The sequence below is a fragment of the Heterodontus francisci genome, chromosome 44 (assembly GCF_036365525.1).
Source record: "Heterodontus francisci isolate sHetFra1 chromosome 44, sHetFra1.hap1, whole genome shotgun sequence".
NCBI lineage: Eukaryota > Metazoa > Chordata > Chondrichthyes > Heterodontiformes > Heterodontidae > Heterodontus > Heterodontus francisci.
The window spans coordinates 25,726,574-25,870,752 of record NC_090414.1 but is presented as its reverse complement, the minus strand read 5'-3'; the positions used below and the strand labels follow the sequence as shown (position 1 = coordinate 25,870,752).

At 50.0% G+C, this 144,179-nt stretch overlaps 4 protein-coding genes across 5 annotated transcripts in view; 1 reads left to right on the top strand and 3 right to left on the bottom strand.

The window, feature by feature from the left end:
- LOC137356012 (zinc finger protein ubi-d4-like) overlaps nt 1–1,607 on the bottom strand; it is a 48,874-nt gene extending 47,267 nt beyond the window's left edge. The window contains exon 1 of the mRNA XM_068021713.1: nt 1,534–1,607. Within this exon, the coding sequence (XP_067877814.1) occupies nt 1,534–1,565 (32 nt within the window). The 5' untranslated portion in view covers nt 1,566–1,607. The remainder of the gene's footprint in view (nt 1–1,533) is intronic.
- A 30,347-nt stretch (nt 1,608–31,954) lies between these two features.
- LOC137355893 (cdc42 effector protein 2-like) lies at nt 31,955–71,343 on the bottom strand. Of its 2 annotated transcripts, none has more exons than XM_068021508.1 (2): nt 70,734–71,343; nt 31,955–35,023 (listed from the first exon to the last, which is right to left on the bottom strand). In XM_068021508.1, exon 2 carries the CDS (start codon nt 34,689–34,691, stop codon nt 33,906–33,908), a length of 786 nt encoding a protein of 261 aa, XP_067877609.1. In that variant the 5' UTR covers nt 34,692–35,023; nt 70,734–71,343; the 3' UTR covers nt 31,955–33,905. The 2 variants fall into 2 exon arrangements, with proteins under 2 accessions (XP_067877609.1, XP_067877608.1); XM_068021507.1 differs by lacking the exon at nt 70,734–71,343 and adding an exon at nt 42,019–42,296.
- A 9,675-nt stretch (nt 71,344–81,018) lies between these two features.
- pola2 (polymerase (DNA directed), alpha 2) lies at nt 81,019–113,573 on the bottom strand. The gene is made up of 18 exons (XM_068021505.1): nt 113,321–113,573; nt 110,655–110,779; nt 109,463–109,554; nt 108,590–108,647; nt 108,064–108,173; nt 106,408–106,601; nt 104,662–104,750; nt 102,681–102,836; nt 102,393–102,455; nt 101,718–101,778; nt 100,611–100,735; nt 100,098–100,136; nt 99,817–99,890; nt 97,652–97,760; nt 93,491–93,597; nt 83,725–83,784; nt 82,937–83,063; nt 81,019–81,502 (listed from the first exon to the last, which is right to left on the bottom strand). The coding sequence occupies exons 1-18, from the start codon at nt 113,400–113,402 to the stop codon at nt 81,353–81,355; spliced, it is 1,821 nt and encodes a 606-aa protein (XP_067877606.1). The 5' UTR covers nt 113,403–113,573; the 3' UTR covers nt 81,019–81,352.
- Nucleotides 113,574–115,642: 2,069 nt separating this feature from the next.
- LOC137355838 (forkhead box protein N2-like) lies at nt 115,643–140,541 on the top strand. The gene is made up of 6 exons (XM_068021413.1): nt 115,643–115,704; nt 125,208–125,747; nt 126,503–126,606; nt 128,364–128,410; nt 138,672–138,786; nt 139,018–140,541. The coding sequence occupies exons 2-6, from the start codon at nt 125,250–125,252 to the stop codon at nt 139,457–139,459; spliced, it is 1,206 nt and encodes a 401-aa protein (XP_067877514.1). The 5' UTR covers nt 115,643–115,704; nt 125,208–125,249; the 3' UTR covers nt 139,460–140,541.
- The last annotated feature ends 3,638 nt before the right edge of the window (nt 140,542–144,179 follow it).

Below are 144,179 nucleotides of genomic sequence, written 5' to 3'. Positions count from 1 at the left end.
GCGGAGAGGGGGAAGAGGGGGGGCGGAGAGGGGGAAGAGGGGGGGCGGAGAGGGGGAAGAGGGGGGGCGGAGAGGGGGAAGAGGGGGGGCGGAGAGGGGGAAGAGGGGGGGCGGAGAGGGGGAAGAGGGGGGGCGGAGAGGGGGAAGAGGGGGGGCGGAGAGGGGGAAGAGGGGGGGCGGAGAGGGGGAAGAGGGGGGGCGGAGAGGGGGAAGAGGGGGGGCGGAGAGGGGGAAGAGGGGGGGGCGGAGAGGGGGAAGAGGGGGGGCGGAGAGGGGGAAGAGGGGGGGCGGAGAGGGGGAAGAGGGGGGGCGGAGAGGGGGAAGAGGGGGGGCGGAGAGGGGGAAGAGGGGGGGCGGAGAGGGGGAAGAGGGGGGGCGGAGAGGGGGAAGAGGGGGGGCGGAGAGGGGGAAGAGGGGGGGCGGAGAGGGGGAAGAGGGGGGGCGGAGAGGGGGAAGAGGGGGGGCGGAGAGGGGGAAGAGGGGGGGCGGAGAGGGGGGAAGAGGGGGGGCGGAAGAGGGGGGGGGAAGAGGGGGGGCGGAGAGGGGGAAGAGGGGGGGGGAAGAGGGGGGGGGAAGAGGGGGGGCGGAGAGGGGGGGCGGAGAGGGGGAAGAGGGGGGGCGGAGAGGGGGAAGAGGGGGGGGCGGAGAGGGGGAAGAGGGGGGGCGGAGAGGGGGAAGAGGGGGGGCGGAGAGGGGGAAGAGGGGGGGCGGAGAGGGGGAAGAGGGGGGGCGGAGAGGGGGAAGAGGGGGGGCGGAGAGGGGGAAGAGGGGGGGCGGAGAGGGGGAAGAGGGGGGGCGGAGAGGGGGGGCGGAGAGAGGGGGAAGAGGGGGGGCGGAGAGGGGGAAGAGGGGGGGCGGAGAGGGGGAAGAGGGGGGGCGGAGAGGGGAAGAGGGGGGGCGGAGAGGGGGAAGAGGGGGGGCGGAGAGGGGAAGAGGGGGGGCGGAGAGGGGGAAGAGGGGGGGCGGAGAGGGGGAAGAGGGGGGGCGGAGAGGGGGAAGAGGGGGGGCGGAGTGAGGAGGGGGAGGGGGAGTGAGGAGGGGGAGGGGGAGGGGGAGGGGGAGGGGGAGGGGGAGGGGAGGGGGAGGGGGAGGGGGAGGTGAGGAGGGGGAGGGGGAGGTGAGGAGGGGGAGGGGGAGGGGAGGTGAGGAGGGGGAGGGGGAGGGGAGGTGAGGAGGGGGAGGGGGAGGGGGAGGTGAGGAGGGGGAGGGGGAGGGGGAGGGTGGAGGTGGGAGGAGGGGGGAGGGGAGGGGGAGGGGGAGGGGGAGGGGGGGTGAGGGGGGGGGTGAGGGGGAGGGGGGGTGAGGAGGGGGAGGGGGAGGGGGAGGGGGGGTGAGGGGGAGGGGGAGGGGGGGGGTCCGGCGCCGAGGGGCGGCTGGAAACAAGTTCCCGGAGCTGAAGTTGCCCCTCCTCGGCCTCGTTCCCCTCCAACCCGGGCGATCCCTGTGCCGCTCCTGGGGAGACCCTCGCCCACACCCTGGGTCCCCGCGGCCTGCACATCCAGCTCCCCGCGGCCGCGCCTCCCACAAACTTACTTCTTCACAACGTTTTGAATCACCGCCGCCATCTTCCCCGCTCCTTCCGCCGCCGCGCCTGCGCGGAGGGTCGGGTCCGACGTCCAGTGAGCATGCGTGGGGAGTGGGGGGGGGGGGGGAGTAGGATTGTGCCCCAGTACGCGTGCGCGGCCAGTGCCTCCGCCTAGCGTCCCACTGCGGTTGCGCCAACTCCGACCCACGTGACTTAACCGGACGCGAAACACGTGACGCGCTCATTCCCTCCCACAGCGGCGAGCATGCGCAGAAAGCCGGAGGGGCTGGAAGGCCTGGAGCGCCGCCATTCGGTTATGCGGGAAATTTCGCAGAATGTGTCAAAATGAAATTTATAAAGTGTTAATAACTCGGTGAACTTTATTCGTACACTTACAAAGTGAGTTAAACACCACTCAAAAGCTTCTTAAAGTTTATTATATACAATTAATTGCACTGAAGGTTTTAAATCAAGGTGACAAATTTATTGCATAGCAGGATCCCACAAACAACAATGAGATGTAGGACAAGTTAATCTAATTTTAGAGATGCTATTTGTTGGATAAATATTAGTCAGGCCTCCAGGGAAGGCTCCCCAAACTTCACCAATGATGCCAGAGATTGTTTTAAGTGTCAGCCATGGCTCGGTGGGGAGCAATGTCTCTCTCTCTCTCATCTCTGAGTCAGAAGGTAGTGGGTTTGAGCCTCCCTCCAGAGCCCAGAGCCCAGAGGGCCAACACTCAGGGAGCACTGCATAGTCGGAGGGTCAGTACCAACTAAGGAAGCGCCACACTGTCAGAGGGTCAGTACTGAAGCCACTGTTGTTAGAAGAGCAGGAGAGTTCTCTGGTGTCCTGGAGCCAATAGAACCAACAGCACTAAAAACAGATGATTTGGTCATTTAGCACAATGCCGTTTGTGAGATATTGCCATGTGAAAATTGACTGTTCCATTACTGGAGCTATTGCAGACAGAATGACACAGCTGATTCCCGCCAACTCCAATGCAGGAAGCAGTCCATGGAAGTTATAAGCAGGAATGTTGGTCGATTTATTTCCCCCTCTCTCGAGCTGCAGAGGCCAGTTGTTACCCCTCATCATTATTTTTATAATTTGTTTCATGGGATGTCGGCATCGCTGGCCAGGCCAGAATTTATTGCCCAACCATAATTGCCCTTGAGAAGGTGGTGGTGAGCTGCCTTCTTGAACCACTGCAGTCCATGAGGGGTCGGTACACCCACAGTGCTGTTAGGAAGGGAGTTCCAGGATTTTGACCCAGCGACAGTGAAGGAAAGGTGATATAGTTCCAAGTCAGGATGGTGTGTGACTTGGAGGGGAACTTGCAGGTGGTGGTGTTCCCATGCATCTACTGCCCTTGTCCTTCTAGGTGAGAGAAGTCATGAGTTTGGCAGGTGGCTACAATCAACAAACTCAGCACGGGAGCAAGGTTCAAAGTTGAAATCCGTGAGGGCTTAGCACCACATTACTGACGAGCTACACAGAAAATGAATACGTGATCTCTGAACTGGTGTGATGTAATCACAGTCTGCACTGAGTTAGCTGAACCCAGCTGGGACTGCAGGAAGTGAATGTTATGGTCAATTTCACCATCCCCTCCAGACAGGCAATGGAAAAATCAGCCATGGCTCTGACTGCTATTCAGCAAGACCCTGTAAGAGCTTGTGAGTGGGTGGTCATTCGGTGTCAGTGGGATCGGGGTGGGCTATAATGTTGTATAATGGTCAATAGCCCGCGGATACTCAGGTGAAAAAACAGAATCACAGAATTACGGCACAGAAGGAGACCATTTGGCCCATCGTGTCAGTGCTGCTTCTTTGAAAGAGCAATTTACCTAGTGCCACTCCCCTGCCTTCTCCTGAAGGCCTTGATTGAACCTGCCTCCACCACACTCTCAGACAGTGCATTCCAAATCCGAAACACTCACTGAACCTGCCTCCACCACACTCTCAGACAGTGCATTCCAGATCCTAAACACACACTGAACCTGCCTCCACCACACTCTCAGACAGTGCATTCCAGATCCTAAACACTCACTGAACCTGCCTCCACCACACTCTCAGACAGTGCATTCCAGATCCTAAACACCCACTGAACCTGCCTCCACCTCACTCTCAGACAGTGCATTCCAGATCCTAAACACTCACTGAACCTGCCTCCACCACACTCTCAGACAGTGCATTCCAGATCCTAAACACACACTGAACCTGCCTCCACCACACTCTCAGACAGTGCATTCCAGATCCTAAACACTCACTGAACCTGCCTCCACCACACTCTCAGACAGTGCATTCCAGATCCTAAACACCCACTGAACCTGCCTCCACCTCACTCTCAGACAGTGCATTCCAGATCCTAAACACTCACTGAACCTGCCTCCACCACACTCTCAGACAGTGCATTCCAGATCCTAAACACACACTGAACCTGCCTCCACCTCACTCTCAGACAGTGCATTCCAGATCCTAAACACTCACTGAACTTGCCTCCACCTCACTCTCAGACAGTGCATTCCAGATCCTAAACACTCACTGAACTTGCCTCCACCACACTCTCAGACAGTGCATTCCTGATCCTAAACACTCACTGAACCTGCCTCCACCACACTCTCAGACAGTGCATTCCAGATCCTAAACACTCACTGAACTTGCCTCCACCTCACTCTCAGACAGTGCATTCCAGATCCTAAACACTCACTGAACTTGCCTCCACCACACTCTCAGACAGTGCATTCCAGATCCTAAACACTCACTGAACCTGCCTCCACCACACTCTCAGACATTGCATTCCAGATCCTAAACACTCACTGAACCTGCCTCCACCACACTCTCAGACAGTGCATTCCAGATCCTAAACACACACTGAACCTGCCTCCACCACACTCTCAGACAGTGCATTCCAGATCCTAAACACTCACTGAACCTGCCTACACCACACTCTCAGACAGTGCATTCCAGATCCTAAACACTCACTGAACCTGCCTCCACCACACTCTCAGACAGTGCATTCCAGATCCTAAACACTCACTGAACCTGCCTCCACCTCACTCTCAGACATTGCATTCCAGATCCTAAACACTCACTGAAACTGCCTCCACCAGCCTCTCAGACAGTGCATTCCAGATCCTAAACACTCACTGAACCTGCCTCCACCACACTCTCGGACAGTGCATTCCAGATCCTAAACACTCACTGAACCTGCCTCCATCGCACTCTCGGGCAGTGCATTCCAGATCCTAAACACTCACTGAACCTGCCTCCACCTCACTCTCAGACAGTGCATTCCAGATCCTAAACACTCACTGAACCTGCCTCCACCACACTCTCAGACAGTGCATTCCAGACCCTAAACACTCACTGAACCTGCCTCCACCACACTCTCAGACAGTGCATTCCAGATCCTAAACACACACTGAACCTGCCTCCACCACACTCTCAGACAGTGCATTCCAGATCCTAAACACACACTGAACCTGCCTCCATCACACTCTCAGACAGTGCATTCCAGATCCTAAACACTCACTGAACCTGCCTCCACCTCACTCTCAGACAGTGCATTCCAGATCCTAAACACTCACTGAACCTGCCTCCACCACACTCTCAGACAGTGCATTCCAGATCCTAAACACTCACGGAACCTGCCTCCACCACACTCTCAGACAGTGCATTCCAGATCCTAAACACTCACTGAACCTGCCTCCACCACACTCTCAGACAGTGCATTCCAGATCCTAAACACTCACTGAACCTGCCTCCACCACACTCTCAGACAGTGCATTCCAGATCCTAAACATTCACTGAACCTGCCTCCACCACACTCTCAGACAGTGCATTCCAGATCCTAAACATTCACTGAACCTGCCTCCACCACACTCTCAGACAGTGCATTCCAGATCCTAAACACTCACTGAACCTGCCTCCACCACACTCTCAGACAGTGCATTCCAGATCCTAAACACTCACTGAACCTGCCTACACCACACTCTCAGACAGTGCATTCCAGATCCTAAACACCCACTGAACCTGCCTCCACCGCACTCTCAGACATTGCATTCCAGATCCGAAACACTCACTGAAACTGCCTCCACCAGCCTCTCAGACAGTGCATTCCAGATCCTAAACACTCACTGAACCTGCCTCCACCACACTCTCAGACAGTGCATTCCAGATCCTAAACACTCACTGAACCTGCCTCCACCACACTCTCAGACAGTGCATTCCAGATCCTAAACACTCACTGAACCTGCCTCCACCACACTCTCAGACAGTGCATTCCAGATCCTAAACACTCACTGAACCTGCCTCCACCTCACTCTCAGACAGTGCATTCCAGATCCTAAACACTGACTGAACCTGCCTCCACCACACTCTCAGACAGTGCATTCCAGATCCTAAACACTCACTGAACCTGCCTCCACCACACTCTCAGACAGTGCATTCCAGATCCTAAACACTCACTGAACCTGCCTACACCACACTCTCAGACAGTGCATTCCAGATCCTAAACACTCACTGAACCTGCCTCCACCACACTCTCAGACAGTGCATTCCAGATCCGAAACACTCACTGAACCTGCCTCCACCTCACTCTCAGACAGTGCATTCCAGATCCTAAACACCCACTGAACCTGCCTCCACCGCACTCTCAGACATTGCATTCCAGATCCGAAACACTCACTGAAACTGCCTCCACCAGCCTCTCAGACAGTGCATTCCAGATCCGAAACACTCACTGAACCTGCCTCCACCACACTCTCAGACAGTGCATTCCAGATCCTAAACACTCACTGAACCTGCCTCCACCTCACTCTCAGACAGTGCATTCCAGATCCTAAACACTCACTGAACCTGCCTCCACCACACTCTCAGACAGTGCATTCCAGATCCTAAACACTCACTGAACCTGCCTCCACCACACTCTCAGACAGTGCATTCCAGATCCTAAACACTCACTGAACCTGCCTCCACCACAGTCTCAGACAGTGCATTCCAGATCCTAAACACACACTGAACCTGCCTCCACCACACTCTCAGACAGTGCATTCCAGATCCTAAACACTCACTGAACCTGCCTCCACCTCACTCTCAGACAGTGCATTCCAGATCCTAAACACTCACTGAACCTGCCTCCACCACACTCTCAGACAGTGCATTCCAGATCCTAAACACTCACTGAACCTGCCTCCGCCACACTCTCAGACAGTGCATTCCAGATCCTAAACACCCACTGAACCTGCCTCCACCGCACTCTCAGACATTGCATTCCAGATCCGAAACACTCACTGAAACTGCCTCCACCACACTCTCAGACAGTGCATTCCAGATCCTAAACACACACTGAAACTGCCTCCACCACACACTCAGACAGTGCATTCCAGATCCTAAACACACACTGAACCTGCCTCCACCGCACTCTCAGACATTGCATTCCAGATCCGAAACACTCACTGAAACTGCCTCCACCAGCCTCTCAGACAGTGCATTCCAGATCCGAAACACTCACTGAACCTGCCTCCACCACACTCTCAGACAGTGCATTCCAGATCCTAAACACACACTGAAACTGCCTCCACCACACACTCAGACAGTGCATTCCAGATCCTAAACACTCACTGAACCTGCCTCCACCACACTCTCAGACAGTGCATTCCAGATCCTAAACACACACTGAACCTGCCTCCACCACACACTCAGACAGTGCATTCCAGATCCTAAACACTCACTGAACCTGCCTCCATCACACTCTCAGACAGTGCATTCCAGATCCTAAACACTCACTGAACCTGCCTCCACCACACTCTCAGACAGTGCATTCCAGATCCGAAACACTCACTGAACCTGCCTCCACCACACTCTCAGACAGTGCATTCCAGATCCTAAACACACACTGAAACTGCCTCCACCACACACTCAGACAGTGCATTCCAGATCCTAAACACACACTGAACCTGCCTCCACCGCACTCTCAGACAGTGCATTCCAGATCCTAAACACACACTGAACCTGCCTCCACCACACTCTCAGACAGTGCATTCCAGATCCGAAACACTCACTGAAACTGCCTCCACCAGCCTCTCAGACAGTGCATTCCAGATCCGAAACACTCACTGAACCTGCCTCCACCACACTCTCAGACAGTGCATTCCAGATCCTAAACACACACTGAAACTGCCTCCACCACACACTCAGACAGTGCATTCCAGATCCTAAACACTCACTGAACCTGCCTCCACCACACTCTCAGACAGTGCATTCCAGATCCTAAACACACACTGAACCTGCCTCCACCACACTCTCAGACAGTGCATTCCAGATCCTAAACACTCACTGAACCTGCCTCCACCACACTCTCAGACAGTGCATTCCAGATCCTAAACACTCACTGAACCTGCCTCCACCTCACTCTCAGACAGTGCATTCCAGATCCTAAACACTCACTGAACCTGCCTCCACCACACTCTCAGACAGTGCATTCCAGATCCTAAACACTCACTGAACCTGCCTCCACCACACTCTCAGACAGTGCATTCCAGATCCTAAACACTCACTGAACCTGCCTCCACCACACTCTCAGACAGTGCATTCCAGATCCTAAACACTCACTGAACCTGCCTCCACCACACTCTCAGACAGTGCATTCCAGATCCTAAACACTCACTGAACCTGCCTCCACCACACTCTCAGACAGTGCATTCCAGATCCTAAACACTCACTGAACCTGCCTCCACCACACTCTCAGACAGTGCATTCCAGATCCTAAACACTCACTGAACCTGCCTCCACCTCACTCTCAGACAGTGCATTCCAGATCCTAAACACTCACTGAACCTGCCTCCACCACAGTCTCAGACAGTGCATTCCAGATCCTAAACACACACTGAACCTGCCTCCACCACACTCTCAGACAGTGCATTCCAGATCCGAAACACTCACTGAACCTGCCTCCACCTCACTCTCAGACAGTGCATTCCAGATCTTACACAATCACTGAACCTGCCTCCACCACACTCTCAGACAGTGCATTCCAGATCCTAAACACTCACTGAACCTGCCTACACCACACTCTCAGACAGTGCATTCCAGATCCTAAACACCCACTGAACCTGCCTCCACCGCACTCTCAGACATTGCATTCCAGATCCGAAACACTCACTGAACCTGCCTCCACCACACTCTCAGACAGTGCATTCCAGATCCTAAACACTCACTGAACCTGCCTCCACCACACTCTCAGACAGTGCATTCCAGACCCTAAACACTCACTGAACCTGCCTCCACCTCACTCTCAGACAGTGCATTCCAGATCCTAAACACTCACTGAACCTGCCTCCACCACACTCTCAGACAGTGCATTCCAGATCCTAAACACACACTGAACCTGCCTCCACCACACTCTCAGACAGTGCATTCCAGATCCGAAACACTCACTGAAACTGCCTCCACCAGCCTCTCAGACAGTGCATTCCAGATCCGAAACACTCACTGAACCTGCCTCCACCACACTCTCAGACAGTGCATTCCAGATCCTAAACACACACTGAAACTGCCTCCACCACACACTCAGACAGTGCATTCCAGATCCTAAACACTCACTGAACCTGCCTCCACCACACTCTCAGACAGTGCATTCCAGATCCTAAACACACACTGAACCTGCCTCCACCACACTCTCAGACAGTGCATTCCAGATCCTAAACACTCACTGAACCTGCCTCCACCACACTCTCAGACAGTGCATTCCAGATCCTAAACACTCACTGAACCTGCCTCCACCTCACTCTCAGACAGTGCATTCCAGATCCTAAACACTCACTGAACCTGCCTCCACCACACTCTCAGACAGTGCATTCCAGATCCTAAACACTCACTGAACCTGCCTCCACCACACTCTCAGACAGTGCATTCCAGATCCTAAACACTCACTGAACCTGCCTCCACCACACTCTCAGACAGTGCATTCCAGATCCTAAACACTCACTGAACCTGCCTCCACCACACTCTCAGACAGTGCATTCCAGATCCTAAACACTCACTGAACCTGCCTCCACCACACTCTCAGACAGTGCATTCCAGATCCTAAACACTCACTGAACCTGCCTCCACCACACTCTCAGACAGTGCATTCCAGATCCGAAACACTCACTGAAACTGCCTCCACCAGCCTCTCAGACAGTGCATTCCAGATCCGAAACACTCACTGAACCTGCCTCCACCACACTCTCAGACAGTGCATTCCAGATCCTAAACACACACTGAAACTGCCTCCACCACACACTCAGACAGTGCATTCCAGATCCTAAACACTCACTGAACCTGCCTCCACCACACTCTCAGACAGTGCATTCCAGATCCTAAACACACACTGAACCTGCCTCCACCACACTCTCAGACAGTGCATTCCAGATCCTAAACACTCACTGAACCTGCCTCCACCACACTCTCAGACAGTGCATTCCAGATCCTAAACACTCACTGAACCTGCCTCCACCTCACTCTCAGACAGTGCATTCCAGATCCTAAACACTCACTGAACCTGCCTCCACCACACTCTCAGACAGTGCATTCCAGATCCTAAACACTCACTGAACCTGCCTCCACCACACTCTCAGACAGTGCATTCCAGATCCTAAACACTCACTGAACCTGCCTCCACCACACTCTCAGACAGTGCATTCCAGATCCTAAACACTCACTGAACCTGCCTCCACCACACTCTCAGACAGTGCATTCCAGATCCTAAACACTCACTGAACCTGCCTCCACCACACTCTCAGACAGTGCATTCCAGATCCTAAACACTCACTGAACCTGCCTCCACCACACTCTCAGACAGTGCATTCCAGATCCTAAACACTCACTGAACCTGCCTCCACCTCACTCTCAGACAGTGCATTCCAGATCCTAAACACTCACTGAACCTGCCTCCACCACAGTCTCAGACAGTGCATTCCAGATCCTAAACACACACTGAACCTGCCTCCACCACACTCTCAGACAGTGCATTCCAGATCCGAAACACTCACTGAACCTGCCTCCACCTCACTCTCAGACAGTGCATTCCAGATCTTACACAATCACTGAACCTGCCTCCACCACACTCTCAGACAGTGCATTCCAGATCCTAAACACTCACTGAACCTGCCTACACCACACTCTCAGACAGTGCATTCCAGATCCTAAACACCCACTGAACCTGCCTCCACCGCACTCTCAGACATTGCATTCCAGATCCGAAACACTCACTGAACCTGCCTCCACCACACTCTCAGACAGTGCATTCCAGATCCTAAACACTCACTGAACCTGCCTCCACCACACTCTCAGACAGTGCATTCCAGACCCTAAACACTCACTGAACCTGCCTCCACCTCACTCTCAGACAGTGCATTCCAGATCCTAAACACTCACTGAACCTGCCTCCACCTCACTCTCAGACAGTGCATTCCAGATCCGAAACACTCACTGAACCTGCCTCCACCACACTCTCAGACAGTGCATTCCAGATCCTAAACACTCACTGAACCTGCCTCCACCACCCTCTCAGACAGTGCATTCCACATCCTAAACACTCACTGAACCTGCCTCCACCACACTCTCAGACAGTGCATTCCAGATCCTAAACACTCACTGAACCTGCCTCCACCTCACTCTCAGACAGTGCATTCCAGATCCTAAACACTCACTGAACCTGCCTCCACCGCACTCTCAGACAGTACATTCCAGATCCTAAACACACACTGAACCTGCCTCCACCACACTCTCAGACAGTGCATTCCAGATCCTAAACACTCACTGAACCTGCCTCCACCACACTCTCAGACAGTGCATTCCAGAACCTAAACACTCACTGAACCTGCCTCCACCACACTCTCAGACAGTGCATTCCAGATCCTAAACACTCACTGAACCTGCCTCCACCACACTCTCAGACAGTGCATTCCAGATCCTAAACACTCACTGAACCTGCCTCCACCACACTCTCAGAAAGTGCATTCCAGATCCTAAACACTCACTGAACCTGCCTCCACCTCACTCTCAGACAGTGCATTCCAGATCCTAAACACTCACTGAACCTGCCTCCACCACACTCTCAGACAGTGCATTCCAGATCCTAAACACTCACTGAACCTGCCTCCACCACACTCTCAGACAGTGCATTCCAGATCCTAAACACTCACTGAACCTGCCTACACCACACTCTCAGACAGTGCATTCCAGATCCTAAACACCCACTGAACCTGCCTCCACCGCACTCTCAGACATTGCATTCCAGATCCTAAACACTCACTGAAACTGCCTCCACCAGCCTCTCAGACAGTGCATTCCAGATCCTAAACACTCACTGAACCTGCCTCCACCACACTCTCAGACAGTGCATTCCAGATCCGAAACACTCACTGAACCTGCCTCCACCGCACTCTCAGGCAGTGCATTCCAGACCCTAAACACTCACTGAACCTGCCTCCACCACACTCTCAGACAGTGCATTCCAGATCCTAAACACTCACTGAACCTGCCTCCACCTCACTCTCAGACAGTGCATTCCAGATCCTAAACACTCACTGAACCTGCCTCCACCTCACTCTCAGACAGTGCATTCCAGATCCTAAACACTCACTGAACCTGCCTCCACCACACTCTCAGACAGTGCATTCCAGATCCTAAACACTCACTGAACCTGCCTACACCACACTCTCAGACAGTGCATTCCAGATCCTAAACACCCACTGAACCTGCCTCCACCGCACTCTCAGACATTGCATTCCAGATCCTAAACACTCACTGAAACTGCCTCCACCAGCCTCTCAGACAGTGCATTCCAGATCCTAAACACTCACTGAACCTGCCTCCACCACACTCTCAGACAGTGCATTCCAGATCCGAAACACTCACTGAACCTGCCTCCACCGCACTCTCAGGCAGTGCATTCCAGACCCTAAACACTCACTGAACCTGCCTCCACCACACTCTCAGACAGTGCATTCCAGATCCTAAACACTCACTGAACCTGCCTCCACCTCACTCTCAGACAGTGCATTCCAGATCCTAAACACTCACTGAACCTGCCTCCACCACACTCTCAGACAGTGCATTCCAGATCCTAAACACTCACTGAACCTGCCTACACCACACTCTCAGACAGTGCATTCCAGATCCTAAACACCCACTGAACCTGCCTCCACCGCACTCTCAGACATTGCATTCCAGATCCTAAACACTCACTGAAACTGCCTCCACCAGCCTCTCAGACAGTGCATTCCAGATCCTAAACACTCACTGAACCTGCCTCCACCACACTCTCAGACAGTGCATTCCAGATCCGAAACACTCACTGAACCTGCCTCCACCGCACTCTCAGGCAGTGCATTCCAGACCCTAAACACTCACTGAACCTGCCTCCACCACACTCTCAGACAGTGCATTCCAGATCCTAAACACTCACTGAACCTGCCTCCACCTCACTCTCAGACAGTGCATTCCAGATCCTAAACACTCACTGAACCTGCCTCCACCACACTCTCAGACAGTGCATTCCAGATCCTAAACACTCACTGAACCTGCCTCCACCACACTCTCAGACAGTGCATTCCAGATCCTAAACACTCACTGAACCTGCCTACACCACACTCTCAGACAGTGCATTCCAGATCCTAAACACCCACTGAACCTGCCTCCACCGCACTCTCAGACATTGCATTCCAGATCCTAAACACTCACTGAAACTGCCTCCACCAGCCTCTCAGACAGTGCATTCCAGATCCTAAACACTCACTGAACCTGCCTCCACCACACTCTCAGACAGTGCATTCCAGATCCGAAACACTCACTGAACCTGCCTCCACCGCACTCTCAGGCAGTGCATTCCAGACCCTAAACACTCACTGAACCTGCCTCCACCACACTCTCAGACAGTGCATTCCAGATCCTAAACACTCACTGAACCTGCCTCCACCTCACTCTCAGACAGTGCATTCCAGATCCTAAACACTCACTGAACCTGCCTCCACCACACTCTCAGACAGTGCATTCCATATCCTAAACACTCACTGAACCTGCCTCCACCACACTCTCAGACAGTGCATTCCAGATCCTAAACACTCACTGAACCTGCCTCCACCTCACTCTCAGACAGTGCATTCCAGATCCTGAACACTCACTGAACCTGCCTCCACCACACTCTCAGACAGTGCATTCCAGATCCTAAACACTCACTGAACCTGCCTCCACCTCACTCTCAGACAGTGCATTCCAGATCCTGAACACTCACTGAACCTGCCTCCACCACACTCTCAGACAGTGCATTCCAGATCCTAAACACTCACTGAACCTGCCTCCACCACACTCTCAGACAGTGCATTCCATATCCTAAACACTCACTGAACCTGCCTCCACCACACTCTCAGACAGTGCATTCCAGATCCTAAACACTCACTGAACCTGCCTCCACCTCACTCTCAGACAGTGCATTCCAGATCCTGAACACTCACTGAACCTGCCTCCACCACACTCTCAGACAGTGCATTCCAGATCCTGAACACTCACTGAACCTGCCTCCACCACACTCTCAGACAGTGCATTCCAGATCCTGAACACTCACTGAACCTGCCTCCACCACACTCTCAGACAGTGCATTCCAGATCCTAAACACTCACTGAACCTGCCTCCACCACACTCTCAGACAGTGCATTCCAGATCCTGAACACTCACTGAACCTGCCTCCACCACAGTCTCAGACAGTGCATTCCAGATCCTAAACACTCACTGAACCTGCCTCCACCACACTCTCAGACAGTGCATTCCAGATCCTAAACACTCACTGAACCTGCCTCCACCACACTCTCAGACAGTGCATTCCAGATCCTAAACACTCACTGAACCTGCCTCCACCACAGTCTCAGACAGTGCATTCCAGATCCTAAACACTCACTGAACCTGCCTCCACCACACTCTCAGACAGTGCATTCCAGATCCTGAACACTCACTGAACCTGCCTCCACCACACTCTCAGACAGTGCATTCCAGATCCTAAACACTCACTGAACCTGCCTCCACCTCACTCTCAGACAGTGCATTCCAGATCCTGAACACTCACTGAACCTGCCTCCACCACACTCTCAGACAGTGCATTCCAGATCCTAAACACTCACTGAACCTGCCTCCACCACAGTCTCAGACAGTGCATTCCAGATCCTAAACACACACTGAACCTGCCTCCACCACACTCTCAGACAGTGCATTCCAGATCCTAAACACTCACTGAACCTGCCTCCACCTCACTCTCAGACAGTGTATTCCAGATCCTAAACACTCACTGAACCTGCCTCCACCACACTCTCAGACAGTGCATTCCAGATCCTAAACACTCACTGAACCTGCCTCCACCACACTCTCAGACAGTGCATTCCAGATCCTAAACACTCACTGAACCTGCCTCCACCACAGTCTCAGACAGTGCATTCCAGATCCTAAACACACACTGAACCTGCCTCCACCACACTCTCAGACAGTGCATTCCAGATCCTAAACACTCACTGAACCTGCCTCCACCACACTCTCAGACAGTGCATTCCAGATCCTAAACACTCACTGAACCTGCCTCCACCACAGTCTCAGACAGTGCATTCCAGATCCTAAACATTCACTGAACCTGCCTCCACCACACTCTCAGACAGTGCATTCCAGATCCTAAACACTCACTGAACCTGCCTCCACCACACTCTCAGACAGTGCATTCCAGATCCTAAACACACACTGAACCTGCCTCCACCACACTCTCAGACAGTGCATTCCAGATCCTAAACACTCACTGAACCTGCCTCCACCACACTCTCAGACAGTGTATTCCAGATCCTAAACACTCACTGAACCTGCCTCCACCACACTCTCAGACAGTGCATTCCAGATCCTAAACACTCACTGAACCTGCCTCCACCACACTCTCAGACAGTGCATTCCAGATCCTAAACACTCACTGAACCTGCCTCCACCGCACTCTCAGACAGTGTATTCCAGATCCTAAACACTCACTGAACCTGCCTCCACCGCACTCTCAGACACTGCATTCCAGATCCTAAACACTCACTGAACCTGCCTCCACCGCACTCTCAGACAGTGCATTCCAGATCCTAAACACTCACTGAACCTGCCTCCACCACACTCTCAGACAGTGCATTCCAGATCCGAAACACTAACTGAACCTGCCTCCACCACACTCTCAGACAGTGCATTCCAGATCCTAAACACTCACTGAACCTGCCTCCACCACACTCTCAGGCAGTGCATTCCAGATCCTAAACACTCACTGAACCTGCTTCCACCACACTCTCAGACAGTGCATTCCAGATCCTAAACACTGACTGAACCTGCCTCCACCACACTCTCAGACAGTGCATTCCAGATCCTAAACACTCACTGAACCTGCCTCCACCACAATCTCAGACAGTGCATTCCAGATCCTAAACACTCACTGAACCTGCCTCCACCACACTCTCAGACAGTGCATTCCAGATCCTAAACACTCACTGAACCTGCCTCCACCACACTCTCAGACAGTGCATTCCAGATCCTAAACACTCACTGAACCTGCCTCCACCACACTCTCAGACAGTGCATTCCAGATCCTAAACACTCACTGAACCTGCCTCCACCACACTCTCAGACAGTGTATTCCAGATCCTAAACACTCACTGAACCTGCCTCCACCACACTCTCAGACAGTGCATTCCAGATCCTAAACACTCACTGAACCTGCCTCCACCACACTCTCAGACAGTGCATTCCAGATCCTAAACACTCACTGAACCTGCCTCCACCACACTCTCAGACAGTGTATTCCAGATCCTAAACACTCACTGAACCTGCCTCCACCACACTCTCAGACAGTGCATTCCAGATCCTAAACACTCACTGAACCTGCCTCCACCTCACTCTCAGACATTGCATTCCAGATCCTAAACACTCACTGAAACTGCCTCCACCAGCCTCTCAGACAGTGCATTCCATATCCTAAACACTCACTGAACCTGCCTCCACCGCACTCTCAGACAGTGCATTCCAGATCCTAAACACTCACCGAACCTGCCTCCACCGCACTCTCAGACAGTGCATTCCAGATCCTAAACACTCACTGAACCTGCCTCCACCTCACTCTCAGACAGTGCATTCCAGATCCTAAACACTCACTGAACCTGCCTCCACCACAGTCTCAGACAGTGCATTCCAGAGATTCCTCTCTTTCTCGATCCCTCCACCAATGGGAACAGTTTCTCTCTCTCTACTCTGTCCAGACCCCTCATAATTTTGAATACTTCTATCAAATCTCCTGTCAACCGTCTCCAAGGAAATCAGCCCTAACTTCTCCAATATATCAACGTAACTGAAGTTCCTCATCCCTGAAACCACTCTTGTGAATCTTTATTGCATCCTCTCTAATGCCTTCGCATCTTTCTTAAATTGTGGTGCCCAGAACTGGACACAATACTCCAGCTGAGGCTGAACTAGTGTTATATACAAGTTCAACATAACCTCCTTGCTCTTGTACTCTATGTCCCTATTAATAAAGCCCAGGATACTGTATGCTCCATTAACCGCTCTCTCCATCTGTCCTGCCACCTTCAATGACTGATGCACATATACACCCAGGTCCCTCTGCTCCTGCACCCCCTTTAGAATTGTACCCTTTATTTTATATTGTCTCTCCATGTTCTTCCTATCAAAATGAATCACTTTACATTTCTCTGCATTAAATTTTATCTGCCACCTGTCTGCCCATTCCACCAACCTGCCCATGTCCTTTTGAAGTTCTGCACTATCCTCCTCACAGCTCACAATGTTTCCAAGTTTTGTATCATCTGCAAACTTTGAAATTGTGCCCTATACACCAAGGTCTAGGTCATTTATATATATCAGGAAGAGCAAGGGTCCCAACACCAACCCTTGGGGAACTCCACTACAAACCTTCCTCCAATCCGAAAAACATCCATTATTCACTACTCTCTGTTTCCTCTCACTTAGCCAATTCCGTATCCATGTTCTGATGAAGGGTCACTGACCTGAAACGTTAACTCTGCTTCTCTCTCCACAGATGCGGTCAGACCAGCTGAGCATTTCCAGCACTTTGTTTTTATTTCGTATCCATGTTGCTACTGTCCCTTTTATTCCATGAGCTACAAGTTTGCTCACAAGTCTGTTGTGTGTCACTGTATCAAATGCCTGTTGAAAGTCCATGTTCACCACCTCAACAGCATTGTCCACATCAACTCTCTCTGTTACCTCCTCAATAAAACTCCAGCAAGTTAGTTAAACACGATTTGCCCTTCACAAATCCGAGCTGGCTTTCCCTAATTAACCTGCATTTGCCCAAGTGACTATTAATTTTGACAGGGGCACTTGGGCAAGCTATGAAGGCACCTTCCTGTGCTGCAGCCATGTCTTCAGCATAGAAAGAGGGAAGGGGTAACAGTGGGTCGGGAAGAGCAGACTTTGCGGAGGAGTGAGAGTGCAACTCTGCTGCATTATATTTTGTGCAGGTAAATAATAAAATGATTATATCAGAAAAAAACTGAACAGGCCACGGCTATTTTCTACACAAAAGATAAGGGCTGAGGGGGTTGACTTGAGAGAGGTCTTCAAAATGGTGAAAGGGGTTCAATGGGGAGACCAGAACAAGGGGAACATCAATATAAAACAGTCACTAATAAATCCAATGAGGAATTCAGGAGAATCTCCTTTCCCCAGAGAGTGGGGAGAATGTGGAACTCACTACCACAGGGAGTGGTTGAGGTGGATAGTATCGATATATTTAAGGGGAAGCTGGATAAACACATGTGATGAAGTGGGGGTGGGAGGAGGCTCGTGTGGAGCATAAATACCAGCACGGAGCGGGTGGGCTGAATGGCCTATTTCTGTGCGGTAAAATTCTCTGTAGTTACCAGTCTGTAAATGAAGGAATCACATTACTGACTGATTTAAAATGTTAACATCTCCCCCTGCTCCTTCGAAAGGTCGATCTGCGACTGAAGAAAAATGCCCCTCACCCCCCCCCCCCACAGAACATCAGCAGGGAGTGGGGTGGGAGACCTTTCACTTTCTGCTTTATTGTCCTCATCTACGTATGGACATTTCCCAGTGATGACAGGGCAACTTGTGTATTTCCAGTTCCATCCTTCTGGCTTCCCTCTGTGTGTTGTCTGGCGAGGAGTGTGCATGCCGTCTCAGTTTTGAGTTGGATTAACTCTACGGTTTCTGGTTTAGACACTTGCTTTTCTTCCTGTCCTGACTTTCTCCCCATCTCTCCTGGCGATGCTATATTGGGGTATAGGTTCCCGGGACATAGGAACCGGAACAGCCTTTTCTGCCATTAAGTTAGATCATGGCCAATCAGTATCCTAGCTCCATCTACCCGCCTTGGTTCTGTAACCCTTTGATCAACGAAAAATTACCAATCACAGTTCTGAAAGTCCAAGATTTGACACCTTGTTCATTGGGTATCGCCAACCCTGATTGGATGTATTTCAGGATGTATTATCACACAAACTCCCGCCATTGGTCATCAGACACGTCCATCATTGCAGCCAATTCTCCGTCTATTGGAAAGCAAACAGTCTTCATTACTGAATTGGATGATTCTTGATCGTCGGTCACACAGCCTCTTCCAACCCCATTCTCTGTCTTTAAAAAAACTTTCCTCTGATTTTTCTCCTGGGTTTGTTCACAGCAGTTCAGTGTTGGAGGCTCCAGGACAAACCAGCAGGAGTGGAGACCCTAACAGCCCAGCAAATCAAACTCCTCCACATGCTGGAAGGAAGGATAGATTGGCCTCAGAGGGGGTCCAGCAGAGTCCTCAGAATTACATCAGGTGAGGACCAGGTGAGGAAGGGGTCTCAGGCTCCCCTCTCTGGTTTGACTGCAACAGGGTTTAATTTTTTAACACAGTGATTTTCGCTTACCACCTCAGTGAGCCCTTGCTCACTGCACTCTAATAACAATTGCAAATGAACCAATCAGACAGGTTTTCTTGAGTTTAAACAAGAAAGATGTAAGTTTATTAGCCTTATCACTCTAAACCAGTTAAAATGACTAAAATACACGACACATCCACATTCGCAGGCATACGAGAAGCACACACATAGATACAGAGGAGAAGAAAGAATTAGGGGGGATTGAATTAGAGCTTGTAATAAATGGAATACAGATACTGTTCTTAATGTCCTTGGTATAATGTCCTCAGTTTGAAGTTAAGGTCTTGGAGTCCCTGCTGGGGCCACGTGCACAGTTCTAGGCTTGCTTCTCTGGGAGCAGAAGACCAAAGAGAGGCTTTGTCTGTGGTCTTGAAGCATAGAAGCTGCCACTGTGGTCTTCCTGGGACTTTGCTGGAGAGACAGAGAGAGCTGTCTTCCTCTCAAGATTCAGAATTGCAGTCTCTTTCCTTTCTGTGAAGCGCAATTCAAAAGCCCCAGTATTACAAGCAGGTGGGTCATGTGACTATCTCTTTGTTTGAAACAGCATTCAAAGAACAAAGAACAGTACAGCACAGGAACAGGCCATTCGGCCCTCCAAGCCTGCGCCGATCTTGATGCCTGCTGAAACTAACACCTTCTGCACTTCCGGGGCCCATATCCCTATATTCCCTTCCTATTCATATATTTGTCAAGATGTCTCTTAAACGTGGCTATCGTATGTGCTTCCACCACCTCCCCTGGCAGCAAGTTCCAGGCACTCACCACCCTCTGTGTGAAAAACTTGCCTCACACATCCCCTCTAAACTTTGCCCCTCGCACCTTAAACCTATGTCCCCTAGTAACTGACTCTTCCACCCTGGGAAAAAGCTTCTGACTATCCACTCTGTCCATGCCGCTCATAACTTTGTAAACCTCTGTCATGTCGCCCCTCCACCTCCGTCGTTCCAGTGAAAACAATCCGAGTTTTTCCAACCTCTCCTCATAGCTAATGCCCTCCAGACCAGGCAACATCCTGGTAAACCTCCTCTGTACCCTCTCCAAAGCCTCCACGTCCTTCTGGTAGTATGGCGACCAGAATTGCATGCAATATTCTAAGTGTGGCCTAACTAAGGTTCTGTACAGCTGCAACATGACTTGCCAATTTTTATACTCTATGCCCCGACCGATGAAGGCAAGCATGCCGTATGCCTTCTTGACTACCTTATCCACCTGCGTTGCCACTTTCAGTGACCTGTGGACCTGTACGCCCAGATCTCTCTGCCTGTCAATACTCCTAAAGGTTCTGCCATTTACTGTATACTTCCCACCTGTATTAGACCTTCCAAAATGCACTACCTCACATTTGTCCGGATTAAACTCCATCTGCCATTTCTCCGCCCAAGTCTCCAACTGATCTATATCCTGCTGTATCCTCTGACAATCCTCATCATTCTCCGCAACTCCACCAACCTTTGTGTCGTCCGCAAACTTACTAATCAGACCAGCTACATTTTCCTCCAAATAATTTATTTATACTACAAACAGCAAAGGTCCCAGCACTGATCCCTGCGGAACACCACTAGTCACATCCCTCCATTCAGAAAAACACCCATCCACTGTTACCCTCTGTCTTCTGTGACCGAGCCAGTTCTGTATCCATTTTGCCAGCTCACCTCTGATCCTGTGTGACTTCACCTTTTGCACCAGTCTGCCATGCGGGACCTTGTCAAAGGCTTTACTAAAGTCCATATAGACAACATCCACCGCCCTTCCCTCATCAATCATCTTCGTCACTTCCTCAAAAAACTCAATCAAATTAGTAAGACACGACCTCCCCTTCACAAAACCATACTGTCTCTCGCTAATAAGTTTGTTTGTTTCCAAATGGGAGTAAATCCTGTCCCGAAGAATCCTCTCTAATAGTTTCCCGACCACTGACGTAAGGCTCACCGGCCTATAATTTCCTGGATTATCCTTACCACCCTTCTTAAACAAAGGAACAACATTGGCTATTCTCCAGTCCTCTGGGACCTCACCTGTAACCAATGAGGATGCAAAGATTTCTGTCAAGGCCCCAGCAATTTCTTCCCTTGACTCCCTCAGTATTCTGGGGTAGATCCCATCAGGCCCTGGGGACTTATCTACCTTAGTGCTTTGCAAGACACCCAACACCTCCTCCTTTTTGATAATGAGATGACTGAGACTATCTACACTCCCTTCCCTGGGCTCATCATCCACCAAGTCCTTCTCCTTGGTGAATACTGATGCAAAGTACTCATTTAGCACCTCACCCATTTCCTCTGGCTCCACACACAGATTCCCATCTCTGTCCTTGAGTGGGCCAACCCTTTCCCTGGTTACCCTCTTGCTCATTATATATGTATAAAAAGCCTTGGTATTTTCCTTAATCCTGTTTGCCAATGACTTCTCATAACCCCTTTTAGCCCTCCTGACTCCTTGCTTAAGTTCCTTCCTATTGTCTTTATATTCCTCAAGTGCTTCCTCTGTTCCTAGCCTTCCAGCCCTTACAAATGCTTCCTTTTTCTTTTTGACTAGGCTCACAATATCCCGTGTTATCCAAGCTTCCCGAAACTTGTCTTTCTTCCTCACAGGAACATGCTGGAGGGTTGTTGGATTTGGATGTAGAGGGTTGGATTTCGGAGCCTTCCAGACATACTCGATGGGGTGGGGGGTGGAGGGAGGGGGTGTTTTGAATCTTATTGATCACGACTGTTGCCAAGACCAATCTTGCTAATTGAATCAAGCAGCACTCCCATTGTCTCTCTATTCATCTGTCTCTTAGCCAGCCCTTGTCTTCTCAGAATGCAAATGTGCAACCATGTTTTCAGCTGTTTCAGTTCTGCTTTTTCCAACAAGTTATTTACAATGTCCAGTAAAACAGTTTCAAGCAGTATCCCATGTGACGAAATTAATATGTTTCCATCTGGCAGGTGTGATTTCCATCATAGGATTAAAATATGAGGGCAAGTTGTACAGACTAGGCTTGTATTGCCTTGAGCATCGATGATTAAGAGGTGATCTAATCAAGGTGTTTAAGATGATTAAAGGAGTTGTTTGTGTAGATAGAAAGTATTTCAACTTGTTGTCTGATTTACACTCCTGTGAATCACTTTGGGATGTTTTGCTCTGTTACAGGCGCTGTATAAATGCAAGCTGTTCCTACAGTCATCAGACTGACGCATTGTTGTCTCTCAACCAAGCGATGAGTGTGCAAATGATGCAAAAAGAAAAACAGAAGGGTTTTTTAAAAAAACATTTTATTGTTTGTGACAAATTAATTAGTCACATATTCACTTCCGATCGTTTTGAAAGCTGCAAATTTTCCCATTATCCTGGAATGAGACAGGTGCATTGAAATGACCTCATCTTCCTGAAGGGAATTTCCAGTTGGCCTCAATCCATTAAGCAGTCTATAATTTAAAATTTCCACATACTATCTCACTATCCATGGCCTTACTCCTATCTTTGTAACCTGTCCTAACGTCTCCTTATTTTGTTTTATAAGTGTTCCTGTGAAGGACTATGTTAAAGGCACTGTATAGCACAGAGTTCCCACTCCTGATTTCTATCCAGTGACTCCTTTCGGAGAGTGTTCCCAAATGTGCTCAGCTGTGCGATCCCCTCTCCCGTGGAGAATAGCTTGCCGCCACTCACTGGCCAGATTTACATAGGACCGGTGATCATTGAGACATGTACTGGAGGTCGTTGGCTGCCTGTTGCCCTATAACCCTGTGAGGGAGTCATATCCTTGCGGGAGGCAGGAAGGTGAGAAAATTGGGAAAATGCACCCAAAGCCCTCGCTTAAATTGTGACATGATGCTTGTGCTGAACCACAGTGCGATGTTTAAACCACAGTGAAATTCTCCCATTACACTTGCATCTGATGACAAGATCACCCCAGTCACAATACATATTCCGGTACTTAAAGAATGGATATGTGAGGACAACATATACTCATGAAATGATGACATCGTCATACAATGACAACACACACAATTCGATGACATCATGACACCCATCCAATGATCCTCGCTCAATGACATCACATTATGGCACCACAACCTGGTTAAGAACCTGCATTTATATATAGCCCTTTTAACATAGTAAAATGTCCCAAGGCACTTCACAGGAGCATTAGCAAACAAAATTGGCCAACAATTGGCCAATGTTCTTGCTATAACACAATGGCGTTACCACTTATTGCAGAATCTTACACCACAGAAAGAGGCCATTTGGCCCATTATGTTGCTGTCGTCTCCTTGAAAAAGCAATCCAATTAGTCGCACTCCCCTCCTGGTCTTCCATTTTAGCCCTGCAAATGATTCTACTTTCAAGTATTTATCCAACTCCCTTTTGAAAGTTATGAACTGAAAATAATATTAACCCACTCATCATACGACGAGGGGGATTCTGTCCTCCTTGTTTGTATTAATTCTGCTCCAACGCCACACAATGACTGCCAGCTGACAGGGCAGACAGGGAAAGCAGTCCTGACACCCCTCTAGGACTGACCACCAGCAGATGCATGAGCATGACACAGTTTGCTGCTCCCCAGTTCACTGCCTGACAGAGCACATGATGATATCTCTTTAAGGCTATTCTTCGTCTGGTGAAGTATAATTGACCTGAGTGTGGGACCACTGTGGGGGATGGGGCAGGGTGCGCATGAAGAGATTTACTGCGCCTGAGAATCAGGGTCAGTGGCCATGGAGTAAAAAGTGCCTCCTCTTTGGATGGTCCCTTGATGTAATTTCATTGATGGGAACACTTTGGCTTTTAATCACAAGACTTTTACACTAGCAACCATCTCCATGGAAACCCCGGCGAGCTTTTTCCAAGCTGGGAAAAGAGCCAGTGACGTTTTGTGTCCTGAATTTTAGGGGTTTTGTACACAAATGACTCATTGAATAAGCTGCAGGGGTCATGGGTCAGCACAATCTGGAACATTGAATAAACACAGCATCCTCCAAGATCCGCTGCTAACTTTGTCCTTACACAGGCTGTGCTAACTGGAATGTCTGTGTGCAGCAAACCCCGCTGGGGCCAGGGACCACTTACTGTAGCAATAGCAACGGCAACCCTTCTCCAAACTCCCACACAATACAGAAAGATTCCAGAAGCATTAAAACAAAAGAAAAAAAACTGGTGTTTATACAGCACCTTGCACAATCTCGGTACATCCCAAAGTGCTTTACAGCTAATTAAATACTTTTGAAGTGTCATATCTGTTGTAATGTTGGAAACAGGCAGCCACTTGACACAGGGAGGAACCTTCTTGCTTTTCTTTCAATAATATTCACGGGATCTTTCACATCGACCTGAGAGTGCAGACGGGGCCTTGGCTTAATGCCTTATTTGAAAGTTGACACCTCTGACAATGCAGCACTCCCTCCATACTGGGACCTTGACTGCCAGCCTAAATTATGAGCTCAAGTCTCTAGATTGGGAACTGAAACCCACAACCTTCTGACTCAGTGGGGATGAAGAGAGAGAGAGAGAGAGAGAGAGCGCTACCCACTGTGACAGGGCTAAAACAAAAGCAAAATACTACAGGCGCTGCAAATTCTTAAACAGAAAACTCAAAAGTGCTGCAAACACTCAGCAGGTCAGGCAGATCTGCAGACAGAGAAAGAGAGTTAATGTTTCAGCTCGCTGACCTTACGTCGGAACTGGAAGATGTTAGAGATTAACAGCTTTCAAGCAAGTACAGAGCCAGGGAAAAGGGACAGGAGAACAAAAGGGAGAGGTCTAGGGTATCAGGCAGAAATGTTCAATGTTACAATTCCAGCATTTCCTGTTTCAGATTTCAGGACGGAGTTATCTACATACATGCAGATAAATATGTCGAAGGACAGAGATATATAGGTAGGTCATTTATAATGATTGATAAATAGGTACATATAATAACTTACATTAATATAGCACCATTAACATAGTAAAACATCCCAAGGAGTGTCACAGAATCATTATCAAACAAAATTTGCCACAGAAGAAGATATTCAGAGAGGTGACCAAAACTTTGGTCAAAGGACTATTTTTAAAATCGAGAGAAGCGGAGGGGTTTAGTGAAGGAATTCCAGAGTTTAGGGCCGACATGGGTACCAAGGGTGGGGTGAAGGGCGGGAGAAGACTGCAGGGGACGGACAGCCATCCCTCTCCATGTGATAGGGGGTTTTGGGGGGCAGCCCGCCCTGGCTATTTAAATGAGCTGCCGCACGGAAGATTGCGGCAGCTCCGCGACGGGTGGGCCACCGATTTATTCGCCCGCCGCTGACAGATTCAGCCCTAGGTGTGGGATGGGATGGGGCTGATCACGAAAGAATTGGAATAATCTAGACTGGAGGTGACAAAGGCAGCAGACCAGGTGGGGCAGGGGCAGAGATGGACTTTATTACAGAGGTGATCTTGGTGATGGAGAGAATTATGGAGTTGGAAAAGCAGTTTTGGATTGAGTAAGATGCTGAGACTGTGCAGACTCTGGTCCAGCCTGAAGCAGTGGCCAGGGAGAGGGATGGAGTCAGTAGCCAGGGAACGGAGTTTGTGGCAGGTTCCAAAGACAATGGTTTCAGTCTCTCTTCTCAACGTTTAAATTAAGGAAATTGCAGCTCTTCCAAGAATGGATATTAGACAAACAGCACAGAGGTAGTGAAGTATTCGAGAGAGAGGTGCTGGATAGGTAGATCTGGATGTCACCAGTGTGGATGTGGACGATAACCCCATGTGTGCAGATGATGTTGCCAAGGAGTAAATGAATGAGGACGAGGACGAGGACAGAAACAGGAGGCGAAGCCATTGCTGCAGATCCATCTCTCTCTCATTCCTAATGCAAATACGTTCAGATGGCAGAGGTACAATGGGCTGAATGGCCTCATTCTGTGCTATATCATTCCATGATTCTACATACAAAGTAGGAGAGAGATAGATGCAGAGATAGAAACAGATGTAGAAAGGCTGGGAGAGGTACACAATAATAGATAGAATTAAAATTCATAAAATAACATTTTACTCTGCTCAGCTTTCAATTCCACAAATGTTGCAAGCCCCTCAGTGCTGCATCCAAGTGGATACTCTTCATCCAAAAGGCCAGACTGGGAGAGCTGATGTGCTTTTCCACCACATAGGGCATCACCACCATGCTCGATCCTTCCCTCACTTCACCCACACATGTACTTTCCAGCACTAGGACTGGGACTCTTTGCTGATTTACCCTTCTCTACCCCACCAACTCAGCCTGAGAGCGCCAAGTTCAATTTATAACAACTGCTCCCTTCCCAACTGGGATTAGTAAAGTCAGCATTGACCAGGATTCAAACACAAACGTGTTGTACCTGCTCGCGTTTGTCACTCTTGACAAGCTTCCTACAACCCTCCGAGATCTCTGCGCTCCCTCAATTCCGGCCTCTTGCACATCCCCCGATTCCCATCGCTCCACCATTGGCGGCCGTGCCTTCAGCTGCCTGGGGCCCTAAGCTCTGGAATTCCCTCCCTAAACCTCTTGGTCCTTGCTTCCTTCCCTCTCTCCTCCTTCAAGGCACTTCTTGCCAAACCTTTGGTTGCCTGTCCTCATATCTCATGTGACCCCTTGTCCAACTTTTCTCCAATAATGCTCCTGTGAAGCACTTTGGGATGTATTCCTACATTAAGGGTGCTATATAAATGTAGTTTGTCCCTGTTTTAAAGTGAGGATTCCAAGGATGAATCATTCTGGATTTGGAGGCGGGAGCAGGGGAGCTCAGCAGCTGTACTAAAAATGCAGCAACATCCTCAAGGGCTCAGCAGCTGTGCTATAAACAAACTTGTCTCAGGGTAACCTTTAGCCATCTGAAGTTTAAAAAAAACTGATTAAAAATATGAAAAATAAAAAATTGAATGAAGTGAGCACCAGAGGGGATTCAGTTCCGGGAGTTAGGATCATCCCCTGGCCCCAACCATTGCCCTTGTTTGATTTTCCCAGGCTATTTTCACCTCTGTTTCCTCTCATTGTACATCCTGCTGCACAAGTCACCACTGGAGTTCTATTCAAGAGAACACTCAGGCCCCACAGTCAGTCCGAATTACTCCAACTTTTTATATTAAATATTAATGAGATACAGTCCCCATACTCACAGTCTTTTATTGTTCACTCTTTCAAAAGGAAAGAAAGGCTCACATTTACACAGTCTTTCCACAACCTCAGGACATTCCAAAGCCAGTGAAATACAATTTGGAAGTGTAGCCACTGTTGTAATGCAGCCAATTTGCACACAGCAAGATCCCACAATCGGCAATGTGATAATGACTACATTGTTCTCAGCCACTTCTGTTCCCGAGAAAGAGGCACCTCGAAGTCTCCACACTTTAACTTAACCGGCTGGTCAGATCCTAATTATTCCAGATTGTTCTGGCACCTTTCTATAACACAACAGTCACTATGTTTCAAAGGTACTTTGGGATGCTCTGAGGTTGTGAAAGTTGCTATATAAATGCAAGCCCTTTCTTTCTTCTCGTGCGTCCAACTCTGTCCACCTTCTTGAAAGTTTCCTTTCTTGTGCCAGAACTACTGAGCTCACCCCCCCCCAATCCCCATATCGCCCCACCCCGCCAATCCCCATATCGCCCCACCCCGCCAATCCCCATATCGCCCCACCATGCCAATCCCCATATCGCCCCACTCCGCCAATCCCCATATCGCCCCACCCCGCCAATCCCCATATCGCCCCACCATGCCAATCCCCATATCGCCCCACCCCGCCAATCCCCATATCGCCCCACCCCGCCAATCCCCATATCGCCCCACCCCGCCAATCTCCATATCGCCCCACCCCGCCAATCCCCATATCGCCCCACCCCGCCAATCCCCATATCGCCCCACCCCGCCAATCCCCATATCACCCCACCCCGCCAATCCCCATATCACCCCACCCCGCCAATCCCCATATCGCCCCACCCCGCCAATCCCCATATCGCCCCACCCCGCCAATCCCCATATCGCCCCACCCCGCCAATCCCCATATCGCCCCACCCCGCCAATCCCCATATCGCCCCACCCCGCCAATCCCCATATCACCCCACCCCGCCAATCCCCATATCACCCCACCCCGCCAATCCCCATATCACCCCACCCCGCCAATCCCCATATCACCCCACCCCGCCAATCCCCATATCACCCCACCCCGCCAATCCCCATATCACCCCACCCCGCCAATCCCCATATCACCCCACCCCGCCAATCCCCATATCGCCCCACCCCGCCAATCCCCATATCGCCCCACCCCGCCAATCCCCATATCGCCCCACCCCGCCAATCCCCATATCACCCCACCCCGCCAATCCCCATATCACCCCACCCCGCCAATCCCCATATCACCCCACCCCGCCAATCCCCATATCACCCCACTCCGCCAATCCCCATATAACCCCACTCCCCCAATCCCCATATCACCCCACCATGCCAATCCCCATATCACCCCACCATGCCAATCCCCATATCACCCCACTCCACCAATCCCCATATCACCCCACTCCACCAATCCCCATATCACCCCACCATGCCAATCCCCATATCACCCCACCATGCCAATCCCCATATCACTCCACTCCGCCAATCCCCATATCACCCCACTCCGCCAATCCCCATATCACCCCACTCCACCAATCCCCGTATCACCCCACTCCGCCAATCCCCATATCATCCCACCCCGCCAATCCCCATATCACCCCACTCTGCCAATCCCCATATCACCCCACTCTGCCAATCCCCATATCACCCCACTCCCCCAATCTCCATATCACCCCACCCCGACAATCCCCATATCACCCCACCCCGCCAATCCCCATATCACTCCACTCCGCCAATCCCCATATCACCCCACTCCGCCAATCCCCATATCACCCCGCCAATCCCCATATCACCCCACTCCGCCAATCCCCATATCACCTCACCCCGCCAATCCCCATATCGCCCCACTCCACCAATCCCCATATCACCCCGCCAATCCCCATATCACCCCACTCCGCCAATCCCCATATCACCTCACCCCGCCAATCCCCATATCGCCCCACTCCACCAATCCCCATATCGCCCCACTCCACCAATCCCCATATCGCCCCACCCCGCCAATCTCCATATCACCCCACTCCGCCAATCCCCATATCACCCCAACCTGCCAATCCCCATATCACCCCACCATGCCAATCCCCATATCAGTCCACTCCGCCAATCCCCATATCACCCCACTCCACCAATTTCCATATCACCCCACTCCACCAATTTCCATATCACCCCACTCCACCAATCACAATATTTCCACTGTTCCTCTCCATGGATGTCACTCTTGTTGGGGTCCTTCAGTCCCTCATACAAGTGATAATTTTTCAAGTGTGAACTTGGACACAGAGTGCTGCCCAGCTATCCCACCACATGTGGCATCATAATCAAGATTCTGTCCCAGCCTGACAGGAAGGTTAGAGTACAGGAAGGATGGGCTTTGATGGAGAGTTAGGGGACTGGAGGGTTGGGCTTTAAACATAGAAACATATCCATTCTTCCCTTCTCCGCCATTCAAAAAAGATCATGGCTGTTGGTCTAATTCAGTACCCCCTTCCCACTTTCTCCCCATATCCCTTGATCCCTTTGCCATTAAGAAATATATCTATCTCCTTCTTGAATATATTTAATGATTTGGCCTCCACTGCCTTCTGCTGTAGCGAATTCCACAGGTTCACCACCCTCTGAGTGAAGAAATTTCTCCTCATCTCGGTTCTAAATGGCATACCCCATATCCTGAGACTGTGACCCCTGGTTCTGGACTCCTCAGCCATCGGGAACATCCTCCCTGCATCTAGCCTGTCTAGTCCTGTTAGAATTTTATAGGTTTTTATAAGATTCCCTCTCATTCTTCTGAACTCTAGTGAATATAGGCCTAGTCGACCCAATCTCTCCTCATACATCAATCCTGCCATCCCAGGAATCAGCCTAGTAAATCTTCTTTGCACTCCCTCCATGGCAAGAACATCCTTCCTCAGATAAGGAGACCAAAACTGCACACAGTACTCCAGATGTGGTCTCACCAAGGCCCCGTATAACTGCAGTAAGACATCCTTCCTCCTGTACTCAAATCCTCTTGCAATGAAGGCCAACATACCATTTGTCTTCCTAACTGCTTGCTGCACCTGAATGCTTGCTTTCAGTGACTGGTGTACAAGGACACCCAGGTCTCGTTGCACCTCCCCCTTCCCCAATCTATCACCATTCAGATAATAATCTGCCTTTCTGTTTTTACAACCAAAGTGGATGACCTCACATTTATCCACGTTATACTGCATCTGCCATGCATTTGTCCACTCACCCAACTTGTCCAAATCACATTGGAGCCTCTTTGCATCCTCCTCACAGCTCACATTCCTCCCAGCTTTGTGTCGTCTGCAAACTTGGAAATGTTACATTTAGTTCCCTCACCCAAGTCATTAATATATATTGTGAATAGCTGGGGCCCAAGCACTGATCCCTGCAGTACCCCACTAGTCACTGCCTACCACCCGGAAAAAGATCCGTTTATTCCTACTCTTTCCTGTCTGTCAACCAATTCTCAATCCATGCCAGTATATTACCCCCAATCCCATGTGCTTTAATTTTGCACACTAACCTCTTATGTGGGACCTTATCAAAAGCCTTCTGAAAATCCTAATACACCACATCCACTGGTTCTCCCTTATCTATTCTACTAGTTACATCCTCAAAAAACTCCAGTAGATTCGATAAGCATGACTTCCTTTTTGTAAACCCATGCTGACTTTGATGGAGAGTTAGGGTACTGGAGGGATGTACCATGATGAGAGAGTTAGGGGAATAAAGAGATGGGGTTCGATGGGAGAGTTAGGGGACTGGAGGGATGTACCATGATGAGAGAGTTAGGGGAATAAAGAGATGGGCTTCGATGGGAGAGTTAGGGGACTGGAGGGATGTACCATGATGAGAGAGTTAGGGGAATAAAGAGATGGGCTTCGATGGAGTTAGGAGACTGGAGGGATGGGCTTCGATGGAGAGTTAGGGGACTGAAGGGTTATGCTTCAATGGATGAGGTGAAGAGAAGACCAGGTTCGATGAAAGTGGCTTTTGATTCGACGGTGTAGGTTGTAGGGGGAAGGGAAGACAGAGGGAGGTGAGGAAATGTAATGCCCTGGGAATGAATAAGTGTCAGGAGGAGACGGTGCGATGGGTGCCGATTTCAACAGTGGAGATACATGGAGGAGGAGCAAGAGAGGACATTTTGGAGGAGCATTAACCTAATATAGATTTTAAAGGAATACAACTGGTCACAAACAAACTATTAAGTGGAAACCAGATAAAAATGTGATAAATCAGCAGTCTTGGATCCAATGATTTTTGTCTGCTCTCCCAAGTGGCTCAGTTGATTGCATTTGTTTACAACCTTTCACATCCTCAGAATATCTCAAAGTGCTTATTAGATCATGAATTACTTTTGAACTATATTTATTGTTGTTTCATAGGCAATCATGGCAGCCAGTATGTGTACAGAAAGACCCCAACAATAATCTGAACAAACGGATTAACCTGTTTTCGGTTCTGGGATGATACGTTTCCTGCTCCTCTGTGTATAGTCCTACTGGATCTTATAGCAAGCAGTCAGGGCCCTGTTTTAACACCTCAGCTGAAAGTTGGCACCTCTGACAGCACAGCATTCCCTCAGCACCGCCCTGGGAGCGTCAGCCTGGATTGTGAGCTCAAGAACCGGGACAGAGTTCAAGCCCACCGCGTTTTGCGGAGAAAGTGATACCAAACTGAGCCAAGCTGACGCTGAAGAGGTGATACCACGGAAAGGAGAAAGCTCTTAGCCTTTCACTACTCGGGGAGATCCGGATTTACAGAACAAAGCAGTTTTCACAAAGCAACAGCTCGAGTTTCAGTTCCCCACAATCAATCTATTTGTTTGTGAGATGGACATTGTCGATGGAGGTACTTGACAGAGTTACATAGATAACACAACAACATTCCAGGTACAAAATTAAACTGTCACTGGCGTAAAATATCTCAGATACCAACTGGAGTAAGAAATTAATGATTGTGTTTTTGTAAAATTGTAGAAAGCAAGTTTTTGTCGGCATCCTGCTGGGCTGGAGAATAGCAGCTCTGGTTACTCCACGTGAATCTGTCTTTGACAAATATTCTCATTTCAACGCACAACTGATCCTAAAGAAGGCAGAAAGAACCTGCATTTCTGTAACACCTTTTACCACCGTCGGATGTCCCAATGCGCTTTGCATCCAATGAAGTACTTCTGATGTGTAGTCGCCTTTGTAATGCAGGAATCGCAGCAGCTAGTTAGCGCACAGCAAGATCCCACAAACAGGAATAGCCAGATGGTCTGTCTTAGTGATGTTCACTGAGGGATAAATAGTGGCCCAGGACACTGGGGAAAACTCACCTGGTTCTTCTTCAAAGTAGTGCTGGCGGATCTGTTACGTCCATATACCAGCTATATAGTCGGGGTGGGGTGGGCGATGGTGAAGGGCACTGCGTTGGGTTAGATACCAGCCCTTTCTCAGATCTAGGTTCCAACCCAGTTCACACTGACAGGACCAGAGTTCCCTCACGGCGCTGGCTGTAAGAGACCTGTGTGAAATGAGTTGCAAGGTCTCAGCCTAGTCTCTGGTGGTGGAGGGTGGAAGCTGAATAGGCCCACAGCACAATAGTGGCCCTAGTTGGGCAGTAATTGGACACAGGACAGCTGGTGTGAGAGATGGGAAAACAAATGTCACTGCTGCTCATCGGAGGCTGAGTGTTTCGACAGGGCCCCCGTTTCTTGTCAATGATGCCGGACGCTCTGCCAGTGCTTGGTAAAACATGTGTGTCCTCAAACAGCCAAGCGACAGCCAGGAAGCATTCCAATCACTAGCATTTCGTCTCTCTCCTCCACCACACACAAAAATGATAGCCCCACCCCCCGCCCCCCGGCCCCCACCTGAACAAGATTGATCAATATCTCCAGGATGAACCATCCAAAAGATCACTTTTAAATGTACCATAGGTCAGAACTCTAGACACAGTGTCCCCTACAGGAGAAAAGAGCGGATGAATGGCTTGGATCAGCTGCTTACGATACGTGGGTGAAGCTCCCCTAGGTGAATAGTCATGAGCGTCTGCTCCCACATCAGGGCCAGGATTGTTTCCTTTCGCTCAGAGAGCGGGGTCTTGGCACCCTGCAGGCAGTCAGCTTCCTCAGCTCAGCTAGTGGGAAGACATCTCCGTAAATGCAGGCTGAGAGTGTTTATTGCTATAATAGTTTAAGGCCATTAGTTTAGGACCAAATGTCTCTTCCCCTCCCTGTCCATCTCACGCCGCTCAGCAACATGAAGAGCAGCAGGTCAGTACTGGTCTCGGTAAAAGCCCGATGTCAGTGGGGGCTCCTACTGCAAGGAAAGAATCTCGCACCTGGGGCTGGACTCATGGACCAAAGCACCCACACTCGGACGAACATCTTGCTCTTTGTCCATGATCTGAAGGACATCGTCCAAGATGGATGGACCCAGATCCAGGTGAAGGGAGAGGAGGGAGACGGCGTGGGAAAGCAGGGTCTTCTCAGGACGTTCTTTCCTGACAATGGCTACCTTTGAATGGATGAGGTTGTTGGTGCCCTGATTCTTCTGAGAAACTTCCTTAGCTTCCAACGGTCCGGCAGTGGGGACAGAATCCGGCAGATCCACTTTCATGCCCCCTTCCCCATCCTCTTGTTTTCCCTTCGAGGCCGGCTCCTTGGCTGGGGGCTCCCTGTCCTTATCGTCCAAGTGCAGCCTGGGAGGTTTTGGGGGGGCCTCAGCTATGGGCGGGGTCACAGCTTGAGAGCCCCCTATCACTGGCAGGGAGATGGCATTCTTCAAGAGGGGTGACGGGTTCTCCGGCAGCTGCTGCTGGTCACCGTGCAAGCTGGCGGTCCTAGTGAACTCGTAGGACACATACCGACCGGCCTTCTGCGACAGCGTACCTCCGTGCTTCCCCGGGAGGAGGTGAAACTTGCCTTTCAAGAAGGAAATATCGCCAAAGATGTCATCCTCCCCTCCGCTCCCGATGTGAATGGTGTGGCGGAAGTCTCCAAGCGGCGAGCTAATCATGTCGGAAGACAAGATGTCCCGCAACTTTTCCTTCTTTCCTTTCCGACTTGCCCGCTTCAGATAGATGGGAGCCTTGGCTGACATCTTTCTCTCCCTGTGAACGTCTGGTGCTAAGAAGTACCGTCTACAGTGAAGATTGCTCGTCTTCTCCTGATTCAGTCACTGCAACGACCTCGCACAGGTTTGAAGAACAGGGTGGAGGTAAACAAGACCGATGTTCCTGTGATATTTCAGAGGCAACGCACTAAAGGAGGGTGACAAGAGCTGAATTGCCCAGGAACAATTAAAATCTAACAAAGAACTGTTGTTTCCATCCTCTCGAAGACACACGCTGGCAGGTTGCAGCTTCACCTCTTTGCTGCAGCAACAGGGAGGAGCCTCTCGATCTCCACCTGGTCTTTCTCCTCGCACAAGATCTGCAGTCAAAACAGACAAGAGAATGAATTCTAAATAAAAACAGGATACACTCAGCAGCTCAGGCAGCATCTGTGGAGAAAGAAACAAGAGTCAACGTTTCAGGTCGATTTCCTTTCATTGGAACTGGGCACCACACTATAGGAAGGATGTGATTGCACTGGAGAGGGTGCAGAGGAGATTCACCAGGATGTTGCCTGGGCTGGAGCATTTCAGCTCTGAAGAGAGACTGAAAAGGCTCGGGTTGTTTTCCTTAGAACAGAGAAGGCCGAGGGGGGACCTGATTGAGGTGTACAAAATTATGAGGGGCATAGATAGGAAGAAACTTTTTCCCTTAGCGAAGGGGTCAGTAACCAGGGGGCATAGATTTAAGGTAAGGGGCAGGAGGTTTAGAGGGGATTTGAGGAAAAAATTATTTTCATCCAGAGGGTGGTTGGAATCTGGAACACACTGCCTGAAGAGGTGGTAGAGGCAGGAACCCTCATAACATTTAAGAAGTATTTAGATGAGCACTTGAAAGGCCATAGCATACAAGGCTACGGGCCAAGTGCTGGAAAATGGGATTAGAATAGTTTGGTGCTTGATGGCCAGCACAGACACAATGGGCCGAAGGGCCTGTTTCTGTGCTGTATAACAGAAGAAATGGTGGAGAATGATCCGTTGAAAGAGGAGGCTGGTGGGGTGGAAGGTGAGGACAAAGAGAACCCTATCATGGTTCTTAGAGGGAAGGAATATGGTGAGAGCAGAATGTCGGAAATGGAATGAACATGGTTGAAGCCTCTGTCAACCATGTTGGAGGGAAATCCTTGGTTGAGGAAAATGAAAAACATATTGGGAGCATTCGTATGGAACAGATGCAAAGGAGAAAGAGAACCTGCGAGAATGGAATGAAGTCCTTTCAGGAAGCGGGAAGGCAGTAAGTGTAATCAAAGAGTAATTACCTTTGATATTACAGCAAAAGGCAGATGCCTGGGAGGTGAGGGCTGAAGCTGCATGTTGGAAAGGGAAATGTCGGTGTCAGCCGTGGCTCAGAGGGTGGAACTCTCTCTCGTCTCTGAGTCAGAAGGTTGTAGCTTTGAGCCCCACTCCAGAGATTTAAATTCCATAATCCAAGCTGACACGGCCAGGGTCAGTACTGAGGGAGTGCCGCGCTGTCAGAGGGTCAGTACTGAGGGAGTGCTGCACTGTCGGAGGGTCAGTACTGAGGGAGCGCTGCACTGTCAGAGGGTCAGTACTGAGGGAGTGCTGCACTGTCGGAGGGTCAGTACTGAGGGAGTGCCGCACTGTCAGAGGGTCAGTACTGAGGGAGTGCTGCACTGTCCGAGGGTCAGTACTGAGGGAGTGCCGCACTGTCAGAGGGTCAGTACTGAGGGAGTGCCGCACTGTCAGAGGGTCAGTACTGAGGGAGTGCTGCACTGTCGGACGGTCAGTACTGAGGGAGTGCCGCACTGTCAGAGGGTCAGTACTGAGGGAGCGCCGCACTGTCGGAGGGTCAGTACTGAGGGAGCACCGCACTGTCGGAGGGTCAGTACTGAGGGAGTGCCGCACTGTCGGAGGGTCGGTACTGAGGGAGTGCCGCACTGTCGGAGGGTCGGTGCTGAGGGAGTGCCGCACTGTCGGAGGGTCGGTGCTGAGGGAGTGCCGCACTGTCGGAGGGTCAGTACTGAGGGAGTGCCGCACTGTCAGAAGGTCAGTACTGAGGGAGTGCCGCACTGTCACAGGGTCAGTACTGAGGGAGTGCTGCACTGTCGGAGGGTCAGTACTGAGGGAGTGCCGCACTGTCAGAGGGTCAGTACTGAGGGAGTGCCGCACTGTCACAGGGTCAGTACTGAGGGAGTGCTGCACTGTCGGAGGGTCAGTACTGAGGGAGCGCTGCACTGTCAGAGGGTCAGTACTGAGGGAGTGCCGCACTGTCACAGGGTCAGTACTGAGGGAGTGCCGCACTGTCAGAGGGTCAGTACTGAGGGAGCGCTGTACTGTCAGAGGGTCAGTACTGAGGGAGCGCTGCACTGTCAGAGGGTCAGTACTGAGGGAGCGCCGCACTGTCGGAGGGTCAGTACTGAGGGAGCGCCGCACTGTCGGAGGGTCAGTACTGAGGGAGCGCTGCACTGTTGGAGGGTCAGTACTGAGGAGGCACTGCACTGTCTGAGGGTCAGTACAGAGAGGACACTGCACTGTCGGAGGTTCAGTACTGATGGAGTGCTGCACTGATGGAGGGTCACTACTGAGGGAGTGCTGCACTGTCAGAGGGTCAGTACTGAGGGAGTGCTGCACTGTTGGAGGGTCAGTACTGAGGAGGCACTGCACTGTCGGAGGTTCAGTACTGATGGAGTGCTGCACTGATGGAGGGTCACTACTGAGGAGGCACTGCACTGTCGGAGGGGCAGTACTGAGGGAGTGCCGCCCTGTCTGAGGGTCAGTACAGAGAGGACACTGCACTGATGGAGGGTCACTACTGAGGAGGCACTGCACTGTCGGAGGGTCAGTACTGAGGGAGTGCTGCACTGTCGGAGGTGCTGTCTTTCAGATGAGACATTAAACCGAGGCCTCCGTCTGCCCTCTCGGGTGGGTGTAAAAGATCCCACGGCCACTATTGGAAGAAGAGCAGGGGAGTTCTCCCCGGTGTCCTGGGGACAATATTTATCCCTCAATCAACATCAGTAAAAAACAGATGATCCGGGTCATTATCACATTGCTGTTTGTGGGATCTTGCTGTGCGCAATGTGGCTGCTGCGTTTCCTACATTACAACAGTGACTACACTTCTAAAAGTACTTCATTGTCTGTGAGGGGCTTTGGGACGTCCTGAGGGGGTGAAAGACGCTGGAGAAATGGGAGTTCTTTTCTTTAATCACAGTACTCCTGTGAAAAGGGAGGGGAAGAATCAGCATGCTGTAAAGTCATTGGTGGGTTTTGTTTGGAGAAGGGAAGGGGATTCGAGGACAGAACTGTCTCATTGAATTGAATGCAGCTTTGGTTTAAGGTCCCAGATATTTACTCAGCTTTAATCTGTCACACATATATGTATGTAAATAAAACATATCTTCTGAATTGAAGACATGAAAGGGAACAATGTCCCATAGAATTTGATCCACCAACGACAATACTGGGCAGTGCAAAGAGCATTGATGTTTGTTTGACTCAATGAAGTTTACAAGCAGTTATGCAATGAAATACATTCACCATGAGTCATGGCAATGTAACAGAAAGTAAAGGCACGCAGGCTCTAGGCAATGTTATGCTGTAGAGGGAAAAAACATCCAAGGGGTATCTCACTCAAAAGCCACAGAGTGACAGGTTGGGGTAATGGGCTGTATTCTTTTTTATTCGTTTCATGGGATGTGGGCATCACTGGCCAGGCCAGCATTTATTGCCCATCCCTAATTGCCCTTGAGAAGGTGGTGGTGAGCTGCCTTCTTGAACCGCTGCAGTCCGTGTGGGGTAGGTACACCCACAGTGCTGTTAGGGAGGGAGTTCCAGGATTTTGACCCAGAGACAGTGAAGCAACGGTGATATAGTTCCAAGTCAGGATGGTGTGTGACTTGGAGGGGAACTTGCAGGTGGTTCCCATGTATTTGCTGCTCTTGTCCTTCTAGTTGGTAGAGGTCGCGGGTTTGGGAGGTGCTGTCGAAGGGGCCTTGGTGAATTGGAGTCCTCGCTCCATCACCTTGCGCTGTTGGTGCTGTGACAGGGCGTTCTGTTAATGGCATTCCTCCTGCCTTATCTCACTGGAGCACAGTGAAGGGAGGGAACCCCGGCTGGTAAAAGGAGCTGAGTTACAGATCAATCACGAATGCTGAAATAGGCTGGAGGGGCTGAATGTCCTCCTTGTGATTCTATGTTCCCAGCCTGGTAGCAGCCGACAATGGTGCAATGGAGCATGATACGTGAAGCATGGGTGAGGAAAAGATGGGCCGTGTCGCTGGTCCATTGAGACAGCAGGCCCCAAAACTCCAGCCCAGATCAGGGGGTGGGGGAGAGGGGGATCGGTTGGAATTCGGGGCAGAACCTGGTTCCACCCCATGTTTTTTGCTTGCAGCTGTTTTCCATGGGCAGCTCAAAGGGAGGAAATCCCAGGGGCAGACAGGGGAGCAAGTGGAGCACAGAGCAGCGAGCTGGGCAGGGGGCGTAGAGGAGTGAGTGGGGCTTTGGGGGAGGGAATGGGGAAGCGGGCGGGGCGTGGGGTAGTGAGTAGGGTTCGGGAGGGGGAGGGAACAGGGCGTGGGGGAGGGAGAGCAAGTGGGGGGGGGCGCTGGGGAGCGAGTATTGCATTGGAGAGGGATCAGGGGAGTGAGTAGGGAGCTGGGGAGGGAGTGAGTAGGGAGCTGGGGAGGGAGTGGGGTGTGGAGGAGGGGTTAGGGGAGCAAGCAGTGAGCGAGGGGGAGGCAGGGATCCTATGATCTCACATACAATCGTGTCCAACATTACACCTGAGGAGGAAATCAAATTCGGAAAATAACATGAAAAAATTCCCGAGTCGCAGATGGATTATTATTCAAGAAATTAGTCACTTGGCTGGATGAGATAGGATCTGCCATCCAATGCAATCTGATCCCACACAATCAGCAACAGATGTGAACCACACCCCCTGACAGCTCAAGTGCCAGATCCCTGGGTTGAGCAAACATATCCGTCCATTAAAAAACAATTCCAATATACATATCGACTTTGCACATCAGCTCCACATTCACTGATTCACTCTGGAAGTCGAGTCACTGTTGTTGTAATGTAGGAAACCAGGCAGACAAATTGTGAACAACAAGATTCCACAAACAGCCTGTTTATTTGCTTTTTAGTGATGAGGGGTAAGGGATAAATATTGGCCAGGATACTGGGAGAGCTCTCTGGCTCTCCTTCAAATATTGCCCAGTGGGATGGGAAGGTAGTCTAACCGTCCCAACAGACGGCAGCTCAGACAGTGCAGCACTCCGTCGTTCAGCGACAGGCAGGATTATGTGGAGTGGGTTATGGACTTTGGGAAGCCTTCAGGTTGTGAAAGGCAATATATAAATGGGACTTCTGCCTTTCTATCAGTTTGAAGTAGGAACTCTGACTGATTGCAACATTACCCCTGTCAACCCAGGGCACTGAGTCCATTGATGGACCCCAGCTGTTGCCTGGACCATGATCAGCTAACTCTGTGTAAACTGGGGGTTTGGTGTATGGATCTGCACCAAGTGATCCCTTTCGTCAACATATATAAACTGTCTCACTTTGTCAAGCTAGCCACCATGACAGTCACAGTTACACGTTAGCCCAGTGACAGTCACAGTTACACATTAGCCCAGTGACAGTCACAGTTACACGTTAGCCCAGTGACAGTCAATTACACATTAGCCCAGTGACAGTCACAGTTACAAGTTAGCCCAGTGACAGTCACTGTTACACATTAGTCCAGTGACAGTCACAGTTACACGTTAGCCCAGTGACAGTCACAGTTGCACGTTAGCCCAGTGACAGTCACAGTTACACGTTAGCCCAGTGACAGTCAATTACACATTAGCCCAGTGACAGTCACAGTTACAAGTTAGCCCAGTGACAGTCACAGTTACAAGTTAGCCCAGTGACAGTCACTGTTACACATTAGTCCAGTGACAGTCAATTACACATTAGCCCAGTGACAGTCACAGTTACAAGTTAGCCCAGTGACAGTCACTGTTACACATTAGTCCAGTGACAGTCACAGTTACACGTTAGCCCAGTGACAGTCACAGTTGCACGTTAGCCCAGTGACAGTCACAGTTACACGTTAGCCCAGTGACAGTCAATTACACATTAGCCCAGTGACAGTCACAGTTACAAGTTAGCCCAGTGACAGTCACAGTTACACGTTAGCCCAGTGACAGTCACAGTTACAAGTTAGCCCAGTGACAGTCACAGTTACACGTTAGCCCAGTGACAGTCACAGTTACACGTTAGCCCAGTGACAGTCACAGTTACAAGTTAGCCCAGTGACAGTCACAGTTGCACGTTAGCCCAGTGACAGTCACAGTTACACGTTAGCCCAGTGACAGTCAATTACACATTAGCCCAGTGACAGTCACAGTTACAAGTTAGCCCAGTGACAGTCACAGTTACACGTTAGCCCAGTGACAGTCACAGTTACAAGTTAGCCCAGTGACAGTCACAGTTATACGTTAGCCCAGTGACAGTCACAGTTATACGTTAGCCCAGTGACAGTCAATTACACATTAGCCCAGTGACAGTCACAGTTACACATTAGCCCAGTGACAGTCACAGTTACAAGTTAGCCCAGTGACAGTCACAGTTACACGTTAGCCCAGTGACAGTCACAGTTACAAGTTAGCCCAGTGACAGTCACAGTTACACGTTAGCCCAGTGACAGTCACAGTTACAAGTTAGCCCAGTGACAGTCACAGTTGCACGTTAGCCCAGTGACAGTCACAGTTACAAGTTAGCCCAGTGAGTCACAGTTACACGTTAGCCCAGTGACAGTCACAGTTACAAGTTAGCCCAGTGACAGTCACAGTTGCACGTTAGCCCAGTGACAGTCACAGTTACAAGTTAGCCCAGTGACAGTCACAGTTACACGTTAGCCCAGTGACAGTCACAGTTACACATCAGCCCAGTGACAGTCACAGTTGCACGTTAGCCCAGTGACAGTCACAGTTACAAGTTAGCCCAGTGACAGTCACAGTTACACGTTAGCCCAGTGACAGTCACAGTTGCACATTAGCCCAGTGACAGTCACAGTTACAAGTTAGCCCAGTGACAGTCACAGTTACACGTTAGCCCAGTGACAGTCAGTTACACGTTAGCCCAGTGACAGTCACACTTACATGTTGGCCTGTGCGACAATTACAACTACATGTTAGCCTAGTGACAGTCACAGTTATACCTTAACCCAGTGACTGTCACGGTTACAGGTTGCCAAGTGACAGACAGAGATAACAAACCCTGTTGATTCAAAGTTCACTTAAAATGGGACCAGCAGCTCTGAGCCATTTCCCTTTCTGACACAAGTATCTTGTACATACCAGCACTATCTCCGTTTAAAATAGAACATAAAACTTTAGCTTATCCTCCGTCTCGTAGTAATAAAATTGAACTCCACGGCAACACACAGTTGGATTGAAGACCAGGCTCCAGGGACTGATCAGTGCACTCGGACTGCTTACAGATGAATACGTAGTTGCCTGCTATTGATAAGCCAAGGCAGGCATGTAACACATGACCTAACTAGGCAGCCTGCCAAAGAATAAACTCCCTAGGTTCTGGAAACAGCACTGATCAGTTCCCACCGCAGTTAACCAGTGATACAGGGAGTGGTACACGATTCCCTGAGACCTAAAACAGAGAGCAGGCAGTGGCAATGAGCTCAGTTTCCTGCACTTACTCTTGCGGGTTTGGTGATGTGGTCACTTACAACACTGGCTCCTCACCTCTGGGAATTGGACTCCAATCCAGACCAAACCAATGGGTTAAAACTCCCTTCTGTTAGTTGTAACATCCTTAATGAAACAAGTTAAAAGCAATTTAAAATCAGTACCAGTGAAGAAGAAATTTAACCTGTTTTTAAAAAATTTTTCTTTCTTCCCCCATTTTTTTTTTTCCTTTTATACTTTTTTTTTTAAGGTGGCCTTTATACCCCAGGCCCCTTTTACATTCTTCATGATGAGGGGGCCTTTATTCCTCAGGCCCCCTTTATATACATAATTTTAAAATAACTTTATTAAAACCAGATAAATAAACAAAAAACTCAAATTAAAATGCCATTCTCGGCGTCGACAATGCACTCCAGTCCCTGCGGTGCCCACCGGTCGTGGAAGGCCTCAAGCGTACCGGCGGACACCGCATGCTCCTTTTCCAGGGACACCCGGGCACGAACGTAACCGCGGAAGAGGGGCAGGCAATCGGGGAGGACGGACCCCCCCGACGGCCCGCAACCTGGACCTGTGAATTGCCACCTTGGCCAGGCCCAGGAGCAGACCGACGAGGAGATCCTCCTCCCGGCCCAAGCCCCTCCGCACTGGGTGCCCAAAGATCAGGAGTGTGGGACTGTAGTGCAGCCAGAATTTGAGGAGCAGCCTCTTCAGATAATCAAATAGGGGCTGCAACCTCGCACACTCCGTATATATGTGGAACACGGACTCGTCCAGGCCGCAGAAAGTACAGGCGGCCTGGGAGTCCTACTTAAAAGTCTATTGCACGGGACTGCTCTGTGCAGCACCCTCCACCCCAGGTCCCCGATGTAAAGGGGGAAGACTCCCGCGTAGAGAGACCTCCATCGGGGTTTCCCCTCGCCGCCAGATGGCAACGCGGACTGCCAGGGCGTGTCCGGCCGGCTGACGAGGGCGAGGAAGTGGAGAGTATGCAGGAGCAGCCCGTACAGGAAACCCCTCCGCACCGATTGGAATGGCACGGAGGGCATTTCCGAGAGGCGGCTCGGGTTGTGTGGGACCGGCTCCCGAGGAGGGTTTCGGGGCCTGGGTCCGATGAGCAGTTCCGGCCGAGCGGGGGTCAGCTCGGCCGGGATCGCTCCGCACTCCCGAGCCCCCTCGCCACCCGCAGTGAGGGGCGTCCCGGGGGTTTCGGCTACTCCTCCGCCCGCCGGACCGTCCCCGGAGACGGCCGCCCGGACAGCCGAGGCGCTCTCCTCCGCCGGCGGGGGAGCGCCCTGACTGGAGGCGACCATGTTCCAGACTCGGAAAAGATCCCGGTAAAAGACAGGCAACTCCCTCAGAGAGGCGCGGCTAACGGACTCCACTGGGAGCTGCGTGTCGTCTTGAAGGCAGTGACACTGGCGGAAAAAATACGTCGCCAGCGCACACCATCTGGGAGGACACTCGACGTACAGGTATCTCTGCAGGGTCCGAAGGCGGAGAGTCGCAGCCTGGGTGCGGACGCACACCAGCGACTGACCGCCCTCCTCGATAGGGAGACTCAGGACCGCGGCAGAGACCCAGTGTTTCCTCTTGCCCCAGAAGAAATCGACGAGTTTCTTCTGGATCTTGGTGGCAAATACAGGGGGCGGGGCCAAAGTGACCAACCGGTACCACAGCATCGAGGCCACCAGTTGGTTTATGACCAACGCTCGGCCCCTGTAGGAAAGCACTCGGAGCAGTCCTGTCCAGCGCCCCAGCCGAGCGGTGATTTTCGCCTCCAACTCCTGCCAGTTTGCCGGCCAGGCTTCCTCAGCGGGGCTAAGGTGGACTCCCAGATAGAGGAGGTGCGTGGTGCTCCACGCAAAAGGTGTCATCTCCTCCGGCAGGGAGTCCACCCGCCACTGACCAACCAGGAGTCCGGAACATTTCTCCCAATTGATCCTCGCGGAGGACGCGGCAGAAAAGGTCTGCTGGCAGTCGCGCATCCTCCGCAAGTCAACGGGATCTGTGATTGCGAGGAGCACGTCGTCGGCGTAAGCCGAGAGGACGACCCGCATGGCCGGCTCGCGCAGAGCCAATCCCGTCAACCTCCTGCGAAGCAGGCACAGGAAGGGCTCCACGCAGATGGTATACAATTGGCCGGACATGGGTCACCCCTGACGCACTCCTCTCCCAAATCGAAGGGGCGCCGTCAAGGACCCGTTAACTTTGACTAGACACTCTGCGGCGGCGTATAAAAGTCGGACCCGGGCCACGAAATGCGGCCCGAGTCCGAAAGCGCGCAGAGTCCCGAAAAGGTAATCGTGATCCACCCTGTCGAACGCCTTCTCCTGATCGAGGGAGAGAAAGGCGACCGACTGACCAGCCCTCTGGGAAAGATGGATCAGGTCCCGGACCAGGTGGATGTTGTCCTGGATGGACCGGCCCGGGACTGTGTAGGACTGGTCGGGGTGGATCATGTGGGCCAGCACGGAGCCCAGGCGGGTAGACATAGCCCGGGCAAAGATCTTATAATCCGTGCTGAGGAGGGAGACCGGACGCCAGTTTTTAAGCAGGCGGAGATCGCCCCTCTTCGGCAGCAGGACGATGACCGCCCTGCGCCACGAGAGGGGCATCTCCCCGGTCGCCAGGCTTTCCCCCAGGACCCGCGCGTAATCGTCCCCCAGGACGTCCCAGAACGCCCTGAGGAACTCCACGGTCAATCCATCCAGCCCTGGGGATTTGCCCCTCGAGAGCTGGTGGAGGGCGCCAGTCAGCTCCGCCAACGTGAGCGGAGCCTCCAATCTTTCGGCGCCCTCCGGGCTGACCTGCGGCAGGTCCTCCCACAAAACTCTGCGCGCATCCTCGCTGGACGGATCCGGAGAGAACAACGCACTGTAATACGTCCGGACCAGGAGGCCCATTCCCTCCGGATCCGTGATGGAGGATCCGTCGTCGGCCAGCAGCTCGACGAGCTGCTTACGGACCCCCCGCCATTTTTCCAGCGAGTAGAAGAAGGGAGAGGCGCGGTCCAAATCTTCCAGGATCTGGATCCGCGACCTCACGTACGCGCCTCGGGACCCTATGAGCTGCAGGTTCCTCAGCGCGCCCTTCTTCTCTTTGTACGCCTGCCACAGGGCCGGGTCCGCGACGGCATGACCGAGGCGGGATTCCAAGTCGAGCACCTCCCTCTCAAGGCGCCCGATCTCGGCTTCCCGCCTCTTGGTCGACCCCTTCGCGTACTCCTGACAGAAGACGCGGATGTGAGTCTTGCCCACATCCCACCATAGTCTCAAGGAGGGGAAGCCCCCCTGCTTCCTTCTCCAGTCGGCCCAGAATCGACAGAACGAGTCCCGAAATCGCACGTCCTCCAGCAGCCGGTTGTTAAAGTGCCAGTAAGCGGACCCCGCCCGCGTGCGGAGCGGAGTGAACTCCGCCCACACCAGGCGGTGGTCCGAGCACGGCACCAGCCGCATGGAGGCCGCCGAAACGCTGGAGACGTACGCCTGCGAAATGTAGAGGCGGTCGATTCGCGACCCCCCTCCTCCAGACCTCCACGTGAAGGCGCTGGAGTCGGGATGGAGATTCCGCCAGACGTCCACCAAGTTAAGGGAGCTGATCAGTCCCCTCAACTTCTCCACTGACGCTTGGCCGCGCTGGGGACCGGAGCGATCCCCCACCTCGAGGGTGCAGTTAAAATCCCCCCCGAGGATGATGCACTCGCCGCTATCGATGGAGCTCAAGAGAGCGGACACTTCTTCAAAGAAGCGCGCTTGCAACGCGCCGGGCCTGGGCGCGTACACGTTCACAAAGTGGAGCGGCACGCTACCCAGGCGAACGGCGAGGTGGAGCAAGCGGCCCGGCACTAGCTCCTTGACCCCCAAGATCTCCGGCTGAAAAGTCGGGGCCAACAAGATAGCCACCCCACTAGAAATAGGGGTGAGGTGACTCATGTAGACCCCACCCTGCCACTCCAGGAGCCAGGTGGCTTCGTCTCCCGGAACGGTGTGGGTTTCCTGCAGAAAGCTCACCGCGTATCTCCCTTCCCTGAGGAATGAGAGATTGTGAAATCTGCGGTGAGCCCCTCTGCTGCCGTTGATGTTGAGGCTGGCTATGGTTATCTTCATGTCAAAGGTACTTAAAACCCGTCACCAACAGCTCACTGTGAGGAGGGAGTGGAAGTGCACCTGGCCCTCCACTCCCCCAGCAACCCATTGAGGAACACATTAAAACGGCGCCTCTCAACCAGTTTCACGTCCGCGCGCTTGCCCGCTATCTTAAGGGCGGCACGGACGGACTGTATGATCAGCGCCAGATTCGACCAACGGTCGAGGGCCAGCTGAACTTTATTGCGGCAACCCCTGCAAGCCGCGAGGAAATCCCGGAGTTCCGCCGTGGGGATGAGAGGAGATTCGGTGGGAGGCACGAGGGACTCCACCACCTCACTGGCGATGGAATCAAGATCATCCTCCGTGCCCCGCACCGAATCCCCATCCTCCTCCGGGTCGTCACCGCCAGCAGCCGACACATCTACCACACACTGTGGGGCGGACGTCCCGGCCGCGCCAGCTGGTCCCGCCTCCGTCACGATCCCACCCCCAGGATCGATGGCGGAGGAGTCCTCTCTGGGTTCTATTGTGAAACTGGAGCCTGTAGGCACCAGCGGTTCAGGACCCCCCTCCACCTCCGTCCCCAGGGCAATGAGTGGTCCAGGGGAGACAGAAGTTCCCGACTCCGGGAAACCAGCCGGAGCCGAGACCGGAGGCGGAGGGAGGAGGCTATCTCCCGCTCCGCCAGCACCCACAGGCCCAGCAGGTGGGGCAGCATTCTCAGTTATAACTGGGTCGGGTGTCTCCTGGTTGGTGGTGGACTCCGGCTGGGAGGCCCGACCCTCTGGGGCCTCGCCCTCCCCTTCATTCAGGACACCCGACCCAGTAGCAGTGGCAGAATGGGCGGCTTCCCCAGGCTCCCCCACCACAAGCAGGGCCCCACTTACTCCTTCAGGAGGGGCCTCATGTACCGGGGCCATCCCCTCCCCTCCATCCTGAGGAATAGGGAGCACCTGCCCGGACTTTGCAGCCTTGGTGGTGGCGGTAGGGGAAACCTGGGGACCCGAAACAGGAGACAGTTCCCCTCCAACAGATGGGCCCTGCGCCTCAGGGCCCCTTGTTACCTCTGTGGAGGGGTGCCTTCTCCTCTTTTTCCCAGTTGTGTGCGGAGGCTCAGAGACCTCCATATCATCAGAGGCCTCCACCTCCACACTCTCCTTTTTTTTATTCACCCTGGGCCTGAGCCCAGCCCTGGGGCAAGTTGACTTCCCGAGATCGGGCCTTGGGCTGAGCTCAGACTCGGGTCGTGTCACGATATCCAGGGGACGCGCCTCTCGATGTTTATTTCTCCTCCGCGCCTTCCTTCCACTTGGACGGTCACCCCCCTCCCTGCCGGAGGCCGTGAAAACCACAGCCTCCGGTACCGACTGAATGGTATCTGGTGGTGGTGTAGTGGGGGTGGGAGGAGGTGCAGCGTCGCCACCCTGGGCCGCTGAGTTGGAGTTGGCAGCCGGGAGGTTGGGGCAGTTCTTACGAACATGCCCCACCCCCTTACAGACATGGCACCGCACCCCGTCCAAGGTCCAGAAGACGCGGTAGGCCGTCCCCTGGAATTCTACATTGAAGTGGCCCTCTGTCACCTCCTCCCGCGCCAGCTGCATGAATAACTGGCGGCGGAAGGAGTACACGTGTCGGAGGCTGTTCTCCCGAAGACCGAGCGGGACTGGGGTGAGCCCCGTCTTTACCTCCCCCAGATGGTGCAGGTGGGGAAGGAGGAGCTCACCAGGGATGAAGGGTGGGACATTGGATAAAATGAGCCTTTGCACAGTGGCCTCCAGGGGGTCCACTGGCAGAAAGGTCCCGCCCACGGTGAGCCCCTTGCTCAGAGCCAGGGACACCGCCCGCTCGGTCTTCAGGAAAAACACTGCCTTCCCGTACATTTTAGAGGCTGCAACAATGGCCGAAGGGCCGACAACCTCGGCCATTGCTTTCACGCATGCCTCTATAGTCATGTTCGGGTGGACGTAGCTCTTGACCCCATGCTTCGTTGTTAATAAAGCAAACGGTGACGGGGCAACAGGTGCAGCTGCAGCAGCCGCAGCAGCATATGAACGGGAAGGCCCCGCCACCGGCGAAGAGGGGCTTGCCATGGGGTCTAAGAGCTACGTCCACCCCCAAGAAACAAAACAAATTTACACAATTTTTATAAAAAGCAAACTTTAAGCAAGGTGGAGTGGGAGTAGAGGAGGATGGCGTAGGATGGTAAAGGAAAAGGGGAGGATAGGTGATTGAGGCGACTGAGTGGAGGAAGGGAGAGAAAGGCTGAAAAGGATGTTTGTTCCAACTGCCAGTTGGAGCACCTTTATCACAATTAGTCCAAACTTGTTTGTTGTCTTCCAGTTGGGGGAGGCTTCTTCGCCCGGGACAGCTGGAGCCGCCCGGTACTCTCCTCTTCTGATTTTAACAAGACAGTCTTCACCCGGGCAACTCCAGCTGTCCCGAGCAGGCAGTTGGGGTGGGGAGGGAGCTCCCTGTGTGCAAACACCAATACAAACACAGGGGCCCCTACTGGATTTGGCTGCCCCACCCCTGAGTCTTCAGGCCTCTTCTCCCTCCCCCAAACAGTTTAAACTTAATAGTCTTTCAGGTGCCCTGACACCCACCTCTCCAGAAAAATTGCAGCCTTCCTTGATGGTTTCCCTCCACTCTGTATTCACCTTTCTCCAGTCTCTCTCCCCAGTTGCTGCAGTTTCCAGTCTCCACTCTCCTCTCCCCAGTTGCTGCAGTCTCCACTCTCCACTCTGCAATTGCTGCAACACAGGTGCAGCTGCTCCCCCTGATTGCTGGCAGGAAGTGCTCCAAATTGACCAGCCAATCCCAGTGCTGTACCTGTCCTGGGAGTGTTTGATGGGGGACAGTGTCGAGGGAGCTTTACTCTGTATCTAACCCCCGTGCTGTACCTATCCTGGGAGTGTTTGATGTGGACAGTGTAGAGGGAGCTTTACTCTGTATCTCACCCCGTGGTTACAGCTCCCACTGCTGATTGCTATCTGGCACTCTTCTGCTTCAAAGTGTGATAGTGTGCACATCGGGTTGAGACAGGATTGGGTTTGGCTCAGATGTCGACAGTGTAGCACTCCCTCAGCACTGCACCTCCTACAGTGCAGCACTCACTCAGAACTGACCCTCTGGCAATGCAGCACTCCCTCAATATTGTCCCTCTGGCAATGCAGCGCTCCCTCAGAACTGACCCTCAGACAGTGCAGTGCTGCCTCAATACTGCCCCTGTTAATTGTGTATCAGTGTTTTGATTATATGCAGGTGGAGGGTGTTAATTGGGGTCTTACTTGAGCACTTATGAGCAGACACTTACTGAGACTGGTGGAGGGTTTTGAGTGAGGAGCTACATGGTTGTAATCCTTTTTACTCTGCACAATAAATGTGAAACTGAGTAAAGATAGGCTCCAGCATTATCCTTCCACAACAAGCTTTCTGGAATTTAACAGCCTCTCCAACAGTGCGGCACTCCCTCAGTACAGCCCATCCGACAATGCAGCGACCCATCAGTACTGACCCTCCGACAATGCAGCACTCCCTCAGTACTGACCCTCCGACAATGCAGCACTCCCTCAGCACTGCTCCCCTGACAGCACAGCGACCCTCAGTACTGACCCTTCGACAATGTAGCGTCCCGTCAATACTGGCATGTGGTGTGTCAGCCTGGATTTGACGGGTTCCAATCCGTGGAGTGGGGCTTCAACCCATGACGTTCTGACTCTGAGACAAGTTTGATGACCACAGAGTCACAGATGACAACCTTTATAACCCAGTGGGTGCTAAAAGTGATGGCAAAGCCCCCAACCTGCTGCTTCAGCTATGTCAGCAGAGAGCAGAGATTAAATCCCTGCACCTCCTCGTCTGTGTGACTCAGCCTCTGATGAAATTAAAAGTACAAATCAGCTCAATGATTCCAGATAAGCCGGTATTCTTTTTTCAGAAACAACATTACGTCATAAAGTGATGGTAATCTATGTACAGGATATCCAGACACTAAAGACTCACATCCTGCACACTAAATGTTGGCAGCTGAACTCTGGTTCTATAGCTGAGCTTCTGCAACCAACCCGATTATCAAATACCTTCATTTCTAAATAAAAAATAATTCACCTGTAAATGATCCAGAAAAGAATATGTAAATTCTGATCTCGTATATGCAGAAACGTTAGGAGTAGCAGGAGGCCATTCGGCCCATCACGCCTGTGCTAGCTCTTTGAAAGATCTCTCCAATCAGTCCCACTCCCCCCCCTGCTCTTTCCCCCACAGCCCTGCAAATTTCTCCTTTTCAAGTATTTCTCCAATTCCCCCTTTTGAAAGTTACTATTGAATCTGCTTCCACCGCCCTTTCAGGCAGCGCGTTCCAGATCACAGCTACCAACTCTGTGTAAACCAGTCTCCTCATCTCCCCTTCTGCTTCTCACACCTCTATAGAACAGAGCGCAATTGTGAATAATGGGCTAAGACGCCTCCTGTAATCTTGCTCTGGAAAACTGTTGTGAAGCCCAGCTGCTCATCTGTCATGGTCCTGTGAGGCCACTGCTGCAAACAAGCAAAAAACCAGGTAACTGTGGCTGCAACTGGTTATGAATGTTTTAAAAAAAAATTAATTCATGGGATCTCACTGGCAAGGCTCAGCGTCTATTGCCCTTTTTAAAAAATTCATTCGGGGGATGTGCGTCTCGCTTGCAAGGCCTGGCATTTATTGCCCATCCCTCGATGCCCTGAAACTTGGTCTCCTCAGAAGGTTCGAAAGTGTAGGGAAGGCGAGTCAGGTCAGGAAATGGTCACGGAAAGGCGCCTTTCTTGGGCTATTCGAACATAAAGCTTGGGGTAAGAAAGTGTCGTTCAAAGAAAGGACTTGCAATTATAAACCGTCTCACATGTCCTCAGCACATCCCAAAGCGCTTTACAGCATAAGGAGTTCCTTCTGAAGTGTAGCCATTGTAGTGTAGGAAATTCAGCAACCAATTTGCGCACAGCAAGCTCCCACAAACAGCAATGAGATAATGACTAGTTTAGTTTGGTTTAGTTTAGTTTAGAGATACAGCACTGAAACAGGCCCTTCGGCCCACCGAGTCTGTGCCGACCATCAACCACCCATTTATACTAATCCCACGCTAATTCCATATTCCTACCACATCCCCACCTGTCCCTATATTTCCCTACCACCTACCTATACTAGGGACAATTTATAATGGCCAATTTACCTATCAACCTGCAAGTCTTTGGCATGTGGGAGGAAACCGGAGCACCCGGAGGAAACCCACGCAGACACAGGGAGAACTTGCAAACTCCACACAGGCAGCACCCAGAATTGAACCCGGGTCGCTGGAGCTGTGAGGCTGCGGTGCTAACCACTGCGCCACTGTGCCGCCCTAGATCATCTGTTTTTTTTTAGTGATAACTGAGGTATAAATATTGGGCTCAGGACACCAGGAAGAACCTTCCCTGCTCTTCTTCAAACTAGTAAACGTGAGACATTTTACATCCACCTGAGAGGGCAGATGGGGCCTAAGTTTAATGTCCCATCTGAAAGATGGCACCTCAGACAGTGCAGCAGCCCCTCAGTACTTGCACTGGGAGTGTCAGCCTGGATTATGTACTCAAGAGTCTGGACGGGGATGTGAACCCACCGGTTTATGACTCAGAGGCGAGAGAGAGGGAGCTACCCACTGAAACAGGGCTGATTTAATAAAAGCTTAATTAAAAAAAACTGCTGGAGAGACCAAAAAATACTCTGTGGCAACTTGTCTTGAATACTCCAGGCCAGGTTTTGAAAAAATCTCAGTCCTGTAATTCCCATCATGGTAAAGAGGGGCTCTCTGGAATAGGCAGAGTGGAGACAGCTGGGCCGTGTCTGTGAACACTGACAAGATGGAAGGGTGGAGGAGGAAAACAGAGTGTAGCAGACGTGATGTACAACAACGCTCCGCTCCGGTTGATCAACGTGTACGCCCCGGTACAACGCAGCGAGCGGCTGATCGTCTTCCAGCAGCTCCCACTGCTGCTGGCGACGTCCAGGCCGGTCATCCTAGGCGGTGACTTCAACTGCATCATCGATGCGGCTGGACGATCCGGCAGTGACGACAGCAAACTGGACGCTACGTCCAGATTCCTAATAGAAACAGTTAAAGATGCCAAACTGCACCACGTCTTCAGCAAACCTGCAGACGGAGCGCAGCGCAGATACACATGGTCAAGATCGGACGGGTCTGCCCGTTCCAGGATTGACTTCCTGTTTGTGTCCCGTGCTGTCACGGTCGGATCCACCGACGTCAAGCCGGTGTTCTTCTCCGACCACTGCCTCTTACTGGCCGACTGTCACTTACAGGACGACCAGCGGGTTGGCAGAGGGACGTGGAAGCTCAATGCGACACTGCTGACCCCAGAGAACGTTGAGGAACTCAAAAGGGATTACAAAGGTTGGAGGACCGTGAAACCCCTCTTTGAGTCTCCAGTTCATTGGTGGGAAGCGATTAAGGAGAACATCAAGAGGTTCTTCATCCACAAAGGTGTTCAGAAGGCGAGAGAGAGACAGAGGGAACTGTCCCGACTCCAGAAAATTATGCAAAATCTACTCCGGTTGCAGTCAATGGGGGTCGAGGTCAAGGAGGACCTCCAAGAGGTGAAGAGCCAGCAGGCCTCGCTCTTTGCCGAGGAGGCCTCCAAGATCATCTTCCGGTCCAGAGTCCGCTCCATCGAGCAGGATGAGACGTGCTCGCGTTACTTCTTCCAAAAGGTACACAGAGAGAGCTCTGTTATCAGCAGCCTGAAGGAAGAAGATGGCTCGGTAACGTCTTCGCAGTCCGACATACTAAGGATCAGCAAATCCTTTTATGCTGGGTTGTATGACACGAAGCCCACAGACAGCAGAGCCTCCCAGTCCTTCCTGTCATCTATCACAGAGGTCTTAGATGACAGCAGGAGGGAGAGACTGGACAAGCCGCTAACTCTGGACGAGCTGACAAAGGCCGTCGAGTCTTTCGAGACGAGTAAAACTCCCGGGAGCGACGGCTTACCGGTCGAGTTGTACTCGGCCCTGTGGGACTGGGTCGGCCCGGACCTGCTGGAAGTATACGAGAGTATGCTCCTGGCCGGCAGCATGTCAGAATCCATGAGAAAAGGCATCATCACCCTCATTTACAAGCAGAAGGGGGAGAGGGCAGAAATCAGAAATTAGCGGCCCATCTCACTGCTTAATGTTGATTACAAGATTCTGTCCAAAGTCATAGCCAGTCGAGTCAAGTCTGCTCTGGAGCTGGTGATTCACCCCGATCAGACCTGTACTGTAACCGGCAGGAAGATCTCTGATAGTCACGCGCTACTCAGGGATACGATCGCCTACGTACGGGACAGGAGGGTGGACACCTGCCTCATCAGCCTGGACCAGGAGAAGGCTTTTGACAGGATATCGCACACCTACATGATGGACGTGCTTTCCAAAATGGGGTTTGGGGAGGGAATCTGCAATTGGATCCAACTGCTCTACACAAACATCAGTAGCGCAGTCTCAATCAACGGGTGGGAATCGGAAAGTTTCCCGATCAAATCTGGAGTCAGACAGGGCTGTCCTCTGTCCCCGGTCTTGTTTGTTTGCTGTATTGAACCCTTTGCTGAGTCTATTAGGAAGGATGCGAGCATAAGAGGGGTGACAATCCCAGGCAGCGGAGGCACTCAGGTTAAAACCTCCCTGTACATGGATGACGTCGCCGTCTTCTGCTCGGATCCGCTGTCCGTGCGCAGACTGATGAGCATCTGCGACCAGTTCGAACTGGCCTCGGGAGCCAAAGTTAACCACGGCAAGAGCGAGGCCATGTTCTTTGGCAACTGGGCTGACCGATCCTTTGTTCCCTTCACCGTCAGGTCAGATTACCTGAAGGTGCTGGGGATATGGTTCGGAAGGGCCGGGGCGTGCACCAAAACATGGGAAGAGCGAGTAGCCAAGGTACGACAAAAGTTGGGCATGTGGGGGCAGCGATCTCTCTCCATTGTGGGTAAGAACCTGGTCATCAGGTGCGAGGCGCTCACGTTGTTGCTCTACGTGGCGCAGGTCTGGCCCATACCCCACTCCTGCGCCGTGGCAGTCACCCGAGCCATTTTCCGCTTCGTCTGGGGATCTAAAATGGACCGGGTCCGGAGGGACACGATGTTCAAATCTCTGGACAAGGGCGGGAAAAATGTACCCAACACGGCCCTCATCCTGATGACCACTTTCGTGTGCGGCTGCATCAAGCTATGTGTAGATCCCCAGTACGCAAACTCCAAGTGTCACTACGTGCTGAGGTTCTATCTGTCCCTGGTGTTGCGAAGGATGGGCCTGGTCACATTGCCGCGGAACGCTCCGTGCAGTTGGGCGGTGCCGTACCACCTATCCTTCGTGGAGCAGTTTCTGCGGGGAAACACCTTTGACCACCGGTCCATCGGGCAGTGGTCTGCACGGAATGTCCTCAAGGCCCTACGGGAAAAGGAAACGGTGGATCCTGTCGGATGGTTCCCCGAGCAGACCGTCAAAGTCATTTGGCGGAATGCCTCATCACCAGAACTTTCAAACAAGCACCAAGACGTAGCTTGGCTGGTGGTGAGAAGGGCCCTCCCCGTCAGATCCTTCATGCACACCCGAAGTCTCGCCCCCTCCGCACAGTGCCCCCGCGTTGGCTGTGGTGGGGAAGAGACGGTTGCCCACCTCCTCCTGGAATGTGCCTTTGCAAAGCAGGTGTGGAAAGAGATGCAGTGGTTTTTGTCAAGGTTCATCCCAAGCAGCTCTGTAACACAGGAGTCTGTGCTCTACGGGCTGTTCCCAGGGACGCACACCGAGACAAACATCAACTGCTGCTGGAGGACTATCAATTCGGTGAAAGACGCCCTTTGGTCTGCCCGAAACTTGCTTGTCTTCCAGCGCAAAGAGTTGTCCACCACCGAATGTTGCAGACTGGCACATTCCAAGGTCCAGGACTACGTGCTGAGGGACGCACTAAAGCTTGGGGCAGCCACTGCAAAGGCTCAATGGGGAAAGACCACAGTGTAAGGTCCCCCCACCAAGATGGACTGAGGGGCTGGATCCATGGGAAACCCCTCGAACTGTATCGTTAATATTTTCAATTGCTGTAAATGTAAAACTGTAATTGACATGACAATTGTGAAAAGGAAGGGTTGGGAAGGAACTCATGACAGTATTGAAGGAAACTGATCTCCCTTGCAATGTTTGTATTTTTTGGTGCTGTTTGGAAACTGTCTGGCAATGTAATTTTTACAGATGTTTATGAATAAAGTATATTTTGGAAATAAAAAAAAAATGATTGCCGTTCCATTACATTAAAAAATGTAATGATTGCCGTTCCTCCGGCCTGGGTATTCTGCTGTGGGGAGGTAACTTCACCATATCCGAAGTTAAGGAGGTGGTGGGAGGTCGCCTCCTCGTAGCAGACGTGATGTACAACAACGCTCCGCTCCGGTTGATCAACGTGTACGCCCCGGTACAAAGCAGCGAGCGGCTGACCGTCTTCCAACAGCTCCCACTGCTGCTGGCGACGTCCCGGCCGGTCATCCTAGGCGGTGATTTCAACTGCATCATCGATGCGGCTGGACGATCCAGCAGTGACGACAGCAAACTGGACGCTACGTCCAGATTCCTAATGGAAACAGTTAAAGATGCCAAACTGCACCACGTCTTCAGCAAACTTGCAGACGGAGCGCAGCGCAGATACACCTGGTCAAGATCGGATGGGTCTGCCCGTTCCAGGATTGACTTCCTGTTTGTGTCCCGTGCTGTCACGGTCGGATCCACCGACGTCAAGCCGCTGTTCTTCTCCGACCACTGCCTCTTACTGGCCGACTGTCACTTACAGGACGACCAGCGGGTTGGCAGAGGGACGTGAAAACTCAATGCTACACTGCTGACCCCAGAGAACGTTGAGGAACTCAAAAGGGATTACAAAGGTTGGAGGACCGTGAAATCCCTCTCTGAGTCTCCAGTTCACTGGTGGGAAGCGATCAAGGAGAACATCAAGAGGTTCTTCATCCACAAAGGTGTTCAGAGGGCGAGAGAGAGACAGAGGGAAATGTCCTGACTCCAGAAAAGTATGCAAAATCTGCTCCGGTTGCAGTCAATGGGGGTCGAGGTCAAGGAGGACCTCCAAGAGGTGAAGAGCCAGCAGACCTCGCTCTTTGCCAAGGAGGCCTCCAAGATCATCTTCCGGTCCAGAGTCCGCTCCATCGAGCAGGATGAGACGTGCTCGCGCTACTTCTTCCAAAAGGTACACAGAGAGAGCTCTGTTATCAGCAGCCTGAAGGAAGAAGATGGCTTGCTAACGTCTTTGCAGTCCGACATACTAAGGATCAGCAAATCCTTTTATGCTGGGCTGTATGACGCGAAGCCCACAGACAGCAGAGCCTCCCAGTTCTTCCTGTCATCTATCACAGAGGTCCTAGATGACAGCAGGAGGGAGGGACTGGACAAGCCGCTAACTCTGGACGAGCTGACAAAGGCCGTTGAGTCCTTCGAGACGAGTAAAACTCCCGGAAGCGACGGCTTACCGGTCGAGTTGTACTCGGCCCTGGGTCGGCCCGGACCTGCTGGAAGTATACGAGAGTATGCTCCTGGCCGGCAGCATGTCAGAATCCATGAGGAAAGGCATCATCACCCTCATTTACAAGCGGAAGGGGGAGAGGGCAGAAATCAGAAATTGGCGGCCCATCTCACTTCTTAATGTTGACTACAAGATTCTGTCCAAAGTCATAGCCAGTCGAGTCAAGTCTGCTCTGGAGTTGGTGATCCACCCTGATCAGACCTGTACTGTACCCGGCAGGAAGATCTCTGATAGTCTCGCGCTACTCAGGGATACGATCGCCTATGTACGGGACAGGAGGGTGGACACCTGCCTCATCAGCCTGGACCAGGAGAAGGCTTTTGACAGGATATTGCACACCTACATGATGGACGTGCTTTCCAAAATGGGGTTTGGGGAGGGAATCTGCAATTGGATCCAACTGCTCTACACAAACATCAGTAGCGCAGTCTCAATCAACGGGTGGGAATCGGAAAGTTTCAAAGAACAAAGAACAAAGAAAATTACAGCACAGGAACAGGCCCTTCGGCCCTCCAAGCCTGCGCCGATCCAGATCCTCTATCTAAACATGACGCCTATTTTCTAAGGGTCTGTATCTCTTTACTTCCTGCCCATTCATGTATCTGTCTAGATACATCTTAAAAGATGCTATCGTGCCCGCGTCTACCACCTCCGCTGGCAACGCGTTCCAGGCACCCACCACCCTCTGCGTAAAGAACTTTCCACCATTATCCCCCCTGAACTTTTCCCCTCTCACTTTGAACTCGTGACCCCTAGTAATTGAATCCCCCACTCTGGGAAAAAGCTTCTTGCTATCCACCCTGTCTACACCTCTCATGATTTTGTACACCTCAATCAGGTCCCCCCTCAACCTCCGTCTTTCTAATGAAAATAATCCTAATCTACTCAACCTCTCTTCATATCTAGCACCCTCCATACCAGGCAACATCCTGGTGAACCTCCTCTGCACCCTCTCCAAAGCATCCACATCCTTTTGGTAATGTGGCGACCAGAACTGCACGCAGTATTCCAAATGTGGCCGAACCAAAGTCCTATACAACTGTAATATGACCTGCCAACTCTTGTACTCAATACCCCGTCCGATGAAGGAAAGCATGCCGTATGCCTTCTTGACCACTCTATTGACCTGCGTTGCCACCTTCAGGGAACAATGGACCTGAACACCCAAATCTCTCTGGACATCAATTTTCCCCAGGACTTTTCCATTTACTGTATAGTTCACTCTTGAATTGGATCTTCCAAAATGCATCACCTCGCATTTGCCCTGATTGAACTCCATCTGCCATTTCTCTGCCCAACTCTCCAGTCTATCTATATTCTGCTGTATTCTCTGACAGTCCCCTTCACTATCTGCTACTCCACCAATCTTAGTGTCGTCTGCAAACTTGCTAATCAGACCACCTATACTTTCCTCCAAATCATTTATGTATATCACAAACAACAGTGGTCCCAGTACGGATCCCTGTGGAACACCACTGGTCACACGTCTCCATTTTGAGAAGCTCCCTTCCACTGCTACTCTCTGTCTCCTGTTGCCCAGCCAGTTCTTTATCCATCTAGCTAGTACACCTTGGACCCCATGTGCCTTCACTTTCTCCATCAGCCTACCATGGGGAACCTTATCAAACGCCTTACTGAAGTCCATGTATATGACATCTACAGCCCTTCCCTCATCAATCAACTTTATCACTTCCTCAAAGAATTCTATTAAGTTGGTAAGACATGACCTTCCCTGCACAAAACCATGTTGCCTATCACTGATAAGCCCATTTTCTTCCAAATGGGAATAGATCCTATCCCTCAGTAACTTCTCCAGCAGCTTCCCTACCACTGACGTCAGGCTCACCGGTCTATAATTACCTGGATTATCCCTGCTACCCTTCTTAAACAAGGGGACAACATTAGCAATTCTCCAGTCCTCCGGGACCTCACCCGTGTTTAAGGATGCTGCAAAGATATCTGTTAAGGCCCCAGCTATTTCCTCTCTCGCTTCCCACAGTAACCTGGGATAGATCCCATCCGGACCTGAGGACTTGTCCACCTTAATGCCTTTTAGAATACCCAACACTTCTTCCATCCTTATGCCGACTTGACCTAGAGTAATCAAACATCTGTTCCTAACCTCAACATCCTTCATGTCCCTCTCCTCGGTGAATACCGATGCAAAGTACTCGTTTAGAATCTCACCCATTTTCTCTGACTCCACGCATAACTTTCCTCCTTTGTCCTTGAGTGGGCCAATCCTTTCTCTCGTTACCCTCGTGCTCCTTATATATGAATAAAAGGCTTTGGGATTTTCCTTAACCCTGTTTGCTAAAGATATTTCATGACCCCTTTTAGCCCTCTTAATTCCTCGTTTCAGATTGGTCCTACATTCCCGATATTCTTTCAAAGCTTCGTCTTTCTTCAGCCACATAGACCTTATGTATGCTTCCTTTTTCCTCTTAGCTAGTCTCACAATTTCACCTGTCATCCATGGTTCCCTAATCTTGCCATTTCTATCCCACATTTTCACAGGAACATGTCTCTCCTGCACGCTCATCAACCTCTCTTTAAAAGCCTCCCACATATCACATGTGGATTTACCTTCAAACAGCTGCTCCCAATCTACATTCCCCAGCTCCTGCCGAATTTTGGTATAGTTGGCCTTCCCCCAATTTAGCACTCTTCCTTTCGGACCACTCTCGTCTTTGTCCATGAGTATTTTAAAGCTTACGGAATTGTGATCACTATTCCCAAAGTAGTCCCCTACTGAAACTTCAACCACCTGGCCGGGCTCATTCCCCAACACCAGGTCCAGTATGGCCCCTTCCCGAGTTGGACTATTTACATACTGCTCTAGAAAACCCTCCTGGATGCTCCTGACAAATTCTGCTCCATCTAGACCTCTAACACTAAGTGAATCCCAGTCAATTTTGGGAAAATTAAAATCTCCTATCACCACCACCCTGTTGCTCCTACATCTTTCCATAATCTGTTTACATATTTGTACCTCTATCTCACGCTCGCTGTTGGCAGGCCTGTAGTACAGCCCCAACATTGTTACCGCACCCTTCCTATTTCTGAGTTCTGTCCATATTGCCTCACTGTTCGAGTCCTCCATAGTGCCCTCCTTCAGCACAGCTGATATTCTCTTTGACCAGTAATGCAACTCCTCCACCCCTTTTACCTCCCTCTCTATCCCGCCTGAAGCATCGATATCCTGGGATATTTAGTTGCCAATCATGCCCTTCCCTCAACCAAGTCTCAGTAATAGCAATAACATCATACTCCCAGGTACTAATCCAAGCCCTAAGTTCATCTGCCTTACCTACTACACTTCTTGCATTAAAATAAATACACCTCAGACCACCACTCCCTTTGCGTTCATCATCTGCTCCCTGCCTACTCTTCCCCTTAGTCACGCTGACGTCATTATCTAGTTCCTTACAGGCTTTCGTTACTACCTCGTTACTGTCCACTGACCTCCTCATTTGGTTCCCATCCCCCTGCCACATTAGTTTAAACCCTCCCCAACAGCGTTAGCAAAAGCACTCCCAAGGACATTGGTTCCAGTCCGGCCCAGGTGTAGACCGTCCAATTTGTAATTGTCCCACCTCCCCCAGATCCGGTCCCAATGTCCCAAAAATCTGAACCCCTCCTTCCTGCACCATCTCTCAAGCCACGCATTCATCCTGACTATTCTTTTATTTCTACTCTGACTATCTGACTATCTTTCCCGATCAAATCTGGAGTCAGACAGGGCTGCCCTCTGTCCCCGGTCTTGTTTGTTTGCTGTATTGAACCCTTTGCTGAGTCTATTAGGAAGGATGCGAGCAGAAGAGGGGTGACAATCCCAGGCAGCGGAGGCACTCAGGTTAAAACCTCCCCGTACATGGATGACGTCGGCGTCTTCTGCTCGGATCCGCTGTCCATGCGCAGACTGATGAGCATCTGCGACCAGCTCGAACTGGCCTCGGGAGCCAAAGTTAACCACGGCAAGAGCAAGGCCATGTTCTTTGGGAACTGGGCTGACCGATCCTTTGTTCCCTTCACCGTCAGGTCAGATTACCTGAAGGTGCTGGGGATATGGTTCGGAAGGTCCGGGGCGTGCACCAAAACCTGGGAGGAGCGAGTAGCCAAGGTACGACAAAAGTTGGGCATGTGGGGGCAGCGGTCTCTCTCCATTGTGGGTAAGAACCTGGTCATCAGGTGCGAGGCGCTCACGTTGTTGCTCTACGTGGCGCAGGTCTGACCCATACCCCACACCTGCGCTGTGGCAGTCACCCGAGCCATTTTCCGCTTCATCTGGGGATCTAAAATGGACCGAGTCCGGAGGGACACGATGTTCAAATCTCTGGACAAGGGCGGGAAAAATGTACCCAACGTGGCCCTCATCCTGAATACCACCTTCGTGTGTGGCTGCATCAAGCTGTGTGTAGATCTCCAGTACGCAAACTCCAAGTGTCACTACGTGCTGAGGTTCTATCTGTCCCCAGTGTTGCGAAGGATGGGCCTGGTCACATTGCCGTGGAACGCTCCATGCAGTTGGGCCGTGCCGTACCACCTATCCTTCGTGGAGCAGTTTCTGCGGGAAAACACCTTTGACCACCGGTCCATCAGTGGTCTGCACGGAATGTCCTCAAGGCCCTACGGGAAAAGGAGACGGTGGATCCTGTCGGATGGTTCCCCGAGCAGACTGTCAAAGTCATTTGGCGGAATGCTTCATCACCAGAACTTTCAAACAAGCACCAAAACGTAGCTTGGCTGGTGGTGAGAAGGGCCCTCCCCGTCAGATCCTTCATGCACACCCGAAGTCTCGCCCCCTCCGCACAATGTCCCCGCGGTGGCTGTGGTGGGGAAGAGACGGTCGCCCACCTCCTCCTGGAATGTGTCTTCGCAAAGCAGGTGTGGAAAGAGATGCAGTGGTTTTTGTCGAGGTTCATCCCAAGCAGCTCTGTAACACAGGAGTCTGTGCTCTACGGGCTGTACCCAGGGATGCACACCGAGACAAACATCAACTGCTGCTGGAGGACTATCAATTCGGTGAAAGACGCCCTTTGGTCTGCCCGAAACTTGCTGGTCTTCCAGCGCAAAGTGTTGTCCACCACCGAATGTTGCAGACTGGCACATTCCAAGGTCCAGGACTATGTGCTGAGGGACGCACTAAAGCTTGGGGCAGCCGCAGCAAAGGCTCAATGGGGAAAGACCACAGTGTAAGGTCCCTCCACCAAGCTGAACTGAGGGGCTGGATCCATGGGAAACCCCTCGAACTGTATCGTTAATATTTTCATTTGCTGTAAATGTAAAACTGTAATTGGCCTGACAATTGTGAAATGGAAGGGTTGTGAAGAAACTCATGATAGTATTGAAGGAAACTGATCTCCCTTGCAATGTTTGTATTTTTTGGTGCTGTTTGAAACTGTTTGGCAATGTAATTTTTACAGATTTTTATGAATAAAGTATATTTTGGAAAAAAAAAAGTAAAACCTCTTTCCAGCCAGAAATGTCAGAATTGCCTCCATAGTGTAGGAAGGAACTGAGGCACCTGGGTGCAGATCTAATGGTGAACAGTGTTGCAGTAGAAGGCTTTGGAAAGGGGAGCTGGGGGAGCAAGGGGGTCTTTTTTTTTAAGGGGGAAATCAAGATGGTGAACGGACTGTTCAGTGCGACAAGAACCAAGGTTATGCCAGGTTCATCGGTGCTGACTTAGCTGAGGCAGCAGGGAGCGTTACAATATAGTGGTTACCAGAGCTCCAAGGGTTAGTCTATGAAGAGAGATGACATAAATTGGGCTTGTATATCTTGGAATATAGAAGGTTCAGGTGTGATTTGATTGACTGTCTGTAGATAGAGAGAAACTTTGCTGCTGATGGGGGAGTGGTTCTAGGACATGGGGACATCACCTTAAAATCAGAGCCAGGCTATTCAGCAGAGAAATGAGCAAACATTTCTTCACGCAAAGGGTGTCAGAAGTGAAGAACTCTCTGCCACAAAAAAGAGCAATTGCTGGAGCTCAATTGATCATTCTAAATCTGAGATTGATAGATTTTTTTTGCTAGCCAAGGGAGATGGAGCCAAGGCAGGTAAATGTAGTTAGGATACAGATCAACCATGATCTGACTGAATGGGGGAACAAGCACAAGGGGCTGAATGGCCTCCTCCTGTTCTTATTGGCCTCAGGAAGCCTGGAGCAGGGCTGCAGGTTGACATGCATCACAGAATTCAGCATGGAGGTACAGCAGTTAGGAAGGCATACGGAATGTAAGCATTTATTGCAAGGGGGATGGAGTATAAAAGTAGGAAAGTCTTGCTACAACTGTGCAGGGCTGTGAGACCACACCCAGAGCACTGTGTACAGTTTTGGTCTCCTTACTTCAGGAGGGATATACTTGCATTAGAAGCAGTTCAGAGAAGAATCACTAGGTTGTTTCCTGGATGAGGGGTTTGACTTATGAGGAAAGGTTGAGCAGGTTGGGCCTCTGCTCACTGGAATTCAGAAGATTGAGAGGTGATCTTATTGAAACATATAAGATTCTGAGGGGGCTTGACAGGGTAGATGCTGAGAGGATGTTTCCCCTCATGGGGAATCTAGAACTAGGGGACAGTTTCAAAATAAGGGGTCACCCTTTTAAGATGGAAATGAGGAGAAATTTCTTCTTTCAGAGTGTCGTTAATCTTTGGAACTCTCTTCCCCAGAGAGCAGTGGAGGTTGGGTCATTGAATATGTTCAAGGCTGAGTTAGATTTTTGATCCACAAGGGAGTCAAAGGTTACGGGGGACGGGCAGGAAAGTGGAGTTAAGGCCACAATCAGATCAGCCATGATCTTATTGAATGGCGGAGCAGGCTCGAGGGGCTGAATGGCCTTCTCCTGCTCCGATTTCTTATGATCTTACGAAATCAGCCAGAGTTCCCCTTTCTAATTCCTACTGGAGGGTTCTGGAGGGTGTGGCAAGAAGGGGAGTAAAATCAGAAAGAACTAAATTTTAAAAAATGTGTCTTCCCCTAATACAAAACAGAATATATTTCAGACAGGAACCTGGCCTCAAGAATGTTGGGTTATTTTCCCCTAGTGACTAGCCAAGAAAATCACAGACGTCACTGCACACTGTGATGTTACAGCTATCAACTGAGGGAAATGACTAAAGGTGCAGTGAAACTGGTGATCGCACTGTCTGGAGGAGCGTTATGGAAATGAACCTAGTATCTTTCGGCAGCCCGAGGACAGTCTCGTTTCCCTGTGTGCTGACTCCATGTGGGGGAGAGGGAGGGAGGGGGAAGAATGAATACAGCTGCCGGAACTTTCTTATGGGAAAAACCAAACAATGAGATGATTCTCAAGTGGATTGAACAGTGCAACAGGATGTGAAGGCATATATATGTAACCATCTACTCCCAAACACCCAAGGATGTCGCTAGCAGTCTGTGCTAAGAGCTGTGATCTACTTGGAGAACTGATCCAGGAATGGGTGAGCAGCTGGTACCATCAGCACCACGGAATCCCCAAGAAAACAATGAATTAATTCTGCCTTTATATTACAGCGAGACTGTCACCAATCCAGTGATAATGCAGGCAGGATATTGTTAGAGAACACAAGGAGAGTACCAATACCCCAACAACAAATTGCATTTATATAGCACCTTTAACAGCAAAATGTCCCAACTTGCTTCACAGGAACATAAATCAGACAAAATTTGACGCCGAGCCACATGAGGAGACGTTAGGGCAGGTGAGCAAAAGCTTGGTCAAAGAGGTAGGTTTTAAGGAGCATCTTACAGAAGAGATAGATTTAAGGAGAGAATTTCAGAGATTAGGGCCGAGACGCCCAAAGGCACAGCTGCTAATGGTGCAGCAATTACAATTGGGAATGTGCAAGAGGTCAGAATTAGAGGCGTACAGAGCGATCTTGGGAGGTTATATGGCTGCAGGAGGTTACAGAGATAGGGAAGAAGAGGCCTTGGAGGGATTTGAAAACAAGGATGAGAATTTTAACTCTTTCATCAAATCACACAGAAGCCAAAGGGAATCGGGGGAAAACTCTTCACAGGCTGCAGTCATACCTGGCCCAGACGGAGACGGTTGTGTTTGTTGGAGGTCAATCATCTCAGCCTCAGTACATCGCTACAGGAGATCCTCAGGGTAGTGTCCTAGGCCCAACTTTCTTCAGCTGCTTCATCAATGACCTCCCCTCCATCATAAGATCAGTCCCATCAGTAACCCTTCAGATAATGAAGCAGTCCATGCCCACATGCAGCAAGACCTGGACAACATTCAGGTTTGGGCTGATAACATTTGTACCACACAAGTGCTAGGTAATCACTATCTCCAAGACAATAGAGTCTAACTATCTCCCCTTGACGTTCAATGGCATTACTATCGCTGAATCCCCCACCATCAATATCCTGAGGGGTTGCCATTGACCTGACACTGAACTAACTTGACCAGCCACAGAAATGCTGTGGCGACAAGAGCAGATTAGAGTCTGGGTATTCTGCGACAGTTTACTCACCTCCTGACTCCCCAAAGCCTCTCCATAAGGCAAAAGTCAGAAGTGGGATGGAATACTCTCGCCTTGCCTGGATGGGTGCAGCTGCAACAACACTCAAAAAGCTCAACACCATCCAGGACAAAGCAGCGCGCTTGATTGGCACCCCATCACCGGCTTAAATATCCACTTCCTCCACTGTGGCTGTAGTGTGCACCATCTACAGGATGCACTGCAACAACTTTCCAAAGCTTCTTCGACAGCAACTCCCAAACCTGTGGCCTCTACTGCCTATCAGCATAAGGGCAGCAGGTGCATAAGAACAGCATCACCTCCAAGTCATACACTATCCTAACTTGGACATATATCGGCTGTTCATTGTTGCTGTGTCATAATCCTGGAACTCGCTATTAAACTGCATTGTGGCAGCACCTTCACCACGACTGCATTGATTGTAAAGGCAGCCCACCACTGCCTTCTCAATGGCAACTAAGGATGAGCAATAAATGCTGGCTTTGCCAGTGATGCCCACATCTGAGAATGCCCGATAACACAAAATCTTCTAGTATCCTAACTATCAACAAAATTCACTCTTCTAGTATCCTAACTCTCTCATCAAACCCAACCCCTCTAATATCTGAACTTTCTCATCAAAGCCCATCCATCTAGTCCCCGAATTTCTCTGGTCTAAAACTTCTCTCTCCGAAACCCATCGCTCCAGTACTCAACTTTCCCATAAAAATTCACCCCTCTTGTACATTAACTCTTCCTTTTAAGTTCGTCCTTCTAGTCCCCTAACTCTCCTACTGAAGCTCATCTCACTATTCTCCTAACATTCAAAGCCTAGTATTCATCTGTGCTTTAAATTACCCTAAAGTCTGTGTCTCTACTCCCCTGCCTTCAGAATATTCAGAAGTTCATTCTTGTATCGAATTAAAGCTGTATTTCACATGGGTTTAATATTACCTCTTCTCCTACTATGCAGCTTTTAATGCAATATTCATGCTTTTCAGAGACCCATTACTCCTACAATCTCCTGTACACTGTTCCAGTAATATAGACCCACCAGCTTCACACCCCTACAATCTGTTAAAAAAAAAGGGTCTCACTCACCTTACATGCTGTCACTAAGAACTGCAATTTAAAGCAGAGTTCTGAAGACACATAGCATCATTATGGCACAGAGGGAGGGCTTTCAGACCCATTGAGTCCATGCTGGCTCCCTGTAGAGCAATCCAGTCAGTCCCATTCTCCCACTCGATCTCCTTAGCCTTGCAAGTTTATTTCCCTCAAGTGCCCAACCAATTTCCTTTTGAAATCATTCATTGTCTCCACTTCCACCACCCTCGTTGGCAGCGAGTTCCAGGTTATTACCACTCGCTGCATAAAAAAATTCTTCCTCACATCCCCTTTGTATCTCTTTCCCAAAACCTTGTGCCATCAGCTAATTGGAACAGCTTGTCTTTGTCTACCTCATCTAAAACTGTCATAATTTTGTACACCTCTATCAAATCTCCCCTCAATCTCCTTTGCTCCAAGGAGAACAACCCCAGCTTCTCCAACCTAACCTTGTTGCTAAAATCCCCTCATCCCTGGAACCATTCTGGTAAATCTCCTCTGCACCCACTCAAGGACCCTCACTCACATCCTTCCTAAACTGTGGTGACCAGAACTGGACACAATACTCTAGTTGGGACCCGACCAGAGCTTTATAAAAGTTCAGAATAATTTCCCTACTCAATATCTCTATTTATGAAGCCCAAGATCCCATCTGCTATGCTAACTAGTCTCTCAATATGTCCTGCCACCTTCAAAGTGCTATGCACATGCAGCCCCAGGTGCCTTGGTCCTTGTACACTCTTTAGAACTGTATCATTTAGAGAGGATGGCCTCTCCCCATCCCTTCTGCCAAAATGTATCACCTCACACTTCTCTTTACTAAATTCCATCTGCCACTTGTCTGCCCATTCTGCGAGCCTATCTATGCCTCGTTGCAGTCAATTGGTATCATGCTCACTGCCTGCCACACCTCCAAGTTTGATATCATTGGCAAATTTTACTCTGCATTCCAATATCCAAGTCATTTATCAAAAACAGCGATGCTCCTAGCACTGACCCTTGGGGAACACCACTGTCTACCATCCTTCAGTCTGAAAAACAACCATTTACCACAACTCACTGTTTTCTGTCATTAAGCCAATTTTTTATCCAAGCTATTCCATGAGCCTCAATTTTATTAATCAGCCTTTTATGTGGTACTTTGTCAAATGCTTTCTTAAAATCCATATGGACAACACCCATTGCTTCCCCATCATCAACCTTCTCTGTGACTTCATCAAAAAATTCAATTAAATTATTCATATAGCCTTGAGTTCACTCTTAAGAATATATCTCCAATTAAATGGTTAACAAGAAGTTGCCGAGTTGGAAGTTTTGGTGTGACTGCCCAAATACCAAACTCCGTCCTCTCCACGCTCCTCCCCCAACCGGTCCTGTAGATACTGTGTCATTTATCTCCTGGAGCCTAGCCAAGGTAACTAGCATTTTCTTAAGCAGCACATCTCTCTGTGTGTTTCACTGTTGCAGCGACAGCTTCCTGCTCCTTATCCTTCAGCTATTGCCTCATGTTACTTTTCTGTGGGTCCTTCTGTTCATATCCCCAGTCCTTCTGGGCCATTCACAGCCCGAGTCTGATTGATGCCTGTAGGATGGGGAACTGCTGGACAATTAGGGAGTTTCTCTATTGGTAGTGGCATGGTACTGGGGGCAGTATGCAACACTATAAAGAAGTTGACACTTTGTGCCCCTATCACATGATCGGACCCCTCAAGGGAAGTCACTGAAGACTACTCTGATTAGTTCTCACGTGCGTGCTCTCCACTCCTCAGGACAACATGACTGAGATAGAGAACTCTGTAGACTGCACAGTATTACATGTGCTTTTATTCTCATTGCATTAGTACAATGTATTGCTGCCTCAATGAAGTATGTCACAATTCAAGCCTCAATATACAGTCCCATTCTGTGCTTTACATTCTTTAAACTTCCATTTATCTAGTGCCTTTCATCTGCTCAGGAAAGTGCATCATGGATTATACTGTTTGAGGTGCCATCACTTTTGCTTTTCTAAAAACAGCAGGATCCCGTAAAAAGCAGAGGTGAATGACCAGTTTTGGTGGAGTTGGTTGAGGGAAGAAAGTTGCCCCAGGACACTGGGAGAACTCCACTCTTCGAAATAGTGCCACTAGGAGCTTTTACATGTATATGGTCAAGCAGATATCAAAGATTTAGAGAGACAACATCAAAAGGGTATAGTAAGTATAAGTGGGAAGTTACAATCCAATTCACCAGGCTCACTTAAACTGGCAATCTCACTTAGAGGCCATAAGATGGTTGGCAAATTAAAATGTGGCATGCAGGTGTAGAGGGTGGGACAAGGTAAATTGATGGGGACAGTGTAAAGGGAGCTTTACTCTGTATCTAACCCCGTACTGTACCTGTCCTGGGAGAGTTTGGTGGGACAGTGTAGAGGGAGCTTTACTCTGTATCTAACCCCCGTGCTGTACCTGTCCTGGGAGTGTTTGATGGGGACAGTGTAGAGGGAGCTTTACTCTGTATCTAACCCCGTTTTTTTTTGTAGAGAGAGCTTTACTCTGTATCTAACCCCGTACTGTACCTGTCCTGGGAGAGTTTGGTGGGACAGTGTAGAGGGAGCTTTACTCTGTATCTAACCCCCGTACTGTACCTGTCCTGGGAGAGTTTGGTGGGACAGTGTAGAGGGAGCTTTACTCTGTATCTAACCCCGTACTGTACCTGTCCTGGGAGAGTTTGGTGGGACAGTGTAGAGGGAGCTTTACTCTGTATCTAACCCCGTACTGTACCTGTCCTGGGAGAGTTTGGTGGGACAGTGTAGAGGGAACTTTACTCTGTATCTAACCCCATTTTTTTTTTTCTGATCTTGGAATTATGGAACTGCTTAATAGCCCCGGTTTTTTTTTCTTTTTTTTTTGGACAGTGTAGCGGGAGCTTTACTCTGTATCTAACCCCCCGTTTTTTTTTTGTTTTTTTTTCGTGCTGTACCTGTCCTGAGAGTGTTTGATGGGGACAGTGTAGAGGGAACATTACTCTGTATCTAACCCCGTGCTGTACCTGTCCTGAGAGTGTTTGATGGGGACAGTGTAGAGGGAGCTTTACTCTGTATCTAACCCCCGTTAGCACTGGGGGGTTAGTACTGTTAGCAGCAACCTTAACTTGGCAACAAGAATGCAACCAGGTTACTGGACAGGGGATGGAACCAATGCTATTTGCTTTACCAACGTTGATAATTCCTTGTGCACTGTAGTAATACTGCTGGACTGTACTCACTTAGTTTAGTTTAGAGATACAGCACTGAAACAGGCCCTTCGGCCCACCGAGTCTGTGCCGACCATCAACCACCCATTTATACTAATCCTACACTAATCCCATATTCCTACCACATCCCCACCTGTCCCTATATTTCCCTACCACCTACCTATACTAGGGGCAATTTATAATGGCCAATTTACCTACCAACCTGCAAGTCTTTGGCATGTGGGAGGAAACCGGAGCACCCGGAGGAAACCCACGCAGACACAGGGAGATTTTGCAAACTCCACACAGGCAGTACCCAGAATTGAACCCGGGTCGCTGGAGCTGTGAGGCTGCAGTGCTAACCACTGCGCCACTGTGCCGGGAGTGTTTGATGGGACGGTGTAGAGGGAGCTTTGCTCGTATCTACACTGTGGTAGAGGAGCTACAATTTGCTCTGGGTTAGAACAGGGTGGGGTGGGGGGGGTGAAGGTGGAAAAATCAGCCGCTATCTGGTGATGCCTTATAGAAAGTGTGGGCATTGGGCGAAGAAAGGACCGGACTACAGCTTCCTCCATGGTTAGACAGCATGTTGGCAGTCATGCGAAGAATGAACACTGAGGCAATGGACAATGGCAGCATATGTGGAGCTGTGTCCCCAAAGACAGCCCCGTAGACAATGAAGCACTCCCTCAGTAGTGCACTGAAGTGTCAGCCTGGATTATGTGTTCAAGTCTCAGGAGTGGGACTTGAAATCACAACCTTTTCATTGGTGGGACCAGTTTGAGCGGTCATACGGCCTCCTCCTGCTCCTAATGTTCTTATCTTCTGATACGAGACAGTGCTACCCACTGAGTCACAGCTGATCACCCATTGGAAAGAAATAAAGTTCGGTACTTACCGTCAGTAAGAACACATTTTCTTCGAAATCAACTTCTTTCTAAAGAGAAATGTTACGCAATCTTTCCTACAATTTATAAAATGTTCCCCACTCCTCCAGGTTTTAATTGTAAACGGCAGACATCCCAATTCTCTCACTCTCCCGTTTTAAAAAAAAACAGGCTCAAATTCTTCAGTGGCTCCGAACCATTTCTGCTTCCTTTCCACGTCGGTCGAGCCACAATTTGTCCACAAATTGAGATTTTTGGTAATCTGAAATCGTTTGCCAGCCCAGTGTCCCTGGTCTCACTGGGAAGGTGCCCAGCTCAGGCTAGGGCTTCCCCACGAATTGCAAGCCTCTATTAAGCAGAATTTGACATCTCACCCTGTTTCTAATTAAGGTGTAAATTTCAAATCTCTTTTACAGGTCAAGCTGAACTCTTCTCTCTCCCTCACACATACACATAAGCCCCCAAACTTTATGTGCAATCAGCGTTGACAAATTATTCTGTTTTCCCCTGCTTGAATTGTCTCTTTCATTTCTTCTGTCCAACAGTTTGTCTGGGCTGAGGGACAGAAGCGTCTCCACTAATCTCTTCTGAAAAGAGCCTTGGCACAGCTTCACAATCAGCTCCTTGAGAATGGGACTCGAGGCATTCAGTCGTATTGTTTCAAACACAGCGTGATGTCAGCGTTCTTAACTCATTCACAACCCCAGCAGAAGCAGCACCCCTCCATTCCCCTCCTCCTCCTGGAGTGCAGGCAGCATGTAATCTCAATTATGTCATCCCCAACCTTTTGAGCAGCATTGTGTGTGCATAAGCGTACGAGAGGAGCACTTTGTTTTGTCTTCGTTTGGTGCGTCAAGGGAGGAGGCGGCAGATGGTCTAACGGTTCACACCCCTCCCCCATCCCCACCCTCTGAACAAGGCTCGCTTGGACTGCCAAGCTTGTCATTCAGCTGGCTTTCAGGGTCCCCACCCCCCTTCCCGTGGCTTTCAAAGCAGAGACAGCACAGACACCAGGACTCGACCTCTGACCCAATCTTTTGCTCAACCATACATCAACGTATGGCTCCATCTATTCTCAACACCACCCTCCACCCACCTCACCCCTTCCTTCCCAGAAGCTGCTGGGATTCATCTCAAGTACCGGCAGCTCGACAGCAACATGGCTGAGAGAGTCGAGACTCTTGCAGAAACGCACGTCAATTTAAAACAAACTATTGATGCATCTCGCGCCAACTCCATTTCAAATTGCGTGAAGCAGCCTCGTCGGGCGATGCGGTACACAGCCCAAGAGCCGAGGTGCCTGCAGCAGCTTCCTACAGCTCCATCTCCTCCAGCACTTGCTGCTGAGAGTGCACCACATGACCAGGGCTCAGACTGCGTGACCAGGCATGTCTACAATCAAGTCTCTGTTTTACATCAACAGTGGAAGCAAAGGAAAATGGGTTTTCCATCACTGGAAACAGAAAGGGAAATTCAAAAATATAAACTGGGTGCGACACATCTAATCTCTTTTCAATTAGACTTTTCATTTTTCTCCCCTTCTCCCATCTTCACTACATCTGTGATTAGGTTGCCACATTTTTGATACAAGCTCCTTGCTGGTGAACCACCTTGCAATGTTTTGCTGCATTAAAAGATCTACATCGGTGCAAATTACTGTGTGTAGTTGTTCCCCTCTGGACTAATGACAGGAGAGTAGAGGAGGGGAGGGGAGCCAGCCAGGGCTCATTTGCGACATTCGATGACTAGCCTCATGCACCGGGAAAGGCCACTTAGGGCAAGATGGCTGGGGGTGGGGTGGGGTGGGGTGGTTCACTGTGGAACCAGACCCCAGTATGAATCAAGAGACAAAAGTGAAAGATGTCCTTGGGCAAGTGGGCCTAGGTTTCTGAGTAATAAAGAACACATGCAGAAATTTTGTATTAAAAACAATCTGCTGAGAAGTCTGGCATGAGATGGCATTATGAACCATGTCCGAATCGGGTGCATGTGACCCTCAGCGCGCCAGGTCACACTCCCAAGCACATTTATGCCCACACACATGACAGTGAATCTCACTGCCAGTAACATGCCAGTTAAACCAGCTGAACTTCAGCCCCAGGCCGTGCGTCTACTCCACAGTTTCTGTAACATCCACATGCTGAGTTCAAGCGATGGGACTGAATCACCTCAAGAATATGCCTGGTGCTTGGTGGCCTCACCTCCTCACTGCTATAAGGTCTCCATCACACCACACGCCACTCCTTGGATGAGCACAGATAGGCCCCCTCCTGCGTCAGGGACGTGACCACAAATTCTAGGCCGGCACTCCAAGTGCGGTACTGATGGAGGGGGCCGTCTTTCAGATGGGGCGTTAAACTGAGGTCTTGTCTGCCCGCTCAGGTGGATGTAAAAGATGCCGCGGCCCTGTATTGGAAGACGTGCAATAGGGTTCTCCCCGATGTCCTGTTGCCAATATTTATCATTCCATTAAAATAGGTCATCTGGTCATTATTGGCCTGCTGTTGTGGGATCTTGCTGTGCACAAATTGGCTGCCATGACTACACTTTAAGCAGTACTTCATTGGCTGAGAGATCATGAAAGGTGCTATATAAATGCAAACTTGCTTTTGTTTGTACACCGAGGAAAGGTCTGAACCTTTAGGAGACAGTGGGCGAAGAAGTAATTGGATAGGATGGGATAAAGCTGCACCTTAAATAAAAGTGTATTTATTTTAAAAAGCATCATTCGGGAAGGTTTTGAATTTCAACAGCTGTTATTTCTAAGTGACTGAATCAACATGCAAAGGAGGAATGAAATGGGAAATTGAGTACGTTCCCACAAAAGCAATGAGTAGATGAACCCCAAGCAACTCTCCACAATACCACTGAAATAAATGGAGCTGACAGCCAGGTTAAAGGGGACAGCAAAGTCTTTTTTTCCTTCAGCTGAGAGGAATGCGTTGCACCATTTGTTTGTTGTCTTAACAGATTCTTTCAGCAGCCACCCAGCAAGAAAATGTTCCAGATAAAATCTTTGGATGTTGTGAGGTCGCAAAAGGCGCTATATGAATGCAAATCTTTCCCCAAAGGGCTTCGGGCAAGTTAACTCCTTTGTGCGGGACAGTGACTGTTGTTTGGCAAGGCAGGGCAGCCATTTTGAGACAGCTACCTCCCACAGGCAGCCACATAATGGACAAAACAGAACACCACATCAGTAAAGTTCCAACCAAAAATACTGGGCCGGCTCAGTCAGTGATTTGCAAACCCTTCAACTGCCAGAATCTCCTTCACACACGGTCAAAACAAAATATACATAGAGTTCACAGCACAGAAACAGGCCATTCAGCCTACCTAGTTTATGCTGGTGCTAGTGCGACACACGAGTCTGCTGTCACCCTTCATGGAGGTTTTCTCAATAATTAACAAACCCAATAACGTAAAGCCATATCCCCCTCCAACGCTGCCAAGAGTCTACGATTTTCCTGGCTGCTGACCCCCAACCTCTCAGAAAAACCTGCTGTCGGATGCTTGGCAAAATGCTGTAGCACGTTGCAAGGAAAAATCCGGAAATAAAGCATTTCCCCCCAGCACCTTTCCCCACCTCAGTACGTCCCAAAGCACTTCACAGCCAATCAGGTACTTTTGGAGGTGTAATCACTGTTCTAATGTAGGAAGCACAGCAGCCAAATTGCACACAGCAAGATCCCACAAACATCAACGTGATAATGACCCAGACCATCTGTTTTTAGTGATGTTGGTTGAGGGATAAATATTGTCTCCAGGACACCGGGGAGAACTCCCCTGCTCTTCTTCCAATAGTGGCCGTGGGATCTTTTACATCCACCCGAGAGGGCAGACGGGGGCCTCGGTTTAATGTCTCATCTGGAAGATGGCACCTCTGACAGTGCGGTGTTCCCTCAGTACTGATACTGGGACTGTCGGCCTGTATTATGTGGGGCATGAATCCATAACCTTCTGACTCAAAAGTGAGAGTGCAACCCACTGAACCATGGCAGACACTCAAGAGGGAGAGAGAGGGAGAGCGTGCTGCTCCTCCAAGGACCTCTGCATGACTTTCGTTCACTCAACGCCCTATCCAATAACAAGAAAGCAGCAATCGAGTAAAATCAATTGCAGAGAAGGTGCCCACTTCACACACTATTCCAAACGTGGCCTCACCGGAAGTTAAGAACAAGCGAGTCCAGGGTTATGGGGGGCAGACAGGAAAGTGGAGTTAAGGCTACAATCAGATCGGCCATGATCTTATCGAATGGAGAGGCTGTCTTGAAGGGCCAAATGCTCTACTCCCGCTCATATTTCTTACCTTATGTTAACTTGTTCCAACGCAATAGCCCAGTGCCCTTGAAATGCATTTCTGGTAAATACACATTAACTGGAGACTTTCAGTTTGCTCCAAACCCTTCCCTTCTCACTGATGGGCACGAGGCATCCCTTTGCCCTGTCGACCTTTCCTGTTCCAATTGTTTGTTTATCTACAATCAATCCAGCTGCCATTATTTTCAGCCTGTTCTCCTAACTGCCCCAGGGTCGCTTTGAGTGCTGTCCATCTCCTTTCTACTCACTGCCTGGCTACTTATGGCAGCAGAATGTCCAACGTCAGGACCCTACTCCACATTTTTTCTAAATAGTGTGAACAGCACAGAATTCACCCCCCGCCCCCCAGAACACTCTAATCCCCCAGCCAGAGTTCCTTTCAATTATCTTCCCCCTTCTGATGGTCAAGATGGTTTTCAACACCAACAGGAGGCTTCCCACTAGCTTGGAGCCTCAATCTCTCTGAAGCAGAGATGCACGAGTTATTCCACTTTTCAGAAATACAAGTTACATCCCCCTGACTGCCCTCCTCTTACTCTAATGTAGCTACTTCTGTAAAGAGTAAGGGTCAACCTGTTGTTTTCTCCCTCCCCTCCTCTTCCCCTGAACGGACTGACTCCTTGCTACCGTAGATCTGCAGGTCCTGGGCCCCACTGCTACCTTGTCCAGGTGCTAATCTTCATGGGTGAGCCTAGTTGGTGAATGATGTTCAGGCTAATCAAACACTAGGGGCATCACAGACCAGCCTAATTCTGATCTCACCTGAAAATCCCCAAACGGACAAACTGCACGGGTTACTGGATCGCGATCAGGAGCGAAAACGTTAGTCAATTTTTCTCTTCCCAAACCCAAGAGAACTGAGGGCAATTGTAGTGCCTCAGTCACAGGACTGGCCGCGATCAACTAACTTAGTGGAGACTGGGAATAGAAACTCTGTGCATTTTACTCAGTGTCTGCCACTGAGCTTTTAGAAACAAAGAACAAGACCAAGATACTCAGCCTGCGCCTGTTCCACCATTCAATGAGATCATGACTGATCTGTATCTGAACTCCATCTACCCGTCTTGGTTCTATAACCCTTAATAACCTTACCTAACAAAAACTATCATTCTCAGTTCTGAGCTAACCTCAGCACTTTTTTGTGGGAGAGTTTTCCAGTTTTCCACTCCCCTTTGTGAGGAATTGCTTCATGACATCACCCCTGAACGGCCCTGGCTCGAATTTTAAGGTTCTGCCCCCTTGTTCTGGACTCCCCCCACTAGAGGAAATAGTTTTGCTCTCTCTACCCTATGAACTCCTTTAATTATCTTAAACACCGTGATTAGATCACCTTCTATACCGATCTACATTTCTTAAATTAATACAACACAAAAATGGAATGATTTACATCTGCTCTTATAACACTTCCCCAGTCATACATTAAAAACAACTGCAGTGCAGGCTCCTGCACTACGTTACGCACTAATGGACTTGCCCTCCTGAGAAAACTCCAAATTCAATAATCTATATGATCTGATAGGGTAACAGGTGGCTGCGATGAGCTGAAGGCTGTAACATAACCTCAAGGTTCTGATGGCTTTATATAAAGTGCTCCAGCTACACTGCCCAGTCTAAGGTTTCATCTGAATCATTTGCCTGTGCTGCAGCTTTGGAAGGCTCACCGGGCCAACTGATATACTTTACACCACATACTTGGTGTGAGACGTACTGCAACACTTAAGAGTGGGACACCCCCTGACCTCGAAAGAGAGTGCTGATTGAGTTAGTCACCGACCGTTGCAGAGTAAAAGAACTCCCATTTATGCAGCAACCTTCACTGGTTCAGGATGTTCCAAAGTGTTTCGCAGTCAATGACATACTGCTTGTTGAAGTGTGCTCACTGTTATAACGTAGGAAATGTGGCAGCCAATATGCACATGACAAGCACCCCACAAACAGCAATGTGATAATGATCTGATCACTTGTATTAGATATTGGTTGAGGGATAAATATTTGCTCCAGGACACTGAGGAGATCGCTTGGTCCAATAGCGCCACAGATTCTTTTATAACCTTCTGAGAGGGCAGACGGGGCCTCGATTATAGTGGGGTTGGGGAAGGGATGGGGAGAAAAAGTGTAGAGTTTAGACCGAAAACCTGAGGCAACAGCTGTGTTTCACTGTCCCCTGTAACCTCATTTAATCGTAGGTTGCACTAGTTTCTGGTGTAGGAGAGGAGAAAGTAAAAAGCTGGTGCTTTTTTTTTTTGCAGGCTGAGAAATTTAAAACAAAAAAAAGTTTGGAAATTAAGTCAACTTTTCCAAATCGTCCCTTCAGGGAGTTAGGAAATATTCTGTAACAATGAGTTATATTGAAAAAATTCCAGATGGCAACTATCTGAAGCCACAAAGCATTAATTTAGGACATAGCACAGATTCTGTTAACTCTCTAGTGGCTGAATTCCTCATTCCTCGAGTTTGTTGTATTTTTATAATTTACTCCTCTCCCCTCCTTTTGAGTAGCACCACCTTAGCAGCGCTATAATACACTGTGCATTATATATCATAATGACCCAGTGCTTATAAAACACAGAATCCTTCAGTGATAGCCATAGCACAGTGGGTAGCACTCTCACCCGAGTCAGCCTTTGGGTTCAAGTCCCAGAGACTTGAGCACACAATCTAGGTTCACACTGCCAGTGTGGGAGCGCTGCACTGTGGGAGGTGGTGTCTTTTGAACGAGACGTTAAACCAGGGCCAGTTTGCCCTCTCGGGTTTTCAGTCAGTGAACTACACACTTTTCCCCCCCCTCTTCTCCCTCCCACAACCAACCCCTCCCCACCCCACTATAATACCGTCTGCCCTCTCAGGTGGTCATAAAAGAAACTACGGCGCTATTGGACAAAGCGTTCTCCTCGGTGTCCTGCAGCCCATATGTATCCTTCAACCAATATCTAATACAAGTGATCAGGTCATTATCACACTGCTGTTTGTGGTAGTTTGTCCTGTGAAAATTGGCTGTCACATTTCCTATATTACAATAGTCACCACACTTCAGAAAAAGTAATATACACGGTCCATGTGATCTCCTGGACTGGTTTTTGCAAGTCTTTTCTTTTACAATGAGCAGCTGCTGTTTATATATTAAAAAAAGAACTCCTGGCAGCAAGTTTAAGGCACTACGTTCTTAGAATTCGGCTGATCATAGAATGGCTAAAGCACAGGAGGTCATTCAGCCTATCCTGTTTGTGCTGGCTCTCCCATAGCAGTTCAGCTAGTCTTACACCCCTGCCTTTTTCCTGTTGCCCTGCAAATTCTCTCTTCAGATAATTATCCAATTCTCTTTTGAAGGCCTCGATTGAATCTGCCTCCACTGCACTCAGGCAGTGCATTCCAGATCCTAACCACTCACTGCATAACATTTTACTCATGTCACCTTTGGTTCATTAGCTATTTATCTTAAATCGGTGTCCTCTGGTTCTTAACCCTTCCGCTAATGGGTACAGTTTCTCCCTACCTACTCTGTCCATACCCCTCAGGATTTTGAACACTTCTATCAAATCTCCTTTCACCCTTCTCTTCTCTAAGGAGAACAGCCCCAGCTTCTCCAATCTATCAATGTTACTCAAGTCCCTTATCTCTGGAACCATTCTTGCAAATCTTTTCCGCATCCTCTCTAATGCCTTCATAACTTTCCTAAAGTGTGGTGCCCAGAACTGGATACAATACTCCAGTTGAGGCTGAACCAATGTTTTATAAAGGTTCATCTTAACCTCTTTGCTTTTGTACTCTATGCCACTATTTTTATAGTCCAGGATCCCATATGCTTTAACTGCTTTCTCAATCTGCCCTGCCACCTTCAATGATTTGTACACATAAACCCCCACATCCCTCAGCTCTTGCACCCCCTTTAGAATTGTATCCTTTAGTTTATATTGCCTGTCCTCATTCTTCCTCCCAAAATGTATCACTTCACACTTCCCTGCCTTCAATTTCATCTGCCAATGTCAGCCCAATCCACCAGCCTGTCTATGTCCTCCTGAAATTTATCTCTGCCCTCCTCACAGCTCACTATACTTCCAAGTTTTGATTTGGTTTGTTTCAAGGCATGGTTTGTTCTGCCTATTTCTGAAACTATGCTCCTTTATTTCCTCCACCTCTAGTTTTACTATCTGGTTTTTCTTTTCATGATGCAAGAGATGCTGTGCATCCTTCACTTTGTCATATCTATTAAAGAGTCTTCACCGCGCTGTCCCGCTAGGCTGAGAGGAAATGCACAGCTTGATGTCGAGCCTTAAAGTCCACCAAGATCCTTGATTCAACCTCCAGTTGTGATGTTTGATGGACTCAGACCATTGGCTTCAGGGATGGGGAAGTAGGAATGGAGAATTGGTCAGAGCCCCTGCTCAATTGCTCCTCCGGAAACAGCATGAGAGATTATCAGGAGAGGACAGTGTAAAAGTATCAGAGGTGAGCTATCGTCTGCAGAACCGTACCCCATGCACAAGTCGGTGTCCTCAGGAGTCAGCTTGGCTCAGTGGGTAAAACACTCTCTCTTGCTTCAGAGTTAGAAGGTTGTGGGTTCAAGTCCCACTCTGGAGATTTTCATACATAATTCAGGCTGGCATTTCAGTGCAGTATGAAAGGAAGTGCTGCACTGTGGGAGATGCCAGCTTTCAGATAAAACTACACCAAGATTCTTCTGCCTACTCAGGTGGAGGTTAAGGATCCAGCAGCACTTTTGGAAGAGCACGGAATTCTTCTGGAGTCTTGGCCAACATTCATCCTTTAACCAACACCACCACAAACCCATTGACTAATCATTTCTTATGTGCAGACTGGTTGCCGTGGTTCCCTAAATGACAGTGGCTTCACATCAAAGTAATCCATGCACTGTAAAGCACTTTGGGATGTCCTGCAGATGTGATAAGGCAGTACATAAATCGAAGTTCTAATAGGGATGCTGGACCATCAATGGGATTTAATTGACATACACTCACTCACCAGTTATGCATTCAAGAGCATCTTGGTGCCTTACAACTTCTCCAGACCAGACAACTGGATAATTTGCCAATGGCATCAATTTCTTGACCGAACAAAAACCCAGAGCAATGCTCCCACCCTCTTTGCTGGTGAGGGTGGCCCACCTACCCCGAAGGTGGGGGTTACCAGAACATAGATCACGAGCATGATCATGTCTCATCACTCTGTGGTTTGTGACGTGGCAATGAGCCAACACAGTCTGTGCTTCTGTTTATATTTCTCTCATACATTTACCACAGACAGATTTAACTGTTGCGATGTTATCAGGTGACTTCCTACAGCAGTACTTATAATTACATCCCAGAACTAGGCTACTCGATTATTCTCATCCTCGTACTCAAATCCCTCCCCATCTCTGGAACCTCCTCCAGCCCAAAACTCTGATATGGCTGCACTCTTCCAATTCTGGCCTCGTGTATTTGTTTTGCAGCAGTAGTAGCAGCCGTGCCTCCAGCCTTCCGAGTAGCGGCAGCCGTGCCTCCAGCCTTCCGAGTAGCGGCAGCCGTGCCTCCAGCCTTCCGAGTAGCAGCAGCCGTGCCTCCAGCCTTCCGAGTAGCGGCAGCCGTGCCTCCAGCCTTCGAGACCCTAAGCTCTGGAATTTCCTCCCTAAACTTCTCCTTTAAACCTACATTTTTGATCAAACTTCTGGTCATCTGTCCTAATATCACCTTGTGTGGCTCGGGGTCAAACTTAGTCTGATTACAAAATGCCTTGGAACATCTTACTATGTTAGAAGCATACATAAATGCAAGTTGTTGCTGTAGGCTACAGATTTCTCTAGCCTCAGCATAGATGCCACTCCATAACCATATGTCATGAGGTACACATTGGGAGCAGCTGTTTCTCCTACCCTCCTTGGGAACTGACAGCAAGGTGTTCCTTATCAGGCGAGACATGAGCTCACCGTTTGACTCACAATTAAAACTTAAGCTCTCTGGAACCCAGCAGTAGACAAATGGGAACAATCAAATCATTTTATTTACATGAATAAACCACAGTGCCCCAAACTAGGAAGAGGGAGGAACAAAGTGCGAGAGCGAGAGAAAAAAAACAAACAATGCAGGGTTGACATGGTCTTGTTTCAACAAGTACTCTGCATCAGGCAAATGAAGTGCCTGTTCGATCTTGAATGAATGCTCAGCACGTGACTGGAAGGGTCCAGAGAGGAATCCCAATAGCAATCCCTGGTCTAACAAGATGCCTCTCAGTAAGACATGTCTGATTGTCCTCGTGTGGCTCTGGTATTTGCCCACATTCTGGACCATAGGATGAGAGTCCACCTGCCTTGGGAGGATCAGATTTTCACCACTTGGGCAGCCACGCAGGGAGTCTGTCGATCCACCTCCTTGTTATTCTGTTTCTGCACAAACAGGCGCCCGTAGGTCCCACCAACCTGACCCTTGGTTAACCTCCCAGGGTTGATGCAGATGCAGCCCAGGACATCCTGATTATGGATAAAGCACAAGGTGACCACCAAAGATTAAGAGTGTGTTCTGAGTTAGCACCTCCCACCAGCCCAGCGTATCCATACATCCCCTTCCTTCCTCCCTCCAGACGACCGAGCTAGGGTAAACACAAAACAAACTCCCTCGTAAAACGCCAAGCCACGACTCTTACAGCAGAGTTCAAGTCTCTTCCAAGGATAGCCCGAGCCACACATGGCTGTACCTATTAGGCTGTCCCCATGCTAATGGCTGTTAATGTTCAAACAAATGTATGGAAACAATGCAAAAGATACAGATTTCCTGCCAAACATTTATGAACCTAAACAATGGGTCACATTCACATTTATGTACAAGTTTACAAAAACAGGGACCAGGAGTGAAATATGCCTTGGGGTTGGTTATGGTTCCATGGGTTCACCATGGGGAATGGCTGCATAGTCACTGCTAACCACCCGCAGCCGTGGCTCAGTGCAGTGGGTAGCACTCTTGCCTCATGGGTTCAAGTCCCTCTGCAGAGGCTCGAGGCCCGTAATCCAGGCCAGCACGTGCAGTGCAGTACTGAGGGAGTGCGACACTGCCAAAAGGGCAGCCTATCAGATGAGGCATTAATCCCAAGGCCCTGCCTGCCCTCTCAAGTGGACATAATAGGTGTCACAGCCATTATTTGAAAAAACAAAGCAGGCGAATTCCCCCCGTGGCACTTTTGTGTGCAAATTAGCTGCTGTGTCTCCTACACTACAAAAGTGACTACGCTACAAAAAAAAGCACCTCATTGGTTGTAAAGTGCTTTGGGACCCCCTGAAGTAGTGAAAGGCTCTGTAGAAATACAAATGTTTCTTTCTTTTATGAGACTTTGACATAAGCTGGCAGGTCTTCCATGGCACTGGGGTCTGCAGTACAGTTTTGATGTTTCGCTGCTAAGCAGGCCTGTACCTTTAACATCGCTGCTCTAAACAGACACAGTCAAGTAACTGTAACAGCCAAGGTTAATCAGATGGCCATTGTAATTGGTTGTAAACTTCAGCTGGGAGGATGAGATCAATTATACTGGGGGACTCTGAACCCATCCTGCAAAACTCCCCCTTTCTCCCAACCTCAACAGCTCCTACTGCACCCAAGCCATTCAATATTTTCCCTCTCTCTGGGAGATTGCTGAATTAAGGCCAATGTCATGCTGTGTATCCTTGTCTGCTGGGAACTGGGCTGAGACTGACAATACATGTCACATGGAGCCAGGCAGCAGACAGGAGAGTATCAGGGTGGATTTGAACTCTGAGATAAAAGGTCAGTGTCTAGCCAACTGTATCTCTTCCTGTTTTTATTCCAGCTGTGGTATATACATCAAACTGCACCGTCTGTCACACGCAGCCATTACCAGACTGACAGCAGTCACACACTGATAGTCACAGGCTCCTCAAGCAGTTTTTGCTCACCTTAATGAAATAGCGCAGCTCAGAGGGCACGAGTAAAACATCAGGAGTAACGGGGATCTGTGCATACAGCTGGAAACATTCGTAGTCTATGTTCATGTCTTCCGCAGGTGGATAGAGAGGATAGTAACTGAGAAAGTGGGGGGGGGAAGGGGGGGAAACAAAAAGGTCATCAGCCAAATATCCAGCAACCTTCGCTTAACAGAAATTCAAGCCTCCATCTGACCGTTTCCCTGGGCTAGTAGGCAAATGCAACCCCTGGTTCATCACTAAGGCACTCAGACTAGAAGGTCCTAGGTTATATCGCCAGTCTTTCTTTCTATTCATTCTCAGGATGTGGATGCGGGCCCATCCCCTCGTTGCCCCTTGAGGTGCTGGTGCTGGGCCGACTTCTTGAACCGCTACAGTCCACATGGTGAAGGTGCTCCCACAGTGATGTTAGGTCAGGGGTTCCAGGATTTTGACCCAGTGACAATGAAGGAATGGCCGATATATGTCCAAGTTGGGATACTGTGTATGTGACTTGGCTTGGAGCTCATGGCGTTCCCATATACCCCTGCATGGAATTAGCAATTCTCTGACAGGCAAAATTTGTGGCACTACCATTAGCCTTGTGCCGCACCACAGGAGATCCAGTGGTGGTAGTGGGGTGTGAGAACAGGAGGCGCCACACTCGCTGTCCAATTTCACACATCAAAGTGTGGGAATTTGGGTCGGGTAACGGAGGTCAGGGAGATCGGGAACCCCAACAGTTAGCGTCTTCAGGGAGAGGCTAAAAATGATTCCCTCACCTTCTCTGGGTCAGAATGTGCTTGAGGATTCTTGTAAATCGGTCCGATCCGCCCGGCGGGCTGAAGATGGAAAGATGCACATTGTTAATGGTTAAATGAGTCACTGGCTTCGTACGATTATAAACCCAAGACCACAACTTAACCTCGCAGAACAAACGAGGGGGCCAGGAATCATGGAAATTCCAGCACAAGTAACATTCGGTGCTAGCTCTTTGATTCTAATCCCATTTCCTGTGTCCTTTTTTTTTTAAGATTTAATTTTTTTTAGATTTAGAGATACAGCACTGAAACAGGCCCTTCGGCCCACCGAGTCTGTGCCGACCATCAACCACCCATTTATACTAATCCTACGCTAATTCCATATTCCTACCACATCCCCACCTGTCCCTATATTTCCCTACCACCTACCTATACTAGGGGCAATTTTTATAATGGCCAATTTACCTATCAACCTGCAAGTCTTTGGCATGTGGGAGGAAACCGGAGCACCCGGAGAAAACCCACGCAGACACAGGGAGAACTTGCAAACTCCACACAGGCGGTATCCAGAATTGAACCCGGGTTGCTGGAACCGTGAGGCTGCGGTGCTAACCACTGCACCACTATCAAATACATATGCAATTTCCTTTTAAATTATGTTTATCGCCACTAGTAAATTATTCCAAGCCTTAGCCCTCAAAGTGAAAAATAATAATCTTTTGTCCCGTTTTTCTGATAGTGAACAGTCCATGGCCACTGATACCAATCATTCGTACTGACCTTCTCAAACCTCTTGACAGCCTCCATTAGATCGCTTCCTAACCTCCGATTACAATGTTAAAATCCTCAAACTTTTTCAAGACTTTCTTCATATCTATAATCTCTATAACCTGCTCTACCACTGGGTGTTGGCAGTTATATGAGGCAATTGTTATGTTATGCAGTACTTCCCCTCTACGTTTTCCCAAATTCAGTGAGGTGCTGACAAAATACTCAAACTGCAAAGAGAAAGAAACTGTGGAACTTTACACAGTAGAAAAAGGATAAAAAAAACCTGCAGAGAATAGAACTATGAAGGCTGCAAGGGATAGCTCAGTACATTCTCTTCGGGTATCTGCGAGCCTCTGAACGCACGCGCACTCAATTACCAAGGCTCTGTATCCTTATGACCCTCTAAACTCCCATACCGAGGTACAAAAGGAAGAATATCATGCCTGGAGACAACAAACTGCTGAGTGACTCATTGGTGCCGTCCTTCAGATGAGACATTAAACTGAGAGCCCCTGTTGCCCTCTCAAGTGGATGCAAAAGCTCCCACAGCCACTACTGGGGAAGAGTGGGGAGGGGGTGTGAGCATTCGCCCCAGTATCCTGGGGCCAATTTTTATCCTTCAATCAACATCATAAAAAAAAAGAGATTATCTGGTCATTATCACATTGTTGTGTGTAGGAGCTTGTTGTGCACAGATTGGTTGCTGCGTTTCCTACAATAGTGACTACACTTTAAAAAGCACTTCATTGGCTGGAAAGCACCCTGGGACATCTGGAGGATGTGAAAGGCGCTATCGAAATCCAAATAGAGGTTTCAAAACTCACAGCAAGTTAAGATGAAGAGGACTCCCAACCATCTGCTTGGGAGTCTTTCCACTATGGCGAGTAATCGAGATCCCACTTAGGTCAATAAATAGAATGTGCATTGCTTATGGACATTTGAGGTGTCCGTTTGATTCAGCTGGTTGCACTGAGTGAGCAGATCATGTGTTCAAGCTCTATTAGGATATTAGCCCATAGTATAGGCAGGCACTCCGCTGAGGGAATGCTGCATTGGTGGAGGGGCTGTTCTTTGGATGAGATGTAAAACCAGGGCTCTGCACACATGTGCCAGTGGACAGTTTCAGTGGACACTAGAGATCCCATGCTGCTAAGCGAACAGGAGAGATTTCTCCCCATCTCCTTGCTGATATTGCTCATTACACCATACATGACTGGTCATTGATCTCACTGCTCTTTGTATTATCGTGCGGTGCCACATTTTCCTACATTACATAGAAAGTACAGCACGGAAGCAGACCATTCGGCCCAACTAGTCCAACACTAGCCTCCTATCACCATATCCTTCTATTCCTTTCTCCGCACGTGTTTATCCAGCTTCCCCTTAAATATATCGATACTATTCACCTCGACCACTCCCTGTGGTAGCGAGTTCCACATTCTCCCCACTCTCCGGGGAAAGAAGATTCTCCTGAATTCCGTATCGGATTTTTTTTTGTGTGATTATCACATCATTGGCCCCTAGTTTCAGTCTCCCCCACAAGTCTAAACTCTTCTACATGTCTACTCTATCAAACCCTTTCATAATTTAAAAAAACTCTAATCAGGTCATCCTTCAATCTTCCCTTTTCTCAAGAAAAGAGCACCAGTCTATTCAGTCTTTTCTACTAAGTAGTCACTGCACTCAAAACTAATTAATTGAATTGTCAAGTGTTTTGGGATCTTTCCAAGAGGCTTGATACGATACCGTGCCTTTCAGCTTAACAACACGATTCACTGCTGTCTGACATAAATCTAATGCTTTTCAGGAGAAGTCTATGGGGAACTTCAGCTTTAGACAGCAGAGTTATGTTCATTTCAGAGACACTTGGTTTGAGGAAGAGCAAAGCCGGGCCTGTTCATTTTACACCTAAAGGCAAGGCTTTGTAACTCGAAGCTGCCCGGAGATTTTAGTTAATCCCCAGCCCAGATGCAGGAAGAAACTGCTTGAGGATGGATGGAGCCACCTCTCCAGGAATAGCTACTCCGGAAGTTTGTTACTCAAGTTAACACATGTCAGAAATGTCATTAGCACAATTCAGAATACTGGAATGTGATGGGGCTTCCATCTTGCGGAATGCTGGAATAAACAGATATGCTGTACCATCCCAGGACTTCCAGCTGTGCAAGGGAATCAGGAAAATGAGAAATCTCAGTTTCCTGGCTGCAGTTCTGAAGTGGAGCTGCACAGATGGCTGTGGGTAAAAGGGTGTTACCCACCCATACAGACCACAGGATCCCAGGCTTTATTCCTGGTTGCTACAAGTAAGCCAATCTCAGCCTTCCTCAGTGCCTGTCAGCTGGGTGGGAGGAGGGAGGGAAAAGAGCGAGGATTTAGTCAGGATTGCTGACTATTAAAGTTAACCATGGTTCAGTGGTTAACACTGAGTAAGGTGGTCGTCAGTTCGAGCCCCACAATCCGGGCCGACATTCCCAGTGCCAGTACTGAGGCAGTGCTGCACTGTTGGAGTTACAAGATCCCACTATTGGAAGAGCACAAGAGTTTTATCCCTCAAGCAACATCAAGCAAGTTCTCCTCCGAGTCACACAGCATCCTGACTTGGAACTATATCGCCGTTCCTTCACTGTCGCTGGGTCAAAATCCTGGAACTTCCTTCCTAACAGCACTGTGGGTGTATCTACCACACACAGACTGCAGCGGTTCAAGAAAGCAGCTCACCACCACCTTCTCAAGGGCAATTAAGGATGGGCAATAAATGCTGGCCTAGCCAGCGACACCCAAATCCCATGAATGAATAAAAAAAACCAACAGATTATCTGGGCATTATTATATTGCTGCTCGTGGGAGCTTGTTTTATGCAAATTGGCTGCTACATTTTCTACATTACATCATGACTACATTTCCAAAGGACTTCACTGGTTGTAAAACACGGAGACATCCTGAGGAGGTGCAAGGCGCAATATATATGCAAGTTTTTCTATCCAAGCCCAATCCTGTCTTCACCCTGTGTACACGTATATATACACATACGATGCACCTGCACACACACGTCCCCTCGCTCCTCAACCAAAGCAGGGAAGTTGAGGCAGCGATCACGGGTGGATCTTCTCCCTCCCCAATCAACCAATTCAGCAGAGACCAAGGACTGAACACTGGATCTTGCTGGCCAGTGTGGCTCAGAGATGGTGATTTTATCAGTGACCAGGGTGCCCTTGATGAAATACATAACCAGTGCCAAACAGATTCCTGTAAAAAGGAACCTGGATCGATGTTTGTTCAGAAGTGGAATTGAATACAACTGTGATATGAATGATAAAAACACAGACTTGCCACTTCCAAAGCACCTTTCGCAATCTCAGGCCATCCTAAAGTGCTTTACAGCCAATGAAATACTGTTTTGAAATGTAGTCACTGTTGTAATGTAGGAAATGTGTGCACAGCAAGCTCCCACAAACAGCAACTGTTAATGACTAGATTACCTGTTTTAGTAATGATGCTAAACATAGGTCCTAGGACACCATGGAGAACTCCCCTGCTCTTCCAATAATGTGGGTATTGTATGATTTTCCTCCAAAAGGAGGAGTTTAGAGATCCTTCAAGACATGGATCAAAAGATGGGGAAATGATTAGAATAATCACACAAGGGCTCTGCATGGAGTGGGCTTGATTGGTTTGTTCTCCTTTCGGACTTCACCTTCCACAATTGTTTTACATTCTGGTAAACAGAATGCTCCCCTTAACCCCGGAAGAGAAATAAATGCTGCAGGGAGGCCCATCGCCGGTGGGCCAAGAGCTGTTAATTAGGCTTCATTCCCTTACTGCAGGGTGTTTCTTGGTGGGATCATCTTCATTGAGTTTGCTTCGGGGATGTACGGTTCAGAAATAGTTCCCTTCCCCTTCCTGCTTCTCCTTTAATAATAGGACATGAACTCTGGTGAATTGAAAAATAAAGAAAAGGAAAGTGCTCTCCCTGGACTACCGGGACCACTGTGTCTCGGGGATGATGCCACTTTTGTGACGAGTTAGCTGAGCCGAGCCACGGCAATAAAGGCACTACAAGCAGCATTAGTGACCCTAGGCGCAGATGGGGTATGAGACAGAGGTAAACTGGGGGGTTGGGGGTGGGGGGGCGGGGGGGGGGGGGGGGGAGGCGAGGCGTGAGGGTTAGGGAAAACAAACCAGCCAGGACTCCTGCTACTGGTCACTATCCAGTGACCCCTGCTGGAAGGTATATATGTGGACATCTGGCAAGGACAGGCTCAGCTCTGATGCTCTCCTGCCTCTACACGTCACACTTCTTAATGTCAGAGTACTTAAAAAAAAAGTGAAAAGGGCATCAGTCTTTTGTCTATAGTCAATTACAGGTTCATTTCTACAGGTGAGGGAAGGTTTCAGATTAAGGTGGAGCCAGAAATTTACAAGCACTCTGCGTAATCTTGCCAACAATTAACCTGCAACTGACCTCCAGACCTACTCAAAAGGCCACTACCTGACCCTCAAAGGCAGCTGAACTCGATCACTGAGCTGCAGATCCCAGACTATCCGGAAGGTCAGCTAGCAGATACTGGTGACTCTCTTTCAACCCCCCACCCTCCCAGTCACACCACAACAGCACAGGGGTTGTCTAGAACGGAGATCGCAGACTCCAATTCAACTTTTAATCGTGAGAGGATCATCCCACGGCTCATCTCTGCTTTCTTTCAGCAACAACATTAAACTGTCAATAGGAGGCTGGAAACAAACAAGCCTGTTGAAGAGCCCAAGGGTTTTGTTAATGCAATGTATTACCAGACTCACAACACCATCAATTATAAGCTTACTGCAGATTGGAAAGGTCAGGCTGGAATTGGCAAGATCTCAACATTAGTCATGTTGTGGTGGCAGTTCAGCTCTTTCTGCATCTGTTTCCAATCATATTCTTGTTACTTTCCTGAATATTTTTGCTAATTTAAGACAGCAGGACAGTTTGACATTGCAGCATCAGCTATTTTATACAAACACCGGAGAAGGGCAAACAAAGTCAACAATTAGGAGCTCGATTATTTCAGAACCAAAACTATTAAGGCTTCTCCTGCCAATCTCTGAAACTCCAGGTTGAGTCACCAGCAGGTTCAGTGATGCAGTTGGACTGCACGCACCACAAGGTCCCAGGTTCAGACTCTGGTCAATATCAAGCTTGCTCACTTCAGCCAGGGTGCTAATTGATCTCTGCACCCTGGACTAGGAAAGCGACAATCAATCAATCAGACAGGGGCTGCTCCCACCAAGCGATCCTGCCTGGAAAGCATGTACATGAGTGAACACCACTGCACGAAGACAGGATGGTGCTCGACTGTCACACCCTGACTCACAGTCTAGGCCTTCACAATGAACAGCCGCTTGGGCAAGGTAGTGAAGGCAGCTGACAAACGGTAACCACCACCACCCCATCACTACACTGACAGCTCCTTCATGACAGACAGAATGTAATTGGAGTGCACAAAGGGAAAACCCTTCCCTATCTGTTAAATATTAGGATCGTGAGTTGATTGCTGCTGTCTAATGTGAGGAACTTAGATGGTGTCATCTTGACTGGATTATTGCCTTGTAATTTATTTATAATGAAGTTGATCTCCTCCAAATTGACCTTTGGAAGATTAAATCTGACAATGATAAGTTGAATGGATGAATCTGAATAGATCAGGATGCTTGCTTACATCACAGGGGTGTCCAATCACCTTTTATTCACAGGGTCCTGAAGCCACTTTTACCCGAGAGGCTTTTAGGACTGCAGTGCTTGTTCCCAAGATTAGGCAACTAAACCTGGTTCTCTGATCCTGACAGGAGAATCAGAGATCCGTTGGAAACTGAGGGGGAAGGGAGGAAAATCAGCCAGGGGTCCCCCCACTTGATTGCCTTTCCAGAAGCCCCTGCTGTGGAGGTATGCGAGCAGGCGTAACCATGCACACGCGAGACGAGGGCAGAATTGCCCTCCCACCCAGAGGGACTGCTGCCAACACTCACTACCCAGTCTCTCACACAAAGTCTGGTCGCTCAGCCATGGCGGGCAGCCAATACCCATTGAGCTTTAACCCGCCAAGAGTGAGCACCTTCGGGGGAATTCAGGCAGAAATGTGAGCAAAACACAGCTAATGTAAACTTGCCCTAACAAATTAAACCTCACCATTGGAGACATTCTTCACATACTTCAGATTTTTAAGAGAATTACTACATCTGACTTGCTGCTCTCCCTCAAGATACCTGCATTAAAGATGCTAATTTGTTCAAAAAAAAAGTCCCTGGTGACACAAGCTACAAGGTTAACCTTTTAATGGCATTCCCTCACACCACCGATAAAATACATTAAACAGCTGCAATATCCAAGTTGCACCTCTAAACAGAGCAAGGCGGGACACAAGAATGTGGTAAACAGGCGAGGGCTGCACAGCCAGAGTGCCCCACTGCAGGATCGTAGGGATCAGAAAACCCAGCTGCCAAAATGGCAACTTTCCAAAAATACTCTGGCCAATTTTGGCTTAATGACTGTCATAACTTACCCAGATGTTAAAAAGAAAGAGAAAGGCCCCAAGTAGTAAACTTCAGCCAACATGGACTCAGAAGGGAAAAATCCTGCCTGACTAGACTTTTCGACTACTCTGAGTAAGTTACTGTAACAGATCCAGGGTCTGACAAAATTATATGTTCCTTCCTTTATTCTTATACACACACACATATTAAAATTCTTACATATAGGGCACCCCAAACCAAAAATTGGCCACGTAGTTGATAGCGAAGAGGATAGCCGTAGATTCCAGTAGGATATCAATGGTTTGGTTGAGTGGGCGGAAAAGTGGCAAATGGAATTCAACCCAGAGAAGTGTGAGGTAACGCATTTGGGGAGGGCAAACAAAACGAGGGAATACACAATAAACAGGAAGATATTGAGAGGGGTAGAAGAAGTGAGAGACCTTGGAGTGCATGTCCACAGGTCCCTGAAGGTGTCAGGACAGGTAGATAGAGTGGTGAAGAAGGCATATGGAATGCTTTTCTTTACTGGCCGAGGTATGGATTACAAAAGCAGGATGTGATGTTGGAACAGTATAAAACACTGGTGAAGCAACAGCTGGAGTATTGCGTACCATTCTGGTCACATTACAGGAAGGACATAATTGCTCTGGAGAGAGTACAGAGGAGATTTACAAGAATGTTGCCAGGGCTTGAAAGTTACAACTTTGAGGAAAGATTGGATAGGCTCAGGTTGTTTTCCTTAGAACAAAGGAGGCTGAGGGGTGACTTAATTGAGGTGTACAAAATTATGAGGGGCCTAGATAGAGTAGACAGGAAGGACCGGTTTCCCCTAGTGGACAGGTCAATTACCAGGGGGCACAGGTTTAAGGCGATTGGTAGAAGGATTAGAGGAAAAGCTTTTCCACCCGGAGGGTGGTGGGTGTCTGGAATTCACTGCCCGGATCGGTAGTGGATGCAGAAACCCTCAACTCATTTAAAAAGGTACCAGGACATGCACCTGAAGTGCTGTAACCTGCAAGGCTACGGACCAGGTGCTGGAAGGTGGGATTAGATTGGGCGGCTAGTTTTTTCAGCCGGCGCAGACACGATGGGCTGAATGGCCTCTTTCTGTGCCGTAACTTTTCTATGGTTCTATTTTCTTCACGATTTCTAGTCATGATACTGTGCCAAATTGTACCATAGTAACTTGCTGTCAACAATGGCCAATCAATTTTGCTGTGAAGTGTCACGATGTAGCTGCAGATTCTCACCTCTCAGTAGCCCCGTGGAATGAGTTTCTCAAGCATCTCCCTCAACACCACCACCACCTTATACACAAAAAGCCTTATTTTCATCAACTGACCATGGGCAATACGTCAACAATTTACTAGAGTAGTTATATTGATAAATGTGTATGGAGAAATTTATAGCAAAGGAGGAAGCCATTCAGCCCATTCTGTCTGTGCCAGCACTTTGCTTCAGCAATCCAAAAACCAATCTCTCACTCTCTCCCCATTGTCTTGCATCTTTCTCTGCTTCTATTATTCATCTAATTTTCCTTTAAAAGAACTATAATCCCCGCCTCAAACACTGTGGCAAAAAAAAAATTACATGTTCCAAAATCCCTTTGTACAAAGTCATTTCTTTCCACTCCTCACCCTTAGTAGTAACTTCATATCGATAAGCTCTCATCCTTGACTCCTGGATCAAGGGAAATAAAATTTGACACGTAACCTCCTCGTCTGTCAAATGCCCCACCCACAATATGTCACAGGGGTACTTATTTCCCACTGAGCTCTCCCTCCATCTCCAAGCACTGTTCTTCCACTAATCCTATTCAAAAACTTGCATTTACATATCACCTTCAACACAGTAAAACATGCCAAGGCTTTTCAAAAGAGTGCTATCAGACAAAATTTGACAAGTCAAAGAATGTGACCAAAATTTTGGTCAAAAAGAGGTTTTAAGGAGCATCTTAAAGGAAGGAGAGAGAGGGAGAGGGGTTTAGGGAGGGATCCCTCCCAAAATTTGGGTCACATTCTTTGACTTGCTGTCAAATTTTGTCCGATAATTGAGCCTAGACGGCTGAAGGCACAGCCCTCAATGGTGGGATAATGAAAATAAGGATGCAAGGGAGGTTATAATTAAAAGGAGCACAGAGATCTCGGAGGGTTATGGGGCTGGCAGAAATTACAGAGATAGGGAGAGGGGCGGGGCCATGGAGAAATTTGAAAACAAGGATGAGAATTTTAAAATTGCTGGACCGGGAGCCAATTTAGGTCAGTGAGCACACGGGTGATGGGTGAAGAGAACTTGGTTTGAGTTAGGAACAGGTAGCAAGAGTTTTGGATAAGCTCAAATTTATTTGGGTTGCAAGGTGGGTGGCCGACCAAAAGAGCACTGGAAGAATCAAGTCTGGAGGGAACAAAGACATGGACGAGAGATTCCCCAACGGTTAAATAAAAATTCATGAGACTCGGTAGTGCATTTCCAGCTTAGTTTTAAATAATGCAACTAGCTGCCAACATACCTGTTAATCTCCTCTGCACCCATGTGAAAGAGAACATCGGTCGATGTCACTCCAAAGATCACCCCGTTGATATTCAGTGTGCAGGGATCAGAGACAAAATGGACTCGCTGTCAAAAGAGGCAAATACACAAGATGGATCAAAATCTTTACTGCTCCTCCTGCTGTCTCAGTATTATTCCCTCCTGTCCTTCTTCCGACCCCTAACCGGGGTACACTTCCACAGGCACCAGGCTCCTCTCTGGCAACTCATCCATTGGCCATTATTTATATTCGAGTCTAGGTGGGATCAAGGATTAATAAAAACCCTTGTAAATCAATCCCCCTGTGCAGTTTTCCTCCTCATTTATTCTCCTCCTCAGCTGACCTAATATTTTGTATCTTCTCCTTGCAACCACTGTTATAAATGGAACAATGATTCAGTTCCTTGGACTAACAAACAGTTTGGATGAAGTGATTTATCTTACAGAGTATGCACAGAAATCAAGGACACAAGCACAACATTGTCAGCCTTGATTCAGTTGGTAGGATTCTCACTTAAGTCAGAAGGCTATGGGTAGACTTTCCACTCCAAAGACTTGAACACACACACACACACAAAAAAAAAAATCTAGGCTGACACTCCAGTGCAATACAAATGGAGTGCTGCAGCGTCAAAGGTGCCACCTCTCGGACGAGACGTTAAATTTCGTCTACCCTCTGGATGTAAAAGATCCATGGCACTATTCCGAGAAAGAGGAGAGTTCTCTCTGGTATCCTGGGCCAATCTTTATTTCTTCATTATCACCAAAAAAAAAAAAATGATGATCTGGTCATCATCAGGTTGCTGTTTGTGGGAGCTTGCTGTGCACAAATTGGCTGCCATGTTTTCTACATTACAACAGTGACTACACCTCAAAAGTACTTTATTAGCTGTGAAGCGCTAACGTCATAGATGGTGCTATATAAATGCAATTTCTTTACCAGATTCATGCAAGATTACAGATTAGAAGATTCCCCCCTTCCATGGATTGGTGGGCGTGGAACAGAATTGCGTAGAAATTACAACAGTGAAACAGGCTATTCAGCCCCACCAGTCCATATTGGTGTTCCTCCTCCACACAAGCATTAGGTCTAATCCCATCAAAAGTAGGTTTGAGAGGTGACGTGATAAATCTCGACACAGGGGGCTGAGGACGCAGCATGTGTGTTCACTTCTGCAACCCTCACTTCAGGAAGGACGTCAAGGCCTTGGAGAGGAGATTTACTAGAATGGCCCCAGGGATGAGAGACTTCAGTTATGTAGAGAGACTGGAGAAGCTGGTATTGTTCTCCTTCGAGCAAGTTAAGGGGATATTTAATAGAAGTGTCCAAAATTTTCAAGTTTTAATGAAGTAAGTGGAAGTAATTCTTCACTGCCTGAAGAATCGGTAACCAGAGGACAGATTTAATGGCAAAAGAACTGGAAATGACATGAGGAAATTCTTTTCTTATTAAATGCAGCGAGTCGTGATCTAGAATGCACTGCCTGAAAATGTGGTGGAAGCAGATTCAATAGTAATTTTCAAAAGGGAATTGGATAAACACTTGAAGGGGAAAAATTTTCAGAGCTATGGGGAAAGAGCGGCGGGGGGAGTTTTCAAAGGGACGACACAGCAGGCACCGAATGGCCTCCTTCTGGGATTTTATGACCCTAATCTGAGGGTGGAGGGTGGGAGAAAGAAAGGGTGGCAATGTTTGCATCATAGACGGACAGCTCAGAAGATTTATAATTCAGAGTTCTGGCCACTACCAAGGCAAATCACCACAGGCCAACTTCCACCGAGTGATCAGAGGCATTGTGGAGTAGGTCACTACCCACTATGTGGGACTTAGACTGGGAAAAACTAGAGTCAGGAGTAAGGAACTGGCCATGTTCTCCTGACCAGCACCTGGTGAAGAATTACAGCTGGCACAAGAACAATAAAACAGTTCTAGTGGTCAATAGTATCAGGGGTCATCCTGCTAACAAATCTTTAAACTGGGACATTGTTGAACTGAAAGCCTGATTTCCTCTGTCAAGCTGTTTCATTTTGCCAAAGTTACTCAGCCAACCACTAGGGAGTTAAAGGAGCACAGATGAGGAGAGTGTGTTACTGGGTCGGGCAATGGATCAGCCAGTGACCTTTTACCTCTGGAACCTGGGGTCAAATCCGGGTCCAGGCTGACGAGAGCTGTAAGTCTCCTCACTTTGCTGGCAGGAACAGGCACCAGTAGGAAAGGAAATACAAATTAAATGAGCTGGGAAAGCTTCGATTCAATCCAATTTGGGTATGTGGATCAAAGCTGCACGGTGCCCGACCTGGGCATGCCTGGTGGCTGAAATGGCAGCACCGGCCTCCTTTGTGTCGAAGAGTGAAAAATTCACAGAAAAAAAATTCAAAGATGACTATTTTCACCCCCATCCTCAAGGCACAAATCAGAAAACCCTGGGTTAAAAGCTCCATTGCAGAGACTGGAGCACATAATTCAGGTCAACACTCCCAGTGCCAGGACGGAGGGAGCGCCGCACTGCTGGAAGTGCTGTCTTTCAGGTGAAAGCGAGCGTTGCACCCAGACCCTATCTGCCCTCTCAGGTGAAAGTAAATGATTTCACTGCAACTATTTAAAAGAGGAGCAGGGGAGTTCTCCCCAGTGTCCTGGGGCCAATATTTATCCCTCAACCAACATCAGTAAAACAAATTAACTGGTCACTATCTCTCTGCGACTTGAAGGACCTTGCTATGCACAAGGATGTTTGGGGGGTGGGGGTGTTTGGTGGCGGTGGAGACTGAAATTCATGTAGCTAACATTACATTGTGGGATGTACATGATTATCTAACATTCCCCTTTATGGTAACTTTTCAAGTACTACCCAAGGGAATCTACTTAAGTGGTGCTTATAAATTCCTTTGTGGGGGTGGGGGACACGAAATCAATACGTTCTGTGCAAGTTTCTGGCATGAATTTTAAATGCTGTTTACTTGTAGTATTTAGGCTTTTGTCACCTTTAAGGGAAAGACACACAGACAAAAAAAAACACACAAAAACTTGCATTTATATAGCACCTTTAATGTAGTAAAACACCTCCACCTTAGCGGCTGAATAATGCCCTGGTCATATCATCTTACTGCGAGCACTGGGAGAGAGTGAGGGGACTATGGTCTGTGTGTGTGTGGAGGGAAGGGGAACATTGCCAGTGTATCGAAGCGCCGAATGACCTACTCCTGTTCCTATTAGTCACAGGAACAGTGGGGTGTGGAGCAGACACTTTAACTGGGTGCAGAGGCTCACTCACTATGCAGACCAGATGTCACCCTACAGTGCCTGCACTTTTAAGAATAAAACAGCACTCAGGAGATGGAGCTGAATCTGTCAGAGCTGAAGCCGAGCAAACCAAGCTAGACCTTGGAGTGGGTTTGAGGCACAGAGAGAATTACAATGGGTCAAGCAAAAATGCAGCCCCAGATCTCTGCACCTTGCGTGGCCAGTAAACAAACATTCTTCCAGCTGCAAGTTTATTTGGAAACTCACTTTCTGAACAACAGGGTCTGAGCCTGTAAGCACAGTTCAATGGTCAACAAGCTCCTGTTAGCTGCTGCTAACAGGGGGAAATGTATAGGTCACTAAGTAGCTGCCCCAAAGCTTCGCCATTTTTTGGGGTTTCTGTCAAATCCCCCACCTCGCTGGTCCACAACATCGATGAAACAGACTGGACCAATCAGGTTTGTGTCCTGGTGATGTTCCTGGAATAGTAATTCCGGATAGTCTGAGTTCAAATCCCACTGTGGGAGTTTGAGAATTTAAATTGAATTAAAAAGTGATCTGGAATTAAAAGGCTGGGATCAGTAAGAGTGATCACGGCGTTGTCAGATTATGGTTAAAAACCCAACTGGTTCACTAAAGGAAATATGCTGTCGTTACCCAGTATGGGCCTATATGTGACTCCAGTCCCACACCAATGTGATTGACTCTTAACTGCCCTCTGAAGTGGCCTAGTTCTGCTATCAGGGCAACTAGAGAATGGTCAATAAATGCCAGCTTCACCAGCAATGCCCACATGCCATGAACGAATTAGATGAGAAAGCTCAGAATTGATACTTAAGCAATGGTGTTTGCGACAGATGCAAAAACGTTGCAGAGAAGGATAAATGAAAAGTAAAATACCTCCTTATCCTCTTTGGACGTTTCGAAGCAGTGGAACGGTGCCTGAGGATATACAAAGTCATGGTGAACATCCCTCAGCGACGGCACAAACACAAGATGTGACCCTGAGCTGCACAGAAAACCTTAGTTAAAAGAGAGGCACAACTAACTTCCTGTGAGAGAGTTTGTGCTCAGATTGTACATTCTCCCAATCACTTACTCAGGCCCACACATTACAATAGAAATGTCACAAATCTTCAGACATAGCTCTGCAAAAAATTGACAGGAACACAGACAAAATTTAAGAAAAGCAGCAGATCCTTCCACAGCACTGCTGACAAGACAACCTGCAATTATACACCAACAATTAACATGGAAAATCACTCGAAGGCACTTCAATGAAGTGTAATCAGCTAGAAATCGATGCCCAACTAATGGAGGAGAAATTAAGAGTGGGGTAACTAACATACCAAAGGTCTAGGGGCTGAAGGGTGACCCTGAGTTGGGTACAAGAGAGATAGGATTCTGCCCTTGATCATAGGATGCGGTTTGGCTCTGTATTTGGGCTGGAATGTTGGAAGATGCAACGGGTAGGGCTGTGTGTGCGTGATAAAGCACTGCCTGCTGCAAACATTGGTAGATCAATGACAAAGGGGGATAAGTTTACAGAGAGGAGGGGAGCAGAGGTGGAGGTAGGAATCTTGCACAGAAAAATAAAAAAAAAGGGAAAAGGTTAAAGGCAGTCTCATGGGGTTTTGGCAAAACAGAGTGGTAGGACATAGGTTTGTGAAGACCATCCCCCCCCCCCCTCCATGCCACTGAATTAACAATTGCAGCCATTGGGAGGTGCTGAGTGGAGGTCAGAGTCCGTACCATCCAGGACGTTGTGGTTACTTATTACACAAGAAAAACTGGTAAAGGGATAAAAGGGAAGACTAGAACCAAAAGGGAATGATAGAGAGAAAGGCAGGGGGGAAGAGAGCTCACAGCACCCCCGTCTGGTCATCATATCATTGATATTTCACTATTAAATGGGTAAAACACATATGCAAAAACTCTCTATCAGCTAATGAGTTGGGACCCATGTGGCTGGGGTCAGGATCCTCTGGTGTGTCGCTAAGCCTTACAAATAGGCCAACTCATGCCAAGGTAACCTAAACCCTGAACCAGGCAGCTGCACAGTACCCCTGGTGACCCATCACCCAGCCTGGCTCATTGATGGAGAGCTGCACCATCACAAGAGGCCCGGCGTTCTTCCTACTCAGCTCCAGATATCCCTGTGAGCTAATGCCCTGCAGTGCTTAGAATTGATAATCTGCACAGTTTTAGCAACACCCTGCACGCACTTATCGCTCTCTGCACTCTCTATACTTGCCATAGAGGGAGTGCAACTGAGGTTCACCAGACTGATCCCTAAAATGGCGGAATTGTTTTATGAGGAGATTGCAGAAACTGGGCCTGTATTCTCTAGAGTTTCAAAAGAATGAGAGGTGATCTCAGTGAAACTTACAAAATTCTTACAGGATGTGACAGGGTAGATGCAGGAAGGATGTTTCCACTGGCTGGAGAGTCTAGAACCAGGGGACACAGTCTCAGAATAAGGGGCAGGCCATTTAAGAATGTGATAAGGAGGAATTTCTTTACTCAGAGGGTGATGAATCTTTGGAATTCTCTACCCCCAGAGGGCTGTGGAAGATCAATCATTGAGCATGTTCAAGACAGATTTCTGAATACGAATGACATCAAGGGATATGGGGATAGTGGAGAAAAATGGTGCAGAGGTAGATGATCAGCCATGATCTGTCTAACTGGTGGAGAAGGCTCGACGGGCCGAATAGCCTACTTTTGCTCCCATTTCCTATATTCTATGTATACATCACTGGCTTGCTTGCTACTTAAGGCAAACAGGGTGCATCCCTACAGAGGGGAAGAGCATGCCTCCCTCAACAGGCAAACAGAAAATCTACACATACAGATTCCTCACTTGGTTTTGAGATTGTTGATGGATTCTCCTAGATGTTAGACAACGGATCTACCACAGAAACAAAGCTTAAGCACAGTACCATAGTTGCCACCCAACTTCTATCTCATATCACATAGTGCCTGCACTGCTGTTCCAGCTACCTTGGTCTGTACTTTTACCCCCACAAACATATTATATAAAGGCAGACAGCACAGAAACATACCCCCTTGTTCCTTCAACGATTCCCTTCATACATTGCTTAAAAACCTCTTGGTAGGTCACCATCAGCTGGCAGTTCTAGGAACAAATATATATTAAAACCAATGAAAAAGGGTCCCTTAGCACACCAAGCACCCAGAGGAGTCCAGAGTCTGAATTCCTGCCAACAGCTCGCTGCATTACAAAAAAAATTCCAAACATCCAGTAACAACCCCCCACCCCAGTTCCTTTGCCAATTACCTTAAACTACTTGAAAGTTATTATTAAACACTTAGAAGATCTTACCTCAATCTGTTCATGCTTGCTGTCCACAAATGGTCCCAGCTAAAGGAAAAGAGGAATATTGAAAATTAATCCGACTTCTATACAAAACACCAGCCACCCAGGAGAGGGGCTTCAGGCTATCTAAATCAAGAGGTTGGTGTAGTACACAGTCTACATTTCAGGGTTCTAGTGTTGAGTAATGGTAGCGCTGTTTTGTTTCAGCTGCTGAGATCAATGCTTGCAGACAGCTGGTGCGGTTGGGTGCTGTTGCCTGGGAACTCGGTTTACCAGCCTGGACCGTTCATTGACAGATACCTCCCAAAGGATTGGCAGCCTTCAGTATAAGGAAAGATTACAGATTACCCACCCAAAGATCCCCTGTGGCCTCATTCCCAGTGAGTTACAGGACAAAATGGCAGGCGAACCAGGGGGTGGGGGTGGGGAAAACTATCAGCAAAGTGTGACAGAAAGGGTGAACAGAATGCAGAGCGATCACAGTCAAGTGTGTATGCCTGAACTGAAGGTGGTACACACCAGTATGCAGATGTCTGGTCGGTCCTTGTTGATGACATCTATAAGATCCATCATGGGGTCATAGGTGATGCTGTCCGAGGTGGTGTACGGTCCACAGGCCACAAGAACCATCTGCTGCTCTAGACCTGGATACATAATTCACAGCTCATTAAAGTACATGCGACAGACACCCCTCCCTCATCCAGACCAGGAGCGAGCACCATCTGATTCATATTAAACAAATGTAGGCAAGAGGTTTTACCATGAGGCAGTCAAACTCTGCCAGGCGCTAAAAAAGGAACACACTTCACTTCCACGCTCACTGCAGGAGTCACACCTCAAAGTCTGAACACAGGATTTTATAATGACAGGAATGTTTTGCCATGTAACGTGAACTGTCTTTGCTGTCATTGACCAAGCATTTATTAACTGCTTCTGTTTAAAATGAATTGGATCATTTGGACTGTTTCAAGATTGTAACCATCAGGAGAGGCTGAACAGGCTGGGGCTCTTTTCCCTGGAAAAGAAAAGGCCGAGGGATGGCCTGATAGAGGGCTTTAAAATTAAGAAGGGGGTTCAATAGGGTCGATGTAGAGATATTTCCATGTGAGGGAGACCAGAACTAGGGGGCCATCAATATAAGACAGTCACTAATAAATCCAATGGGGATTTCAGGAGAAATTTCTTTCCCCAGAGAGTGGGGAGAATGTGGAACTCACTACCACAGGGAGTGATTGAGGTGAATAGTATCGATTTAATGGGAAGCTGGATAAACACATGAGGGAGAAAGGAATAGAAGGATATGTTGATAGTGGGATAGATGAAGTAGGGTGGGAGGAGGCTCTTGTGGATCATAAACTGGTTGGACAAGTGGCCTGTTTCTGTGCTGTAAATAGTCCGCAAGTCTAAGTTCTGGAAGTGAGACACCCGGAGGTGGATTAAAGGAAAGACAGACTTGCATTTATATAGCACTTTTGGAAATCCTCAGAACGTTCCAAAGTGCTTTACAGCCAATTAAGTAAATCAAGTTTTTTTTTTTGAAGCGTAGTCACTGTTGTAATGTAGGGAAACGTAGCAGCTAATTTCATGCACAGATGGTATTAACAGCTTTGTACATTATTCACTTACCTTCAAAAGCATCCTCCTCCTCAGATTGTTTCTCAGGTTTGTAGAAAGGAAGTGGCACTCCCTGCAACAGAGGCATTGGAGAAACTCACTCATCACAAGGAGCAGGTGCTCGACACAACAAAAGCTCAGGGAACTCGCTGGGTGGGGATTCATGGACACGTGGATAATCGTGCTGACTGCTTTACCCTCAAACATCCAGTCAGCTTCAGCATTCTACACTAATGCAAGGTGCAGACGTTCAGAACAAGCATGAGAGAAGCAGTGCACGAAAGAGAGCCACAGGGCACGCACGAGAGAAACATGCAGGGGGCACATGCGAGTGCATGGCGGGGGACACAGATGAGACATGCAAGGGGCACTGGAGAGAGCACATGGCAGAGCACACATATGAAGAATGAGCTCACAGGAGGATCAGAGCACAAGAGAGGCACGGGGTGGGGGGGGGGGCACTTGAGAGACACAAATCAAGAGAAGTATGAAAGATCGATAGATTCTGACTGCGGGGAAGCACCTGGGGCTTTTACTTGCCACCTTCCCATGACAGCAGTCAAGATAGGAAACCGACTTTGTGGTGAGACAAGGGACCCAACATGGTGTCAGCCGGATTTTTAAATTCTGGCTGTGACAGAAATCATCCTGTTAACAGAACCCCTGGCCCACCGTTCAATTACTGACCTCATATAGCCGGGAAGCCACCATGCGTCGGCCGATGCTGTTTGTTCCCTCCAGAGCTACCACCTTGTGAAAGCAAATACCACCAGTGTCAGATCCAATGCTCCAGTACATGTTATACCCACACCAGAATTAACCAGAGGGCTATTGATCTAGAAACAACTCCATTATCCTCAACAATATCAGGTGGCAGCCCAGAATGGGGCTAGATAGGAAACAGCCGCTGGATTGCAAACTCAGCTCTAACAGACACGCACTGACTTTATCCTGCCGTGACTCAGCACTACTCACTTGCCCAGGGAAGAGAGAGTATTCCTTCAGCTCTGACAGATCCACTGGCACTTGCATTCCCGCCGAGTGTTTCAGGTCTCCCTGCAATATCACCGACTTTGCGTTGAGTTTCCCATTGCTGTCGCACGCAATCTGTCCCAGAAATGTTACCAACTCCTGCAATGAATTGAAAGGAACGATTAATAAGCGTAATAGATAACATTAGCGAACGTATGCCCAAACTCTGGTTAATTCTGGTAGCTGGACAGATTCCAACACGCCCAGTTTAGCTTCCTTTTGACTGCCTGTGCTCACTGACTGGCATTGGCTCCCAGCCCATCCTTGCTTTTATATCCCTCCACAGCCTCATAACCCTCTGTAAACCCCTAGCCCTACAATTGTCTGACATCTCTGCACTCCTCCAATTCTGGCCTCTCTCACATCCCCAATTTTAATCACTCCACTACTGATGTCGTGCCTTCAATCCCCTAGGCCTTCCTAGAATTTCTTCCCTAAACCTCTCTATCCTCCTTTAAGACCCTCCTTAAAGCTTACCTCTTTTGTTATCACCCTACGTGGCTCAGAGTTAAATTTAGTTTGATAATGCTCCTGTGAAGCACCTCAAGACATTTTACTATATTAAAGGCACTATATAAATGCAAGTTGTTGCTGTCATATACAATTTTAACCAGTCAAATACCTTCTGATACCTTCCTAACCCAGGCTGCTCTCGTGTGTCACAGTATTTGTTAGTGGTCATTAACTAACCCTGCAGGGACTGGCTGGGAGGGACATAACAAAAATCAAGACACAAACAGTGAACAGGAAACTGCTGGACATACAAGTGGGCAACTTACTGCAAGATAAGATCCAGATGGATAGGATACGACTTAGAACAAAAAAAAAACACTGCTTCTCACCCGAGCTGGCATAGCCACCAATCTAAACAGCTAGTTATTGGGATGATCATCCGTCAAAGGATTCAGCCCCCAACACTAAAGCATTGGCAACAGCATTCACTGCACTCATCACTGAGCAAAAGGAGGCCCTGCAACATTGCGAGACATTAAAGCCGAGCGTTCAGCCTCTGTGCTGTTTTTCATGACGTATTTAGGTGTTTTGCTAGACAGTCCTGAGTATTCTATTTGGTTCAGCTCTGGTTCACTGTTTAAACGGTGGAATCCTTGCCTAGATCCAACTGGAAACAATATCAGATAGTACCACTAGATGGGGTGGAGTTAGAAGCTTTCACACGTTGAACTTGGGATACTAAAGACAATAAATAACCTTTTCCGTGCGCTTGCTTTAACCACAGAACTGGAAGTGATAGATACCCCTTTGGTTTCCAGCTTTCACCCAGAACTGCTTCACAAAGAACTGAAATTTCAACCTGAACAACTTCCATTTTACAAAGTGACTTGAACAGTGAAACAGCAGCGTAGATCAGACAGAAAATTGACACGGAGATGCAGAGAGGGATATCAAATGTTCAGATTTTAAGGAGCACCTTAAAGGGGGAAAGAAGCAACAAAGAGGTTTAGGGAGGGAATTCCAGAGCTTAGGGCCTGTGGCAGCTGAAGGCACGGCTGCCAAGAGTGGGGACAATGCAAACTGGGGATGCACAAGAGGCCAGAATTGGAGGAGCACAGAGATCTGAGGGTTGTAGGGGGATAGAGGAGATTACAGAGGTGGGGAGGGGGGGATTTGATCACAAGGATGAGAATTTTAAAATCAAGGCGTTGCCGGACTGGGAGCCAATGTAGGTCAGTGAGCACAGGGAATAGGACTTGGCCCAAGTTAGGATACGGGGCTGTCTCGTCCTCAACATGCAATAAACCTGGGACACCCACTAGTATGTCAAATAAATTCTCCATTTTAAACATTAGAGCTTTATAAAGGAGACCGTTACCTCGCGACACATTTCGAGTTTGCCAATATTGAATCAAGTGGGAATTTACGGTGAGGTCCAGGTGGATAGAAACATTGGAACACTGCTCCTCACCTGAGCTGGCATAGCAACCGATCTAATGTCCTCGATATTGTAATGATCTGTCAAAGCCTGACTCAGGTCCTCAATCCTGTCATTTAGAACTGAAATAGGTTCAAGAACAGCGGGTTAGAACCTTTAACATTCTCACCACACCCCTTCCCCACTCCCCACAGGCATTAGCCCCTTGCTGAGGCATGGTATCTCCCACAACCTCCCCCGCCCTCAGACCTCATTCCAAGTGAACACAAATGGCAGCAGGCTATCTCTCTAGGCATCACAGCTGAGCCTGTCCAGCAGAAGTCAGCGTGTAGTCATCAGGGGCAGGAAACCTGGCCGATTTCTCCCCTAGCTCTGCCTAAGGGCACCAAGGCCAACTTTCGCGCGCTGGCTGAGAACAGCTAACTCAGTGCAGGCCAAGAATCAGACCAGAGGTCTTCTTACCCCTGGGCACAAAGGTATTGAGGAGGCCAGTGAGCCCCTTGAGCCACTGAATAAGACCACAGTTCCTCTGTGTCCTAACTCCATTTACCCGCCCTGGCTCCATATCCCTTAAAATTCCTGTTTAGCAAAAATCGATTGACCATAGATTTCAAGTGATTAATTGAAGGAGCATCTACTGTTTTATTTTGGGAGAGAGTTCCACACTTCAACCACTCATTAAAGGAATAAATGTTTCCTAGCTTCCTCCTGAATGGCCTGGCTCTGACTTTAAGGTGATGGCCCCACTGTCCATAGGCCTCAGCAACACACCAGGCGTTTCCTTTACTCGCTGAGCTATTGGAAGAACTGAAGGGACGCCCTGCGGTCTCACACTGGGGTAAGGACCCTCAGTGCCTGGGCAGCATCGCTGCCAACTCACCCAGCTGGCTGTTAATTCACATGGGAGGCCAGACAGCGAGCAGCTATAAGTGACCACAGATCAGCGGGGGAGCACCTGACCGCAGCCAGGGGCAGCAGCCCAACACAGCTACAGGAGGATGTCTGACATTCAGTCCGTCCAGCCTGTCCCTTCAGTCAATTAGATCACGGCTGATCTGGATCTTAACTCCATTCACCCAGCTTGGCTCTATATCCCCTTTACCCAACAAAAATCTATCCATCTCTGTTTCAAAATTTTCAATTGACCCCCAGCCTCAGCAGCTTTTTGAGGGAGAGTTTTCCAGATTTCCACTGCCCTTTGTGTGAAGAAGTGCCTCCTGAACAGCCTGGCTCTAATTTTAAGGTTCTGCCTCCTTGCTGTGGACTCCCCCACACCAGAGGAAATAGTTTCTCTCTATTTACCTTATCAAATCCTTTAATCATATAAACACTTCAATTAGATCACCCCTTAATCTTCTATGCTCGAGGGGATACAAACCTAGTCTATGTAACCTATCCTCATAAATCAATCCTTTTAGCCCAAATATTATTCTGATGAATCTGCACGGCACCCCCTCCAATTCAATAGATCCTTCCTGAGGAGTGATACTCAGACCTCCCCTCTGGCTGAGTGGAACTGCCAGCTGTGATTTCAGCAGTATAGGTTGTCCAAAGCCAGTACCTATGGTACGGAGGCCAATAGTGGTACCCTGCTGCCCTACTGCAGAGGTTAGTTTTTAACCAGGAGAGTGGAGAAGGGCTTTCTGAAAAACAGGGCCCTTCATTGACCAACCAAGCCTATCCCACATTTCCTCAGCCATGCCAGAGCTGGGGTAGTGCTTCAGGAGTCGGGAGAAACCCAATGAAATCAAAACAGAGCTGCAGCCAAACAGGCATTACCATCGCGGATGTCAAGGAGCTTCTGGAACATGTAGTTAAACCTTTTGGTGATCGAATCCTCGGGCGCAACTAGCAGCTGAACGCTGGCACTTCTGCCCCCCATGCCATGCCAGGTGGCCCCTTGCACTGTACCGAAGGAGACGACAACTTCACCACGGTTAGCTCTGGAACTGTACTTCTGAGATGGAGTAGGACTGAGGAGAGCAAGAGGAAAAATAACTCATTCAAGCACCAACCAGCCGCTGCCACGAGGGTTCATTAGGGGTGTGAGTTACCAACAACTTGCATTATATAGTAAAACATCCCAAGATGCTTCATAGGAGCATAAAAATCAGAAAAAAATTAACCCAGAGCCACATAAGGAGATATTAGGGACAGGTAACCAAAAGCTCGGTCAAAGAGGTCGGTTTTAAGGAGCGTCTTAAAGAAGGAGAGAGAGAGAGGCGGAGAGGTTTAGGGAGGGGAATTCCAGAGCTTAGGGCCCCAGGCAGCTGAAGGCACGGCCGCCAATGGTGGAGCGATGGGAATCGGGAGATGGACGAGAGGCCAGAATTGGAGGAGTGCAGAGATCTCAAAGGATTGAAGGAATGGAGGAGGTTAGAGATAGAGAGGGGTGAGGCCATAGAAAGATTTGAAAACAAATGAGAATTTTAGAAGTGGCGCTACTGGACCCGGAGCTGATGCGGGTTAGTGAGCACTGGGGGTGATGGGTGAACAGGACTTGGTAAGAGTTAGCATAGTTTTGGTTGAGTTAAAGCTCATATGAACGGTTTGTACAAATACTTAATGGCCGATATGCTAACCCATAGCTCAGTAGTAGCACTCTCACCACGGAGTCAGAGGATTGTACGTTCAAACCCCACTCCGGCGACTTGAGCTCCTAAATTCAGACCAACATTCCCTAGCGCCAGTACCAAGGGAAAGCCACACTGTTGGAGTCGTCATCTTTCGGATGAGTCATTAAACTGAGGTCCCATCTGCCCTCTCGGGTGGATATAAAAGATCCCATGGTCACAATTGGAAGAGCAGGGGAGTTCTCCCCAGTGTCCTGGGGCCAATAATTATCCCTCAACCAACATCACTAAAAACAGATGATCTGGTCATTCTCACATTGGTGTTTGCTGCTGTGTTTACTCACATTACTTCATCTGCACATAAGATTGCCAATCTCAAGCAGGATACCAGGACACAGTAATGGTGCCTGCCTGGCAGAAAGGGGAGAGTTCAATCATTCTCACCAGATTAGTTCATGGAGATAAGAGAGGGAAAAAAAATGTTGGGATTTTATATTCCATCTGAGACATGAAAGCCACCATATTAAATTCAAGAGTTAAACAAGCATGGCAAAAGGTTTGTAAAAAAAGTGCAAAGCTGGAAATACACAGCAGATCACGCAGCATGTGAGAAGGGAAAATACAGGTCAACATTTTCAAGAGACCTTATGTTAGGAATTAAGAGGGAGGGGAGCCCCTAGAAATGGCAGGGCAAAACAAAGAGGGGTAGCAGAGAACAGGTAAAGGCCAGGAATTAAACTGCTCGCACAGAGAGGCAGTCAGCGAGTTTAATAGCCTGTCACAATGCCTTTGACCCATCCCTCTCCAAATGCTGCTGGATATTTCCAGCATCTCCCACTGCTTGTTAAAACGGCACCGTTACCTTGGAGAAAAGGAGGCTGGAGAGAAGAGGAGTCGCGGGCTGCGGGTAATCGACACCTTCTTCGACTGTGGGTGTTCCGGAGTAGTCAGCGCCCGCTTTTGTGAACCTCCCTAAAAAGGGAAAAATAATTCAAATGGAAGCAGGCACCATGGACAACTATCCCACAGAACGCAGCCATCCCATCCTCTACCCCTCCAAAGAGAATCTCAGTACAAAACTAGTGTGACATTCCACCCCACTGTCATTCACAACCATTCATTTTCCAGGTGGGCAATAAAGAGATAAATATTTCCTCAGGGGAGAGGAGAAAGAAGGGAACGTAAAGGGAGAGCACACCATCCAGTCTGCTCTTGTGCACCTCCTCATGTTGAGTACCTGAGTGCATTGGCAAAGCACTGGGAGAAGGACTCTTAATCCAATTTTCCAGTGGGAAAATGCCACCATGTCCAAGGAGCAGGGAGGAGAAAGCCAGAGAGTTTAATTTTGACCCTCAATAGGATAGCATCATCGACTGTAAGATACATACCTTAGCTGGTGTGGCATACGAATCCAGCAGGTTCTCTTCCTCCGTCTCTGCTTGGACACTGCCCACAGTTAAAGGAAATGTACTGACAACATTGTAACACAGTGGTCGCTGTACACTCCCTTTTCCAGCAATTCTTTACATCGAATTTACGGCACAGAAATACAACAGTATTAATGCTCCACGCGAGCCTCCTCCCACCCCTCCCTCACTTCCTGCAGCAGAGCCAAGGGTCTTGCTTTATTTTTTTGTTGCACTTACCGAGATTAAGCAACCGCCCCACTCTCAATGTCTTCAAATAAGCTCATTGTTCTGTCTTCAACTCGAACTCCCTTATAATGACTGAGCTGCTTGAAATCTGCTCCAGCAAATTATTTGGCAACACTCACCTCGGAGTAAGAAGGGCTTCAAGACTTGAGCACAGAATCTGCCTGATGCTTCAGTACCGAGGGAGCGCTGAAGAGTCAAAGGAGCCACCTTTCGGATGTTCAGACCATTAGAGTTCTCCTGGCATCCTCATCTAACACCACCAAACACAGAGTTCTGATGAAAGGTCACAGACTTGAAACGTTAACTTTGCTTCTCTCTCCACGGATGTGGCACAACCTGTTGAGTATTTCCAACACTCTGTTTTTATTACAGATTAACCGGCCATTTACCACTATGCAGTTTATGGGATCTTGTAGTATGTAAATCAGCTATCTGCATTTGATAACAGAAGGACAGTGAGTGAATTCCAAAAGTATTGGTGGTGACGCGGTTCGGGTCATTCCGAGGAGATGAAAGGCGCTATATAAAGTCATTACAACCACAACTGACTCCTCCCTAAATCATCTCCCATGCACATTTTATATTTTGCGTTGGTTTAAAGGATACAGCTCTTCAAGAGTGTTCAGGTCCTGCATAGGTGCCCGGTTGTTTCGCCTGCCTGTTGCTGGGCGAGTCTTATTGGCTTTTTTGCTAAGGATCTGCCAAGCAAAAACATTTCTGGGGTAAAGCAGAGGTACATCTGAGAATAATGCTCCGTTAGTTGTCATAACCAATGCAATTCCAAGCAAAATGACTAAAAGGATCATATCCAATTCAGTAGTCTCACTGCCATTCATTCTGGCAATGCTGATCTGTGAACCATGTGTCCGATTACCTTTGGGACGTGATTTATTCCACCAGTCTGATGGCATTTATAATGCAGAAGATACCCATACAGGGAGACACCGCGCATGGTTAAGCTCCCACAGACCTGGCTGTTTAAAGATCATGGCACGTAACCTCATCTCTACTCACCTACCCCACCACCCAGGCCACGGCTGCCGAGTGGTCAGCAGTTCAAAATCCACAACACCAGTCCGCGCAGGCGTTAATGTGCGTCCGGCTCACCAGCAAACAGAAAAAAAAACCTCACAACCAACATCTGGTGTCACTTTCGGGCCCATTCTACATTCCTCCAGTCCCAACAGGGTGGCATTGTTTACAGGACAGCAATTCCCACCGAAGCTGGGGCTGTTACTGGCAGTGCTCCTGTGATACAAGGCACGGATATTATAGAGCCATACAGCATGAAGGTGGCCATTCGGCCCAGCATGCTTATACTGGCTCTTCGGAAGAGCTATCCAATTAGTCCCACGTCAGCTTGCTCTTTCCCCGTAGCCCTGCAAATTTCTCCTTTTCAAGTATTTATCCGATTCCCTTTACAGCATTACTATTGAATCTGCTTCCACCGCCCTCTCAGACAGTACATTCTCACCATTCTCTGGGTAAAGAAGTTCCTTTCGATTTTCCTATTGGATTTATTAGTGTCTATCTTACATTTACAGCCCCTAGTTCAGGTCTCCCCCACAAGCAGAAACATCTTCTCTACGTCTACACTATCGAACCCTCTCAGAATTTCAGAGACCTCTATCAGGTCACCTTTTCTTTTCTAGAGCAAAGAGCCCCAGCTATTCAATCTTTACTGATGGTTATAACCTCTCAGTTCTGGTAAATCATGTCTGCACTTTCTATATCTTTTTCGATTTATAGAGACCGGAACAGTTCGCAGTACTCCAAGTGTGACACTTTAACTCTTTACCTCATGTTCAAAAATGTCCACATTGTCTGCATTAAGAGCAATACCACCTCGCGTCGTGCTGAATGCAAACCATTCGTCCACAATGCCTTCTTCCTTCAAGCGATAGGTGATACAGTGCTCCAACACTGCTCAAAAAGAGAAAAATAAATTGTTTACAAAAAAGAAACAGCAAATGATCTCCTGCAATGTCCCTCCGACCCTGTCTCTCACACCTGCCGGAGTGCTCAGCAGCCAGTCACAACTCCAGGAAGGCAGCTATTTAACGATAGGGGCCTCGCCACTGCCTAGCCTGAACCTCACGGACCAACGAATAGGGCACGGGGACCAGATTAAAGGCAGAGGAGAGACTCCGTACGATGGCTGCAGTAACTTTGCCAAGTCTATCTGCCACTTTCCTGCAATCTGAATTACACAGCCAGACTGCACAAAAATTACAACGTGGAGAGGGTTACCATCACCAACAAAGAAAAAAACTCTGTCTATTCAACCAAAGAACTTCCTCCTGCTCAAGTCCAACCACCAATTGTGAATCACCATAGGGATGCTGTGCTTCACTATATAGGTGCCGTTCAAATGAAAGCTGCTCCTTGAGAACAATTATTACTTTGACTTAATAAAGTGGAGAAAGTTAGTTACTGCATGAATGCCATGTCACTACCTTCAGAGTCAGAAGGATGAGAGGTTTGTGTTCCACAATATAGGCAAGTGTTATCCAATACGTTAGCCACTAGCCACATGTAGATGATTACTAATCAGAAAATGTACTTGGCCATATCGGAATTCCTAAATAAAAACTGAGTTAACAGACACCATCCTCAGGGTCGTGTGATTTCAACCCTCAGATTCTAATGCCGTATGTAGGAGAACTTTAACCTTTTAGTGCGAGTGTTTTGATCGTGTGGCTGATGTGCAGCCTTGGTTACTGAATGGCGGTAATGTTTATAAAGTAAAATAAACAGACAAGTGAAGTACAATGACCTGTACTGGGTCATATGTCAGTGCACGTGGCTAAAACAGGGTCACCATAACCACACCAGGCACGAGTAAGCAATTTGTACTGGGTAAGACTATTCAAAGGCTGATACGCTGGTGCAGGACTCAGGGAGCGCCGCACTGTCCCAGGGGCAGTGCTGAGGGAGCGCCGCACTGTCGGAGGGGCAGTGCTGAGGGAGCGCCGCGCTGTCCCAGGGGCAGTGCTGAGGGAGCGCCGCGCTGTCCCAGGGGCAGTGCTGAGGGAGCGCCGCGCTGTCCCAGGGGCAGTGCTGAGGGAGCGCCGCGCTGTCCCAGGGGCAGTGCTGAGGGAGCGCCGCGCTGTCCCAGGGGCAGTGCTGAGGGAGCGCCGCGCTGTCCCAGGGGCAGTGCTGAGGGAGCGCCGCACTGTCGGAGGGGCAGTGCTGAGGGAGTGCCGCGCTGTCCCAGGGGCAGTGCTGAGGGAGCGCCGCGCTGTCCCAGGGGCAGTGCTGAGGGAGCGCCGCACTGTCGGAGGGGCAGTGCTGAGGGAGTGCCGCGCTGTCCCAGGGGCAGTGCTGAGGGAGCGCCGCGCTGTCCCAGGGGCAGTGCTGAGGGAGCGCCGCGCTGTCCCAGGGGCAGTGCTGAGGGAGCGCCGCGCTGTCCCAGGGGCAGTGCTGAGGGAGCGCCGCGCTGTCGGAGGGGCAGTGCTGAGGGAGTGCTGCACTGTCGGAGGGTCAGTACTGAGGGAGCGCCGCACTGTCGGAGGTGCTGACTTTCAGATGAGACATTAAACCGAGGCCCCCGTCTGCCCTCTCGGGTGGGTGTAAAAGATCCCACGGCCACTACTGGAAGAAGAGCAGGGGAGTTCTCCCCGGTGTCCTGGGGACAATATTTATCCCTCAACCAATGTCACTGAAAGAAAAAAAAAAGCACTGACTGACACATGATCACATTTGCTGCTCGTGGGATCTTGCTGTGCACAAACCTGTCTGCTTTCTGCAACAGCGCTGGCTGCATTTCATTGGATCTCAATGACCATCTCCAACGAGAGAATCTAACCATCTCCCCTTGACATTCAACGGCATTACCATCACTGAATCCCCCACGATCAATATCCTGCGGGTCACCATTGATCAGAAACTGAACTGGAGTAGCCATATAAATACCATGGCGACAAGAGCAGGTCAGAGGCTAGGAATCCTGTGAGGCGAGTAACTCACCTCCTGGTTAGTGAGTGAGTTAACAGGTGAGTGAGTGAGTTAACAGGTGAGTGAGTGAGTTAACAGGTTAGATAATGAGTTAACAGGTTAGTTAGTGAGTTAACAGGTTAGTTAGTGAGTTAACAGGTGAGTGAGTGAGTTAACAGGTTAGTGAGTGGGTTAACAGGTGAGTGAGTGAGTTAATGAGTGAGTGAGTTAACAGGTGAGTGAGTGAACAGGTTAGTGAGTGGGTTAACAGGTTAGTTAGTGAGTTAACAGGTTAGTTAGTGAGTTAACAGGTTAGATAATGAGTTAACAGGTTAGTTAATGAGTTAACGGTTAGTTAATGAGTTAACAGGTTAGATAATGATTTAACAGGTTAGTTAGTGAGTTAACAGGTTAGTTAATGAGTTAACAGGTTAGTTAGTGAGTTAACAGGTTAGTTAATGAGTTAACAGGTTAGTTAGTGAGTTAACAGGTTAGTTAATGAGTTACTGTCTCCCCCGCCCGACTCACGTTTCTCCACGACAGACTCATCCTCAACCTCCAGGTCGAAAGTTTCCAGCTCGGAAACTATATTCTCCACATTTACCGGCATCTCCGGACCTTTATTCACCTCAGTAATAAACTGTATTAATTCATTGAATAGTTTACTTTTAAACCGTTCATCTGTCACTTGATTGAAAACCGCGCGGGGGGAAAGGGGAGGAGAATCCGATTCTCCCGCGCGAACACTCCAAGGTCCTCCACCATCCCCCCCCCCGGGTCCTCCAGTAGTCCAGAGTTCACCGCGCTCCCTGATCCTCCAGCCAATCGGCGTTCACCGCGCTCTCGGGTCCTCCAACCAATCAGAGTGCCCGCGCTCCCTGGTCCTCCAGCCAATCGGCGTTCACCGAGCTCTCTGGTCTTGCAACCAATCAGCGTGCCCACGCGCCCAGGTCGTCCAGCCAATCGTTGAGCCGGAGTTTAGCGCACCTAGAGGCTGGGAGGGCTACCTACACCCCCTCTGACAATCAATTGTTTCTAATGAGCTCATTGCAAGCTCCAAGAGATTAATGGACAACTTTGATTCCACCAGTAACTCACTGAGATTGAACCAATAACTAATAGTAATACTGGTAGCACTCAGATCCCCTTCATAACCTGACCAGCCATTAGATCACCAGCAATGATTTAATTGTGTGAGCCTGAGGGGGTGAATGGCCTACTCCTATTCCTGTGTTACTATATCCAATAACTCACTAAAATAAAAGCAAAATACTGTGGATGCTGGAAATCTGAAACAAAAACAAGAAATGCTGGAGTCACTCAGCAGGTCTGGCAGCATCTGTGGAAAGAGAAGCAGAGTTAACGTTTCGGGTCAGTGACCCTTCTTCGGAACTTCGGACCCGAAACGTTAACTCTGCTTCTCTTTCCACAGATGCTGCCAGACCTGCTGAGTGACTCCAGCATTTCTTGTTTTTGTTTCCAATAACTCACTGATAGTCTGGTTGTAAGGTATAACCCCAATATTCTACCTGTAATTATTGTAATCCTATAGTCTGCTGATAGTCACCCTGAAACTGCAGCCAGAATCCCCCTGGACTCTTGTTGGGGTGCAGTTCCACAGCTGCCAGTTCTCCACATGGTCCAGTAGTTTACAGTCTTTCCTCTGAGTCAGAAGGTCTGGATTCAAATCCCATTGTCAGGGGTGAGATTGTCCTCTTAGCTGGGTATGAAAGATGTCAGGAGGACTGATATCCCTGGAGCCAATGTTTATCAATCAACCAACATTATCTGATTATCATGTTGCTGTTTGTGGGATCCTGCTGTGCACATATTAGCCACCACTTTTCCGACAATACAACAGTGACGACACTTCAAAAAGTACTTCATTGGCTGTAAAGTGTTTTGGGATGTTCTGAGGTCATGAAAGGAGCTGTAGAAATGGGAGTTCCTTCTTCCTCGATCAGCTCACCGAGAGTAGGAGCTCACCCTACCAAAGCACCAAAGCAATGCTGACTGGGAACGGACTGGTATTTGGTGGGAATTCAGCAGCTCACAGATATGAGTTAGGATGTGACTGAGAAATCCACCACTGAGGGAGGTAGACTGAGAACAGAGCTGCTAGCCTTGGAACAGATATTCCCACTGGCACCACTGAATAGGATAGCAAATAAAACCAGCCCCGTGCCCGAAAGGGGATGAGACATCGGGACTGGGAGGCTGCAGAGTGTGTACGGTGACGTCCTGGTGCCTTCTCACCATCTCCCTCAGTCCCTCCACCCCAGAAGCCTGTCCCTTGGGACTCAATTCGGCTGTCTGAAATGTTAACTCTGTTTCTCTCTCTCCACAAATGCTGCCAGACCTGCTGAGTATTTCCAGCATTTTCTGTCTTGAAACCAAGAACGGACTTGGATGCCAGGAACTCGCTCTGCCACCCGTCCAGTCAATCAACTGGGCACAACAGTGTTTTACCCCCTTCGGTGCTGGGATGCACATAATATGGGAGAAGGGAGACTGGATTGGGAACGGTTGTGAAGGGGTAAGAGGGAGCTGGCAAGAGCTGAAAGCTGCAGTGTGTGAATGAAGAGAGAGAGAGAGAGAGAGAGACTGTAAATGGAGATGAAGCCTGGAATGTATGTTCCCATGGAGATGCCCAGGCGGATTTTCAGCGTCATGCTGGAGATTTCCTCTCTGAGCAGCAAAGCAATGAGTCCGGGTGAGAGAGACAGGGAAGGATACAGCTCCAGGTAAGAAGGGGGAAAGAGGTGGCGAGGGGAACCTTTTCAAAAAAACTGAAACTGCACGAGTGTCACTGGAAAGGGTTTGCAGAATCTGCCTGAAATTTCCACCATCCAGTGTGTGTGTCAGGAACTGCAAGTGCGGCCAGTTCACAGGGCGAGCGGGCTGTCCTCCAGGTAAGGACATCATACTGAAGCAAGCAGTGCTTCCTACAGCAATCCCATTTGCAAACATTCCCTCCCTCTCTGCAAAGCGATGCGTCAAACCCTGACCTCAAAACAACCGCTGCAATTAAATGCATCCCTGCTCCGCGTTTGCAGATTCCCATCCTGCATTGACAGTAAATCCCTCTCTCCCCGTCCGCTGAATGGAAGGAAGGAAGGAAACAATCTTCTTGCAACACATCCGTTTGCAGAGGAGAAAGGAGATGGAAATTCTTGCACCTTTCTGCATCCTGATCATCTCCTATTATCGGATGTATCTTGGTTGGGGGTAGGGGGTGTTTGTGATGGGCTGGGAGAGGACTGGGTAACGAGTTAACTATTCAGCAGCCAATGCACATTGCATTGAACCAAGTAAAAATAATTAATGAATTTGTCCCTCAGTAATTGTTATGCAGACTGCCCACTGCATCACAAAGCAGCTTTATTTAACAACAACTTCTATTTATATAGCAACCTTAATAGAGAATGAAACATCCCCAAGGTGCTTCACAGGAGCGTAAATCAGACAGAATTTGACCCCGAGCCACATAAGGAGATATTAGGGACAGGCGACCAAAAGCTCGGTCAAAGAGCTCGGTTTTAAGGAGCGTCTTAAAGGAGGAGAGAGAGAAGCGGAGAGGTTTAGGGAGGGAATTCCAGAGCTTGGGGCCCAGGCAGCTGAAGGCACGGCCGCCAATGGTGGAGCGATGGGAATCGGGGGATGGACAAGAGAGCGCAGAGATCTCGGAGGGTTGTAGGGGCTGGAGGAGGTTTCAGAGATAGGGAGGGTTGTAGGGGCTGGAGGAGGTTACAGAGATAGGGAGGGTGGTTGGGGTTGGAGGAGGTTACAGTGATAGGGAGGGTGGTTGGGGTTGGAGGTTACAGAGATAGGGAGGGTTGAGGGGGTTGGAGGAGGTTACAGAGGTAGGGGGGGGTTGTAGGAGGTTACAGTGATAGGGAGGGTTGTAGGAAGTTACAGAGATAGGGAGGGTTGTAGGAAGTTACAGAGATAGGGAGGGTTGTAGGGGCTGGAGTAGGTTACAGAGATAGGGAGGGTTGTAGGGGCTGGAGGAGGTTACAGAGATAGGGAGGGTGGTTGGGGTTGGAGGAGGTTACAGTGATAGGGAGGGTGGTTGGGGTTGGAGGAGGTTACAGAGATAGGGAGGGTTGTAGGGGCTGGAGGAGGTTACAGAGATAGGGAGGGTTGTAGGGGCTGGAGGAGGTTACAGAGATAGGGAGGGTGGTTGGGGTTGGAGGAGGTTACAGTGATAGGGAGGGTGGTTGGGGCTGGAGGAGGTTACAGAGATAGGGAGGGTTGTAGGGGCTGGAGGAGGTTACAGAGATAGGGAGGGTTGTAGGGGCTGGAGGAGGTTACAGAGATAGGGAGGGTTGTAGGGGCTGGAGGAGGTTACAGAGATAGGGAGGGTGGTTGGGGTTGGAGGAGGTTACAGTGATAGGGAGGGTGGTTGGGGTTGGAGGTTACAGAGATAGGGAGGGTTGAGGGGGTTGGAGGAGGTTACAGAGGTAGGGGGGGTTGTAGGAGGTTACAGTGATAGGGAGGGTTGTAGGAAGTTACAGAGATAGGGAGGGTTGTAGGAAGTTACAGAGATAGGGAGGGTTGTAGGGGCTGGAGTAGGTTACAGAGATAGGGAGGGTTGTAGGGGCTGGAGGAGGTTACAGAGATAGGGAGGGTTATAGGGGCTGGAGGAGGTTACAGTGATAGGGAGGGTTGTAGGGGCAGGGAGAGGTTACAGTGATAGGGAGGGTTGTAGGGGCAGGGGGAGGTTACAGAGATAGGGAGGGTGGTTGGGGTTGGAGGAGGTTACAGTGATAGGGAGGGTTGGAGGGGCTGGAGGAGGTTACAGTGATAGGGAGGGTGGTTGGGGTTGGAGGAGGTTACAGAGATAGGGAGGGTTGAGGGCGTTGGAGGAGGTTACAGAGATCGGGGGTGTTGTAGGGGTTGGAGGAGGTTACAGAGATAGGGAGGGTTGTAGGAGGTTACAGTGATAGGGAGGGTTGTAGGAGTTGGAGGAGGTTACAGTGATAGGGAGGGTTGTAGGGGTTGGAGGAGGTTACAGAGATAGGGAGGGTGGTAGGTATTGGAGGAGGCTACAGAGATAGGGAGGGCGGTAGGTGTTGGAGGAGGTTACAGAGATAGGGAGGGTTGTAGGGGTTGGAGGAGGTTACAGTGATAGGGAGGGTTGTAGGGGTTGGAGGAGGTTACAGTGATACGGAGGGTTGTAAGAGTTGGAGGAGATTACAGAGATAGGGAGGGTGGTAGGTGTTGGAGGAGGTTACAGAGATAGGGAGGGTGGTAGGTGTTGGAGGAGGTTACAGAGATAGGGAGGGTTGTAGGGGTTGGAGGAGGTTACAGTGATAGGGAGGGTTGTAGGGGATGGAGGAGGTTACAGTGATAGGGAGGGTGGTAAGTGTTGGAGGAGGTTACAGTGATAGGGAGGGTTGTAGGGGTTGGAGGTGGTTCCAGAGATAGGGAGAGTTGTAGGGGTTGGAGGAGGTTACAGTGATAGGGAGGGTTGTAGGGGCTGGAGGAGGTTACAGAGATAGGGAGAGTTGTCGGGGTTGGAGGAGGTTACAGTGATAGGGAGGGTTGTAGGGGTTGGAGGTGGTTACAGTGATAGGGAGGGTTGTACGTGTTGGAGGAGGTTACAGAGATAGGGAGAGTTGTAGGGGTTGGAGGAGGTTACAGTGATAGGGAGGGTTGTAGGTGTTGGAGGAGGTTACAGAGATAGGGAGGGTTGTAGGGGCTGGAGGAGGTTACAGAGATAGGGAGAGTTGTCGGGGTTGGAGGAGGTTACAGTGATAGGGAGGGTTGTAGGTGTTGGAGGAGGTTACAGAGATAGGGAGGGTTGTAGGTGTTGGAGGAGGTTACAGAGATAGGGAGAGTTGTAGGGATTGGAGGAGGTTACAGTGATAGGGAGGGTTGTAGGGGTTGGAGGAGGTTACAGTGATAGGGAGAGTTGTAGGGGTTGGAGGAGGTTACAGTGATAGGGAGGGTTGTAGGTGTTGGAGGAGGTTACAGTGATAGGGAGGGTTGTAGGGGTTGGAGGAGGTTACAGTGATAGGGAGGGTTGTAGGGGTTGGAGGAGGTTGCAGTGATAGGGAGGGTTGTCGGGGTTGGAGGAGGTTACAGTGATAGGGAGGGTTGTAGGTGTTGGAGGAGGTTACAGAGATAGGGAGAGTTGTAGGTGTTGGAGGAGGTTACAGTGATAGGGAGGGTTGTAGGGGTTGGAGGTGGTTACAGAGATAGGGAGAGTTGTAGGGGTTGGAGGAGGTTACAGTGATAGGGAGGGTTGTAGGGGTTGGAGGAGGTTACAGTGATAGGGAGAGTTGTAGGGGTTGGAGGAGGTTACAGTGATAGGGAGGGTTGTAGGTGTTGGAGGAGGTTACAGTGATAGGGGGGGTTGGAGGAGGTTACAGAGATAGGGAGGGTTGTAGGGGTTGGAGGAGGTTACAGTGATAGGGAGGGTTGTAGGTGTTGGAGGTGGTTACAGTGATAGGGAGGGTTGTACGTGTTGGAGGAGGTTACAGAGATAGGGAGAGTTGTAGGGGTTGGAGGAGGTTACAGTGATAGGGAGGGTTGTAGGTGTTGGAGGAGGTTACAGAGATAGGGAGGGTTGTAGGGGCTGGAGGAGGTTACAGAGATAGGGAGAGTTGTCGGGGTTGGAGGAGGTTACAGTGATAGGGAGGGTTGTAGGTGTTGGAGGAGGTTACAGAGATAGGGAGGGTTGTAGGGGTTGGAGGAGGTTATAGTGATAGGGAGGGTTGTAGGGGTTGGAGGAGGTTACAGTGATAGGGAGGGTTGTAGGGGTTGGAGGAGGTTGCAGTGATAGGGAGGGTTGTAGGGGTTGGAGGAGGTTACAGTGATAGGGAGGGTTGTAGGTGTTGGAGGAGGTTACAGAGATAGGGAGAGTTGTAGGTGTTGGAGGAGGTTACAGTGATAGGGAGGGTTGTAAGGGTTGGAGGTGGTTACAGAGATAGGGAGAGTTGTAGGGATTGGAGGAGGTTACAGTGATAGGGAGGGTTGTAGGGGTTGGAGGAGGTTACAGTGATAGGGAGAGTTGTAGGGGTTGGAGGAGGTTACAGTGATAGGGAGGGTTGTAGGTGTTGGAGGAGGTTACAGTGATAGGGAGGGTTGTAGGGGTTGGAGGAGGTTACAGTGATAGGGAGGGTTGTAGGGGTTGGAGGAGGTTGCAGTGATAGGGAGGGTTGTAGGGGTTGGAGGAGGTTACAGTGATAGGGAGAGTTGTAGGTGTTGGAGGAGGTTACAGTGATAGGGAGGGTTGTAGGGGTTGGAGGAGGTTACAGTGATAGGGAGGGTTGTAGGGGTTGGAGGAGGTTGCAGTGATAGGGAGGGTTGTAGGGGTTGGAGGAGGTTACAGTGATAGGGAGAGTTGTAGGTGTTGGAGGAGGTTACAGTGATAGGGAGGGTTGTAGGGGTTGGAGGTGGTTACAGAGATAGGGAGAGTTGTAGGGGTTGGAGGAGGTTACAGTGATAGGGAGGGTTGTAGGGGTTGGAGGAGGTTACAGTGATAGGGAGAGTTGTAGGTGTTGGAGGAGGTTACAGTGATAGGGAGGGTTGTAGGTGTTGGAGGTGGGTACAGAGATAGGGAGGGTTGTAGGGGTTGGAGGAGGTTACAGTGATAGGGAGGGTTGTAGGTGTTGGAGGAGGTTACAGAGATAGGGGGGGTTGGAGGAGGTTACAGAGATAGGGTGAAGAGATTTGAACACAAGGATTCTCATTCTCAGGATATGGGCATCACTAGCAAGCCTCGCGTTTATTGCCCATTCCCTAATTACCCCAAGTGGCTTCCTGGGCCATTGCACAGTTTTAGATGAAGCTGCAAACTGACCATCCAGAATGATCCACACAATTATGGAGCACAAACAATATCATCACCATCCTCATTGTGTGTTGGGGGGAGATGGTTGGTGGCAGGACTGGAGGCACATTTAGACCCAAACTGGGTGAGGACGGAAGGTTTCCTCCCCTAAAGAATGAATCCGTTCGGTTTTTCTGACAACCCTAATTCCAGATGTTTCAAACTGTTGTGATGGGATTGGAACTCACGTTCTTTGAATTATTAATCCAGTAACATTACCACTACACTAAACTACCCAATAAGCTTTAAGATATAACTAATGGAGTTTCCAAAGATTTCAGAGAATCTAACAGCACAGAAGGAGGCCATTCAGCCCCTCATGCTGGTGCCAGCTCTTTGGAAGTTCTATCCAATTAATCCAATACCTCCCTGCTTTTTTTCTCTCATAGCCCTGCAATTTCATGCATATCAATTTCCATCTTTCTCCCTCTCCCCCTCTCTTTCTCGACATAGAGGTTTACCACCAAGGGTAATTGTTGTACTGCCAGCAGAGAGACAGTTGTGAGACACCCTCAGCAGCAGGAACACAGAGTATGTTGGGAACAAGCTTCCACCCCCCCGAGGGACAGAGATCCACAGCAGCACAGGGACAGCGGTGAGGGAGTTATTTTCTAAACAGGTTGGCACGGTCACCTGCATACATAGTGAGCTCAGCGCATCTCCCCTCCCCCACATCACAGGCAACCTGGGGCTGCAAACTCAGCATCCAGAATTATCACCATTAATTAGGGAGTGTCAAGCAATAGCAACACTATCAAGAAACGGAGGTTCCTGTTGACATCACAATGAGAGAATCCCTAAGGAAACTGACCTCCCTCTCTAAGATTTATTGGGTGAGGGGCTGGTACCAGAAGCCTTCGCTCAAAATCTGCTCACTCCTTCTTACTGTTCTATGTGTATTTCCCCTCAGCAGTTCAGCCCCTGTTTATTTGATATGCCCCCTGACCTCAGCCAATGGGTGTGCGACACCACCCAAACAAAACATCTCTGATTCTCCCCAGCCTGGGGCCCTCCTCCACAGCCTGGGGTAGTTGCCCTTCTAGAATTGGGCCTCTGATGAAGTTCTGATGAAAGGTTACTGACCTGAAACATTAACTCTGTTTCTCTCTATATAGATGCTGCTAGAACTGCTGAGTATTTCCAGCACTTTCTGTAATATATCACTGTGCTGTATATAATTGAGTGATATATTACATGTGCTGTATCTAATGGGAGTAATATATCACTGTGCTGTATATAATTGAGTGATATATTACATGTGCTGTATCTAATGGGAGTAATATATCACTGTGCTGTATATAATTGAGTGATATATTACATGTGCTGTATCTAATGGGAGTAATATATCAGTGCTGTATATAATTGAGTGATATATTACATGTGCTGTATCTAATGGGAGTAATATATCGCTGTGCTGTATATAATTGAGTGATATATTACATGTGCTGTATCTAATGGGAGCAATATATCAGTGCTGTATATAATTGAGTGATATATTACATGTGCTGTATCTAATGGGAGCAATATATCAGTGCTGTATATAATTGAGTGATATATTACATGTGCTGTATCTAATGGGAGTAATATATCAGTGCTGTATATAATTGAGTGATATATTACATGTGCTGTATCTAATGGGAGTAATATATCAGTGCTGTATATAATTGAGTGATATATTACATGTGCTGTATCTAATGGGAGTAATATATCAGTGCTGTATATAATTGAGTGATATATTACATGTGCTGTATCTAATGGGAGTAATATATCGCTGTGCTGTATATAATAGTGATATATTACATGTGCTGTATCTAATGGGAGTAGTATATCAGTGCTGTATATAATTGAGTGATATATTACATGTGCTGTATCTAATGGGAGTAATATATCACTGTGCTGTATATAATTGAGTGATATATTACATGTGCTGTATCTAATGGGAGTAATATATCAGTGCTGTATATAATTGAGTGATATATTACATGTGCTGTATCTAATGGGAGTAATATATCAGTGCTGTATATAATTGAGTGATATATTACATGTGCTGTATCTAAAAGGAGTAATATATCGCTGTGCTGTATATAATTCAGTGATATATTACATGTGCTGTATCTAATGGGAGTAATATATTACATGTGCTGTATCTAATGGGAGCAATATATCAGTGCTGTATATAATTGAGTGATATATTACATGTGCTGTATCTAATGGGAGTAATATATCACTGTGCTGTATATAATTCAGTGATATATTACATGTGCTGTATCTAATGGGAGTAATATATCGCTGTGCTGTATATAATTGAGTGATATATTACATGTGCTGTATCTAATGGGAGTAATATATCGCTGTGCTGTATATAATTCAGTGATATATTACATGTGCTGTATCTAATGGGAGTAATATATCGCTGTGCTGTATATAATTGAGTGATATATTACATGTGCTGTATCTAATGGGAGTAATATATCGCTGTGCTGTATATAATTGAGTGATATATTATATGTGCTGTATCTAATGGGAGTAATATATCGCTGTGCTGTATATAATTGAGTGATATATTACATGTGCTGTATCTAATGGGAGTAATATATCACTGTGCTGTATATAATTCAGTGATATATTACATGTGCTGTATCTAATGGGAGTAATATATCGCTGTGCTGTATATAATTGAGTGATATATTACATGTGCTGTATCTAATGGGAGTAATATATCGCTGTGCTGTATATAATTGAGTGATATATTATATGTGCTGTATCTAATGTGAGTAATATATCACTGTGCTGTATATAATTGAGTGATATATTACATGTGCTGTATCTAATGGGAGTAATATATCGCTGTGCTGTATATAATAATGATATATTACATGTGCTGTATCTAATGGGAGTAATATATCACTGTGCTGTATATAATTCAGTGATATATTACATGTGCTGTATCTAATGGGAGTAATATATCGCTGTGCTGTATATAATTGAGTGATATATTACATGTGCTGTATCTAATGGGAGTAATATATCGCTGTGCTGTATATAATTGAGTGATATATTATATGTGCTGTATCTAATGGGAGTAATATATCACTGTGCTGTATATAATTGAGTGATATATTACATGTGCTGTATCTAATGGGAGTAATATATCAGTGCTGTATATAATTGAGTGATATATTACATGTGCTGTATCTAATGGGAGTAATATATCACTGTGCTGTATATAATTGAGTGATATATTACATGTGCTGTATCTAATGGGAGTAATCTTCAATTCCTGGAGACTCCAGGGCAATCCTGGAGGGGTGGCAACATTAGGTCCCACACAGGCCCAGATGGTATCATTGTTGTGTCTGGGAGAAAGCCTGCAGTTTGGCTGGGTTGTGACTTAGGAACAGACAGCCTAGGGTCTTGGGGGGTATCGACTTACCGGCTATTGTCTTTTCGCAATGGATGGTGAGGGTTCCCCAGGGCAAGCAGGAGGCCGGGTGAAGCTGACTCTATCCACCACTCGAACCTGCTAGAATTCCTACTATGCCGGATCCCAGCCAGAGCAGGAGGGCCCCAGGCCAAGCTGGCACACACAGATTTCGGGGCAGGAGGTGGAAGGGAAGTATCAATTTTCCCTGAATCATGCAAGTAAAAAGGCAGTGAGGGACCTCAATTAATGTGGAGAGACTGGAGAAGCTGGGATTGTTCTCTTTAGAGCACAGGAGGGAAGGAGGAGGTTTAATAGAGGCATTCCACTAAATCTCCGCTTGATTTAGAGGTTGAGGAGAAACTGTTTCCAGTGGCAGGAGGGTCGGTAACCAGAGAGACACAGATTGAAGAGAATTGGTAAAAGAACCAGAGGGGGAAATGAGGAGAATTTGTTTTACACAGTGAGTTGTTGTGATCTGGAACGCGCTGCCTGAAAGGGCGGTGGAAGCAGATTCAATAGTAACTTTCAAAAGAGGAATTGGATAAATAGTTGAAAAGGAGAAATTTGCAGGGCTATGGGGGGAAAGAGCAGCGAGGGGACTAATTAGATAGATCTTTCAAGGAGCCAGCACAGGCATGATGGGCTGAATGGCCTCCACCTGGGCAATTTGATATCAACAGCTGGAAACTGATGGCACTGTACATGTACATGTAACATATGGGCGCTGCTGCCCCTCCCTCCCCTGCACTCACATTTCAGCAGCAATTGCACCTGAATCAGGGATCCTCCAGCACATTGTCTGTTCCCATTTCCAGCATCCAATATCTTTCTTTTCCCTAGAATTGATACAGCACAGGAGGAGGCCATTCTCCCCTTAACCTTCTCTGCTCTCAGGAGAACAATCCCAGCTTCTCCAGTCTCTCCACACTAACTGAAGTCCCTCATCCCTGGGACCATCAATTGAAAACAAATGATCTGGTCATTTATCACATTGCTCTTTGTGGGATCTTGCTGTGCGTAAATTGGCTGCCGCATTTCCTACAATACAACAGTGTCTGCACTTCAGAAAGTTCACTGGCTGGGCAGTGCTTTGGGATGTTCTGAGGTGGTGAAAGGCACTATAGAAATGCAAGTCTCTTTCTTTTCTTTAGGGGGTGACTGAGGTACCTTCGGCCGCTTGCCCTCCGATCAAAATGGACGGAAGGTGGCTCAATGCAGGAGAGAGGCGAGAGAGAAGCAGCAGCCCAGCCCCCTGCTGGGGGTCACAGGTCAGCTGGGGAAGGGCCTTGGGGCTCGACTGCTCCTCCAGCGAACGCGAGGCGAGGGAGGACGAGGAGCTGACCAACCTCAACTGGCTGCATGAGAGCAAGAACCTACTGATGGTCATGAGCCTGGCAGGGGAGGCCCTGGCAGACTCCCAGCCAGTTCAGGCCAAAGACTTCCCCCCATCCCCCTCACCCACCCTCCACCAGCCTCAGAATGCCTCCAAGCCCCCCTACTCCTTCAACTGCCTGATCTTCATGGCCATCAAAGGCTCGCCTACTCAGTGTTTGCCGGTGAAGGAGATTTACAAGTGGATTTTGAAGCATTATCCGTACTTCAAGAGGGCGCCTGTGGGCTGGAAGAACTCAGTGCGGCACAACCTGTCCCTCAACAGGTGCTTCAAGAGAGTGGAGAAACATGGGAGGGAGGTGAGGAACATGGGGTGGGGAGGGGTGGGGGGCGGGGAATCCAAAAGAGTGAGGGAGGCATGCGGGAGGAGCAAGAGAGAATGTGGGAAATGAGGGGCGGGGAACGAGGGGAGTGAGGGGGAAACAAGGGGACTAAAGGGGAACAGGGGAAGTGAGGAGGAGCGGAAGAGGTGAGGAGTGCATGAGGGCAGTGAGAAGTATATGTGGGAGAGGAATGGAAGAGTGAGGACAAAGAACAAGGAGAGTGAGGGGGAAATGAGGGGAGTGAGAGAGTATGTGGCAAGTGGGGGAGGGAACGAGGGAAGTGAGGGGTGTATGAGGGAGAGGAACAGGGGTTTGAGGGGAGGAATGGGAGTGTGAGGAGAGGAATGCGGCAGTGAGGGGGAAGAACAAGGGGAGTGAATGAGGAACAGGACAATGAGGGAATGGGGGAGAGTGAGGTGGAGCAGTGATTCACTAAGCTATAACGGGAGGTTTTAATATTGAGGAGAGACTGGAGTCAAGGAAGCTCTTTCCACCAGAATGGTGGCGGTTAAGATGGGATTTGTGAGTGGGAGGAGGAGGTGAAAATTCTGCGAAGCTGAGATTAGCTACACTAGTTCCATTGGTTAATGAGTTGGTAACTAGATGGGATAAATTTAAGATCATCACCAAAATAATGCAGGGTTTGAGTTCAGAGCAATGTTACATGCTCAAAGACTCTGAGGGTGAAATTCTGCCTGAAACACTTGCGCCAGGTTTGTTTCTGTTGCCAGGCTCTGGGTAAAGGTTCGTTTTGGTGTATCGATGAGGAATCTAGACCCAATCTTCTGCACACCATCAGGAAAAGAGCTCTGTACATCCACAGCCCCCCTCTCGGGTAAGTGTATCAGAGAGACAGTCAGTGTGTGATAAGTCACTCCAGCAGCAGGGTGACATTACAGGAAACTTCCAAACTTCCCCATCCTCAGATACAAGGACAGAACGGATTTGATGGAATCTGGAGCCTTGTTCCACTCTCAGGATGTCCTGGAGTGCTTTACAGGATCTACTTTTGATTGAAGTGCAGCCATTTTGTGCTCAGCAAGATCCCACAAAACAGCAAATGACCAATTTTCGGCTATTACTAAAATTAGCGATGCAGATTAATAAGCTCATGAAAAAGCAAGCCAAGCACTGGGCTTCATTTATATATAGGGAGAGGCAGTATATACTTAATGACGTGGTTGTAAAGAGTGTGCAGGAACAGAGGGACCTGGGGGTTCATGTGCATCGATCTTTGAAGGTGACAGGACATATTGAGAGAGTGGTTAGTAAAATGTTTGGGATCTTGGACTTCATAAATAGAGGCATTGAGTACAAAAGCAGGGAAGTTATGCTGAAACCTTAAAAAGGTCTGGTTGGGACACAACTAGAGTATTGCATTCAGTTCTGGTCACCACACTTCAGGAAGGATGTGAGGGTCCTTGAGAGGGTGCAGAGGAGATTTACAAGAATGGTTCCAGGGATGGGGGATTTTAGTTACAAGGTTAGGTTGGAGAAGCTGGGGTTCTTCTCCTTAGAACAAAAGAGACTGAGAGGAGATTTAATAGAAATGTACAAGATTATGACAGACTTAGTGAAGATAGACAAGGAAAAGCTGTTCCCATTAACAAATAGTACAAGGATTGGATAAAAGATGCAGGGGTAATTTGAGGAAGCAGTTTTTTACGCAGCGGGTGGTAATGACCTGGAACTCACTGCCCACCCTTAAGGGTGGTGGAAGTGGAGACGATCAATGACTTCAAGAGGAAGTTGGATAGCCACCTGAGAGAAATAGACTTGCAGGGCTACAGGGATCGAGCTGGGGAGTGGGACTGACAGCATAGCTCTGTGGAGAGCTGGCATCGACTTGTTGGGCCAAATAGCCTCCTTCTGTGCTGTAAATGACTTTATGACTCTATTTCTCGAGGGATAGAACTGAAAAGCAGGTAAGTTATGTTCAACTTGTATAGAACCTTACGTTAAATCACACTTACTGTGAACTCGGCTGGTCTCCATGTTGTAAAAAAGGATACAGAGGCACTGGAGAAAGTGCAAACAGAAATGACAAGGATGATACCAGAACTGAGAGGTTATACCTACCAGGAAAGATTGAACATGCTCTTTTCTCTAGAAAAGAGAAGGCTGAGGTGGTGACCTGATAGAGGACTTGAAAATGATGAAAGGGGTTCGATAGGGTCGATGGAGAGAAGATGTTTCCACTTGTCGGGGAGACCAGAACTAGGGGAACATCAATATAAGACAGACAGTAATAAATCCAATGGGGAATTCAGGAGAAACTTCTTTCCTCAGAGAGTGGGGAGAATGTGGAACTCACTATCACAGGGAGTGGTTGAGGTGAATAGTATCGATATATTTAAGGGGAAGCTGGATAAATACATGAGGGAGAAAGGAATAGAAGGATATGGTGATAGGGTGAGATGGAGAGGGGGTGGGAGGAGGCTCATTTGGTCCATAAACACCAGCACGGAGTGGACGGGCTGAATGGCCTGTGTCTGTGCTGTAGATAGTTTGTAATAATGTGATTGGGGAAGAAGACAGTGATATCTGAACAGCCTCTCACAATAACCCTGCCTCTCTCTCTCTGTGTACCAGCTCCTGTGCCGCAGATCCGCTGGACCCACCCTACACACAGGACCCAGGTGAGTCAATTGGAACAAACCCCCCCCCACTTCTGCCTGTTCCTCTACAGCAAGAGACTCCCAGTGTCTGGGGAATGGGAATTATATCTCTGGCCGGCAGGCACTGATATTGTTGAGCAGCTAAAGAACAAGTCCTGCTCATCATGGAGCAGTGAGTAAGAAAACAAGCAGCAACACCACTGGGGAGTGTGAAATCCCTCCACAGGCCTGATACAATGTCCCCTAGCCCAGACTCCATCCCACTCACTTAGCACCCTGTGATTCTGTACAATATCCCCTGGCCCTGACTGTAAAAAAGGCAGACTTGCATCTGTACAGCATCCTTCACCACCACCGATGTCCCAAAGCATTTTACACACAATTAGCACCTCTCCTGAAGCACAGTCATTGTTACATTTTAGGAAACGCAGCAGCCAATTAGCACACAGTAAGATCCCACAAACAGCAATGTGATAATGACCCGGATCATCTGTTTTTAGTGATGTTAGTTGAGGGATAAATATTGTCCCCAGGACACCGGGGAGAACTCCCCTGCTCTTCTTCCAATAGTGGCCGTGGGATCTTTTACACCCACCCGAGAGGGCAGACGGGGGCCTCGGTTTAATGTCTCATCTGAAAGACGGTACCTCCGACAGTGCAGTACTCCCTCAGTACTGACCCTCCGACAGTGTGGCACTCCCTCAGTACTGACCCTCCGACAGTGCGGCATTCCCTCAGTACTGACCCTCCGACAGTGCAGCACTCCCTCAGTACTGACCCTCCGACAGTGCAGCATTCCCTCAGTACTGACCCTCCGACAGTGCAGCACTCCCTCAGCACTGACCCTCCGACAGTGCAGCACTCCCTCAGTACTGACCCTCCGACAGTGCAGCACTCCCTCAGTACTGACCCTCCGACAGTGCGGCACTCCCTCAGTACTGACCCTCCGACAGTGCAGCACTCCCTCAGCACTGACCCTCCAACAGTGCAGCACTCCCTCAGTACTGACCCTCCGACAGTGCGGCGCTCCCTCAGTACTGACCCTCCGACAGTGCGGCGCTCCCTCAGCACTGACCCTCCGACAGTGCGGCGCTCCCTCAGTACTGACCCTCCGACAGTGCGGCGCTCCCTCAGTACTGACCCTCCGACAGTGCGGCACTCCCTCAGTACTGACCCTCCGACAGTGCGGCACTCCCTCAGTACTGACCCTCCGACAGTGCAGCACTCCCTCAGTACTGACCCTCCGACAGTGCGGCACTCCCTCAGTACTGACCCTCCGACAGTGCGGCACTCCCTCAGTACTGACCCTCCGACAGTGCAGCGCTCCCTCAGCACTGACCCTCCGACAGTGCTGCGCTCCCTCAGCACTGACCCTCCGACAGTGTGGCGCTCCCTCAGCACTGACCCTCCGACAGTGCGGCACTCCCTCAGTACTGACCCTCCGAAAGTGCAGTGCTCCCTCAGTACTGACCCTCCGACAGTGCGGCGCTCCCTCAGTACTGACCCTCCGACAGTGCGGCGCTCCCTCAGCACTGACCCTCCGACAGTGCGGCGCTCCCTCAGTACTGACCCTCCGACAGTGCGGCGCTCCCTCAGTACTGACCCTCCGACAGTGCAGCACTCCCTCAGTACTGACCCTCCGACAGTGCGGCACTCCCTCAGTACTGACCCTCCGACAGTGCAGCACTCCCTCAGTACTGACCCTCCGACAGTGCGGCACTCCCTCAGTACTGACCCTCCGACAGTGTGGCACTCCCTCAGTACTGACCCTCCGACAGTGCAGCGCTCCCTCAGCACTGACCCTCCGACAGTGCGGCGCTCCCTCAGCACTGACCCTCCGACAGTGTGGCGCTCCCTCAGCACTGACCCTCCGACAGTGCGGCACTCCCTCAGTACTGACCCTCCGAAAGTGCAGTGCTCCCTCAGCACCGGCACCAGTGTGTCGGCCTGAATTTTGGGCTCGAGACTCAGGAGTGGGGCTCAAACCCACAACTCACAGAACAGGCCAGCTTCTCAATCCTAACCACAGTCCAGGGACATGTGCTGTAGTTGGATGTGCATGCATGATGATTGAGAGTAGACCATATTCAGCTGGACTGGGGTCTTGATTATGGGACAGGGTTCTGGCACTTGCTGCCCATACCTGTGTGTGTGGGCCTTCTCCCCACACTTCCTTAGCTGAGACAGTAGAGGGTACCAGCGGGAAGGCGGTGGGGTCAACAGCTGCAGCAGAGTTGGGGAGTTAGCTGGGTGGAGGAAGGGGTGGTGAGGGCCTCTGTGCGACCCCACTTACTGCTTCACTCATCCCCTGATGCTGCTGAACCCCAGGGCCTCAATCAAGCCAATAACTCCCCTCTGCAGAGTTACCATAGCAAGCAGCCACGATTGGCTTTGCCTATCTCTGCGTACTTACAGCAGCTAGAGGTGACGGAGCCCCTGTGACCCAAGCTATCTGTCCTCACTGCTCTGATACCCATCCCCGCACCCCCTCACAGACAGGGCCATACTCCTTGCCGTCCCTGCAGAGCAGGAAAAAACAATGAGTGGAGACAGGCAATGTTACACAGCCGGACGTACGCATTCTTGGTGACAGCGGATATGGGACCGAAAGCTCAGGTCAGGGTCCAACAGGACATCAAGGAGGCAAGCAACAATAACTTACATTTATATATAGAGTAAAAGATCCCGAGGGGGTGATTCACAGGAGTGTAATGCAACAAAATTTGACCCTGAGCCACAGAAGGAGATATTAGGGACAGGCGACCAAAAACTCAGGCAAAGAGGTCGGTTTTTAAGGAGCGTCTTAAAGGAGGAGAGAGAGAGGCGGAGAGGTTTAGGGAGGGAATTCCAGAGCTTAGGGCCCCAGGCAGCTGAAGGCACGGCCACCAATGGTGGAGCGATGGGAATCGAGGGATGGAGAAGAGGGCGGAATTGACAATCTGGTTCAGCCACCGACAGTGGGTGAGAGGGGGTGGAATTAGTGTCCGGGGAGGGGGTGGAATCAGTGTCCGGGGAGGGGGTGGAATCAGTGTCCGGGGAGGGGGTGGAATCAGTGTCCGGGGAGGGGGTGGAATCAGTGTCCGGGGAGGGGGTGGAATCAGTGTCCAGGGAGGGGGTGGAATCAGTGCCCGGGGAGGGGGTGGAATCAGTGTCCGGGGAGGGGGTGGAATCAGTGTCCGGGGAGGGGGTGGAATCAGTGCCCGGGGAGGGGGTGGAATCAGTGTCCGGTGAGGGGGTGGAATCAGTGTCCGGTGAGGGGGTGGAATCAGTGTCCGGGGAGGGGGTGGAATCAGTGTCCGGGGAGGGGGTGGAATCAGTGTCCGGGGAGGGGGTGGAATCAGTGTCCAGGGAGGGGGTGGAATCAGTGCCCGGGGAGGGGGTGGAATCAGTGTCCGGGGAGGGGGTGGAATCAGTGTCCGGGGAGGGGGTGGAATCAGTGCCCGGGGAGGGGGTGGAATCAGTGTCCGGTGAGGGGGTGGAATCAGTGTCCGGTGAGGGGGTGGAATCAGTGTCCGGGGAGGGGGTGGAATCAGTGTCCGGTGAGGGGGTGGAATCAGTGTCCGGGGAGGGGGTGGAATCAGTGTCCAGGGAGGGGGTGGAATCAGTGCCCGGGGAGGGGGTGGAATCAGTGTCCGGGGAGGGGGTGGAATCAGTGTCCGGTGAGGGGGTGGAATCAGTGTCCGGGGAGGGGGTGGAATCAGTGTCCAGGGAGGGGGTGGAATCAGTGCCCGGGGAGGGGGTGGAATCAGTGTCCGGGGAGGGGGTGGAATCAGTGTCCGGGGAGGGGGTGGAATCAGTGCCCGGGGAGGGGGTGGAATCAGTGCCCGGGGTGAGGATGGAATCAGTGTCCGGGGAGGGGGTGGAATCAGTGTCCGGGGAGGGGGTGAAATCAGTGTCCGGGGAGGGGGTGGAATCAGTGTCCAGGGAGGGGGTGGAATCAGTGTCCGGGGAGGGGGTGGAATTAGTGTCCGGGGAGGGGGTGGAATCAGTGTCCGGGGAGGGGGTGGAATCAGTGTCCAGGGAGGGGGTGGAATCAGTGTCTGGGGAGGGGGTGGAATCAGTGCCCGGGGTGAGGGTGGAATCAGTGTCCGGGGAGGGGGTGGAATCAGTGTCCGGGGAGGGGGTGGAATCAGTGTCCGGGGAGGGGGTGGAATCAGTGTCCGGGGAGGGGGTGGAATCAGTGTCCAGGGAGGGGGTGGAATCAGTGCCCGGGGAGGGGGTGGAATCAGTGCCCGGGGTGAGGGTGGAATCAGTGTCCGGGGAGGGGGTGGAATCAGTGTCCGGGGAGGGGGTGGAATCAGTGTCCGGTGAGGGGGTGGAATCAGTGTCCGGGGAGGGGGTGGAATCAGTGCCCGGGGAGGGGGTGGAATCAGTGTCCAGGGAGGGGGTGGAATCAGTGTCCGGGGAGGGGGTGGAATCAGTGCCCGGGGTGAGGATGGAATCAGTGTCCGGGGAGGGGGTGGAATCAGTGTCCGGGGAGGGGGTGAAATCAGTGTCCGGTGAGGGGGTGGAATCAGTGTCCGGGGAGGGGGTGGAATCAGTGTCCGGGGAGGGGGTAGAATCAGTGTCCGGGGAGGGGGTGGAATCAGTGCCCGGGGTGAGGGTGGAATCAGTGTCCGGGGAGGGGGTGGAATCAGTGTCTGGGGAGGGGGTGGAATCAGTGTCCAGGGAGGGGGTGGAATCAGTGCCCGGGGTGAGGATGGAATCAGTGTCCAGGGAGGGGGTGGAATCAGTGTCTGGGGAGGGGGTGGAATCAGTGTCTGGGGAGGGGGTGGAATCAGTGCCCGGGGAGGGGGTGGAATCAGTGTCCGGGGAGGGGGTGGAATCAGTGTCCGGGGAGGGGGTGGAATCAGTGCCCGGGGTGAGGATGGAATCAGTGTCCGGGGAGGGGGTGGAATCAGTGTCCGGGGAGGGGGTGAAATCAGTGTCCGGGGAGGGGGTGGAATCAGTGTCCAGGGAGGGGGTGGAATCAGTGTCCGGGGAGGGGGTGGAATTAGTGTCCGGGGAGGGGGTGGAATCAGTGTCCGGGGAGGGGGTGGAATCAGTGTCCAGGGAGGGGGTGGAATCAGTGTCTGGGGAGGGGGTGGAATCAGTGCCCGGGGTGAGGGTGGAATCAGTGTCCGGGGAGGGGGTGGAATCAGTGTCCGGGGAGGGGGTGGAATCAGTGTCCGGGGAGGGGGTGGAATCAGTGTCCAGGGAGGGGGTGGAATCAGTGCCCGGGGAGGGGGTGGAATCAGTGCCCGGGGTGAGGGTGGAATCAGTGTCCGGGGAGGGGGTGGAATCAGTGTCCGGGGAGGGGGTGGAATCAGTGTCCGGTGAGGGGGTGGAATCAGTGTCCGGGGAGGGGGTGGAATCAGTGCCCGGGGAGGGGGTGGAATCAGTGTCCAGGGAGGGGGTGGAATCAGTGTCCGGGGAGGGGGTGGAATCAGTGCCCGGGGTGAGGATGGAATCAGTGTCCGGGGAGGGGGTGGAATCAGTGTCCGGGGAGGGGGTGAAATCAGTGTCCGGTGAGGGGGTGGAATCAGTGTCCGGGGAGGGGGTGGAATCAGTGTCCGGGGAGGGGGTAGAATCAGTGTCCGGGGAGGGGGTGGAATCAGTGCCCGGGGTGAGGGTGGAATCAGTGTCCGGGGAGGGGGTGGAATCAGTGTCTGGGGAGGGGGTGGAATCAGTGTCCAGGGAGGGGGTGGAATCAGTGCCCGGGGTGAGGATGGAATCAGTGTCCAGGGAGGGGGTGGAATCAGTGTCTGGGGAGGGGGTGGAATCAGTGTCCAGGGAGGGGGTGGAATCAGTGCCCGGGGTGAGGATGGAATCAGTGTCTGGGGAGGGGGTGGAATCAGTGTCCGGGGAGGGGGTGGAATCAGTGTCCGGGGAGGGGGTGGAATCAGTGCCCGGGGTGAGGATGGAATCAGTGTCCAGGGAGGGGGTGGAATCAATGTCTGGGGAGGGGGTGGAATCAGTGTCCAGGGAGGGGGTGGAATCAGTGCCCGGGGAGGGGGTGGAATCAGTGTCTGGGGAGGGGGTGGAATCAGTGTCCAGGGAGGGGGTGGAATCAGTGACCGGGGAGGGGGTGGAATCAGTGTCCGGGGAGGGGGTGGAATCAGTGTCTGGGGAGGGGGTGGAATCAGTGTCCAGGGAGGGGGTGGAATCAGTGACTGGGGAGGGGGTGGAATCAGTGTCCGGAGAGGGGGTGGAATCAGTGTGCGGGGGGGGGGGGGCGGTGGAATCAGTGTCTGGGGAGGGGGTGGAATCAGTGGTCGGGGAGGGGGTGGAATCAGTGTCTGGGGAGGGGTGGAATCAGTGTCTGGGGAGGGGGTGGAATCAGTGTCCAGGGAGGGGGTGGAATCAGTGACCGGGGAGGGGGTGGAATCAGTGTCTGGGGAGGGGGTGGAATCAGTGTCTGGGGAGGGGGTGGAATCAGTGTCCAGGGAGGGGGTGGAATCAGTGTCCGGGGAGGGGGTGGAATCAGTGACCGGGGAGGGGGTGGAATCAGTGTCCGGAGAGGGGGTGGAATCAGTGTGCGGGGGGGGAGGGGCGGTGGAATCAGTGGTCGGGGAGGGGGTGGAATCAGTGTCTGGGGAGGGGGTGGAATCAGTGTCCAGGGAGGGGGTGGAATCAGTGTGCGGGGGGGGGGGGCGGTGGAATCAGTGGTCGGGGAGGGGGTGGAATCAGTGTCTGGGGAGGGGGTGGAATCAATGATCGGGGAGGGGGTGAAATCAGTGTCCGGGGAGGAGGTGGAGTCAGTGTCCGGGGGGGGAGGGGGGGGGGGTGGTGGGTGGGATCAGTGGTCGGGGGGGGGGGCGGTTGGGTGGGATCAGTGTCCGGTGGGTAGGATCAGTGGTCGGGGGGGGTTGGGTGGGATCAGTGTCCGGGGGTGGGATCAGTGGTCGGGGGGTGGGGGATTGGGTGGGATCAGTGTCCGGGGGTGGGATCAGTGGTCGGGGGGGGGCGGGGTTGGGTGGGATCAGTGTCCGGGGGTGGGATCAGTGGTCGGGGGGGGGGGGGCGTTGGGTGGGATCAGTGTCCGGGGGGTAGGATCAGTGGTCGGTGGGGGGGGGGGGTTGGGTGGGATCAGTGTCCGGGGGTGGGATCAGTGGTCGGGGGGGGGGGGGGGGTTGGGTGGGATCAGTGGTCGGTGGGGGGTTGGGTAGAATCAGTGTCCGGGGGGTAGGATCAGTGGTCGGGGGGGGGTGGGGGTTGGGTGGGATCAGTGTCCGGTGGGTAGGATCAGTGGTCGGGGTGGGGGGGGGGGGTTGGGTGGGATCAGTGTCCGGTGGGTAGGATCAGTGGTCGGGGGGGGGGGGGGGTTGGGTGGGATCAGTGTCCGGGGGTGGGATCAGTGGTCGGGGGGGGGGGGGGGTTGGGTGGGATCAGTGTCCGGGGGTGGGATCAGTGGTCGGGGGGGGGGGGGGGGTTGGGTGGGATCAGTGTCCGGTGGGTAGGATCAGTGGTCGGGGGGGGGGTTGGGTGGGATCAGTGTCCGGGGGGTGGGATCAGTATCCGGGGGGTGGGATCAGTGGTCGGGGGGGGGGTTGGGTGGGATCAGTGTCCGGGGGGTGGGATCAGTGGTCGGGGGGGGGGTTGGGTGGGATCAGTGTCCGGGGGGTGGGATCAGTGTCCGGGGGGTGGGATCAGTGGTCGGGGGAGGGGGGGGGGGGTTGGGTGGGATCAGTGTCCGGGGGGTGGGATCAGTGGTCGGGGGGGGGGGTTGGGTGGGATCAGTGTCCGGGGGGTGGGATCAGTGGTCGGGGGGGGGGTTGGGTGGGATCAGTGTCCAGGGGGTGGGATCAGTGGTCGGGGGTGGGATCAGTGGTCGGGGGTGGGATCAGTGTCCGGGGGGTGGGATCAGTGGTCGGGGGGGGGGTTGGGTGGGATCAGTGTCCGGGGGGTGGGATCAGTGGTCGGGGGTGGGATCAGTGTCCGGGGGGTGGGATCAGTGTCCGGGGGGGGGGATCAGTGGTCGGGGGGTGGGATCAGTGTCCGGGGGGTGGGATCAGTGTCCGGGGGGTGGGATCAGTGTCCGGGGGGGGGGATCAGTGGTCGGGGGGTGGGATCAGTGTCCGGGGGTGGGATCAGTGTCCGGGGGGTGGGATCAGTGTCCGGGGGGGGGGATCAGTGGTCGGGGGGTGGGATCAGTGTCCGGGGGGTGGGATCAGTGTCCGGGGGGGGGGATCAGTGTCCGGGGGGGGGGATCAGTGGTCGGGGGGTGGGATCAGTGTCCGGGGGGTGGGATCAGTGTCCGGGGGTGGGATCAGTGGTCGGCGGGGGGGGGGGGGTTGGGTAGAATCAGTGTTCGGGGGGTGGGATCAGTGGTCGGGGGTGGGGTTGGGTGGGATCAGTGTCCGGGGGGTGGGATCAGTGTCCGGGGGGTGGGATCAGTGTCCGGGGGGTGGGATCAGTGTCCGGGGGGGGGGATCAGTGGTCGGGGGGTGGGATCAGTGTCCGGGGGTGGGATCAGTGGTCGGCGGGGGGGGGGGGGGTTGGGTAGAATCAGTGTTCGGGGGGTGGGATCAGTGTCCGGGGGGTGGGATCAGTGTCCGGGGGGTGGGATCAGTGTCCGGGGGGTGGGATCAGTGTCCGGGGGTGGGATCAGTGGTCGGCGGGGGGGGGGGGGTTGGGTAGAATCAGTGTTCGGGGGGGGGATCAGTGGTCGGGGGTGGGATCAGTGTCCGGGGGGTGGGATCAGTGGTCGGGGGGGGGGTTGGGTGGGATCAGTGTCCGGGGGGTGGGATCAGTGGTCGGGGGTGGGATCAGTGTCCGGGGGGTGGGATCAGTGTCCGGGGGGGGGGATCAGTGGTCGGGGGGTGGGATCAGTGTCCGGGGGGTGGGATCAGTGTCCGGGGGGTGGGATCAGTGTCCGGGGGTGGGATCAGTGGTCGGCGGGGGGGGGGGGGTTGGGTAGAATCAGTGTTCGGGGGGTGGGATCAGTGGTCGGGGGGTGGGATCAGTGTCCGGGGGGTGGGATCAGTGTCCGGGGGGTGGGATCAGTGTCCGGGGGGTGGGATCAGTGTCCGGGGGGGGGGATCAGTGGTCGGGGGGTGGGATCAGTGTCCGGGGGGTGGGATCAGTGTCCGGGGGGTGGGATCAGTGTCCGGGGGTGGGATCAGTGGTCGGGGGGGGGTTGGGTGGGATCAGTGTCCGGGGGGGGATCAGTGTCCGGGGGGGGATCAGTGTCCGGGGGGGGGATCAGTGGTCGGGGGGGGGATCAGTGGTCGGGGGGGGGGGTTGGGTGGGATCAGTGTCCGGGGGGTGGGATCAGTGGTCGGGGGGGGGTTGGGTGGGATCAGTGGTCGGGGGTGGGATCAGTGGTCGGGTAACAGGGTTTTTGGACAGGGCTCAATGATCTGCCACTCATGCTGCAGTCACTGGAAAACCACTGCTTGGAAAGACTAAGCCACAGGGAAGATTGGAACGACGGTCATGAACAATGCTGATTAAATTATTTTTGAAAGCATTGTGTCAACATTTAGCTGGAGGGAATTTCTGTCCATCCATTACTGGAAAAATGAGAGGAAGTGGAGGGGTCGAGGGGAGGTTGTACTAAGATGAAATGTCCATGTCCTCTTAAAGCTACATGGTCCAACTGCTGTAAATAGGCCCAGTAGGAAGTAGTCACATTCTCCATGCTATTAACCAGACCAAGATCAGGAATGCACTGTGCACTTCCTGTACAATCCCGTGCTTAAATACCAACACATTGTGTAGGTAGAATTGCATTGAGAGGCCATTCAGTCCGTCCGATCTGTGCTGGGGTTTCTGCTCCACATGAGCCTCCTCCCACCCCCCTCTCCATCTCACCCCATCACCCTATCCTTCTATTCCTTTCTCCCTCGTGTGTTTATCCAGCTTCCCCTTAAATATATCGATACTATTCACCTCAACCACTCCCTGTGGTAGTGAGTTCCACATTCTCCCCACTCTCTGGGGAAAGGAGATTCTCCTGAAATCCCGATTGGATTTATTAGAGACTGTTTTACATTGATGTTCCCTTTGTTCTGGTCTCCCTCACAAGTGGAAACATCTTCTCTCCATTGACCCTATCGAACCCCCTACATCATTTTAAAGTCCTCTATCAGGTCACCACCTCAGCCTTCTCTTTTCTAGAGAAAAGAGCCCCAGCCTGTTCAGTCTTTCCTGATAGTGATAACCTCTCTGATCTGGTATCATTCTTGTAACTCTGTTTTGGACCTTGTCCAGTGCCTCTATAACTGTGTAGACAGGACTCTTACTGTATCGATTAGGGGCTCAGCTCAGCTCTAACTCCAGCTTTGTTTCCATTCTCTAGCTGGACAAATCCAGGAGCAGCTTTCCGAAGCGAATCGAGAACCTTGTGTTACTGCCGCACTCTCTCATGATAGGACCAGCAGAACTGATAATGAAGAGTCTACCCTGACAAACAGGTATTGCACTCAACAGTCCTCCAGTTAGTAAAATACAGGATGGTGTGGGCAGACAGATGGACTGGAAAGGAAGGTGGAGACAGAAGGCAGGGAGGGTGGGGAAACAGACAGGGGGGTTAAAGGGAGAGACAAATGAGGGTAGGGGGGGGGACAGACAGGGGAGGTGGGGACAGACGGGTGGGAGGATGAGTTTCTATCTGATTCCCACACATTTTGCTTCCTTTTCTCCAGCCCTGACCTGCCGTTTCTTCCCCTTTGGGGAGGCTCGCGTCTCACTAGCCGGGCACCAGCCCCCTTCGCTGCAGCCAGTGGAGATCACAACTACAGCCTGGTGAAGGCAGACGGATGGGAGCTTTTGCCACCAGCACCAAGCGACCAGGAGAGACACAGGAGCTTGTCAGAAAGGCTCAGTCACGATGAGGATGACGACAGCGAGGGATTCATGAGTGGTGGCGAGTGGGAGATGGAGGACAGTTCAGAGGATGAGGAGGCCAAGGACTCACTGACGGACAGCGGCTACATTCCCCTGAGCCTCCGAGAACCCCCGGCTGTGGAGGGATCAGAGGGCAGCACGTGCCCTGGGAGGCGGGAAGCGGTGGGATTCTCGGACATGGACGAGGAGTTGAAAGAGGTGGCAGGATCCCTGCTCCACCTGGCTGGAATCTGCGGCTGAAGGGAGCTCAAGCTGAGTGTCTGGGTGTGGGAGTTGGAGAGAGGCTCACTATTCTCCCTGGGGCTCCCCCTTCCTCACCCCTCCCTGGGGCTCACCCTCCCACTTCCTCCCTCCCACCCCCCACCCCGGAGCTCCCCCTTCCTCACCCCTCCCCGGGGCTCACCCACATTTCTCCCTCCCCCCCTACCTCGGGGTCCCCCTTCCTCCCCCCTGGGCTCACCCTCTTTCCCCCCCTCCCCAGGGCTCACCCTCATTTCACCCTCCCCCCCTACCTCGGGGTCCCCCTTCCTCCCTCCTGGGCTCACCCTCTTGCCCCCCACTTCCGGGAATCCCGTTCCCACCGGAGCACCCCTTCCCTATTCCCCCCGGGGCACTCCCTCTCCCACCCTTGCCCGGACTCCCTATTCCCCCTGGGGCTCTCCATCTCCCACCCTTGCCCGGGCTCTCTATTCCCCCGGGCCTCTCCCTAACTCCCCAGGGCTTACAGTGATACCACCTGTTCCTCCCCCCAGCACACTCCATGTCTCTTTAGGCAGCATCCAGGTGTGACTGAGCCACACTGGATCAGGAACGATCCAGGGTCTGTGCACATCAGTACCACACCAGCTAGTACACTCATGCACTAAGCCACGTTACTACAGCTCACACTACTTTGTAGTACTTCAGTATAAAGTGAGTCACAGAGACTAACCTGGGAAAGTTCTGAAACCTGTGATAAATCATTGGTTTCAGGGTCCTTTTCCAACCTATCATCTCAAGTTTCCTTCTAGCTGGGGCCTCCTGGCTCAGGGGCATGGGCACACAGGAGGAAATATGAAGCAATATGTGATCAGACACTCACACATAGATACATGTACATAAACACACACATATGAATCGAGAGACGTGCACACATGTAAAAACATATTATAGTTCCAAGAGATTCAGTAGACACACTAGTTGATTGGAGTAGTCCTGAATGCACTGTAGTTTGACATTCAGAGCAAGCAGTAGATTCAGTAGATACCAGGTGTTCAGGCTGACTGAATAACAATCCATGAGAAAGGCAAAAGGTGAGACATCTCTCATAAAAGCAAAAGGTGCCAACTTTAGCCCAACAGGTATTTCTGTTTCTTAAAATATTCATGTGCCTGAAATGAATAAAAGATTTCTAACTCAAAGCTTCTATTTTGTATGTTGGTCAGTGACACTAACTGTCTCGTCACTGTGTAACACTGCACAGACTGCTGTCAGTGGAGAATCCTGTCACTGTGTAACACTGCACAGACTGCTGTCAGTGGAGAATCCTGTCACTGTGTAACACTGCACAGACTGCAGTCAGTGGGGAATCCTGTCACTGTGTAACACTGCACAGACTGCAGTCAGTGGGGAATCCTGTCACTGTGTAACACTGCACAGACTGCAGTCAGTGGGGAATCCTGTCACTGTGTAACACTGCACAGACTGCAGTCAGTGGAGAATCCTGTCACTGTGTAACACTGCACAGACTGCAGTCAGTGGAGAATCCTGTCACTGTGTAACACTGCACAGACTGCTATCAGTGAGGAATCCTGTCACTGTGTAACACTGCACAGACTGCTGTCAGTGAGGAATCCTGTCACTGTGTAACACTGCACAGACTGCAGTCAGTGGAGAATCCTGTCACTGTGTAACACTGCACAGACTGCTTTCAGTGAGGAATCCTGTCACTGTGTAACACTGCACAGACTGCTGGCAGTGAGGAATCCTGTCACTGTGTAACACTGCACAGACTGCTGTCAGTGAGGAATCCTGTCACTGTGTAACACTGCACAGACTGCAGTCAGTGGAGAATCCTGTCACTGTGTAACACTGCACAGACTGCAGTCAGTGGGGAATCCTGTCACTGTGTAACACTGCACAGACTGCAGTCAGTGGAGAATCCTGTCACTGTGTAACACTGCACAGACTGCTGTCAGTGGGGAATCCTGTCACTGTGTAACACTGCACAGACTGCAGTCAGTGGGGAATCCTGTCACTGTGTAACACTGCACAGACTGCTGTGAATGAGGAATCCTGTCACTGTGTAACACTGCACAGACTGCAGTCAGTGAGGAATCCTGTCACTGTGTAACACTGCACAGACTGCAGTCAGTGGGGAATCCTGTCACTGTGTAACACTGCACAGACTGCAGTCAGTGAGGAATCCTGTCACTGTGTAACACTGCACAGACTGCAGTCAGTGGGGAATCCTGTCACTGTGTAACACTGCACAGACTGCTGTCAATGAGGAATCCTGTCACTGTGTAACACTGCACAGACGGCAGTCAGTGAGGAATCATGTCACTGTGTAACACTGCACAGACTGCAGTCAGTGAGGAATCCTGTCACTGTGTAACACTGCACAGACTGCTGGCAGTGAGGAATCCTGTCACTGTGTAACACTGCACAGACTGCTGGCAGTGAGGAATCCTGTCACTGTGTAACACTGCACAGACTGCTGGCACTGAGGAATCCTGTCACTGTGTAACACTGCACAGACTGCAGTCAGTGAGGAATCCTGTCACTGTGTAACACTGCACAGACTGCTGTCAGTGGAGAATCCTATCACTGTGTAACACTGCACAGACTGCTGGCAGTGAGGAATCCTGTCACTGTGTAACACTGCACAGACTGCTGGCAGTGAGGAATCCTGTCACTGTGTAACACTGCACAGACTGCAGTCAGTGGGGAATCCTGTCACTGTGTAACACTGCACAGACTGCAGTCAGTGAGGAATCCTGTCACTGTGTAACACTGCACAGACTGCTGTCAGTGAGGAATCCTGTCACTGTGTAACACTGCACAGACTGCTGTCAGTGGAGAATCCTGTCACTGTGTAACACTGCACAGACTGCTGGCAGTGAGGAATCCTGTCACTGCGTAACACTGCACAGACTGCAGTCAGTGAGGAATCCTGTCACTGTGTAACACTGCACAGACTGCAGTCAGAGGAGAATCCTGTCACTGTGTAACACTGCACAGACTGCTATCAGTGAGGAATCCTGTCACTGTGTAACACTGCACAGACTGCTGGCAGTGAGGAATCCTGTCACTGTGTAACACTGCACAGACTGCTGGCAGTGAGGAATCCTGTCACTGTGTAACACTGCACAGACTGCAGTCAGTGAGGAATCCTGTCACTGTGTAACACTGCACAGACTGCAGTCAGTGGAGAATCCTGTCACTGTGTAACACTGCACAGACTGCAGTCAGTGAGGAATCCTGTCACTGTGTAACACTGCACAGACTGCAGTCAGTGGAGAATCCTGTCACTGTGTAACACTGCACACACTGCTGTCAGTGAGGAATCCTGTCACTGTGTAACACTGTACAGACTGCAGTCAGTGGAGAATCCTGTCACTGTGTAACACTGCACAGACTGCAGTCAGTGGGGAATCCTGTCACTGTGTAACACTGCACAGACTGCTGTCAGTGAGGAATCCTGTCACTGTGTAACACTGCACAGACTGCAGTCAGTGGAGAATCCTGTCACTGTGTAACACTGCACAGACTGCAGTCAGTGAGGAATCCTGTCACTGTGTAACAATGCACAGACTGCAGTCAGTGGAGAATCCTGTCACTGTGTAACACTGTACAGACTGCAGTCAGTGATGAATCCTGTCACTGTGTAACACTGCACAGACTGCTGTCAGTGGAGAATCCTGTCACTGTGTAACACTGCACAGACTGCAGTCAGTGGAGAATCCTGTCACTGTGTAACACTGCACAGACTGCAGTCAGTGGAGAATCCTGTCACTGTGTAACACTGCACAGACTGCAGTCAGTGATGAATCCTGTCACTGTGTAACACTGCACAGACTGCAGTCAGTGGAGAATCCTGTCACTGTGTAACACTGCACAGACTGCAGTCAGTGGGGAATCCTGTCACTGTGTAACACTGCACAGACTGCAGTCAGTGGGGAATCCTGTCACTGTGTAACACTGCACAGACTGCAGTCAGTGATGAATCCTGTCACTGTGTAACACTGCACAGACTGCTGTCAGTGGGGAATCCTGTCACTGTGTAACACTGCACAGACTGCAGTCAGTGGGGAATCCTGTCACTGTGTAACACTGCACAGACTGCAGTCAGTGATGAATCCTGTCACTGTGTAACACTGCACAGACTGCAGTCAGTGATGAATCCTGTCACTGTGTAACACTGCACAGACTGCAGTCAGTGGGGAATCCTGTCACTGTGTAACACTGCACAGACTGCAGTCAGTGATGAATCCTGTCACTGTGTAACACTGCACAGACTGCAGTCAGTGGAGAATCCTGTCACTGTGTAACACTGCACAGACTGCAGTCAGTGATGAATCCTGTCACTGTGTAACACTGCACAGACTGCAGTCAGTGGAGAATCCTGTCACTGTGTAACACTGCACAGACTGCAGTCAGTGATGAATCCTGTCACTGTGTAACACTGCACAGACTGCTGTCAGTGGAGAATCCTGTCACTGTGTAACACTGCACAGACTGCAGTCAGTGGAGAATCCTGTCACTGTGTAACACTGCACAGACTGCAGTCAGTGATGAATCCTGTCACTGTGTAACACTGCACAGACTGCAGTCAGTGGAGAATCCTGTCACTGTGTAACACTGCACAGACTGCAGTCAGTGATGAATCCTGTCACTGTGTAACACTGCACAGACTGCAGTCAGTGGGGAATCCTGTCACTGTGTAACACTGCACAGACTGCAGTCAGTGGGGAATCCT

Bases quoted from the DNA above. Each gene is read 5' to 3' on its own strand.
- LOC137355893 (XM_068021508.1), bottom strand. From the start codon at position 34,691: ATGTCAGCCAAGGCTCCCATCTATCTGAAGCGGGCAAGTCGGAAAGGA.
- pola2 (XM_068021505.1), bottom strand. From the start codon at position 113,402: ATGCCGGTAAATGTGGAGAATATAGTTTCCGAGCTGGAAACTTTCGAC. The intron at 102,456-102,680 runs GTGAGTAGTGCT...TGCTTTCACAAG, and splicing joins ACTCTCTCTTCCCTGGGCAA to GTGGTAGCTCTGGAGGGAAC. The intron at 83,785-93,490 runs GTATGTTGGCAG...TTCCATCTTCAG, and splicing joins GGTGCAGAGGAGATTAACAG to CCCGCCGGGCGGATCGGACC.
- LOC137355838 (XM_068021413.1), top strand. From the start codon at position 125,250: ATGGACGGAAGGTGGCTCAATGCAGGAGAGAGGCGAGAGAGAAGCAGC. The intron at 126,607-128,363 runs GTAAGTGTATCA...TCTGTGTACCAG, and splicing joins ATCCACAGCCCCCCTCTCGG to CTCCTGTGCCGCAGATCCGC. The intron at 138,787-139,017 runs GTATTGCACTCA...CCTTTTCTCCAG, and splicing joins GAGTCTACCCTGACAAACAG to CCCTGACCTGCCGTTTCTTC.